This window comes from Sus scrofa, chromosome 13 (assembly GCF_054392235.1).
Source record: "Sus scrofa isolate SSC_HxYL_T2T_F1_AM1 chromosome 13, Sscrofa_HxYL_maternal_Yorkshire_Landrace_v2.0, whole genome shotgun sequence".
NCBI lineage: Eukaryota > Metazoa > Chordata > Mammalia > Artiodactyla > Suidae > Sus > Sus scrofa.
Genome location: NC_139395.1, coordinates 184,129,830 through 184,274,008, shown reverse-complemented (window position 1 = coordinate 184,274,008; position 144,179 = coordinate 184,129,830). Strand labels below are relative to the sequence as shown.

At 36.6% G+C, this 144,179-nt stretch overlaps 1 protein-coding gene and 1 pseudogene across 12 annotated transcripts; both read right to left on the bottom strand.

Moving 5' to 3' along the window:
- Positions 1–26,329: 26,329 nt before the first annotated feature.
- Positions 26,330–27,086, bottom strand: LOC100626211 (RNA-binding protein PNO1 pseudogene; annotated as a pseudogene).
- A 28,568-nt stretch (positions 27,087–55,654) lies between these two features.
- On the bottom strand, positions 55,655–105,656 carry VGLL3 (vestigial like family member 3). 12 transcript variants are annotated; one of them, XM_013990173.3, is made up of 5 exons: positions 105,009–105,656; positions 93,113–93,398; positions 83,841–84,371; positions 75,235–75,302; positions 60,451–61,845 (listed from the first exon to the last, which is right to left on the bottom strand). In XM_013990173.3, the coding sequence occupies exons 1-4, from the start codon at positions 105,132–105,134 to the stop codon at positions 75,277–75,279; spliced, it is 969 nt and encodes a 322-aa protein (XP_013845627.1). In that variant the 5' UTR covers positions 105,135–105,656; the 3' UTR covers positions 60,451–61,845; positions 75,235–75,276.
- Between the last annotated feature and the right edge of the window lie 38,523 nt (positions 105,657–144,179).

Below are 144,179 nucleotides of genomic sequence, written 5' to 3'. Positions count from 1 at the left end.
TCTTTGAGAAGTTCAGTGAGGCTGTCCTCTGTAGGACAGAATTAGCAGCAGGAGATGATGCCATGAGGAAGATCCCCTCCCCCTTGTCAATGAAGATGACAGGGTGGAGGCACATAGCCCTCAGGAGCAAAGTCAACATAATTATTGTAAAGCACAGAAATACTAATACGATACACAAGGGCTCCTTAACTCATAGGGTTCTGTGATGATTGTTAGAGACCGTGATATGTCTAGGGGTGAAATAAATGAGCAGCCAACAAGAGTGCTGCTTGATATGCTCAGGAGATAGTAAGCCAAGGCTTCTATTAGCCTCTACAGTGAAAAATCACCATCCCTTGCCCAGTTTCTAGATCTGAGCTAAACTCACCCATAGGGCCTAATGACCAAAAGGGAGATAAATTCCCTTAAGACTCTGTTATATGATCAAAAGCATATGTAGTAAATGTTTCACCAATCTCTCCTTGAAAGGATCTGTGGCCTTAAAGTAACTGCATGTTGAGGAGGAAGAATACCAAAATCCTTCCTGAGGTATTGAAAATTGAGCCTTACTGAAATTAAAGTGAGCTTAATACCTAGTATATCATTGCAAGGCATTATGTGGATTTCTGGCCTAATCTAGACAGCAATGGATCCAATCATTTCATGGATTTTTCCTGTGTCATTTTCCAAAACCCTGAGTTTACAATCAATGCATAATTATTTATAAGCTGTTAGAACCCCTACATTAGATTTCCAATCTGGGGAATAAGAGATAGTAAGATGATAAGGGTAATATATTGACAGCAAATTTGAAGTTACCCTAGTCATGCCAGTCATGACAGCGAATCAGATGTAATGCTACAACCAGGGTAGAAGCCTGTGATCCCAGGATCATAGAAACTGTGACAGAATGTGAGAATATCCTCATAAAAGCTCTTCTAAAATGCCAGCATGGGGAAGACACCTTCTGTGGTTAAGATACTGCTTTCTAGGATGCAATATTCAAATTTAATCAACAGCTATTATATGATGCCTGTACCCAGTACTGGAATACACAGGTATGAGAATCAAATATTCAAAGAAAATAAATAACCACTGTCACCATGCCAATTTTAAGTTCTGTAGGATTCTAGATCTTTAACCCTAGCAGGGAAGTGTTTCTGCTAAGCTTTAGGATTGGAAGACTCCTTAACTTCAGCCTAGTTATTCTGAGTTCCTTATACCTGAAGACCAGCAAAAGGAGTTAGTAAAGTGACAGCATTGTTGACTGATTATCATGAGCTGTCATGGTCACTGCCATGTAATGAAGGCATGGAGGAGTATCTGGGATGTTGAGGGGATTACTGTGGTATCAGCTGGTGTTTCTCTGCTCAGTTATAACAGAAAAAAATTTCAGCAATAAATGCCTGAAAAGAGGGCAAGGAAAACAAATACTCAGACACCTAAGGGATGATGGTCTGTGTTTCTCTCTCAAGAAAGCAGCTTATTTGTTAACTGCAGAGCTGGCCAAGTGGCAGGGGACTCTCGAAGGGGTGTAAGAGCAGGGAGACAATGATATGAGTCATAGCCTGGGGGCTCCCAACTGTAACAGGAACTGGAGATTTCTATTTATAAACCTGTTTGGAATCCTATTTTTCTCAAGAGATGGTGGCCAGCGACACTTTTGAAAAGTTATTAAAAAGTTAAACTTCCTCTGGAGCAGCGACATTTCTGAGCAGTGAAAAGAGGAGCTATAGGGAGTTCCTGTCATGGCACAGTGGAAATGAATCCAATTAGGAACCATGAGGTTGCGGGTTCAATCCCTGGCCTTACTCAGTGGGTTAAGGATCCGGCGTTGCCGTGAGCTGTGGTGGAGCTCCCAGACACAGCTCGGATCTGGCATTGCTGTGGCTGTGGTGTAGGCTGGCAACTACAGCTCCTATTAGACCCCTAGCCTGGGAACCTCCATATGTCGCAGGTGTGGCCCTAAAAAGGCAAAAGGCAAAACAAACAAAAAAGAGGCGCTAGAGCTCATTTAAGGGCCCTGTGTTAAGGTCCCCTTAGAGAATCTACAATGTCAACTGTGGTAGTGGAGCACTCCCTGCCAGGCAGTCTGGCAGCGTTTTACCTTGTGTGCCAGATGCTCTGCTCTTCTGTTTGATGGTTTCTGCAGATGTCAGAGGAAGTTTCCTCACCCTGCACACAGGGCAGCTTGGAAGTGAGGGATTGCTAATGTCCATAGGCCACAACCCTCAACAGTGACATGATGGTCAAGGACCCAGCTTTCTCTCCTTCAAAGAGATAATTCTAAGGGGTCCCCAGCTGAGGCTCCGTGGTCCACAGTGGTGATCTATACTTCACTGGCATCTAGTCTTTCCAAGTCTCATTCAACTTACTCCATCATGCAATCTGTCCACTGTCATTACTTCTACAATAGTTACATGAACAAATATGGAATATCTCTAGGTCCCGTTTTTCTCCAGGCAGCTGGTTAAAACCCTGCAAGAAATGCCTGCCCCTTGGAATATTTCATCACCTTCCTAGCAGCACCTCTCTGAATCTAATGTGTTTTTAAATGTGTGAGTCTAGCATATTCAAACCTGGAATAAAACTTTTAAGATCAAGGCAGTTAGAGTTTAAACTTTGGGTATTACAAAATTCCAGATTCAAGGTGACTTCTAATTGATTCCATTTAAAGCAGAACCACTTATCTCAAGAAAAATGAACTTGAATAAAATTATAAGTAGGTGAGCATATGGGTAGGCATGCTATGGTTAATTAATAGGAAATACAGTCATTTTATCTGACTGGATATGCCCAGTGAATAAATATGAGTAGTTAGAACTTTCTGTAAAACTTCTGAAGAAATAATATCTTTATATATTATTTCTGCATGTATTAGATTCAAAGACTTAAAGAGAAATCCTAGGATCACAGAATATTAAAGACGGAAGACCTTAGAAAACTTTCAATTCTGTAGCACTAAAGTTAAACGCAGAATATGGGGTCAGATAAGCTTGGTTCCAGTCTTGGCTGTGACCAAATTACCTAACTTTTCCATCTCTCAGTTTTTCACCCATGCAATGGGGATGATAAAAGTAGTAGCTAATTATGGGGCTATTGGATAATTGAGTGACTTAATACATAGGGAATCTTAAAACAATTTATCACAGGCTAATAACAAGTTTTATTATTATTTTTTTGTTGTTTTCCTTCCTTCAGCAACTGTTTACTGAGCACCCACTATATGCAGTCACTGACCAGGTGCAAGAAGTATAAAGATGATTGTCAGGGTCTCTGTCTTCAAAATGCTGAGAAACTGGGAAGAAATGAATACAGGATTGCACAGGACACCACAATGGGATAAATGAACATATTTCCCTGGAGCAGTCTTTTCAGATGAGATATTTTAAGGCAAGGTAAGGTAATCCCTTGAAGGTTAAGTAAGAGTTTTTCCTGTTGATGATGATAAAAATGATGACAAAAATAGTAATTAATAACATAATCTTTAGTTTGTGGGTAACATTTACTGGGCACTTATGATAGGCCAGATAATTTGTAATATCTATAGATATCATTTTCCTTAATCCTCAGAAAGATTCCATTAATTTGGTTTCTTTTTTTTATTTGTTTATTGAATTATAGCTGATTTACAATTTTGTGTTAGTTTTAGGTGTACAGCAGTTATTCAGTTATATAAATATATATACGTATATGTTCTTTTTCGTTCTCTTTTCCATCATACATTGTTACATGATATTGGATATAGTTCCCTGTTGTTGTAAACGACAGCAGGACCTTGTAGTTTACCTATTTTAAATATAGTGATATACATCTGTTAGTCACAAGCTCCTAATTTACCCTGCTCCTTCCCCTTTGGTACACATAAATTTATTTCCTACAATAGACCTAGACAGAGATTGTCAGACTAAGTGAAGTAAGTCACACTGATAAAGATAAATATCATATGATATCACTCATATGTGGAATCTAAAAAAAATGATGCAAATGAAATTATTTATAAAACCGAAACAGTTTCATTTCTCTCTAGTCTTGAACGTAGGAATCTGAGGCCCAAAGAGAATCTGACATTTTCCCAAAGGAGAGTAAAAGGCAAATCTGCACGGTGAGACAGGAGAAGAAATACAATTTAAGCAGTGAGATAAACAGTAAAGAGTATGCTTATTTATGAAAAGTGAGGCTTAATGCTGATGGAGAAAAAATTCAGAGTAGCTTGAGTACTGAATGTTCAAGTTATTAAGGATGGTGAAAAAAAATAAAACATCTTCAATATTATGCTGAAAGCCTGAAGGCAACACAGAAGGACCCAGCAGGAAAGGAGAAGCTTGTGGAAGTTTATGAGGAGAAAACCAAGAGTAATATTATCATTTATCAAGAAATTTACATACATTTGTTATCTCAATTTTTTTAACAACCTGTGATCTATGTAATAATACACTTGTTTGAAAAAAAAGGAAGCATACATTTAGAAAGATCAATTATTTTCCTAAGTATTTAGGGAAGACAACTCTGAAGGCAGTACACTTGAGTGAGCCACATCTTAGCTGCAGGCAAGGGTAAGAATGAGGAAGTGGTGAAGTAAATTGTGACTGTGGTTTCTGGAGTTGGGGACCAGGTTAGAAATAATAGTATTATATGAGATTTATAGGAGACTGTGAAGAGGTGGAGGAGGATGGAAGGAATTCAGATTTTGCTCAAAGACTTTGCATTGATTTATACAACTTCTAGGTAATAGAAGTTTTTAGATGGGTAGCAAAATATACATCTAAAATCAAAGGAGAAAACAGACAAAAGTGTCAATGAAAGTAATGATTTGAAAAGTATGAATGAACTTTTTATTTTTCTGAGTAACTAGTTACCTGAGCTCCAGGGCTATAAGTGTCCGTCAGTGGGGGATGAGAAAAAGTATCTTTCAGAAGAAATGTAAAGAGAAAAAAATGGTAATATTACAGCAATAATATTTTATAATAAGACAGTTATCTTAAATTCCAACATTGTAGAGAAAAATAAAGTTTAGCTTGATTCCCTTAGTTTCATTTAATATATGAAGGGCTAAACTAGGTATTTTCCAATAGTTACGGAAAGCAATCATGTTCTCCTAAAGGTGATACAGAAAAGAAAGTGGCAAAGTGCTCAGTGAAATAACATTTCACCCTGACCTTGATGGTTGGTCAGAAAATGGAGGTGGGGAGAGCAGGAGATTGCCTGTGTCTCAGTATTTCCTCTGGGGCTGAGAGTCTATTAGACAATTTGAAAAGAATATCAAATTCAGGGACTTGTGACTCACTCCTTCCATTGAGATCATTTGGGTGGAACCAGTATGTTCTGCAAACTGTGCTGACATGAGGCAGCCTAGTCTGGTAAATGAGGCAGAGACATGGTTGTCTCCATGTGGTAAGAAAGACATGGTTGACAGTTTCTTTGTCCTGCCATATAGTTCTATAGTAGACAGACCACATGGCAAGTCACCAGGTCTGTGAGTATCCCTACTGAAGTGAGATGAGTTAACTCATATCAAGACCAGGGAGATGCATGGAAAACTGTAACTTTCTGCCAATGGAAATTGAGGGTCAGCTGAATTAATGAAGTAGGAGATGGCTATGCTCCTGCAAGGACTGTCACAACCATATGTTCAAAATCTCAAACTTTAGTTTCAGAGGCGTGTAGGAGGCCCAACTACAAAGACTGACAGAAAAGATATCAACTAGTGCATTGTGCAATAAACAGAGGGAGGCCAAACTAAAATAAGATAAAATTAGAGCCCTCATGAAGATATATGACAGACATACCCCTTCCTCTATCCCCAAAACCCAGCTTCTTAGCAAGTGAAGTAGAATAGCTGAAACCAGTTTCTATTTGTTATTCTTGTCCTTTGCTCCTATTTTTTGACTTTTACTTTCTTCATTGTGTGATTTTAATTGAGCATTTTATGATTCCATTTTCTCTTCCTTCTTAGTACGTCAGTTTTATTTCCAAATTCATTTTTTTTTCAATTTAGCATTTTTAATTGAGGTATAGTTGATTTACAATATTATATTAGTTTCTAATGTACAAAATAGTGATTTAATATTTTCGTATATTTTCATAGATTGCATTCCATTTAAAGTTATTATTTAATATTGGATATACTCCCTGTGCTGTACATTACATCCAAGTCTGCTTTCAATTAACACTTCATGGGTAGTGTGAGTTCCTTAAAATAACAAAATAATCTTAATTCCTTCCCCCATCCTGTATATTAATATCATCATTCGTTTCACTTATATATAAGCATACATAGCAAATATACATAATATACTTACATAAGAATACATAATTAAAATATTTTCCATTAATATGAAATAATTGAAATAATGTTAGAAAAATGAATAAAAAAATACATGTTTTTATTTTACCTTCATGTATTTACTTTCTTTTTGTAGATCTAAGGATCTGAACTATATTGTTTTTTTTCTTGGAAGGTTTTTTCTTTTTTATATTTCCTGCAAAGTATGTCTTCTAGCAACAAATTTCCTCAATTTTTGTTATCTAAGAATGTTTTTATTTCTTCTTTACTTTTTACAGTGTAGCGAATTCTCATTTGGTGGGGTTTCCTTTCTCAGCATTTTAAATATGCCATTCTACTTTCTTCTTCCTTACATGGTTTCTAATGAGAAGTTAGATGTAATTCTTATATTTACGCCTCCAGAGATATGGGCTTTCCCCCCCTCTGGCTTGTTTCAGGATTTTTTTATATCTTTGATTTTATGTATTTTAAAATTTTTATCCCGGGGTGTAGTTTGTTTGTTTTTGTTTGTTTGGTTTTGCATTTATCCTGTTTGTTGTTTTCTGAGCTTCTTGGAGCAGTGGTTTGATGTCTGACATTAATTTGGGGGAGATTCTCAGTCATTATTGTCTCAAATCTTTCTTCTGGTTTTTCTCTCTTTCTCTCTCCTTCTGGTATTGCCAATATGTGTATGCTACACCTTTTTTAGTTTTCTCACAGTCTTTGGATATTCTGTTCTGTTTTTCTTGGCCTTTGTTCTCTTTCCCTTTTAGTTTTTGAGGGTTCTATTGATTTATCCTGTAGGTCAGAAATTCCTTTCCCCTGCCATATCCCGTCTACTAATAATCTCATCAAAGGCTTTTTTCATTCATGTTGCAGTGTTTTTGATCTTTAGCATTTCTTTCTTATTCTTTATGAAGACTTCCATCTCTGCTTACATTGCCCATCTGTTCTTGCATGCTGTCTACTTTATCCATGAGAGCCCTTGGCATATCAATCACAGTTGTTTTAAATTCCCAGTCTGATAATTCCCACATCCTTGCCACGTCTGGTTCTGATACTTGCTCTGTCTCTTCAAATTTTTTGTTTTGCTTTTGGTATGCCTCAAAGTTTTTCTTGAGAGTTGAGCAATGACAATACGAGCAAAAGGAATTATTATAAATAAGCCTTTAGTAATATGGCAGTGAGGTGCAGAGGGAAGGGAAACTTTCTATATTCCTACAACTAAATCTCAGTCTTTCAGTTATCCTTTGCTTCTGGACTATGAAACACCACAAGGTGTTTCACAGGGATTTTTTTTCTCCCCATTTAGCTGGGACAAGATGGCTAGAGTGGGGGTGAGTTAAGTATCCTCACAACTTCGTATCCGTGGGGATTAATTTCAGGACCAACCGTGGATACCAAAAATTGAGGATGCTCAAGTCCTATAGTCAGCCTATAGTCCACACTTCTTCATCTGCAGATTTGACCAGCCATGGACCATGTGGTACTGTGGTTATTTATTCAAAACATTTCATCAGTTGGTGAACCCATGCACTTCAAATCTATGTTGTTCAAGGTCAACAGTATTTCCCTTCTGCCACATGGAAGGTTAGAGTAGGCTGGAGTTGGGTATTTCCTTTCCTCATGTCACTTGGACTCTGATAAAACCCTACCATGCTAGTTTTCACTGATTGCAAGCTTTATTAAAAATTATAGATTATAGGTATCCCCTGCTTTTTGAAAGTTCACTTTATACTACTTCACCTTTATGAGAGACTTACCTTAGTACCTGTTTTAACTAACCAAAAGAAATCCAAAGAGGATTCTCACATTTATAGAAAAAGGCAAAAAGCAGAAATAGCTTTTTGTCTGTGTTCAGTGTTTGTTTTGCAGTGAACCATACAGAGGCAGCATATACTCGGAGAAAGGAGAGTGGCCCTACCAAACTCCTTCCCCAGGAACCACATTCAGGTCTCAGCATCAAGCCATCACAGCTTTGAGTTGTGCCTGTGAGCATCTGTGCTTTATTTTGCTTTATTTTCTGGATCTGTTAGCAAAACATGTCCTAAGGTAATTGCTTCTTCACCTTACACATGTCAGTTTACGAAAGGTTCCGTAGAAATGCCCTGCTTTCAAAAAGTGAGAGAAATTCATACTCTTGGGTATTTCACAATGGTTCCTTCACCTCCTTCCATTGTAGGAAGACTCAGAGGATTTTTCTTAGACATTTATTATGAGAATATGGGCAAACTCTTAAAGATAAATCTCAAAATATTTTGGGGATATCCCCATGACTTGAGGTCCCCTTGGAATTTTTAACCCTCAGATTTGTCTACCAAGAATTTCCAGAAATGTATCAACCATAGTTTAGGTTTTCCTACCTCAGCACTGGTTCCTGCAGCAGTTTCTGCTGATGAGCCTCTGTTCCTGTAGCCTCTATGTATTTGCTTTGATGTCTCTCCAGTTTTGAGGGCAACAGTTTGCCCTGTGGCTTTCCTCTTTTAGGGTGAGTTGTAGATTTTTCAATCTGTTCAGCTTCTTACTTGTTTTTAGGACTGTGTAGTGACTTCCAGTCTTCTTATATGCAAAATTGGACACCAGAAGTCCACCTGTGCTCTTTTGCCATATGCTAAAAGGCCTTGGCTGGGAGGGAGGGTCTGTGTCACTATAATTGTGTATGCATGCTTGTGGATGAGAGGACAAAAATCATCATAACAGCAAAGTAGTATTTAAGCTCTTCAAAATGAGAAGGTACTTTGAATGTATTATAGCAAGGGAGCATACTTGCTGGGAACTGGGAATTCCTCCTCTTGCTGCAGGAGATCCCTGGACATACTCACTTCAATTTAGAGTTGAGATACAAAAGAGAAATCCTGGGTCAGTAGCCCCAGAGGACTGCAGTAGAGTCTATGCTACTCACTTTGTCCATCCATAAGCTTTCACAGAATCAGCACCAAAGTCCTGAGGGTAGAGAAAAAACTATCCTTGAATATGTTTTGAGAGAAATATGCCTTTGAAATACATATACTAATAAAATCTGATAGAAATGCGATAACAACAAAATCTCCTTTTGATACAGTTATGACACAAACTACTTTAGATATACCTTCTGTGGAGGAAATACATTGCAAAAAAAAGCTATATTAGGCACTTAAGATGGAGAAAACACCAAAAGAATTTGCATATTTATTAGAGGGTCAGATAATGGGAGGCTACAAATAGCTAAACAAGAGTAGACTGAAGAATCATTGGTCAGTGGGAATTCAGATTCCTTCTTTTTGTTCTCAAAAATATTTCCAGGAATTGCAAATAATGTTGAAACTTTAAAAAATCTCAATAGAAAGCCAAATGTTTATAAAAATGGTTGGACCACTTCAATTGCTGCAGATTTTGCAACTATGTTGTCAGGCATCCCGGGATGTTCCTTCAAACTCCCTGGGCAATAAGTAGTAGGAGTAGGTATAAAAGGACCAAGCTTGTGAAGTGTTTTCAGATTTTCCTCCCTGTTTCCAAACAAAGATCAATTTAACTATCATAAGGGGAAAAAATGCTCTTACTTAAAAATGGGGAAAATCTTCTCTCATCAATGCTTGCTTTTAAAAACTAGACTTTGGCTGTCAAAACATAAATTTTGACTTTAGACTTTCTAGGTAGACATCTAGAAAAAAATGTTACTTCTAGAGACACTCTAAAGAGAATCTCAACCCTAACTTGAAGTGAGTATGACCTTATAAACTGAGAATTCAAGATCTTACAGAAAATAGTAAATAGTAAAAGAGTTCAAATTTACACTTCCAAGGTAGAATGGAAAGGCAAAAAACATATAGCAAATGCCTATATTATGATAGTGGTTTTTACATGTACCTCTTTTAAAGTAATTCTTTAGCCTATGTATGAATTGGAAGTTATTGTCCAGCTAGAGATGATAAAAACAAAACTCAGTAAGGACAGTACCTAATTCAATATTCACTGAAAATCAGAGTCTGGGTTCAATGCCACCTCTCTCTTGCGGAAGCTTTTTGATGTGACCAAACCAATACTTTGTAATGAATTTTTCAAGTATATGTGATGATATAAATTCAAATAACAAAAAAATATTGAAAAATCGTATAATTGTGAGAGCATAGTGTACTTTTTATAAGATTTTATGTTTCAATATGTATTTATCTTGTCTCCAAGACCATCCAACATCCTCATGTATCATTGGCCCCAGGATATTTAATTTTCTTATTCAAGTTCTATTTAAGTTCTTCCCCAAACTCACTGACTTCCCATTTTAATTTTATTTACTTGGTTTCTACACTGCTATTTAACCTTCTATTCAGAACTTTCTGTTCTTTAGTTTCCAGAATCTAGAAGATGGTTCTTAAGTTCCCTATTTCCTTTTTCTTAGATTCAGGCTTTATTTTGCCAGATTAAACTTTTATATACTTCTTTAAGGAAGGATTTATAGGTGATAAACTATTTGAGATTTTATATTTATGAAATGCCTTTGTTTCTCACCTTGATTAATAGTTTTTCCATGGACAGATATCAATTTTTAAAGCCACTTATCCTAGACATCCATTTGAAGGAATATTCCATCATCTTCTATCCAATGATGATTTTGAAAAATATGATGTCCATCTTAAAATTAAAAATTGATCTTTTGTATGTGACTGTTGTTTATTGTTGCTTTGATTCTTATTTTAAATTCTTCTGCCAACAATTTTAAAGATCTGCTAAATTTTGTGATGTACCTAGTTGGTTTTTTGTTTGTTTTGCTTTTTAGGGCTGCACCTGAGGCATAGAGACATATAGAAATTCCCTGTCGAGGAGTCAAATTGGAGCTACAACTGCCAGCCTATGCCATAGCCACAGCAACACCAGATCTGAGCCTCGTCTGTGACCTATACTACAGCTCATGGCAACACCAGATCCTTAACCCACTAAGTGAGGCCAGGGATTAAACCCACGTCTTCATGGATACCAGTCAGGCTCATTACCACTGAGCCACAATGGGAACTTCCCAGCTATTTTGTTTTAAAAAATTCATTTTATAGTATTTATTTTGGTGCTCCACATTACCATTATTTTGATGGGATAGCATAAAAGCAAAATAGATCTTTATTAAAATCCAGCAACTCCCACAATCTGTAAGTAAGATAGATGCTCTTGGTGCCACACCAACTGCCTTAATGCAACTATTTTCCTGCATATCAGACTAACTCCCAATAGCTAGCACTTGAGTCTCTCTACCTGAGTTCTTTTTCTGGCCATCAAATCCTTCTCTGCCCATGTGAAATAAGCTAAAAGGTTGGACATTAGTTCTGGAGATCAGAAGTCCTAAAATCAAAGTGTCAACAGAGCTGCGTTTGTTCTAGATGCTCTGAAACAGAATCCATTTCCTTTCATTTTCCAGCTTCCAGAGGCTACCTGCCTTCCTGGGCACATGCCTCCTTCCTCAAGTCGTTTAGACTTCTGCTTCTGTCATCACTTTCTCTGACTCAGACCTTCCGGTCCTCTTCTTATAAAGAGTCTTGTAATTACATTGGGCCATTTGAAGAGTTCAGGATACTCTCCCCATTTTGAGATCCTTAATTTAATCACACTTGCAAATTCTTGTTAGCCATGCGTAGCATATTCATAGGTTCTAGGAATTAAGACAGAGCTATCTTTCAAAACCAGCTTCCATTTTCTTCCCAGAATGACTCTCTATATCTCTAATACTTACTTCTTACTTTTTCATATTTTTCTTTTGGTGTATATTCTGGTAATTTCCTAAATGTCTTCTTCAAGTCTATTTTTAACATTTTATGTTGGTGATGGTGTTTTTCTAAATATAATAGTCTATTTTTATTTTATGAAGTTTTCTTCTTTATTACCTTTAAATTTTACTGCTCATCTGATTCATCTTTCAAATAATTCCATCTATATTTCATTATTCATAAATTAATCTAAATATTTTTTCTGATAACAGCTTCACTTTACTCAGCTCTTTTTTTGTTGTTGTTCATTTGTATTATCATTTCACTGAATTTACAGGAAGGAAGTGAAATAAATACATATGCTTTGTCGTACAATGTGAACTGAAAGTTCTATAAGTCTGGATTTTAGTTTAACATTGCTTTACAATTAATAAAAGATCTTTGGTGATGAATGGAGGAAGTGATAAGAAAAGCTGAAAAAAAAAGCATCTCTAGGAAGAGAAATAATGACAAACGGAAATGCAGATGAGTAACAGTGATGGGCAACAAAATGTAAAAAAAAAGGGGGGGGGTGAAAGAGAGGCATCCTGGTAGTAAGTGGACTCAAAATATGAAATATTTGAAAGAAAATGATTATACTTCAGCTGAAAGTTAAACTGACTTCCTATACAAGGATGATAGAAGGAAACATAAACAAAAAACAATACATTAAGCAATAAAGACTCTCTTACTCTTGCTGCCAAATGAGAAAATAAACTTAGAACATAAGATTATATGGGAGCTGCAGTGGTCGATATTTAGGCTTTTAATATTTTGAGATGTTCGAAAATATATAAGGATATAAATTTTAATCCAGATAAATTGACTTGAGCTATGTAATAGTTCTTGTTTTGTATTAAACATTCAACAAAGAATTTGAAAAATAATGGATATGTATATATGTATAACTGAATCACTTTGTTGTACAGCAGAAATTATCATAACCTTGTAAATCAACTGTACTTCAAAAACTTAAAAAATGAAAAAAATAAAACATTAAGCACTTTAAAAAAAAAAAATTCAACATAATACCAAGATGTGATGCATGAATATAGTGGTGTTTTTGCCATCTAATAAGCATAAGAAGCATGATGTTTCTAAAAGTATTGTAGGTGTGAAATTTATCAGACGAGGGTGGGACCTTTACTCAGTTCTCTAGTCTACTTTGTGAGTCAACTAACAGGCACGTAGATAACCCCAGGGCATCTTTACTGACAACACATAGAACATCTGGCTTGAGGAGGGAGCCACTGCTGAACAGGACTTTCTATCAGCATCAGAATCACAACCTTGCTAAAGCCAAACACGTCAAAGAAACTTGGCTTCCTGGACTGTTCTTGGGCAAGCATGACTGCCAGCACCCAGCTTGCTTATGGCCAAAGACTTGATACATTACCAAGCAAGGACTCTAAGAATCTATTAAAATACATCACAGAGGTACCTTCATTCAGGACCAGAAAGAAACCTTTGGGTAACAAATGTACTAGTTGCCTGGCTTTATCAAATGCTCTCAAAGTCCAATTGTTCTATTCAGATTACCAAGTATAAACTTAGAATCTGTCCCATTCTTTCCCAATTCTTGTTGCAAAACTATTTGAAACAGCCAATGACATGTGAGGTGGCTTAGTGCAGTGGTTATGGACCTGCTCCTTGGATCCAGACTCTGTGTATTGAATCCCATTTCCTCCACTCACCAGCTACATGTGAGCTTGAACTTATTGCTCGACCTCTCCATGCCTCTGTTTTTCCTTCTGAACAACTAGTATAACAACAGCACTTACCTCTTAAGGCTACTGTAAACTTAAGAGAGTCAATATACGCAAATTCCTCCAAAGAGTGCTAAGACAAATAGGCACTAAAAGAATGCAAACTTGATGACCTATTTATTTCCTGCCTCCCTTCCTTACAGGAATAAATGAATGGCTAACAAATCAGTGCATCTATATGTTTATATGAATAGCTTTCACATTAATAATGACTTTTTTTAATTTTAGTAGTCATGTAGCTGACAGATAATTGAAGTGTTTCCATGAGAGTCTTGGACAGCCAACAATACTGCAAACTCTTTCTCAACTCAAACAGCCCCATGGAGGAAATAAGACCATACTTAGCTTCTTCTGCTATGCCTTCTTTAGTACACAAGTAGATCTGGACCCCATGCACCAAGAACATATTTGAGGCCAACCACATATTTTCTTCCTCCAAGCTCTTCTTTCATCTTTCAGTTCCAACCTTTTTTCTGCCTACATTTCCAGTATATACCCATTTTTTAATTTTCACAGTTTTAAGGGTTAAGCTACTTTCTCATTTTTGCTGAGAACTGCATTGCATTCCACCCTCTTGTTGGAAAAGTTAAAAAACATGCAAACTTGAATACTACTGAGTCATGATAAATGGTGAAATTTAAGCCCACAGGACTTTTATCTTTAAACATATTTTTACCCTGACATCTTGAAAATATTATATGATGCAATTATCTACACAAGTAATTTTAACTGTTTTTCCATCCCAAATATATTGTTCCAAATGGAGCCCCAAGTTATTATCATCATCTTCCTTTCATGAACTTCTACTCTGAGTGAGGTGCCTCAGAGATACTAACATTGAGAAGTGTATCACATGATCTTGGCCATAGAGAGGTTAAGAGTCTATTTCGGAAAATTGTACTATTACAGAAAGCTTATACGCCCAGGTAGAATTTGCTGTGTGGCTTATAATTGAGGCAGGTAATAAATGCTATATGAAGAATTAAGAATGGCTTTGAGAGTCTTAAAAGATGAGCATGATTGAGATAAAAAAATGATTGTATCAGAACATCTTCAAATAGAGTTATGTAGTAAACACACATTGTGGAATCTGGAAGGTATGTAACATGTCTGAGAAACAAAGTAGGGTGATTTGGCCACTGTGAGAAATTTTAATATGGGGACATGTTTTTCTATATAGTAAAAGCTACATAGTCCCTAAGAGAAAAGGAAGGAATCCCAAACATCAACAAAAACAATATGGATGGCTGGTATTAGGTGGATATTCTTCTTGCTGTCAACTAGTATTTCTTTTGTATGTTTTTCTCCTTTCTCCTTCCTTTTTGATGGGGACCTAATGTTCCAAGAATCCATTTGACTTTGGCAAGCTACATGAGTCACCAAGATCATGTTTAATTTGCTTACATGAAACAAATAAATAGAAAAATTTTTAAAAATACAACAAAATAGAATGATCATCAACTTAAGAATCCCCAAACTGAGAAAAGCCTGGATAATGTACCCAATATGAAATGGGTGCATATGTCTCTAGAAAACCCCTACTTCTGCTCTCCAGGCCAGCTTTGTTGTACTTTAGGAAATGGCCAAGCTCTGAGGTATATTAGACTCCTTCTTTTTCTCCTTCTCTTCGAAGATTAAAACAAATAGAAGAGACTGAAGATGATCACAACAAGAAGAATTTGACTGTGGGAGGAGTGAAAAATCAGTTCCTGGGACCTGAGTTGGTTTTCCCTTGAATGACTGGAAATCACAATATGACCTGATGACCAGAAAGTGCACCAAGAGTTTGAGTAGAACTTATAGGCCAGGCCCATAGAAACAGTATTCCAATCATCCTTTACTCATGTTTGCCAAAACAATCAGCCAGGAGAAGAATGTCCTTTTCCCCTGAGGACTTGCTTCTTTCTCCCAGGATGTATTATTGCCTATTAGGACAATTGGGACAGCTTCAAACACATCCTGACAGCTGCAGAAGATTTTGGTAACAGCCCTAATTCTACTTTCCCTTCCATCTGTCTGCAGATGGTTTAAATTTGACCCCTGGGGGGTGGGGGAAGGTATCCTACCAAGAAGCAATTACTATGCTTGTAGATTTCCCATTTTAAAAAATGACAGGATTGTGATTTGCAGGAGTCTTGTAATTGTAGATTATTTTGGGAGTTTGACACTCATTTTGGACATGGAGGTTTTGACATTTGGAGCTAGACTGCTAATATTTCATGAAGATTTATTCAGATTGTCAATCATAACAACATAGAAAATAATCAGAAATGTCAGCCAGAATGCTGAAGGAAGCCAGTCCTTTCAAAACTATTAGCACTGCTTTTGTTTTTCTTTTTCAAAATACTTTCAACTACAACAGGATGATACAATACCAGAATGTTTCTGTTTATGATATGCCATCTGGATTTCCTGTATTAATTATATAATTCTTTTTACAAGATCTTTCTCCTAAAAATTTCAAAACAACTTAAAGGTATTATTTTTCATAGTCATAATACTTTAAGGAGATTATCTCAGCATGAAAAACATACCTGAAATAATTTAGGAGAAGTACAAATATGAATAGAGTCCTAGGATATTTCAAAGAAGATGGGATCTTTAAATCCCCACAGCCTTAAAGTTCTCTAGTCCAAGTCTCTCCTTTGCTAAATGGGGAACTCATGTGCAGGGAGGGTTGACATGTCCTGGGCCACTCCCTTTGTTTGCTACTGAGCCAGAATGAGACACCAGCTGTCCTAATGCCCAACTCAGTACTCCTTCTACCACATTTTCCCTGAGATATTGTGACACGTAAGTCATACGAGTCATACTTTTAAAATAGTCAATTTTGTAATGATTTCATATAATATCCAAATAAAAATCTGTGAAATAAGAAGGAATTTCATTGTGAACATAGTCAAGCAATATTTTAGGGTACTTGCTTTGTGAACAGTGTTGTAGAGCCTACAAAGAAAAGATACTGTCCCATTATGTCAAGAAGCCTATCACTGTTTGGGAAAATTGTCTTGGGGAATCAAGGCCTAGGCACATTAAAATGTAATTAAAACTATAATATTAATATGATTGAAAATTAATGACATTATAGATACAGGAGAGAACAGGGCTTGTCCTTGGCTCTCAGCAGGTGCTCTGTGGAGACTTGTTGAGTTGCATTGAGTGTTTTCACTTGGAGAGCTACTTCCTTCAGGGAAGAGAGGGGGATGTCAATAGTGTCAGTAAAAATTCTGTAGACTTGACCTTAATCATGGATGTTTTAAAAACATATTTTGTTCCTATCATGGCACAGAGGAAACAAATCCAACTAGGAACCATGAGGTTGCAGGTTCGATCCCTGGCCTCGCTCAGTGGGTTAAGGATCCGGTGTTTCCATGAGCTGTGGTGTAGGTCACAGACACAGCTTGGATCTGGCATGCTGTGGCTCTGGTGTAGGCCAGCAGCAACAGCTCCGATTAGACCCTTAGCCTGGGAACCTCCATATGTCGCAGGTGTGGCCCTAAAAAGACAAAAGATAAAAAATAAAAACATATTTAAATGGAAAATGAGTCTGAAAAGACATTTAAGTGTTTTTCATTTATTCTAAAAACTTTATGTTAAAATTACAGATTACATTAATAGGCAAAATAATTCTATCTTTAAATAAAAAAAAATTTTAATTTATTATGAAAACACATTTTTAAAGTATTTTTACCAGTAGTTTTCTGATCTATAGTAGTGATCATATGTGTCAACCTAGGTAGCCCATAATACTCAGATATTTGGTCAACCACTAGTTTAGATATTGCTATGAAGGTAGGTTTAGATGAGATTAACATTCAAATCAGTAGACCATGAGTTAAGCTATTAGTAGTATAATGGGGTAGACCTCATACAATCAGTGGAAATAAATGTTCCTTTGAGTTGGATTAGGTACTATTGGTTTATTTGTGTCTTTATTGTCATTATTCTAGTAGGTGGATCAAACCAGATGTTGCTGTGATTTATGTCAAAGACAGTTCTGCCTATGTTTTCATCTAGGAGTTTTATAGTGTTTGGTCTAATAGTTAGGTCTTTAATCCATTTTGTGTTTATTTTTGTATATAGTGTAGATAGTGTTCTACTTTCATTCTTTTACATGTAGCTTTCCAGTTTTCCCAGGATCATTTATTGAAGAGGCTATCTTTCTTCCACTGTATATTCTGTCCTCGTTTGTCATAGATTAGTTGCCAATAGGTACTTGGGTTTATATCTGGGCTTTCTATCCTGTTCCATTGGTCTATATTTCTGTTTTTATGCCAGTACCACACTGGTTTTTGTTTTGTTTTGTTTTGTTTTTGCTTTTTAGGGCCACACCTGAGACATGTGGAGGTTCTCAGGCTAGAGGTCTAATCAGAGCTACAGCTGCCAGTCTATGCCACAGCCACAGCAATGCAAGATCTGAACCACATCTGCAACCTACACCACAGCTCATGGCAACACCGGATCCTTGACCCACTGAGAGAAGCCAGGGATCTGAACTCACGACCTTATGGTTCCTACTAGGATTTGTTTCCACTGTGCCACATTGGGAACTCCCATACCATACTGTTTTTATGACTGTAACTTTGCAGCATTATCTAAAGTCAGGAAGCTTGATTCCTCAATTTTCATTTTTCTTTTTCAAATTACTTTGGATATTCAGGTCTCTTGTGTTTCCATACCAATTTTAAAATATTCTGTTCTAGTTCTGTGAAGAATGTCTTTGGTAATTTGATAGATATTGCACTGAATCTGTAGATTGCCTTGTGTAGTATAGTCATTTTGATAATATTGATTCTTCCAATCCAAAAGCATGGTATATCTTTCCATCTGCTTTTGTCATCTTTGATTTCTTTCATCAGCATTTTATAGTTTTCAGAGTATAGGTAGGTTTATTCCTAGGTATTTTATTTGTTTTGATGCAATTGTAAATGGGATGTTTTCTCTGATTTCTCTTTCTGATCTTTCATTATTAGTAAAAGGAAATGCAATTGATTTCTGTGCATTAATTTTGTAGCCTGAAACTAATCAAACTCAAAAGCTTTTGCACAGCAAAGAAACCAAAGAAAGAAAAGACAAACCAAAGGAAGGGAGAAAATCTTTGTCAATGACACCACAGACAAAGGCCTAATCTCCAAAATATACAAACAACTCATGCAAATCAACAACAACAACAAAAAAACCCAATTTAAAAATGGAAAGAAGACCTAAATAGACATTTCTCCAAAGAAGACATAAGGATGGCCAACATGCATATGAAAAAATGCTCAGTATCACTAATAATTAGAGGAATGGGCAAACCAAAACTACAGTGAGGTACCACCTCACACCAGTCAGAATGGCCATCATTAACAAGTCAAAAAATAACAAATGCTGAAGAGGGTGTGGAGAAAAAGGTACCCTCCTCTGCTGTTGGTGGGAATGCAAATTGGTACAACCACTGTGGAAAACATATGGAACTACCATATGACCTAGCAATTCCACTGCTGGGCATATATCTGGACAAAACTTTGATTGAAAAAGATACATGCACCCTTATGTTCATAATAGCACTATTCATATTAGCCAAGATATGGAAACAACCTAAATATCCACTGACAGATTAATGGATCAACAAAGGAGTGGATCAAGAAGATGTGGTACATATACACAATGGAATATTAATCAGCCATAAAGAAAACAAACTATTACCATTTGCAACAACATGGATGGATCTAGAGACTCTCATACTAGTGAAGTTAGCCAGGAAGAAAAAGAAAAATACCATGTGATATCATTTGTGGAATCTAAAATATGGAACAGATGATCCTACCTGAAATAACAAACAAACAAGCAAACAAAAAAAAATAGGAACAAATCATGGCCAAGAAGAGCAGAATTGGCGTACCTGGGGGAGAAAGGAGAGGGAATAGGATGGATGGGCATTTAGGGAGTTTGGGGGATGCGAGCTGTTATATTTGGAAGGGATGTGCAATGGGATCCTACTGTACATCACAGGGAAATATGTGTGATTGGGTCATTTTGTTGTACAACAGAACTTGACGAAGCATTGTAAATCAACTATACTTTAATAATAATAATAATAATATAAATAAATAAATAAATAAATAAAAATTCCTTGCATTAAGCACCTGAGGTCTGATGATTATAATCACAGCCTAACTCTCCTCTACTGTCTAAATTAGGTGAATTAAGAATAACATCTCTCAAGGAAGAAAAAATTCTGCCTGCAGTCTGCAACACTAGCTCTTCCCTGGGGTCCCCCAAGTTGCAGCATACCCTACCAATTATGGACCTGCAAAATGAATGAAGGAACAAATGAATGAATGAATGAATGAATGAATAAAGTACAAACACACAAAGACACACACACAAATCCTATTGCTTCTGTTTATCTGCTGAACCATGACTAATAACACACCATCAACTTACAAATCTAATAAACTATCATAAAAATGGACTGCTCAAAGGAAGATTAATCTTGGTGCTTTGACAGCACACAAGTGACATGGAGATCAACAAAGAAATATCACTATGGCCATATTAAATTTGAACTGTGATAGTTGGAATATTCTTTTGCAGAGGGAAACCTGCTAAGTTCTACCATAAAGGCAGATAGTCTAGGCTCTGGAAATATTGTACCTTGTCTGGGTATTTATTGGTTATATGTGTTGAGTGAGACACATATGCTCTCTGAATTACAAGCTCATAATTTAAAAATTATAATTGATTTTAAAAATTACATGTAATATTAAGAAGAAGAAGGGAGAGGAGGAGAGGAAGAAAATATATTTCCATCCATAGGAAAAATTCTCTACATTTTTCTTTTTCTTTTTTTTTTTTTTTGCTTTTTTAGGGCCTCACCTGCGGCATATGGAGATTCCCAGGCTATGGGTCTAATTGGAGCTACAGCCTCCAGCTTACACCACAACAACGTGGGACCTGAGCCACATCTGTGACCTACACAACAGCTCACAGCAACATCAGATCCTTAACCCACTGAGCAAGGCCAGGGATTGAACCCACAACCTCATGGCTCCTAGTAGGATTCATTAACCACTGAGCCATGATGGGAACTCTCCAACAAATACTAGTTTTTAAAAAAAAAGTTCATAATTGGGGAAAATTACATGTGCTAAATAAAAATCATGACAGAGTCAGAGTAAGAGTATATATATCTAATTATTCGATGTCTAGAAAATCAGAAAAAATAATGAATTTTCTATGTGGAATTAGTTCATTCAGAGTAGTCTTAATAAAAGTAGTTAAGATCTTAAGACTTCTTACATGATGTAGAGTAAAAGAAGCTGCTTCCGGGACTAAGATGATAATAACCACACTGACTCCCACATGTCTGAAGAATAAGAAGATAATTAGATATACTTTCCTATTTTATAGATCCTGAGCTCCTGTGAAATGAACCCATGTTTGAATAATTTCTCTCTCCTAAAAACTGACCTCAAGGACCAACCATAACTCCACATACTCTGCACATAACATACATTAATGGTACTACATCTTCAGAACTTGAGAATTATGTTATCTAACACTTATAACTACATTACTCTTATCCTCAGCTATACGTCAGACGGTCAGGTTCATTACCTACTGGGGTGATCAAACCTATGTTTCTGAAGAGTTTGTGTTCCTGAGCCTGCCTTTATATGTGTTAAATTACCTTCCATTTGGTCTTTACTATGAACTATGGAAGTAATAAGATGCACACTAAGAATCCCCTGAATTCCACACACATTTTTTCTTGCCACAAATTATTAACAATCTATTTTCCCCTTGGTTTTATAACTTTCCTTCATTCCTGATGGTTCAGCAGCATGAGGAGTTCAAAGTAGCCAGATGTTAGTCTCTACTCCCAATTTAATAAAATAATTTTTGTATCACCTGGCTCAAAATAGTTCTTTTTGAAAACTAAGATAAGCCAAGCAGTATTCACATTTGTAGGAAGGAAAAGAAAAACTTGCAAAGTGAATTGTTTGCTGCAAGGGAGTCATAAACACACACCATGAGGAACACATGTATTATACAAAGTGTAAACATATAGTGTTTATTAGAGAAGCATATATAGAATCATTGGACAATACTTCACAATTGAGAAGTAGCACAGCACACACTGTCCCCTGATCTCTCATTTTTCTCAGAGCTTAGGCAGGGTAGAGATGTTCTGAATGCACTCTGGTCACTGTTCCACCAAAGGGGGCCTTCCAGGACTAGAAGGCTAGAAGAGTGACCAAGAGCATTCCAAAACAGCAAATGAGCCTAAGACCAAACTGCATTACAGATTTACAACTGAGCCCAAAAATAGATACGAAAAACTTTCACTAAGAGATAAGACATATATCAAGATATCTATGGGCTTATGCACAATGTTATAGAGGATGCAGAAAAATCATGCAATTCTACATACTGAGTGCCCTGGGAAAGTCTTGCATGCCAAGAATGTGTGCATAAGTTTTGTCTCTACAGGCTCTTAATACTAGGAGCCAAACCTCTGCTGGCATACCAAAAGAGGAAAGAAAATGAGCTTTCAGGGCCATCTAGACTTCTCTCATCAAATTTATCATGTTTATTTCTTATCTTTTCAAGAACTAGTGTGATGGGTCGGTCATTCATTCCTACTTCCCTTAGTTCCCAGACCAGTGTATTCTGAAAATGAAAATGTTAACACCACATATCAGTCACTATTTCAAAGAAATTCAGCAAAGTTCATAAAACAGCAAAACCAACCTTGGAAGGTTTTGTGCACCAGGTGGTCCCCAAACTGAATCTTCAGTCATTCCACTATTCTGCCAGATTAGCTAGTACATTAGATAAGTACATTTAGTGGATGTGGATTGCCCTCTTCTCTCTCTCACCATGAACTGGGTTTCTTGGTTGGAAGCAATGAGGTGTAATATACATGACTTGAGTAAGGCACTCTGTAACTGCATGGATGGGGAGCGGAAGGAAGAAGCAAGGTGCACAGCTAAGGCAAATCCACTTGAAATACGTATCTATTTTATGAAAATAAATTTTGTTCCCCAAGAGTTGTTTCTCCTTCTAAAGGGTACATTGTAGGGAGTTCCCGTCGTGGCACAGTGGTTAACGAATCCGACTAGGAACCATGAGGTTGCGGGTTCGGTCCCTGCTCTTGCTCAGTGGGTTAACGATCCGGCGTTGCCGTGAGCTGTGGTGTAGGTTGCAGACACGGCTCAGATCCCACGTTGCTGTGGCTCTGGTGTAGCCACAGCTCCGATTCGACCCCTAGCCTGGGAACCTCCATATGCCGCGGGAGCGGCCTAAGAAATAGCAAAAAGACAAATAAATAAATAAATAAAGAGTACATTGTACAAGTTGCAGTAAACTGCTTTTCATTTGAGACACTATTCCTATTCCCTTAGAAATGTCCCTGACAGAGCAGAAGTTGGAATTATATTTGCTTTTTCTCTTACTTCCTACCCACAAATAATTCCCTGGGCATTTAGGTTCTTTTTTCCATACCTGTCTCACCAGATACAATCAGCATCAAGGTCATGAACCAGTGGAATATTCTGAAGACTCTCCTGATCAAGTCTTGAGAATCTTACTATGACAGAAAACGTACCTTCAGTACAGTGATGTCCATGACAAGTGAAAGTGATCTGTTTCTGCTCATCCTTTAAAATCATTATGAAGAAGGAAAATAGTAAAATATTTTTCTAGCCAGACGAGTTATTGTATACTAAGTTTCAAAGGCTGCTTTGATTTATTGTACCCAGGATATATGGCTGGAACAGTAGCACTGTTAAATTGTACCACTTAAGTAGAATTGTCTATAGGCATTCTGCAACATCTCTTCTGCTTTTTGCAGGTGAGTTAAATATGGAGGGATTCTAAAAATAGATATTCCTTCATCCTTCAATCCTTTGGAAGGAAATATAATATATAGAGTTCCTTCAGGGTTGGGTTTTGCTTTTGGTTTACAGTTTAAGTAGAGATGGACTCTTCCACAAGCTAACATATAGTCCTTTTATAATAATGGCCTCTGCAGTGATTCTCCAATTTTCTATTAATTTGGATGCATTCTTTATTGAAGTATAATTGACTTACAGTATTATATTAGTTATAAAACATAGATATTCAATATTTTTATACATTATGAAATGATCACTAAGATAAGTCTATTTACTGTCTGTAACCACGCAAGGTTATTGCAATATTGTTGGCTATATTTCCCATGCTATACATTACAACCCCATAACTTATTTATTTTATAACTGGAAGTTTGTACTTCTAATACCCTTCACCTATTTCACTCATTGCTCCACTCCTCTCCCTCTGGAAATTACTAGTTTGTTCTCTATATTTATGAGTCTATTTCTGTTTTGATATATTTTGATATATATATATATAAATCTAGTTTTTTTAGATTCTACATGTAAATGAAATCATATCATAATTTTCCTTATGTGGATTATTACATTTAGCATAACCCACTATCTCAAATGGCAAGATATACTTTTTATGGCTGAACAATACTATCCCAAATCTTTAGCTCTTCATCTATCAATAGACACTTTGGTTGGTTCTTTATCTTGGCAGTTGTAAATATTGCTGCAATGAACACTGGGGTGCACATATATTTTTTAACTAGTGTTTTTGTTTTCTTCAAATATATATCCAGAAATAGTATTGATGGATAATATGTTAGTTCTATTTCTAAATTTTTGAGGAATCTCCATGTTGTTTTACATTTAAATCATTTTCAACAATGCACAGAGTTTCATTTTCTCTACATTCTTGCCTATACTTCTTATTTCTTGTCTTTTTCATCACAGCTGTTCTGACAGTTGTGAGTAATATCTCATTGTGGCTTTGATTTACATTGACCTGATGAGTAATGATATTAAGTGTTTTCTTCATGTGCCTGTAAGCTATCTGTATATCTTTGGAAAAATACCTATTCAGGTCTTATGCTCATTTTTAAATAAGACTGGGTTTTTGGTTTTTTTTGCTATTGAGTTGTATGAGCTCTTTATATATTTTGGACATTAATCCCTTATGAGACACATGGTTTGAAAATATTTTCTCCCTTTCAATACGTTGCCTTTTCATTTTCTTGATGATTTCTGAACAGAAGCTTTTTAGTTTGATGTAGTCCCACTTTGTTTTTGCTTTTGTTGACTTTGCTTTTAGAGTCAAATGCAAAAAAATCACTGATTGACATAAAGGATCTTACCACCTATAGTTTCTTCTAGTAATGTTATGGTTTCAGGTCTGATATTTAATTCTTTACTCAATTTGGATTTTATTTTTATATATGATGTTAAGAAAGTGGTCAGGTTTCCTTCTTTTCCATGTACCTCTCCAGTGTTTTTCAATACCATTTATTGAAGAGATGGCCTTTTCTCCACTGTATATCCTTACCTTCTTTGTTGTGGATTTACTTACTGTATAAGCACAGGTTTATTTCTGGGCTCTCTATTCTGTTACATTGATCTATGTTTCTATTCTTATGCCAGTACCATACTGTTTGAAATCAGGGAGCATGATGCCTCCAGCTTTATTCTTCTTTTGGCAATTTGGATTCTTATATGGTTCTACATAAATTCTAAGATTAGTTATTCTAGTTCTGTGAAAAATGCCACAGGTATTTTGATAGAACCTTTCTTTATATATAACATTTCTTTATATCATCCACTCCTTTCAACAGTGTTTTATAGCTTTCATAGTACAGGTCTTTTATCTCCTTGCTTAAGTTTATTCCTAGGTATTTTGTTCTTTTCAATATGATTTTATTATGGGATTGCTTTCTTGCTTTCTCTTTGTGATAGCTCATTATCAGTTTATAGAGAAGAAACAGATTTCTGTGTACTAATCCTATATCCTGCAATGTTACTGAATTCGTTTATTAGTTCTAATAGTTTCCTGGTGGATAATTTAAGGTTCTCTATATAGAGTATTATATCTTCTGAAAATTGTGACAATTTTACTTCTTTCCTTACAATTTGGATTTTTTTTTCTTATCTGATTGCTGTGGCTGGGACTTACAATACTATGCTAAATAAAAGTGATGAGAGTGGATATCCTTGTCTTGTACCTGATTTTAAAGAAAAAACTTTCAGTTTTTCCTCACTGAATATGATATGTAAAGTTCCCAGGCCAGGGGTTGAATCCAAGCTGCAGCTGCTACTTATACCACAGCTGTGGCAATGCTAGATCCTTAACCTTCTGAGTAAGGCCAGGGATTGAACCCCTGCTGCCCAGAGACAACATTGGATACTTCACCTGCTGTGTCACACCAGGAACCCCCAGATAATTATTTTAATCACAACTCACAGAGCAAAAAAGTTTATAAATTTACAACAAATTATAAAGTTATAAATTTATGAATAAAAACTTAGAAACTGATACAGAACTGATTTTTAAATGTTTCCCTCTAAATGAGAGGATTATAAACTATGCAAATCTGCTACATGTTATTTAAAATGGAAGAAATTAAAAATTATACTTAGTGTACAAGTATAATAATGGTATTCACGACTAAAAAGTTCTTCACATGGTGTCTGGTGACCCCTGATAGAGGGGAAAGCCTTTTTCTCTGGAGTCCAAAGGTAAGATGAAAATTCTCTGATTTGAAATCAGAATTGGTCTGCCTCTCTGCTAGCCATGGCCTGAACATTGCCATAAACCTTTGATGGACAATTCCCTAGTATGAAGTTGCAAATGGCAGTTCTCACAATCTTGATGTTTTGGAAAGAACCAAGGATGTGATCTTTCACATCAGCCAAAACTATCCACGTCCAGGTCACATTTTCAATAGTGGGTTTGGTTTTTCCTCCTTTGCCAGCAATTCTGCCTATTGACCTCTACGGGTGGTCTCCGTTTAAGGGCTTAACATCTGTAATTTCGAAAGCTTCTACAAAGATGTCATCCAGCCTAACAAGGACAAGTACATCCTCCACCTATAATCCAAGAATAAAGGCTTTTACAAAATCAGGTGCTTTTGTCAGTGCACTAGCATCCTTGGTTTCTTTACAAGTCCTGATTTCTACATTCCTCAGTTTCAAGTTAAAGCATATCTGAAGTCCTAAATGCTCCACAAAAGGAGTAAATATCTTCATTTAGTTCTCTTTTAAAGGCATGTATCAGTTAGCTGGGACTGGTATTTTCCTGGTTGCTTCTTTCTCACCCAGGAGCCCATTCAGAGAGAGGGAAAAAAACTGTCCCCTTCACCAGCTGAGCTGCTTCTGTGTCTGTACAGTCCACACCCCCTCTTTCCTTGGGTGCAGATAGAAGCTCAGCCTACCATTTCTTTGCCCACCAGCCACCCTTGCAGGTGACCAGGGTGAAGCTATTCTTGGCTAAGGGGCTCTATGCCTTCATCTGGGTTTTCATCCTCAGGAATCTCCAGCCCCAGCGAACACGTGTGGGGCTGCCCCAGTCAGGTGTGCCTAGCAGGACTCCAGTCTTCCCCAACCATCCCAGGGCTCCTTTCTCTTTCCTCTCTCATTTTTTTTCTTACTAAGCCTGGTCAAAGTTTTTGTAAATTTGATTTTTTCCTCTCTGATCTTTATTATTTCTTTCCTTCTGCTGACTTTAGTCTTGTTTTTCGTTTTTTTTCCTAATTCCTTTAGATGATTAATTAGGTTATATATTTGAGATTTTCCTTTATTCTTGAGGTAGGCCTGTATCCCTGTAAATTTTCCTCTTAGAACTGTTTCTTCTGCATGCCATGGATTTTGGAGTGTTGCGTAACCATTTTCATTTGTCTCAAAGTATTTTCTGATTTTCTCTTTGATTTCTTAATTGACCCATTGACTTTCTTAGTAGCATGTTGTTGATAGATACATACTTGCTGTATGTTGTTTTGTGGTTGTTATTATAATTCTTCTCTGCCCCTTTCTTCCTCTCTATGTTGATTATCTTAAAGTTTAAAGATTTTCTTTAGTGTCAGTAGTGGGTTCCTTTAGCTTTTTTTGTGTGTCTGTGACTCTTCTGCCCTTATTTATGTTATCCTTCTATCTTTTGATATGCAGGAGCTATTCAACTAACCTTCTGTTAATCTTCAGGACAGATTGCTCTATATGTAGGCATAGGGTCTGTGCAATTGTGCTATTTACTTTTTTTTTCTTTTCATGGCCACACCTGTAGCATATGATATTCCCAAACTAGGGGTCAAATTAGAGCTATAAGTATGGCCTGTATCACAGCCACAGTAACACCAGATCCAAATTGCATCTGTGACGCATGCTGCAGTTTGCAGCAGTGACAGATTCTTAACCCACTGAACAAGGCCAGGGATCAAACCTGCATTCTCAGAGAGACAACATCAGCCCCTTAATGTACTGAGCCACAATGGGAACTCCCAACTGTGTTATTTTCTTCATCTACTTTACCCAACTATGTAGTCAGGAACTAGAATTATAACCAAAGGATGGATTTGATCAGCCCAATTTGAGATAGACTTGGGTTAAAACTCTATGTACAAGCCAGTTATGTACAAGGTTCAGTCAACCAGAGTGGCATTCAGGTCCACAGGGATTAGAGTCAACTCAGAGCCAGTGTCTGAGGTTTTTCCCTTTCTCCAGTGCAGAGTCACAAGCAAAATGACTATCTGATCAGGTGATGCTTAGAGGACGATTTACAGTCTGTACACATAACTATTGCAAAGCCATCCCCAAGGGCGCCTAGTCTCTCCTTCAGTCAAAGGGTTTAGGTTATAGATGAGCTTGGGTAGAGGACTCTGGTAAGAGGCCATGCATGACATCTTTTGGCAGTGATGAAAGATTTTCATTTTACAGATTTTTTGTAATATAGATCAAGAAATATTTTATGATTATTTATTTTTTCCTAGGACCCTGTGATAAATCAATTATGCCCCAGATCCCTCGACATTAAACACACTGAATGGCAGTCTATTGCTACAGCTAGTTATAGAAATTGAGTTACTCATCACTGATGGTTAAGTACTATCACTTGGCATCTGTTGCTCTGGTATCCCACAATTCCCATTAAAATCATGTAGACCACTTCAAGGATAGCAACTTCTACCATCATTCCCAATCTTTGGATGACAGCTAAGTTTTTAAAGTTTCTACTGTCTCCTTCATAATAAATTTCTTAATGCCCCAGGGATGGGAGTGTTTTCTGTAACTTTCAGGCAACATTGTCAGAAGGAGAGAAAGCAAGTTTCACATAATAATTTTATTCTAACATCACCAGATTTGTAAGTTTGTTGGACTCCTTCCTCTAAATAATTACAGGGAAGTTCTGGCATCTTGATCTGATGAAACATAACTCTTTGTGGAATCCATGCTTTAGTCAGTCAACCAAGCAAACTATAAGACATTTTCAACCAATTAAGTTGGTACATTAAATCCTGTATCCAATGGATACAGCTTATCTAATTTTCTAGTCCATCTTCTTAGTCTAACATATTCAGGATCCACTCATGTACATGTTTCTCAGGTCCCAAATAGTAAATATGAGCAAGTTCTTTCAATCTTAGTGAGGGGTAAGCTGTCTTCTCCCAATATAATCAATGATTCCCCTCTCAGTTTTATTAGAATATGACATTAGTTTTCGAGGTATGAGGTGGGTGTTTTATGAAAGAAGGCTATTATCCTCCAAGAGAGGAAGAGATTTGTTTCAAATGACAAATGAATTTTGGGACTCAATTATGGGATTTATATAATTATACCCCAGGTTTCTTTGAGAACACCCAAATATTTCTGCCCATGTCTAAGGGAATCATTTCTTTCTCACTACAAAATTTGGTAAAACTCTCTGTTCAATGTGCTTTAAAATTCTCCAAACTGTACTATAAGACTTTAATCCTGATCTTCATATGTATCTACAGCTGAATTTAAAAATTCTGTTGCTGTGATGAAGTTTAATGTTGTATGAAGTTCTCTGATTCTTTGAGTTTGGGGCTAAAAGTTAAAAACTTTGAATTAATCTTTTTCTTTTTTTTTTTTTAGTAAGACATTCAATGCTGTTTCAAATCTTTTTCTAACATTTACAATACCTATAACCATTCCTGCTGCCATAATGGTCAAGTTCAGCAGATTGCTTAGTTTCTTAGAGCCTGTTCTTAGAGCCCTGATACATCTTGTGGTTGTGATGTCATTACATACCATGGATTACTAAAATTCCCATTTGTCTGCAAGGAGGTCATTCCTACATTCATGTGAAAAACTCTATGCCAAATCCTTTCTTGGTATTTGTTTTGTAGGACCATGACTTATAGGCAAGTGTATCTGCCACATTTTCACCAGGCAAAGGGAAATCATTTTGAGTACTTAAAGTAGGAAAATCTATGCAGGGTATTGAATACACAGTGATGGTAGAGCTAAGGAAATAGTGATGCAAACCAGAAATTAGTAAAACCAGGAAGCCACTCCCATGGAAAAATGAAGATCAATAGTAAGGGGCCCTGAGTCCAAGGTATCAGACAGGATCTGGGAGTGCAGCAGGAATGGAGGCCACAGAGAAGCCATAGTGACCACTGGAGACTAGCTGCTCCCAGAGACATTGTTCAAAGTAGAGCAGGGGAAGGAGAAATACCCTGGCTTCTCTCTATCTTCTGGTCTCACCCTTTAATCTCCTGCCATTTCTGGAGGTCAATTTTCCCATGAAAATAAAACACTGGAGGGTCTAGGGAGATCAGAGAGCAAACTGTCCCTGGATCTACAAAGAAACAAATGTGGTTGCACTTTCCAGAATAGAATGGTTTACTCAGGAGGGGAAACTTTTTCCCCCTTTACCTTGGAGTGAACTGCTCTGGCCACACTGAGCAACTACCACCAAATAATGAGGAGGGCATCAGGCACCCTGTACATAATCTACCTTAAATAAAGCCATTAGGAGAATAAAACCAACTAAGTATGCATTAGGACATTTACCAAGAGAAAGGAACTGAGATGAAACAAACGTTTACTTTTGAGAAATGAAGGAAAGACAATTTGGTCAAATTATTGATAGAGGACAATGTGATAAAGACCCAAACATACTGCATAGCCAGGCCAAGGAGGCTGAGAGTGTTTTCAGGAAAACAGGGACTATATCCATTTAAATTGCTTTACACTATATGAGTGATGGGATCCTAAGGAGGTGGTAAATACTTTTAAATTACAGTGATAATTGTTTTCCTTCATGAAAGGGTGAATGATATATGAATTACATGGAATTTGGGCATAAGGAAATCAAGTGGCCAACAAATGTATATTGACATAGAAATTTATGTAATTATTAATTTTATACTGGAAGTCATAGAAGACAACATGGGTTATTAAAATTAGCCTGGACACATCACAAAGATTTTGCTTTTAAAATTAGGCAGAACTAAGCAATTAGGGGCAAGGCTGGATAACCTGTTATATGTTTGGTGAAGTATTCTGTAACTTTACTGTATTGGACTTCATTTGTTATAGAAATATTGTAGGCTTTTTTTTTAATTCTACATTTCTATTTTCTAACCATTAAATAATTTAAACCAGCAAATGAACACATGGGATGAGCAAAAAGTCTAAATTATACACAGGTTTGGATACTGGCTCCTTGAAGGACAAGCTGTGTTAAAAATACAAATTCCATGATGGAAAAAAATACAAATTTCTAAGGGAATTGTGTCTCTTCTTCCTCTTCTTTTTTTCTTTCTTAAGATTACATAAACAACAATGGCATTTGTTGCAAATACATTCTTTGGAATTTTTCTTTGTTACACTGTGTACAACATTGTCATTATTGAGTTTTTATAGCCTTCCATGGACATCTGAAGAAGTTGTCAAATAATTTTTCCAATTAGCACATTCTTTCCAAAATACTCTAGCTCCAGGAAAATATTAATTCTGATGTCTAAATAGGTTATAGCTTTATATTGTAAAAAAAAAATACACATAGAATCAGAGAACTTAGAGGTAGAAGAAGTCATAGATATCATCTAGTTTTATTTTCACTATTTGATAGATGATGAAAAATAGCAAGGATATTTAGTGATTTTTCTTCCAGAAGCACATAGGTTGTTAGTGACAGGCTTTTTTTTTTCCCAGATAATCTAAGAGAGCATTCTTTCAGTAGTATTTCATTATACAGTAAGAGTTCATTTATTTTTAGAGTATGTTATATAGTTGTGCTTTGTGAATGGTTGTAAACATCACATAGCCTTTTTTATTCTTAAGAAAAGCAAGACTGGTTTATCCAGGGGGTAACTCATTCCTTACTGTTCTCAGCTTCAGGTTATTTGCACATAAATTCTTTAGTTCAGAGTCATCTTTCAAACTGTTTTTCCCTTGTTTGTCTATGTTGAATTCCTTCCAAAAATGTTTGGCTTTCATTTATGCCTTCCTCTCTCAACCTGAAGTCTTTTTTAATCTTGGGTATTCAAGATAGAACTCTCTTATAATCTTTGAATTTACAATATAATATACTGCAAGAGATGGGGACCAGAAAGTAGGAAATGCAAAGTCAAGAGAGTCTAGAAATTACCCACATACTAATGGTTACTTAATCTACAACAAAGGAGGCATGAATGAATATACAATGGAGAAAAAACAGTCTCAATAAATGGTTCTGGGAAAATTAGTCAGTTACATGTAAAAGAGTGAAATTAGAACAGTCTCTAATACATATATAAAAATAAACTCAAAAAAATGTATTAAAGACTTAAATGTAAGACTAGAAACAATTAAACTCCTAGAGGGAAACAGGCAAAACATTCTTTGACATAAATTGTAGAAATATATGTTTGGATCTGTCTCTTAAAGCAAAGGAAGTAAAATAAAAAATAAACAAATGGTACCTAATTAAATTCAAAATCTTCGATACCACAAAGGAAGCCATCAACAATACAAAAAAAAAGCGATTGAATAAGAGAAAATATTTGCAAATAATATGATTGATAAATGGATAAGTGGTCTATATCCAAAATATATAAAAAGTTCATACAATCAACATCAAAAAAAATCAAACAATCCAATTAAAAAATAGAAAGTAGACTTGAATAGACATTTTTCCAAAGAGAACATGCAGATAGCCAACAGGTATATTAAAAGATGCTCAACATCACTAATCAGGAGGGAAATGATATGAAAATCACAATGAGATATAAACTCACACCTGTCAGAATAGCTATCATGAAATAACAAATGTTAGTGAGGATGAGGAAAGGGAACCTTCATATACTGTTGGTGAGAATGTAAATTGATGTAGCTACTATAGAAACAGTATGGAGGCATCTCAAAAAGTAAAAACGGAACTACCATATGACCCAGCAATTCCACTCCTGAGTACACATACAAAAAAAAAAAAAAAAAAATGAAAACACTGATTTGAAAAGATACAAATATACCAATGTTCATGGTAGCATTATTAACAATAACCAAGATATTAAAGCAATCTAAGAGCCCCCTGACAGTGGAATAGGTAAAGAATATGTGGTACATATACACAGTGGAACACTACTCGGCCATAAAAAAGAATAAAATGTTTCCATTTGCAACAACATGAATGGAGTTGCTGGGTAGTATGCTAAGTGAAATAAGTCAAAGAGAAAGGTTGATACTACATGATATCACTTATATATGGAATCTAAAGAGAGAGAGATGACAGAGTAGGAGGATGTAGAGGTCACCTCGTCCCACAAATACAACAGGAATACATCTTCAAATAGAAAAATCCTCACAAAACATCTACTGAACATGGTAAGAAGTATTCAAAACACCTGAAAGGACAAAAGAGATCTCCACATAATTGGGAAGGACAAAAGCAAAGTAAAAAGGAGAAGAGAAATAACTTCATTGGGGGGAGTTGCCTCACCAGCTACAAAACTAGGGGACAGGAAAAGTTTTTTTATGATTTTTTAATTTTTTCTATTATAGTTGATTTACAGTATTCTGCCAATTTCTAATTTACAGCAAATGACCCAGCCATGTTTTCTCATTATCAGCAAATTTTTTACCAGAAACTATGCAGGCCAGAAGGGAGTGGCACGATATACTTAACTTGATAAAAGAAAAAAGATCTTCAACCAAGATTACTTTACCCAGAAAGGCTCTCATTCATATTTGAAGGAGAAATCAAAAGCTTTACAGAAGAGCAAAAGCTAAGAGAATTCAGCAACAATAAACTAGCTTTACAACAAATACTAAAGAAACTTCTCTAAGCAGAAAAAAAAAAGCCTACAACTGGAAACGAAATTAGCACAGATGACAAGGCTCACCAGTCTTGGCATATATGCAGTAAAGGTAGGAAATCATTCATGTACAAATATGCTACCAAAGCCAGAAATTGAGAGAAGAGGAGGGTACAAATGCAGGACACTAGAGGTGCACTTGCAATTAAGAGACCAACAACTTAAAACAAACTAGTATATAAATATATAGACACCTATATCAAAACTTCAGGGTAACTGCAAACCAAAAATCTACAATTGATACACACACAAATAAGAAAAATAAATTCAAAAATAACACTAAAGATAGCCATCCAACCACAAGAGGAGAAAATAAAGAAAGAAGGGAAGAAAAAAGAGTAAGAAAAACAAATCCAAAACACAATAAAATGTCAATAAGAACATACATATCAATAATTACCTTAAATGTAAATGAAATAAATGCCCCAACCAAAAGACACAGATTGGCTGAATGGATAAAAAAACAAGATCCATATATATGCTCTCTTCAAGAGATCCACTTCACTTCTAGGGACCCATACAAATTGAAAGTGAGAGGATGGAAGAAATATTCCATGCAAATGAGAATCAAAAGAAAGCTGCAGTAGCAATACACATATCAGACAATGTAAACCTTAAAATGAAGAATATTATAAGAGACAAGGAAGGACATTACATAATGATCAAAGGATCAATCCAAGAAAAAGATATAACAATTGTAAATATATACACACCCAACATAGGATCACCTAAATATATAAGGCAACTGCTAACAACCTTAAAAAGAGAAACTGACAATAACACAATAATAGTGGGGGACTTTAACACCCCACTTATAGCAATGGATAGATCATCCAGACAGAAAATCAACAAGGAAACATAGGCCCTAAATAAAGCATTAGACCAGATGGACTTCATAGATATTTATAAGACATTCCATCAAAAAGTAGCAGAATACACATTTTTCTCAAGTGCACACAGAACATTCTCTAGGATCAATCATATTCTGGGCCACAAATCAAGCCTCTATAACTTAAAAAAAATTGAAATAATATCAAGCATCTTTTCCAACCACAATGCTATACACCCAGAAATCAACAGGAAAAAAAACTGAAAACAAAACAAAACAAAACAAAAAAAAACACGTGGAGACTAAACAACATGCTACTAAACAATTACTGGATCACTGAAGAAATCAACGAGGAAATTAAAAAATACCTAGAAGCAAATGATAACAAAGATACACTACTACACAACCTATGGGATGCAGCAAAAGCAGTTTTAAGGGGGAAGTTTATAGCAATACAAGCTTACCTCAGGAAATAAGAAAAAGTGCAAATAAACAACCTAACTTTACATTTAAAGCAGCTAGAAAGAAAAGAACAGAAAAGACAAACGTTAGTAGAAGGAAAGAAATCATAAAGATCAGAGCAGGAATCAATGAAAAAGAAATGAAGAAAACTATAGAAAAGATCAATGAAATTAAAGCTGGGTCTAAGTTCAACAAAAGATAAACAAGAGATCAACAAAACTGATAAGCCCTTAGCCAGATGTATCAAGAAAAAGAGGACTCAAATCAATAAAATTAGAAATGAAAAAGGAGAAATAACAATGGATATCACAGAAATACAAAGGATCACAAGAGACTACTACATGCAACTATATGCCAATAAAATGGAAAACCTAGAAGAAATGGACAAATTCTTAGAAAAGTACAATCTTCCAAGACTAAACCAAGATGAAATAGAAAAGATGAATGGACCAAACACAAGTACTGGAATTGAAACTGTGATTAATAAAATTCCAACAAACCAAAGTCCAGGACCAGAAGGCTTCACAGGTGAATTCTATCAAACATTTAGAGAAGAGCTAACATCTATCCTTCTGAACCTATTCCAAAAAAGTGCAGAGGAAGGAACACTCCCTAACTCATTCTATGAGGCCACCATCACTCTGATACCAAAAGCAGATAAAGATACCACAAAAAAAGAAAATTACAGGCCAGTTTCACTGATGAACATTGATGCAAAAATCCTCAACAAAGTATTAGCAAACTGCATCCAACAATACATTAAAAGGATTGTCCATCAGGATCAAGTGGGATTTATCCCAGGGATGCACAGATTCTTCAATATCTGCAAATCAATCAGTGTGATACACAACATTAACAAACTGAAGAATAAAAACCTTATGATCCTCTCAATAGATGCAGAAAAAGCCTTTGACAAAATCCAACACCCATTTCTGATAAATACCCTTCAGAAAGTGGGCATAGAGGCAACCTACCTCAACATAATAGAGGCCATATATGACAAACCAACAGCTAACATTATTCTCAATGGTAAAAAGCTGAAAGAATTCCCACTGAGATCAGGAATAAGACAAGGATGTCTGCTCTTGCCACTACTATTCAACATTGTTTTGGAAGTCCTAGCCATGACAGTCAGAGAAGGAAAAGAAATAAAAGGAATCCAAATTGGAAAAGAAGAAGTAAAACTGTCACTATTTGCAGATGACATGATACTATACCTAGAGAATCCTAAAGACACTACCAGAAAACCGTTAGAGTTCATCCCTGAATTTGGCAAAGTTGCAGGATACAAAATTAATACACAGAATACTGCATTTCTATATACTAACAGCAAAAGATCAGAAAGACAAATTCAGGAAATGATCCCATTTACCATCACATCAAAAAGAATAAAATACTTAAGAATAAACCTACCTAAAGGGATAAAAGACCTGTACTCTGAAAACTATAAAATGCTGATGTAAAGAAATCAAAGATGACACAAATAGATGGAAAAACATGCCATGCTCTTGGATTGGAAGAGTCAATATTATCAAAATGACTATACCACCCAAGGCAATCTACAGATTCAATGCAATCCCTATCAAATTACCAAGGACATTTTTCACAGAACTAGAAAAAAATATTTGAAAGTTTGCTTGGAAGCACAAAAGACCAAGAATGCCATAGCCATCCTGAAAAAGAAAAATGGAGCTGGAGGAATCAGGCTCCCAGACTTCAGACTATACTACAAAGCAACAGTCATCAAATCCATATGGTACTGGCAGAAAGACAGAAATACAGATTGGTGGAACAGGATAGAAAGCCCAGAATTAAACCATATGCTGACAGTCAACTAATCCATAGCAAAAGAGGCAAGAATATACAATGGAGAAAAGACAGCCCCTTCAATAAGAGGCGCTGGGCAAACTGGACAGCCACATGTAAAAGAATGAAATTAGAACACTTTCTAACACTGTACACAAAAATAAAATCAAAATGAATTAAAGACCTAATTAAAGACCTATAGACAAGATACTATAAAACTCTTGGAGGAAATGTACACATAAACCACAGCAACATCTCAGATATGCCTCCTAGAGTAATGACAACAAAAACAAAAATAAACACTTGGGAGTTAATTAAACTTAAAAGTTTATGCACAGTAAATGAAACACTAAACAAAACAAAAAGACAACCCACAGAATGGGTGAAAATATTTGCAAATGAAGTGACTGACAAGGGATTCATCTCCAAAATTTATAAACACCTTCTACAGCTCAACACCAAAAAACAAATAACCACATCAAAAAATGAGCAGAAGATCTAAACAGACAATTTTCCAAAGAAGACATATGGATGGCCAAAAAACACATGAAAAGATGTTCTACATCACTTATTATTAGAAAAATGCAAATCAAAACTTATGAGGTACCACCTTACACCAGCCAGTATGACCATCATCAAAAAGTCTACAAACAGTAAGTGCTGGAGAGGGTGTGGAGAAAAAGGAACCCTATTTCACTGTTGGTGGGATTGTAAATTGGTGCAACCACTGTGGAAAGCAGTATGGAGATTCCTCAGAAAACTAAATATAGAACTACCATATTATCTAGTAATCCCACTAATGGATATATATCCAGACAAAACTTTAATTCAAAAAGATACATGTACTCCAATCTTCATTGCAACGCTATGTAGAATATCCAAGACATGGAAGCAACCTAAATGTCCATCAACAAAGGAGTGGATCAAGAAGATGTGGTACATATACGCAATGGAATATTACTCAGCCATTAAAAGGAACAAAATACCAGCATTTTCAGCAACATGGATGGACCGAGATTTATCATGCTAAGTGAAGTCATTCAGAAGGTGAGACCCCAACATCATATGCTATCACTTACATGTGGAATCTAAAAAACTGATACAATGAACTTCTTTGCAGAACCAATACTGACTCACAGACTTTGAAAAACTTCTGGTTACCAAAAGAGATGGGTTCGGGGGGTTGGGAAGATGCACTGGGTGTTTGGGATGGAAATGCTATAAAATTTGGTTGTGCTGATCATTGTACAACTATAAATGTAATAAAATTCATTGAGTAATTAAAACAACCAATATGGTACTGGCACAAAAACAGAAATACAGATCAATGGAACAGTATAGAAAGCCCAGAAATAAACCCACACATCGATGGTCAATTAATCTACAACAAAGGAGGCAAGAATATACAACAGAGAAAAGGCAGTCTCTTCAATAAGTGGTGCTGGGAAAACTGGACAGCTACATGTAAAAGGATGAAATTAGAACATACTCTAACACTAGATACAAAAATAAACTCAAAATCAATTAAAGACCTAACTGAAAGGCTGTAAACCATAAAGCTCCTAGAGGAAAACTTGGAATACGGTTTGACATAAATCACAGCAAGGTCTTTTTTGATCCATCTTCTAGAGTAATGGAAATAAAAACAAAAATAAACAAACCACATTAAACTTAAAAGCTTTTGAACAGCAAAGGAAACCATAAACAAAATGCAAAGACAACCCAACACATGGAATGGGAGAAGATACTTGCAAACAGTGCGACCAACAAGAGATTCAAAATATCCAAATATCTCATGCAGCTTTATGCTAAAAAAAATAATAATAATTAAAAAAATGGTTGGAAGGTCCAGATAGACTTTTTTCCAAAGAACATATGCAGATGGCCAAAATCACCTGAAACGGTGCTCAATATTGCTAATTATTGGAGAAATGCAAATCAAAACTACAGCAAGATATTACCTCATACCAGTCAGAATGGCCATCATCAAGTGATCTATAAACAATAAATGCTGGAGAGGGTGTGGTGAAAAGGGGACCCACCTATGTTTTTTTAATTGGGAATGAAGATTGTCCCAATAACTATGGAGAACAGTATGAAGTTTCCTTAAATAACTAATATGGAACTACCATCTTATCCAGCAATCCCATTTCTGGGCATCTATCCAGAGAAAAATCATAATTTAAAAAAGACAGCGCATCCTAATATTCACAGCAACTCTATTTACAATGGCAAAAAATGGAAAAACATAAATGTCCATCAACTGAGGAATGGATAAAGATGTGGTACGTATATACAATAGAATAATACCCAGCCATAAAAAAGAATGAAATAATGCCTCTTGCAGCAACATGGATGGACCTAGAGATTATCATATTAAGTGAAGTAAATCAGACAGACAAAGAAAAATATCATATCACTAGGTGGAATCTAATAAAATTGATACAAAAGAACTTGTTTAGAAAACAGAAACAGACTCAAAGATTTCATAAAACTTATGGTTATCAAATGGGAAACATCAGAGTGAATGATAAATTAGGAGGTTGGGATTAACATATACACACACACTAGTATATTTGTGACAGGGATCTACTGTATAGCATAAGGAAATCTACTCAATACTGTGTAATAACCTATATGGGAAAATAATCTCTAAAAGAATGATTATATGTATATTTGTAACATTCACTTTGCTGCGCACTTGAAACTAACTATGTAAGTCAACAATACTCCAATAAATTATAAAAAATAAAGATAAATTAAAATACAATATACTAGTGAATGTAACAAAAAAGAAATATATTCACAGATATAGATAGCAACCAAATGCTTAGAAGTTGGAAGAAGGAGAGAGGCAATATAGGGGTTGAGGGTCAAGAGCTATAAAAATGTATGTACAAAATATGCTACAAGTGTATTTTGTACACGAGGGGAAATATAGCCAATATTTTATAACTATAAATGGACTATATAACATTTAAAAATTGTGAGTCACTATATTATACACTTGAAACTTATATAAGATTGTACATCAGCTATACTTCAATTTTAAAAAATTAGTAGTTGAAAACCACCTCCATAGGCAGGAACATTAAAAGTAGAGTTAAATGTTTGCAGGTTCTCAATCCATGGTACTTTAAAAGGAAAAACAGATACAGCCTCTGACCCAAGACTGGGCATTCATCTGAGAACCTGCCATTTCCCCCTTCTTCCTCCTCCTGCTTTGGGTTATATTTTCAGGCAAAATTATGTTGAGGAATCACATCTGCATCTTGAGAACTTACCTTCAAAGGCATCAGCACAACTCCTTCACCTGCTCCCACTGCACCCAGGTAAAGAAGGACCTCAAAATGCTGAAAAACATGCCGACTACTCCAGTGTTCTGTCTCAGGAGATATTCAGGAACACTGAGTTCCTCCATGAACAGCTGGTGATATTTTCTTTCCTGTTTGCACATGATCTCCCCTCACATAGAGACCCCAAAATTCTGTTATAGCATCAAGTATGTGGGCTGCACTGACCTGTCATTTCTAAACCGAAGTAGAGCAGATTCTGTTATCTCTCCTTGGACCAAAGCCTGGATGCAGCTCTCACAGATATACGCAGTCACTCTCACGGTTAATCCTGATCTCACCCTAGAAGCACCTGGAGCAGTTAAGTTAATTAGAATAGTATTGATGTTTCCACCCAGATCAATGGACAGACTCAGAGGGGAGGGCACAGGTGATATCATTTCTCAATACTCATCATGTGACCCTAACGAGAAACTGGCTTGGAACTACTTAGCTAAGACTTCCTTCTGAAGCTTTAAAGTGCATACAAATCTCTTAAGGATCAGGGTCCCATTCTAAGAAGTTATGATTTTGAAGGCTTTCCATGAGGCCTATGAAATGGCATATTTAACAAGTTTTTTTTTTGTTGTTGTTGCTGCTGATGTTGCTCCCACAGACTTGTTTTCAATAGAACTGAGTTAGGATGTCACGCATAGCACACCTGAGTCCTCTGCATAGTGTGACAGTTTGGAAAAGGAACATCCAGAATTGTGGGCTTCCATGGGCCAATTCCTAGAGTCTGAGATTATTCTGGGATTGGCTTGGGTGTTTTGTTGAGTAGAGCACATACTGCAGCCATGCAGACAGTCATGTGGTGGTTTCAGAGTTGAAAAGTTACCCCTAAAATTCTACCCAAGTATACCTTTGTCCTCAGGTCTTTAAGCTCACTCTCTCCTCAGGGCCCACTTGATTCACAGGGCAATCCATGGTCTGAGCACCTGTCCACGGTATGAGCACCTGTCCACAGGTGAGCAGAGCCTCCATCCCCAGGATACCCAAGGTACAAGGGTGTTTACATCAGAGCTTTGCTGGAAAATAAGCCAAAGACAACAATAGAGGATTTATTAGTATTTTGTTGGGAATGGGGTAAAGCCTTTGCAAGTGATGCCATGAATGCACATCTAATGATACAGAAAGGAATCTGGATCTATGCTAAGTAATAAACGAGATCATAACAACAAAAAAATAATACAAATCCATACTGATGTCCTGTAAGTGGGACTTCCCCTTTTACCATAAGGTACATATTTAGGTAGCATGTACACGGAGAGATTTGCCCTTTAAGCTAAGGAGGCTAAAGCTTTAGGGCCCCTTCTAAAACTCTGAGATGGATCTTAGTATTCATGTTGACATATGTTTTTCCAAATTTTTCAAAAATAAGCTATTTTAACCACAATCATTTAAGAGTACTCTCTTTTTTACTCAGATGTCTTTATCACACTTACTCTGCTTGTAGTGGCAGGGATCAAGCAAAGGGAAAAATGAGTTGGTAGATATATTCAGTTTGGATTTGAATTTAGTGGGCTATATTTATACCATTCTCAAATATTTCCAGATACAGGGAAGTAATCATCTAATGTATGAATGGCTTCTAGAAATATTTGATCCACTCACCACATAGTTTCAAAAGTGGCTGAGAACTTATTACTATATGAATGGGTACTATGAGTGTTCCATTACCAAGTCCAAGAAGGTACTAGAAAAGGTAAATGTTTGAAATCTGATGACAAAAGCTAGTTGTTTGAAGGGTAAAATTTTATACCATACTTGTGACTTAAGCAGGTAGTTAATACACATTTACATAATTTTTCTATGTGTTTATGGTATCCATCAGCTTTTTAAAATCTATTAGTTGTGATACCTCATTCCAAATAAATATTCACTTTCATACATAATTCAGTATTCATTTTAAATTCTCTTTTTTAAAAGTCCTTCATCTCCCCAACTTTTATGTTTCAGGCATCACAAATCATAGATCAGCCCTTGAATGATTAACTTTCCAGAGATAATCCTTTCAGGCTTCAGAACAGCCTGATGCTGGCTCTTTCCAAGAGCCAGAGCTCAGCAGGGTGAGGGCAGGAAGGATCTATTATGAACAACCAAAGAAGTCAAAAACAGGGAAAAAAAACCTCTTCTAAGAAGTGTAATAAAAAGGGAAATATCAGAAAGTTGAATTCTGCTGACAAGTCTAAGTGGGTCATCATGGGGCCGGTAAACAGAGAAGCCCAGAGTTTCACAGGCCCAGATGTACTACAAAGAGCAAGGAGCAGTGGTTGCACCAAAGAGCATTTCCATGAAAAAGCTTGCATTTCTAATACTTGTTTTTATGAATGCACACTGCCTAATAGGATGATATTTTAGCCTATTTCGTAGTCAGTACAGACACTCTGTCCACTGACGATTTTCAAGGGAAAGAGATTTAACATACCCATGACTTCAAGACAACAGCCCATAGGGATTGAAGTCACTGTTTTGTTTTACTTGTATTAGGTTTCTTAATATATGTAGTTGATCCTGTAGAAAAACTAAATGGAGAAAAAAATCGATACACACACATAAACACACACACAAATTCTAGGGTTCTAGGACAAAGAGGTTTCTCCTGACCTATTTGTAGGTGATTTGGAAAAGGAAGAAAATGGAGATTGTTCCCCTCTTCAACAAGTCTATGATAATGTGATTTCTGATGCAGAAATTGGACTAGACTTTTCAATTACTCATCATGATATCTCAGTTATGAAATTAGCTGCCCAGTAATTTAGTTCAGGAAGTACAGATAGTTTGTTGTTGTATTATCAGTTAAGAAGCCAGACATCAAAGCACCCAGAGTAGTGTGTTTACTCTTAGTATACTCTTTCTTACTTATATTTTATGTGTGAATGTAAGCAAACAGTAGACACATATATTATTTTTTTCAGTATATGGAGAGGCAAGTGAGCACAGTGGAAAAGATGTGTTATGAAGTTACATTTAATATTAAATTCTGCATTTAATCCTAAATTCTGCTTTTGGGAAGTGATCTAAAATCTCTACAACTCAATTTTCTCATCTGCAATGTGGAAATTAAAAATCCCACATGAAAGTCATGTGAGGATTTCATTGAGCGACTTTTGTAAAATTCCTTGTTACAAGCACCTAGTAAATTGGTGCCATTAGAAACTGATGCAGGAAATCATATGCTTCTTGGGAAGTCTAGCATTTAATAGTCATTTATACATCATCTCATTTAATTCAGGGATCTACTTTATAATGTAGGGGTTATCATATCTTGTTTACCAGTGAGGAAGAATACTTTTTCCCACATCAAAATAAAGAATAAAAAGATAAAAATGAAATCTTCTTGTAACTTTTTAGCTTTCTGACAGAGAACCTACAAGTTAAGGTATTTACTGCAGACAATACTAAAAAAACTATAGTCATCAAAACAGTATGGTACTGGCACAAAACAGATACATAGATCAATGGAACAGGATAGAAAGTCCAGAAATAAACCCACACACCTATGATCAATTAATCTACAACAAAGGAGGAATGAATATACTGTGGAGAAAAGACAGTCTCTTCAATAAGCAGTGCTGTAAAACTGGACAGCTCCATATAAAAGAATGAAATTAGAACACTCTCTAACACCATACACGAAAATAAACTCAAAATAGATTAAAGACCTAAACATAAGGCCAGACACCATCAAACAAGAGGAAAACATATGCAGAACACTCTTTGACATGAACCACAGCAATATTTTTTGGATCCATTTCCTAGAGTAGTGAAAATAAAAACAAAAATAAACAAATGGGACCTAAATAAACTTAAAAGTTTTTTGCACAGTGAAGGAAACAATAAGCAAAATGAAAAGACAAGCCACAGAAAGGGAGAAAATACCTGCAAATGGAGCAACTGACAAAGGATTAGTCTCCAAAATATGCAACAAATCATACAGCTCAATATCAAAAAACCAAATAATCCAATCAAAAAATGGGCAGAAGATTTAAAGCAACTGAGTAACTGACAAGGGATTAAGCTCTAAAATATACAAACATCTTATGGAGATTTGTATTTAAAAAAATAAAAAATGGACAAAAGATCTAAATAGACATTTCTCGAAAGAAGATAGACAGATGGCAAAAGAAAACTTATGAGAAGATGCTCAACATCACTAATTATTAGAGAAATGCTAGTCAAAATTAAAATGAGGCAACACTTCACACCAGTCAGAATGGCCATCATCCAAAAATCTATAAGCAATAAATAAATGCTGGAGAGGGTGTAGATAAAAGGGAACTCTCATACACTGTTGGTGGAAATGTAAAATGGTGCAACCACTGTGGAGAACAGAAGAGTGGTTCCTCAAATAAACTAAAACTAGAATTTATAATCTAGCAATCCCACTTCTGGGTATCTATCTAGAGAAAACTATAATTCAAAAAGAAACACCACAGTGTTCATCACACCACTATTTACAAAATCCAAGAAATGGATACAACCTAAATGTCCATCAACAGAGGAATGAATAAGGAAGATGTGGTACATGTGTACAATAGAATATTACTCAGCCATAAAAAAGAATGAAATAATGCCATTTGCAGCAACATGGATGGATCTAGATATAATCGTACTAAGTGAATTTAGTCAGACAGTGAAAGACAAACATCGTATGATATCACTTATATGTAGAATCTAAGAAAATGATATAAATCAACTAATTTGCAGAATAGAAACATAATGGAGATTTAGAAAATAAACTTACTGTTACCAAAAGTGAAAGGAGGGAGGGACCAATTAGGAGTTTGGGACTAACATATACACACTACTATATATAAAACAGATAACCAGCAAGGGACCTACTGTAGAGCACATGGAACTATACTCAGTATTTTCTAATAACCTACAAGGGGGAAGAATCTGAAAAAAATAGATATATATTTATGTATAACAATCATTCTACTGTCCTCGGGAAACTAATACAACATTGTAAACTAACTATTCTTCAATGAAAAAAAAAGATATTGTGTTTTTAAATGATTTATTTTATCACTATTAGTCCTGCCCCAACACATAATCAAGATGTGAGAAATGAGGATATCACACAAACATTATTTTTAAAATTAGGATTAATGTTAACATTAAAATTGATTTTTTTTTATCAGAGAAAATGAGAGCTCATCCCTACAAAGATTAGGGAGATGATATTTTGAGATGAAAAATATAAGATCTCTACAAAAAGAAATTATAATTTTTCCAATTAATTACTCACTATTTTAATGAGATTTGAGGTTGATCTGAATAGAAAAAAACCACGATCCTTCAGACCAGGCAAATATGTTGAAAGGATGGATTCTGGATCCTCAAGTTACAAACCATGCTCTACAATTGCAAAATCTGTCAGGACTCTATTTGGCTCTTAAAAAGCATATTACTTTTGCTAACTCTTCTTTAGAACCTTTCTTTTTCTGGCCATTTTTTAGTTCCTCCTACTGTTTCTTTTATTCCAGTTGACTAAGAGATTATCAAAATATGTTCACAGCAAACACATTCAGATGTGACAATAGCAAAAATTTTGGGGGTAGTGTGGTGTTGTAAGATTCTCTTTTGGAAGGTTTAATCCTGGCTTTGTAACTTGTGGCCAGTGCTCTTGGCCAAGAACCTATCTGATGATTTCCTCAATTACTGGAATTACTAAAAAATAAGATTAATTTTTAAAAATATAGTATTTAGTGGCAAATGATTTGCATACTTTAATCTTCATAACTCTATTAAGTAGTTATTTTAAAAATCTTCACCTTATATTGGAGTTCCCATCGTGGCTCAGTGGTTAACGAATCCAACTAAGAACCTACGAGGTTGTGGGTTCAATCCCTGGCCTTGCTCAGTGGGTTAAGGATCCAGCATTGCCGTGAGTTGTGGAGGTTGCAGAGGCAGCTCGGATCCCACGTTGCTGTGGCTCTGGTATAGGCTTGGCAGCTACAGCTCCAATTAGACCCCTAGACTGGGAACCTCCATATGCCATGTGTGTGGCCCTATAAAAGACAAAAAAAAAGTAAAAATCTTCACCTTATAGATGAGATTTAAAGAATTTTCAGGGAGTTTCCTGATGTCTCAATGGATTGAGGTTCCAGTGTTTTCACTGCTGTAGTGCAGGTTCAATCCCTGTCTTGGGAACGTCTGTATGCTGTGGGTGGGGTAAAGATAGGAAGAAAGAAAGAGAGAAAGAGCAAGAGTGAGAGAGAGAAAGAAGGAAAGAAGGAGAGAAAGAAAGAAAGAAAGAAAGAAAGAAAGAAAGAAAGAAAGAAAGAAGAAAGAAAGAAAGAAAGAAAGAAAGAAAGAAAGAAAGAAAGAAAGAAAGAAAGAAAGAAAGAGAGAGAGAAAGAAAGAGAGAAAGAAAGAGAGAGAGAGAGAGAGAGAAAGAAAGAAAGAAAGAAAGAAAGAAAGAAAGAAAGAAAGAAAGAAAGAAAGAGAAGGAAGGAAGGAAGGAAGGGAGGAAGAGATAAAGAGAGAGATAAAGACAGAGGGAGGGAGGGAGGAAGAAAGAGGTTATGGAAATTGTCCAAGAATGTACAACTTCTAAGTAGCATCACTAAAACGCGATCCCAATTCTTAAAATACTGTTAACAGTCTCACAATAATGCTATGTACACATTACTACTTGTAAGAATTCCTTGAGATAATTCAGAGTGTTCATGGCATATAGAAGACGTTTAGTAAATATCACTTCCTGTCTCTGTGTATCTACTTTGTTTTCTCGAAGCTGTTTACGTCTTTTATTTAATTTGATCTGCATCTTACAGATGCAGAATCTTTGGAGATTTGGAACTACATGATATCAACAAATTTCCAGGAGGACTGTTGCAAGGACCCAGGGTTTCTCCTTTCACATTTGCCACCTTATCCTCTTCAATCCTGCCAAAATCCTGTAAGAAGTAACTCATTTTTAATGTCTCTTGAGTCTTCTCTTCATTTTTTGGCTTTGGGCAGAAAGGCATATGCTTATTTGCAGAAATAGATGAGAGCCTTGATGTTGCAGAACCTGATAACACAATAAAATAATTACTTTGAACTTTGGAATCTTCGTGGCAGGAAGGCCACTCTCAATAGGACTTTCCCTCCCCTTGCCATGACAAGGTTAAATGGAATCTGGCCTGTGCAGTGTCTGGGCTGTGAGTGTGGCTGGTGTCAGAGCAAGTGCAAGCAAGTTCCATGAAGCTCAGCCTTGACAAGGCTGTGCCACTCAAACGTTCCTTCAGGACACCACTCACATTTTCCAGAGGGAATCTACTGAAATGATTCTCTTAGAAGCAGTGTGGAAGTATGGGGTGAAGCTGCTAAGTATGTGTTTTCAGAGGAGGTATTGAATGGGTGGGTGGGGACAAAATGGGAAAACAAGAAGACAGAAATAATAACCACTCCTGCCGCCAAAATATTCCGTTCAAGGATGAGGGAGGACACCCTACAGCTGTTAGCCCTGTGCAGCATATTTTGCATATTTACATATACCAAGTATTTCCAAACAGCCTTGTGTTTGTTTTAAAATCCCACACAGAGATGTCTGGTAAAGCCGTCAGTGTGGAGAGCTTATTTTCTTGGTGATGTTTGCAAAATTATTTTCAAAATTCTGTATATACAATCATGAGACAAAAGAGTCCCTGTCATTGCCCATATTCTAGAGAAATCTGGACTAGTCCATTTACCCACCAGAGCAATCAGAATGAAACACCCATGTTCTAAGTGAAAGAAAGCACCTGGTTGGTTGCAGCTAAATTTTTTTTATTATTAATTTTGGTTCGATACAAAACAAAACACAAAATATCACTCACTGACTCTCATCTTTGATTTAGGACTTGTTTTTTGTAAGGAAAAATGATGACAGTGGATGGATTTCTCATATAGCCATTTTCTTTTGGAAACATAAAACTCCACAAAACCACACATAGGCCATTTGAAAAAGATTAGGGAACTTCCAGCAGAAGGAGTGGGGAGTTTAGAGCTATATTTTCCTTTTAGCAAGATCCACAAGAAAAGGATTGAGTGTCATGCTTAAAGGGGAACAGATTTTGTATTTTTTGGCAAGATATTAAATCCTCTGTTTCTATATTTGTCTCCCTGAAAATAGTCTCTATACAAGTGCAAAGCAAAGATCAATGCTGGTGTTCTTCATTCAGCCACAGCCAAACTTGGTATGGAAAGTAGAACAGTTGGGCTTAAGGGTTGTTACTAAGAGATTCTAGCTCACTTATTGATCAACAACATTCTAGAGTCTAGGTACTTACTTGCCACATTAAATGTATCAAAACATGTTTGCTTTCCATAACAGTTTTTCCACTGTTTAACCAATAACAGATGTAATGATTCAATCTGGACAGAAATGTAAGAGTTTTACCACATCGATATAGTCATATATGGATATTTAGTCCAATGTGTATAAGCAGGTCAACTAAGATGCTTGGAGACTTAGGACATCATAGGATGGGCACATATTCCCAAAAAAGGAAGCAAAACAATTAAATGGTAGTTGATTGTCCCCAGAGAAAACACACTTCAGCTGGGAAGAATCTACACCAGATGTCCTGTTTGCCACCCCCTTAAGTGCCTGTATGACATAAATCAATATAACACTTTGGTTTCCAAGGCACTGTAATAATTATGTAAATGTTTTAAATAACTACAAAAACTTCCTGTATATGCAATTATTTAAATAAATGTATATGAATCTTACACAAATGACCACTGCAAACTTGAACCATATCTTGCTAGTTCCAGTGATAACATTAAATTTTTTTACCTTAAAAGGATGATAAAAATTAACTGAAACCTAATAGTAATTGTGGTAGGTTGAATAATGAGCACCCAAGATTTCACTTTCCAACCTCTAGAACCTGTGGATACCTTATATTTAATGACTTTACAGATGTAATAAATTAAGAATTTTGAGGTGGAGAGATTGTCCTTGGTTATCCAGGTAGAGCAAATGCAATTACAAAGGTCTTACACTTAGAAAAGTGAGGCAAAAGAGTGAGTCAGTGAGATCCATGTGAGAAGGACCTTACCAGCAGCTGTTGGCTTTGACGATGGAAGAAGGAAGCCATTAGCCAAGGACTCTAGAAGCTGAAAACACCAAAGAAACAGATTCTCCCTTAGACCATCTAGAAAGAATGTAGCTAACATTTTGATTATAGCCCATGGAGGCCAGGATTGGATATATGACTTACAGAGTCATAAAATCATAAATTTGTATTGTTTTAAGATTAAAATTGTGGTTACCTTTTTACAGTAGCCATCAAAAACTCATAACACATTTCTAGTCTAAATATGGCAAACAATTAAGAAGGCTGTGCCTAATTATTTCACCTATAAAGATGTCCTATTAATTGGAATACTGATTTCCAGGCTTTGAATTTCCGCATTAAAGATGCACTTAGACATTTCCCCAAAGATGACAGATAGATAGCCAAAAAGTCTATGAAAGGAGGCTCAACAGCACTAATTATTAGAGAAATGCAAATCAAAACCACAATGATGTATCACCTCACACCCGTCATAATGGCCATCATCAAAAAGTCTACAAACAATAAATGCTAGATAGGGCATGGAGAAAAGGGAACCTTCCTACACTACTGGTAGGAATGTAAGTGGGTGCAGCCACTATGAAGAACAGTATAGAATTTCCTTAAAAAAACTAAAAATAGAACTTCCATATGATCCAGCAATCCTCACTCCTGGGTACATATCCAGAGGAAATCATAATTTGAAAAGATACATGCATACCAATGATAATAGCAGCACTATTTCCAATACCCAAGACATGGAAGAAATCTAAGCATTCATCAACACAAGATTAAAGAAAATATGGTCCCTTATGCGGTGGGCACAAAACTGCTCTCTCCCTACTAGGGTGGAGAAAGTCACATTGGAAACAGGGAAGACTCCTCGGAGTGCACAAGTACCTTCCAGGTGAGTGCAGAACCACAACTGGCCTAACACACAGATTGTGATTTGGGAAATAGAATGGAGGGCCTGGAATTTGGCAGGAAGCTTCCTGAGCCACTGGGGACCTCCAGATTTCCTAGGGGGCAGAGAAAGCTATTTCTGAAGCAGAGCAGAGGGGCAGAATCCCACAGGTGCCACCTGGGGAGGGTACAGAGCTGCAATCTGCTTACTGTGGTGGATAAATTTACCTTGGAAAGAGGGAAATCTTCTGGGAGTTTGCAAGGGGCCCCCAAGGCAGGTGCAGACCCACAGCTGGCCTAGCATACAGAACATGATTTTGGAAATAGCGTAGAGGGATTGGAATGTGGCAGGAGGTCTCCTGAGCTGCTGGAGAACTCCGGATTTCCTAGGGGGCAGAGGAAGCAATTTTTGAAGCAGTAAGGAGGGGCAGAATTTCACAAATACCCTCTGGGAAGGGTATAGAGCCACAGTCTCCTTACTGGGCATGGAGAAAGTTACCTCAGAAACAGGGAAAGCTCTTTGGAGTCCACAAGGATACTTCTGGGTAGGTGCACACTATAATCTGCCTATGAGACAAAAGGGGTTTTTGGAAACAGCCCAGACTACCTGGAATTCTGCAGGGAGACTCCTGAGTTGACAGAAACCCACAGATTTCTTTGGGGGTGGAGAAAGTTATTTCTTAAGCAGTATGGAGGGACAGAACTCTGAAAGACACCTTCAGGGTGGGCACAGAGCTACAATCTGCCAAAGGTACAGAGGGTGATTTGGGAAATAGCACAGGCTGTGCGGGTTCTACATGGGGCCTCCTGGGTGGAAACAGAGCCATGATTTGCCTAGGGGCAGTGAAAAGTATCTTGGAAGAAGCACAAAGAATCCTAGAAATGGGCAAGAGTCTTCCTAGGTGGGTTGAGAGCTGTGAAAAGCCCACTGAACTGGTAAAGCTATTTCGGAAACAACACAAAAGGTCCTGGGAATCACAAAAGGCCTAGTGGGCAGGCAAAGAGCTTCAATCTACACAGAAGATGGAGAAAGAGAACTTGGAAACAGCACAAAGGACCCTGGGAGTTGAAAGAGGCCAGGTGGGCATGTGGAAAACCCAAAAAGGCTTACTGAAGGGGAAAAAGTGAAGTTATAAACAATGCACATAGTCCAGGAGACACAAACAGCCTAGTGAATTGGTGAACTAAGAAAAAGCACAAGCTCTGTGATCCCTGCCAACATTCAAGCAGGGAACCATGGAAGCAGAGTATGCTGCATGGCTAGCCAAAGGAGCTGAGAGGGGGCCCACTGGTGCAAGTTTTTATAGCTCAACAGCTACAGGGAGTACACTATCGCAAGCCTGGTAGGAGGAAGGACCACTGTAACATTGCAGGCCTTTCAGCTACAGAGAAAGCCTTTTAGCAACAGTTAAGGAGCAGTCCCTTCCCCTTGAGAATGCCCCCTAGACTGGACAAAAAAAAAGGCAGTGATTACAGAGAGACCCCTTCCCTCCCAGCTACAGAGAGCAATCCCTAGAACCTCCCTGTCAAAGGGAGGGATGGCAGGATCAACTACTGATTGTGCCAATCACAAGAAACTGTCCTGAGAGCTCCCTGGAAGCAAGAGGAATCACAGGAGCATCCTAATCCCCCATCCCCTGCCAAGAATGCAATCCTGTGAACTGTGAAACACTACCAACATTCACATGAACCCCACCCATAATAGTCACCCAGCTTCAGATGAGGTAACATAATACCACCACTCCCATCACATGCTCTAGGCAACATAGCCACTAACAATTCTGCAAACTTCATGAAAAGGCAATAATCATGGCATCTACATAGCTGTCATCAATGGGGACAGTAAATATAGAAAGTTAAACATTATGAGATGACAAAGAAATAAACTTCAGACAAAGGAACAAGACAAAAACACACACAAACAACTAAATGAAGATGAGATAGGTAATCTACCCGAAAAAGAATTCAGAGTGATGATAGTAAAGATGATTCAAGACCTTGAAAAAAAGATGGAGACACAGATAGAGAAGTTATGAGAAATGTTTAACAAAGAGCTAGAGGACCTAAAGAATAATCAAACCAAGATGGATAGCACAATATCTGAAATTAAGAATACACTAGAAGGAATCAATAGCAGGATAACAGAGGCTGAAGAACAAATAAGTGACATAGAAAACAAAGTGGTGGAGATCATTGCCACAGAAAAAAATTAAGAGGAAATGATAAAAAGAACTGAGGAGAGCTTAAGAGAGTTCTGGGACAGCATTAAACATACCAACATTTGTATCATAGGGGTTTCAGAAGAGGAAGAAAGAGAAAAATGGTCAGAGAAAATATTTGAAGAGATTATAGCTGAAAATTTCCCTAATATGGGAAAAGAGACACTCACTCAAGTTGAGGAAGCACAGAGGATCCCAAATAGGACAAACCCAAAGAGAAACAAAATGAGACACATACTTATCAAACTGACAAAAAATAAATACAAAGAAAATATATATAAAGCAACAAGGGAAAAGCAACAAATAACATATAAAGTAACCCCCATAAGGATAACAGCTGATCTGTCAACAGAGACTCTGAAAGGTAGAAGGGAGTGGCAAGATATATTTAAGGTGATAAAGGGGAGGAACCTAGAACCCAGAATACTATACCAAGCAAAGCTTTCATTCAGATTTGAAGGAGAGATCAAAACTTTTTCAGACAAACAAAGCTAAACAAATTCAACAGCTCCAAACCAGTTCTATAGCAACTACTAAAGGAACTTATCTAAGCAGAAAGAAAAAAGCCACAACTAGAAACAAGAACATTTCAAAAGAGAAAAATCAGTGGTGAAGACAAAAGTAATATAATGGTAGAAAATCACCATTAACAAAAATGATATAAAAATATTTATGAGGAGAAGACAAGTACATGATTAGAGGAGAAGACAAATGCAGAACATCAAAAATGCATTTGAAAATAAGAGAACTGCAAACCAAAATAATAAGTACAATAGACACACACAAGAAAGAAAAAGCGATCCAAACATGACACTAAACACAGTCAGCAAATCACAAGATAAGACAACAAAAAAAGGGAAGGAAGAAAAATACCCAAAATAACAATTCAAAGCAATTAACAAAATGGCGATAAATACATACTTATCCATAATTACACTGAAAGCAAATGGATTAAATGCTACAACCAAAAGACACAGACTGGCTGAATGGATACAAAAACAAAACCGATATATGCACTGTTTACAACAGACCCACTTCAGACCAAGGACACATACTGACTGAAAGTGAGAGGGTGGATAAAGATATTACATCCAAATGGAAATCAAAGGACAGCTGGAGTAGCAATACTCATATGAGACAAAAAATAGACTTTAAGATAAAGAAAATCACAAGAAACAAAGAAGGATACCACCTAATAATTAAAGGATCAATCCAAGAAGAAGAAATAACAATTGTAAATATATACACATCTAACACAGGAGCACCTCAGTATATAAGGTAACTGCTGACAGCCATAAAAAGGAGAAATTGACAGCAGCACAATAATAGCAGGGAACTTTAACATGCCACTTACATCAAGAGACAAATCATCCAGAGAATCAACAAGGAAACACAGGCCTTAAATGATACTCTAGACCAGATAGATTAAACTGATTTTTATAGAACATTCCATCCTAAAGCAACAGAATATACATTCTTCTCAAGTGCATATGGAACATTCTCTACGATAGGTCACATTTTGGGCCACAGATCAAGCCTTTGTAAATTTTAAAAAGTTGAAATTATCCCATTCATTTTCTCTGACCACAATGCTATGGGACTAGATATCAACTACAAGAAAAATACAGAAAAAAAAAAGAACTCCTGGAAGCTAAACAATTACTGAAAAATCAATGAATCATTGAAGAAATCAAAGAGGAAATGGAGATATACTTAGAGACAAATGACAAGAAAGATACAACCCCACACCTATGGGACACAGAAAAGCAGTTCTGAGAGGAAAGTTTATAGCAATACAATCTTACCTCAAGAAAGAATTGGAGTTCCCGTCATGGCTCAGTGGTTAATGAATCCGACTAGGAACCATGAGGTTGTGGGTTTGATCCCCGGCCTTGCTCAGTGGGTTAAGGATCCGGCATTGCCATGAGCTGTGGTGTAGGTTGCAGACGCGGCTTGGATCCCACATTGCTGTGGCTCTGGTGTAGGCCGGCAGCTACAGCTCTGATTCGACCCCTAGCCTGGGAACCTCCATATGCTGCGGGAGCAGCACTAGAAATGGCAAAAAGACAAAAAAAAAAAAAAAAGAAGAAGAAAAAGCTCAAATAAACAACCTAAACTTACACCTAAAACAATTAGAGAAGGAAGAATAGACAAAGCCCAAAATTAGCAGAAGGAAATCATAAAAATCAGAGCAGAAATAAATGAAATGGAGACAAAGAAAACAATAGAGAAGATTGAAGATTGATGAAACCAAAAGTTGGTCCTTGGAAAAGATCAACAAAATTGATAGACCTTTAGCCAGACTCATCAAGAAAAAAAGGGAGAGGGCTCAAATCATATACATACACACAATGGAATATTACTCAGCAATAAAAAGGAACAAAACAACACTATTTGCAGCAACAAAGATGGTGCAGCAATATAAATTACCATACTAAGTGAAGTAAATTAAAGAAAGCTAAGTATCATATAACATCACTAATATGCGGAATCTAATTTTAAAAATGATGCAAAATAACTTAACAAAACAGAAACAGACTCAAAGATTTCAAAAGCAAATGTAAAGCTACTAAAGGAGAAACGTGAAGAGAGGGGAAATATAAATTAAGGGTTTTGGGATCGACATACACAGCCTACTATATAAAAAATAGGTAAAAAGGACCTTCCATATAGCACAGGGGAATCTACTCAATACTGTATAATAACCTATGTGGGAAAAGAATCTGAAAAGGAATGGATAGGTGTATATGCATAACTGATTTACTTTATTGTACACCTGAAACTAACACAACTTCAATGTCAATGAATTATTAGGAAAGTTTTGTTTTCCAACACCACTTAATAGCAAGTTCCATATCAACAAATGTAAAAACAAAATATACCTCTCCCTGAGTCAATTTAGAAGCATTGTATTAAAAATTCACAAGCCTCCTGCTGTTACATAATTGATATAGCCTATTTCACTTGCTCTTCTATTATAAACACTTGTTTTGTAACCAAATAATCTTCACTATAACATGTAAATCCCTTGGCTCTAGCAATTAACCTCATTAGAAAAAAACCTAAGACATTTTAATTTTTAAAGATATTTGTAAGTTGCTTAATTGAATAAGAGGAAAACAGAGCATAGTTAACTGTTAAGAAATGCAGACAAAACCAAATTGCTACATTCAAATATAAATATTAAGTTCACATTGTTATTTATTGAGCAAATTAAGATGACATTTGTTTTTATTACAAAGTCCTCCATCATCTTATATCATCAACAGAGTTATGAGGCCTGCATTTGAAGAGTGAATAGAAATATGAAAATGTCTCTTCCTCCAACTCCACGAAAAACAACAAAAAATATATATGATTTTATAATTAGCTTGCAAAGACAAAGGTTTTATGAATTATGTATATTTTGTAAATTAAGAATGACAACAGAGCTAAAATTAATTTTTCTTTTCAGACAGATAAAATTAAGATAGCATAAAATTTCTCACAAAACTAACAAATCTGTAATTTCTTTTATATTTCAAAGTTGTAAGATAACATTTCATTATTAGTTTTGTTTCCTTAAGTGACAAATATAAAGCTCACCATACTATGTATTTTTTTATAAAAGCTTTTCACCTTATCTAGTTCTATGTGATGAAAACAAATTGAATCAATGTTTCCCTTTCAATATATGCACTTTAAAATGATACAAAGAATTCACATGAAAACCCTTCCCTATATTATATACCCAGAAAAATGCATGGAATAGTATTTTTAAAACAGATATAATATCCAAGGTTGCAAATATTCTAAGAAATTAAATCAGGTGTGTAAATAATCATTATTAATTTTTGCCCTAGCCACAGCATAGAAAAAAAAATGTACATCTCTATTAGTATAAAGAGACACCGTGAGAAAAGTTTACATCTTATGCATATACCAAAAAAACTAAAGAATCTTGTATTCTAAAAGAATTATTCTTAGGTCAAAATTTAGTAGTCCAGAAAGGAATTGCTAAAAAGGAAGCTAACTGATGATGTCCTGACATTTTCTAGATGGTATCACTATTTATTTACACAATAGAATTGGTGAATTATATTTAATTATCATTTCCTAAAACTTTAAAAGGAGATTTGGATAATTTTATTGGATCAAATTAATATGCAATTTCAAGAGAATACTAGTTTGATCAATTGCTTGAAACTCTAAAAATATTTTCCATAGACATGAAAAAGCACAATAGACAATAAATGAAATAAGAAAATTAAGATATTTTAATTTGATGACTATTTCTATACTTTGGAAAAAGTGTATTGAGTGGAATTCCCAGAGACCACTGAAAGAAAAAAAACTACCGAGAAATTCTGAAAGATCGTCCCATGCCCAACCTCTATGACCAAGTTAGCAATTATATTTTGGAGCCATTGGGATTGAGGCTCCCTTGCAGGTCTCCCTCATTCCCCACTTTCTAGAGCCTTCCATTTTTGTGTAGTTTACATATCCTTCTTCAACATACATATTGAATTAAATTTTAACCCTATTTTCTCTAAAATGACTTCAGTAATAGTTTTTAATGCTTTAATACTAGTTTTAAAGGGCTCTTGGGTCATGTTTTCAGAGAATCTATTTTAATTTCTCCCTCAAACCAGGCTTCAATTTTTTGAAAGATATGTCTTTTATCCTGAAGGAGGGAAAAAAAAACAACTGAGTCCTTAGGGTCCTGTGTATTAAAATCAGCAGGCTGATTTCAGTCTTGGTCTCATACAGTTTCAGCTTTTCTGCTGTCCTGTCTGCAGTGAAGGTGATCAATCACAGAAACTCTAACAGCCATCAATACCCCTTTGTAACCACAATGGCTCAAGTGAATGCTTTCCATCTTCAATAACTGACACAGTGTCACATCTGCTTCTAATGAAGTTGTTTCTTTTTTTCTCAAGTAGAATAAATCTGCTGACTGAGATCGTAAAGGGTTTTTTTTTTTCCCTCTCCTTTTCATGCAGAAATTTTTTTTCCACCGTATTTTGCAATTTTTTTCTCTAAGGCAAGTTAAAAAAACAATGGGATAACTTTAAAAAAAAGATGTTTCTATTCTAGGTGTTAAGGAAACCCAAAACATAAAAAATAAGAACTTTGATGATTTCATGAAACTGTTCTTTAATTTTGGAGATAATAATACACAGGATCTTAGATGAATAAAAGTTTGGCACATATAAGAAAACTCAGGGTTGGACCTACAAACCTCTAAGAGGTTAATTTATTTTCCTTCATAAACAGCACACTAAAATATCAGAAGTAATTAAGAAATTTACATTTTATTTGCAACATCTAGTAGAAGGCAAAAATTCTCTTGCCACAATTCCTTATAGAAAAGCACAGTCGTATATCTATTTGCTACAGGCATGGGTACAACAAGGAAAAAGAAGGGACATTTCGGAGCTCAGTTTTATGATCTACTTGCTCAGCTGATAGATATCTGTGGTATCTGTCATTTATCGAACATTTCTTATGAGCCAGATGATTGAATGTGTGTGTGTGTGTGTATATATATATGCATACATATATGATTTCCAACCTTCGCAGCCTATCAATTAGATATTATTAACCCACTTTGCTCATGAGATAAATAAATTAAGCCCCCAAACACACATCTAACTGTGGCTAAGACAGAATTCAGAAAATGATCTCATGCCCAAGCCAATGTTTTTTTTCCATTGATTCATTCTGCTTCACTGGAACTGGAACATAAATACTTTCCTTTTCCACTACTTAGTGCCACTGCCCCATTGACTTAATTTAGCAAACATTATGTAACTAAGGGACACTCAGTAAGGGATTGAATGTGGTTTCTTAAGCTATAGTTTCTGATTACCATTTGTATAATGAATAAGGAGCTCCTCAGGGCATGTTTTATACCAGTCCCTAGAATTTTTTTTAAAGGTTGTTACAACATTAAGGAAATTAATTCTTCAATTATTTGCAATCCACTTGTTTTCATACGCAAAGTGTAGAGCAGTCTTGGACATTTTTGCCTAAAATAATAATGTAAATAACTTTAAGAGGAAAGGGAGAGGAGGAAAATTAGGAGGGATAGTCAACCTTTTTAAGAGGAAACTGTGATTTTCAAATGTTTAGAGGTGTTTTTTCAAATAAATAGTGAGGAACCAAATAACATTAAGATCTAATCATGATTTTGTTGTTCCTTTTTTTTTTTTTTTTTCTTTTTAGGGCCAAACCCGTGGCATACAGAGGTTCCCAGGCTAGGGGTTGAATCGGAACTGCAGCTGCTGGCCTACGCCACAGCAATGCAGGATCCGAGCTGCATCTGTGATCTATTCCACAGCTCAAGGTAACACCGGATGATCCTTAACCCACTGAGCGAGGCCAGGGGTCAAACTTGCAACCTCATGGTTCCTAGTCAGATTCGTTTCCACTGTGCCACAATGGGAACTTATTTTGTTGTTCCTTAGCTCATGATAGTTCAGTGGTTGAAGCACAGATTAGATGTCAAATAAATGAGATGATTTTCTAGGGTATAGCTCATAGGTCTTTAGAAAGCTTAAAGTTCAATTGTAAAATAACCAAAGGTGGAGTGGTTCCAAATGAAATTGGGGAGGGAGAGGATAGCCTTTCATAAAGGAATCTGGAAGCCTCTGGGATCAATGCAAGAAAACCAAACCCAGAGAGTGACAGCATTTTAAACTTAAACGCAGAATGTCGTGTTAAATTACAACTCATTCTCTTTTATGACTTTTGGTGGTAATGCTAACATGATTGTAGCAATGGAATGCCAGACAATTAGAGATGCTTGCACTCAATTCTTTTTTGATTTAGATTTTGATCCACCCCTTGTATATTCAAGGATCCAATCCTCACAATGTGTCAGCAACACCTGATCCTGTTCTCACTGGAGGATCTCACATACAAATCTCTCCTGCGTACCGCAGAATTCAGGTGCCCAACTTTTCCTGAGTCCCCAGAGCCAAGGAATGTCTTATCAGAGAGTTACCAGGAGAGACACAGGGCAGTCTAAATTCAGGGTGAAGCCATCTAATTGTCAGCTCTCTCTCCTTCAGTTTGACTCAATAGAAAGTAAGGAAAGGAAAAGAGTTAATACTACCCCCCCCCCATAATTAAAGAAATCCAATTGGATGATCTGAATGAGTTGGAGGACAACACTGTTCTAAGGAAGTTAATAGGTTCCAAGGAAAGAGGAGGAAAAAATGCCTAGTGAGTCATCCCATGGGAGTTACTGAATATTTGTCTTTGAGAATTCAAAATGAAACTAATTTTATGGATTCATTCAAGTCTGTACACCACAAACTTAGGCAAATTATAAATAATCATATCAAATCAAATCATAGATCAAAATGTGGATAGCTAATTTAATCAAGCTGCTCCCTAGAAATGTAAGTTCCTATCACTGGTAAGTGGAAGATACTTAACTTTGAACCTTAGGTTAGTAAAAAAATTATATACTGTGTTCAGGGGAGTCTGGTTAGGAAGAAACAATACAGTGATGAAAATATAGGAGTGTATAGATTTATAACTCATAAGATGCATCAGGAAAGAATACTACTACATAACAATAGAGTTAAGGGAAATATTTGAAAATTACCTGTGAGAATTCTGCCTAGCTAAGCAGGGATTACGTTGCTCTCATATCTAAATTGTTTGCACAGATGAGATATACAATTTAAGATGGAAAATGATATTTCACTAAATATTGAATTTCACATAGGTGAGGACAGGATGAGAAAAATTTGAGAAATGTTTTTTAACAATCTAAACTTCTATATAACACTACCTTTTTAACATGATCCATCTTTGGAAGCATCTGAAAGAAAGAATGGACTTTTCATTGAAAGTCCTTAAAAATCCCAATAACTGCTACTTTGATAATCTTAATATTTTCATAATAACATCTTAATGATAAATCCAACTTATTATTTAGATCCTCAGGGCCATGTCAAGGTGAATCTTGAGTTATCAATAGTAAATTTCAAATAATAAACTGTAAATTTATTAACTGAATTTCAGTAATTGTAGTATAAATCCATGTTTAAATTTATTGCCCCCAATTTTTTTCTTAAAAAGAATTAAATCAACTGAAACCAAATTTAAACAGACAAAGAAGATTTGCAAAAACCTCTGTTTAAAATATTACATATACAATACATTATTTTTCAATTCACAATGATGGGTAATATCCTCAGAAACAGCCATTGAATTTGAGGCTTTGTGATGAGTGTAGTACCTTCACAAATATTATCCCTTCAGATTATCTTCAGGAAAAAAAGAATCACTTAAAATATAAAAAAATTGTGATGGATGAATAATTATAAACAACAAAAATAAGTCACTGGCACTCAAAGTTAGCATGGTTAAATGCATTTTTTTTTCCAGTAGATGGATATAAACTCTGGTTCCATTTATCAAAGTCAGATTGACTAGAAAGAGAATTATATACTCTAGGAAAACTCTCCATCTGATTGAAAGTTTATGCAAACTTTCTTCTTAATGTCAACCTCCAAGCACTCTTTGGGAGAAACTGAAGTGATGAAATAACCTTTCTTTAGTGTGGTCATGAAAAAACTTCCTTTTCAAGCTATACATATAACTCAGAGCTAAGTGAGCTAACACAGAATTAAATCTTCACTGAGATTTAATGTAAAACAATACTATATTGGCTTGGCTATGGTGCTACTTTTGTAAAAAAGGAGAAACTATCAAACATTTGAGGTAACCTAGAAAGCACAGAGCATATCACAGACATCTTAAAGATAAGCATTTTAAACATTTGTTTTTTTTTTGCCAGTGCTTCTCTGAGAGCAAGTTCTTTAAACAGAACTCAACAATTTTATATTATTAAAAAAAAAAACCACTTCCCTCAAAAATAGCCCATCCATGCTAAACCAAACTTTCTGTATTTCTACAAAAATAGATGCACATAGAGCTACAAAATTGTATTCCTGAAAGAATGAGCATTTTCTTCGTATTTCATCTCTTCCTGATAAGGTGGTTGGCTTAAAAAGAAAAAAGAAAAAAAGTCAAACTGAAACAAAAATTAAACTGTATATTGATAAAAGCAAGACAAAAAATAAAAGAGAGTTGCACAGTTGGCAAAGGCTCAGATGAGGGAAAAAAATAAACAAAAATGCTTTTCTTCAATGTCTAGGACCCACTATGCTTTCTCAAGCAAAGTTTCCAAACCAAAGTCAGCTGGATAACATTTCCTCTTCTCCTTCCACATCTACTGTGTCCCATCGCAGAATGACAAACCCTGGCAGTATCTTCTTCCAGTGGGTCCATGGATTCACACTCTAACCTGACTTGCTAATACTGTGTGTTTCAGTACCATGGGGATTCTTTGCTCTTGTCTTGATGCTGTAGACCTAAAAAAAGGTGACAATGAGAAAAAAGAAAAGCATCAATGCATGTAGCATGCAAACGTGTATAAATCTACAATGGATTGGCTATTAATATGAACAAAAACAATCTAGGCACCTGTGAGGTATATGGTCTAAGGATGATCTGATCTCTAAGGAAATTCTATACTAGACCTCAGAATTTTCAAAAAGCCAACAACCCAATAGGTGACAAAAAATAAGCTTCTAGATTAGAGCAGCGCTATTTGCACAGAACAAATTCTTTACTGTGGTTTTTAATCTTCCTAGAGTAGGAGTGAATAATAAATTTAAAAAATTATATAAATCACATTTCTTTATTTCTAATTTGAAAAAGAACTGATATTGGGAGCAAATGATGTTACCAAACTTTAAGGCATTTAGCACTTCAGTTAATACTTTTTCAGCAACCATCAAAATGATACTTTGGATTAAGTTAGTGACTAAATTTACTTATTTTTATCATCTCTTCCTTCAAAACATATTTAAGAAGGCTTATAAAAATCCATACCTCATGGCAAGAAAATAAAACTTACAGATAAGTTTTAAAAAATAGTAGTACAAAAGAAAATATGTCAATATGTATGAATTCCAAATAAAAGCTAGAATAATTAGGAAGAAATAGATCAAAGAGGAAATACAGAAAATATGACTCAATATAATCAAATGTCTAAATTTTACTGTAGGCAATTACCACAGCACCTTCAGTTTACACCTATGTGATGTCACTTTCTTTATTTAACCTAAGGCATAATTGTTTAGAAGAGTAAAGACACAGAATAATGGTTGCTCTTAAGTTGCTTAAAATCAAATACCAAAACATGAAGAGAAGGCTATTAAATAAGAGGGTAGAAATGCAGTGTGACTGTTTTATGTGGGTGTGAGGATTCAAGTCTGTCTTCCTGATTCTTGATCTAAAGCTATTGTAAGTCTGGACTGGATGTCAGAAATTGGTGAAATAAGCCAGTACGATTTTCAATTTTAAGTCAATAAAGCAGCTGCAGTGATTTCTTTTCCTTCAACTTGTCCAAGAATTTTATAAAACAATGGATATCATTACAAAACAGATACAATTAGTGAGTCATTGATAGGAGACATTAAGATAACCTACAAAACAGACTATATTAAGGGAGAGAGAACATAGAAGGAGAACAAAGAAGCACATCATAGAACCACAAGTCAAGAGTTCTGTTCAGTAGTGTTTATACACTGGGGGAAAGCAACACTTCACAAAGGCCAAAAGATTAGTTCTGTCTTAAGTTTTTTCTCATGTGTACTAGAATTATGTTTAAATATAAAGTCAATAGTCTTCCTTTCCCATTTCAAAAACAAGAAAAGGATGAGAAAGAGGAGGAGGAAGAAGGAATAAAAAGATTTGGGGCATACCAATTCACTCTAAGTTTGCTTTACTTATTTTCAAATAATTTTATGGTCAGATTATTTTGCAACCTGACAAAACCTCTACTGGGTGACTCTCATAATCTAAACCACCTTAACTGACAATCTGCTGACTGCATAAATATTTTTTTCATTATTAAAACGTCTCATCTTCTGTATGACTCAGTATTTTCCACACTTGAAGCCTCCATCAATCTATAGAATGTCAGCACTGCAAGTCATGAATAGTGTTGGAATCACTGAGTGGCTTGAGTGTCTTTTTTTCTTCTTAAATAAAAGCAATCCCTATTTTGCCTTGCAAAGATAGATGACTCCATCAAAATCACATTAGCCTTTTTCTGTGGACAAGTATTACATTACTTAACATAGCCCTAAATTTTCTAAATAGAATAATGGGTTGGAATAATTCTCATTATAACTTAATCTCTTCAAATTTTTTTGATTCCAAGTCTCTGCATTACTCCAAAGCAGTCCTTAAAAAATCAATTCATCTATGGCCCCAAATATATTAAATAGCTAATGTAATCCTTGTGGTTTAGCTTCTTCTCAGTGATGGGACATAAATCAAACTTTCACTTTGATTATCAGGTATCCATACCTATAAAATTTAAAATAAGTATAAGTGAAGCACAAGAAAATGAATAACCACAGACAAAAGACCCTATGATTAGTAAGTTGTAACAGAAAAGCAAGGCTATGATTGTTCTTGTTAAATGTACATTAAGGCAGATCAGGGTATTTAAGAATCAGCCAATACACTTAGTTTTCCCAGGAAGGGTGAAAGGGGACAAAACCATTTACCCATGATCCTTACATGCTCTATATACATCTTTAACCCATGATCCTTTACCTTATCTACAAACATTTGAGGTTTCCCCAGACTTTCTGAGAACAACACAAAATCCACTCTAGAATTATTTTGCTCCTATTCAGGCTTTCTTTGCCTTCTTACTTCCCCAGCTCAAACTTATACAAAATGTTTATGAAACATTCTTAAATCTTCCCACTGGCGAGGTGAAATCACCCATGTTTACCTCAGTATTAGTAACTCAGTTTTAATTTGTGAGATTTTCAGTAGAAAGGAAAATAAACATCATAAAAATAATGTTAGCAAACATTTTCTTAGGGTTGAATATGCCAGTCAGCCATTGCATTAAATGACTCATGTGAAATATCTCATTTAATGCTTCCAATCATTCTACAATATATATACATATCCATTTTGCAGATGACAAAACTAAGAAGAGAGGTTATGTCAATTATCAAGTGTCAGAGCCAGAATTGAAAATGAGGTAGTCTAATACCAGAGCCAATGGTCTTGACCAAAACAGGGCTCCCCCTATATAGACTATATTGGCTGTAGGCTATGACACTGGCCTATATGCCTACAGTTACCCAAGTCAAAATCCTTTCAATAAATTAATCCAAGGAAAACTCAGTACATTTTCAATATTCCTTTTTTGCACTGTTTAGAAACAACCCAATTTAACAGAACTGATACAGATGTTAATAAAATAGCTTTAGTGTCTTTTTTTTTTAACTATACATTTGAAATGTTTTTCCTAAGACACAGCACATGATTTGATTCCACAGCAGTTTGAAATACTTCAGATGAAGACTACTCCAATCATGTAACAGGACGTCTTACTAACTTACATGTTTTTTGACATGTATCGTTAATATAAACACCCTCTACCCTGAGACTTCACCACTGTGAACTCTGAAGACATAAGGTGGCCATTTGACTCATGAGGTAGTTTTCAGAAATGGAACCAAAGAACAAAGATATCATATTGTTGATTTCAGAGTTTGAGAGTCTGGTATTGAGTTAGGAGAAAAGCCTGAAAGGAACTGCGAACCCACAAACCCAGGCCCTCACTTTAATTCTACCACCACCACCACCTGATCACCAGATCCAGGAATAGAAAAAAAGGAAGTATGAACACAGGAAAGAAATATAGAATAATTAGGAGCAGTAGAGAAGTATTAGCCAAAGATCATATTATTTCCCTTTAAAATTTGAAGTATCTGACTAAAAACAAGGCACCATAACTCATTTTTGTATTTTCTAGCTGAGATTCTGGGGAGGCTGTTACTTCCCAAATTCAACTCCTACAAAAGGCTCTGGGAATAAGGAAATAGAGATGGCAACAGGGTGTGTCTAAACACAAAAAGCTTGGAAACTTCCCCCTTCTTAGTTTCTCTCCACTCCTAGGTTTCCAGTAAAAGATTCTAAAATTTCCATGGGCTACAACAAGGGTCCAAAAGTTAGCTCACAGAGAATTCTGGTGGCCTGCTGGTGTGTCCTATAGCTATGATGTGGCAGAAGAAATGATAGGAGCCATGCCACCTGAGCACCTTGGAATAATCCCAAACATTGGGAAGCTGAACTTGAAGTAGTCATTATCCATTGCTGGGGTGGGTGGGGGGTGGGCACTATACAGAGAATGCACAGAGAAATAGAATGGGGAGAGGGGATATGTTTGCAAACAAAGGCCAAGATGAGAATGAAGTGACAAGGCCAAGAGGCAGACAACAACAACCTCTTAATCAACAATGTTCTTTATGTGACTAATTCAAGAAAAACAGCAGCAATTCCTAGGGAGAGGATGAGCAAAGAATCTGAGAAGAGGCTTCAACTCTAAGTGGAACAGTGTTTTAAATTGAGAGCAGGAGTTCCCTGTGGCCTATAGGTTAAGGACTTGGCATGGTCACTGCTGTGACTTGGGTTGGATCCCTGGCCTGGGAACTTCCACATACTGTGGGTGTGGCCAAACTTTTTTTTTTTAATTAACTGAGATCAAATAAAATGTCATTAGGTTGGCCTACAAAAACTCAAAATTGATGAAGTTAAATTTTCTGCTAGTGGGCAGATATAAATAATAAATTGTGTTACTAAAAATGTTACATTCCAGCACACTTGAGATTTAGGGACAGCGTGATTATCAGGGTCATATTCACTTTTAAGGAAGCGTAACCACTCGACAACATCATTGACTATAGCTCGTCAGTCAGGTAAATATGCTTCCAATTAATTTTATCGCTGGAGATAAAAGAGGTAATGTGGCAACCAAGCACTGGTGAACATGCTGTTGAAAAGAAGAGAAGAAAAATAGGAACATAAAAACTGGACGTATGGGTAGAACATTTTAAAACCAAAAAGTAGAGAAAGTACTTAAGTGAATTTTTCATTTCATAGATATTAGGAGTCTAGAAACCCTTATGTATCAGAATGCTTGCTATTAGAGTCTAAGAAGCTGGTAACTTATTTCTACATTGAAAATAAAAAATGAATCCCTGCTTCATCTTTGCTTTCACAAAGTCATAATTATTACAAATATAAACATATACAACACCGTATTAGACGCTATATCAAAATATTCCACCTTCACCAACAAACTATCTAACACTAACACACTGTCAAATGATCACAGACTATGTGATGTGAGACACAGTCATATTATCTTCTCCTACTTTATAAAATTATCGATGCTAATGACCACAAAACTGCATTTGTCTGTCTGAGCCCTGGGGCAATCAGTTTAAACGCCAGTTAAGAATTTCTAAAAAATATTTTCATGGGGGTAACACCTTAACACTAATGAAGGGGAAACAAATAATAGCAAGTGCTATATATTTCAGAAGCTATGATTTCATTTCAGGTGACCATCAAGATAGATCACGTTTAACAACCATGGAGATATCTTTTCACTTGTTTTTAAAAACCACCAAGGAGATATCCTTTCACTTGTTTTTAAAACATCCTTTTTTTTTTTTTTTTAAACTTCAGAACATTTCTTTTTTTTTTTTTTTTTTCTCTTTTTGTCTTTCTGTCTTTCTGTCTTTTTGTCTTTTTGTTGTTGTTGTTGTTGTTGCTATTTCTTGGGCAGCTCCCGCGGCATATGGAGGTTCCCAGGCTAGGGGTCCAATCAGAGCTGTAGCCACCGGCCTACGCCAGAGCCACAGCAACGCGGGATCCGAGCCGCGTCTGCAACCTACACCACAGCTCAGGGCAACGCCGGATCGTTAACCCACTGAGCAAGGGCAGGGACGGAACCCGCAACCTCATGGTTCCTAGTCGGATTCGTTAACCACTGCGCCACGACGGGAACTCCCAGAACATTTCTTGTTTAAAAATCAAGTTAGAAATTTCACTCACAGCATGTGGTAGTTCCCAGGCCAGGAATCGAAGCCACACCACAGTGGTAACCGCAGCCATGGCAGTGACAATGCTGGATCCTTAACTTGTTGAGCCACCAGGGAACTCTAACTCATGGAGTATTCAGAATGTGAGAGTTCTACATAATACCCTCTATCATCTCACAACTTGCTGAGTACACTTTGGATGTTCATACATGCTTACACAACTGTTTATACGACATATTTCTTTCAGCAGCAACGTTATCTTGGAAAACCATTTTCTGTCAGTATATATAGTTCAACCCTTTTGGAGGGCTGCACAATATTCATTCTTCCCTATACTACAAATTACCCAATTCTCTATAGGTATTTATCACTTGGATACACACACACATGTGCTAATATATTTGTTCCTTAAATGAATATTTTAGTAGGGAAGAAAAATTCCTGAAACTGTGTTTGTATACTTACTTAACCCAAGCATATATATACTTCACATTTAAATATTTCTTGGAGTTCCTTTTGTGGCTCAGGGGAAATGAATCTGAGCATCCATGAGGATGAGGGTTCGATCCCTGGCCTTGCTCAGTGGGTTAAGGAGCCAGCATTGCAGTAAGCTGTGCTGTACATCACAGACGCAGCTCCGATCTGGTGTTGCTGTGGCTCCAATTCGACCCCTAGCCTGGGAACCTCCATATGCCATGGGTACAGCCCTCAAAAGACAAAAAAACAAAAAATTTCTTTGTGAGTGGTATATGTTTCAGAAAGTTGGTACTAATATTCATATTTTTACTATTTATTATCATTATTATGGATTACTATCTAATTGTCTAATTGTCTCCATTTGCATTTCTTTAAGTATTAGTGGAGCTGAACATTATGTGATCTTGGCATTTCTTCCCTGTGTTTTATATGAGGCCAATTTTCTATGTTTTCAAAAAAGTGACTTCCTCATTGATTTCTAAATGCTTTTTATATATTAGGTATGTTGGCATTTTTTTCTCTCATGTATTACAAGTACTTTTTGCCAATTTGATGAGCACTAAGTATCTCCATACTTAATACTTATATTTTGGACAATAATTATTTTAAGTCATCACAAGTAAGATGTATTCTTGAACAGATCAAAGATTAAATTTATTGACACTTGAATTATAATTATCCACTTATCATTACAACTCTTACACACTAAAATAATGATACCTAATTATGACAGCATAATAACTGATTAGCAGAGGGAAGGTTTTCAGTGTTTAGAGATGTGGAAATGAGGCACAGCTAGAATTGCCTTAAAATCTCCATGTAGTAGTACTGTCAGAGGTAGTGAGGTTAAAACTGTCTGAACCTGTCAAAATATCTTCAAGTTTAACTTCAAAGAAGGATAGAAATTTAAAGTCTACTGAACCTGACCTTACTAACTGACCATTAGTCACTACTTTATTGGAAGAAGCTCAGTACCTGTACACCTGAGGCCAACATTACAGGTAATGAGCAGTTCAGTGGCCAAGTGTTTCCCACTGCTTCTGGCCCAGACACCAGGCCCTCTCAGCTTGCTTGCCCTCTCAGAACCTTCCTCCCCCTGAAACCACAAACTCATGCATTGAATCGCTAGCCTTTAGCGACAGCTGCCTGCTGACTTGCACACGTTGAAATGCCCAGCTGGAAGGGAAACTGGCAAGTACTTTAAGCATCAGGATATGGAGTTACAAATCTGAACCAGCCATTCTAAAAAAATTGAATGCCTGGGCAAATGCAAAATGTGAATCACAGAGGTAGGTAGTTTTTTATCATAATGGCATTTTACCATCTCAAAATACAAATGTCAGTGTGCTAACCTCTTGGCTGAGAGAAGCTGGGTACCAGAAGGTGCAACATGGCATGTAGACACCCCTCACCAAGTCAGTGACCTCAGTTTCAAAAGCATATAAAAAGAAACTTTGAAGACAGAGACAAAGAATAAAAGAAAAAGGGAATGGGGAAGAGTGAAATGAAATACCCTCTGTAATTTCTTCTACAGACTTTCTTCCAGAACTGGAGAGGAGAAAGACCAAAACGCTTGGATCACTTTTTGTAACTGAAACCACAAGTTATAATACTCTCAAGGGATTCTAACTATCCAGACATCTGTTGGATAACAAATGCAGCCAAACATGCGTCTTTAAAGAGGTTTCTAGGTTATTCAGTGACAGCTTTATGATCCAGAAAATAGATAATCCAACTGGAGGAAGAGCTAATCTGGATCCATTGTTTACCCGTAAAACCTTAATTAAGGACACAACATCAATATAGCAAACATTCTACCAGAAACTAAGAGTTAGGGAAAGACTCTAAAGTTTTAAAAATTACTTCAGAACTGCAGAAATACAATGTACTTTTTATGCCCATTAAGTTTAAGTAATCAATCTCCCCATGAAATCAAAACATATTGGAAAATATTCAGTAAGAATGAGGTATGTTGCATATAGATCAATTCTACACTGACATTAGTAATTTTTCATCTCACTTCTATGTGACACGAACACAAACTCTCTCTCTGACATTTTCCAGAAACGTCTGTCTAATCCAAGCAAACATAAATAGGGTTTCAATGATTGTGAAGATATTACGTGTCACCTGATACTGCTCAAACAAGGCAGCTACGAAAATAAGCATTATAACACATGCTTGTGGTTGACAAAAATTAAATCCCCAGTATATCAGCCTGTAACCAAACAATAAATGGCATATTTTGCCTCTCATCTGTCTCTTGCAAGACTTTTTTTGGTCATCTTTTTGCCAAGGAATTCAGACCATGTTGCCCACAGGCAACTGTTTGTGAAACCTTATATTGTTGATAAATAAAACAATAAGAGAGGAGCTAGGCAGCCAGAAAAGAGAATAAAAAGAATCTGTGCATTCCACACGCCATATAGAATTTTTGTATATAATCTCTGTAGCCTATTTGAAAGTCGATAAAAAATTGTCTGGGGACAAGTTCCGATATAGATTTTTTTCATTAGAGGTGTGTTTCTTTTAGATGTACCCCATATGAGATATAAGAAACAGAAAAGCATTACTGGGAAGATAATTTGCTTATACAAAATACACTGACCTCTGAAACAGGCCCTTCAATGCATTGTGTGGTTCTCATTCAGTCATGTTAGAATTAACTAGGAGTTTTTTCAACCTCTGTAATTTCCCTCTCGGGCAAGCATATAAGCATCTCTTGGGAAGATTTTGTGTAGTTTGACAAAGTCCCCAATCTCAACTAGAGTTAGTTGATTGCAACTCCTTCAGGAAAATAGAAAGATAATGGTGTTACCCAATTTTGCTTGTAATTTTTAAGAAAACATTTTATAAAGTAAGAGATGCCACTCGATTTATAGAGTTATCAATAGAAACTTGTTTCCAAAATTAAAACTAGAAAATGAATCAGTTTTTAGTTTTTTTTGTTTTTTTTTTTTTTTTTTTTTTTTGGTCTTTTTGCCTTTTTCTAAGGCCGCTCCCGTGGCATATGGAGATTCCCAGGCTAGGGGTCTAATCAGAGCTATAGCCACCGGACTACACCAGAGCCACAGCAATGCAGGATCCAAGCCGTGTCTGCAACCTACACCATAGCTCACGGCAACGCCGGATCATCGACCCACTGAGCAAGGCCAGGGATCAAACCTGCAACCTCATGGTTCCTAGTCGGATTTGTTAACCACTGCGCCTCGACAGGAACTCCTAGTTCATATTTTTTAAGGATTAGCACATATTAATGGAGTTTCATTGAATCTAATCATGTGTATAGTCTAACTTCCTTGTTCTGCACATAAAATCTTTTGAATTATGTGAGTACAAGAACAAACATCTCAACAATATATAAGAACAAAAGGATAGAATGTATTTTTTAGTACTCTCTCATCCCACATGATTGAGTGTTTTAAATGGGAAAACTGTTTATAAAAATGTCAAAGACATATATCCTGATAACTTTTCAAATCCTTATTATCTTGATTCTTTATCCCGCCTCTCATTATCTGCCCAATCAATATAAAAGCACCCAGTTTTTGTTTTATGGCCAATACCAGCAAACACCACTACTGGGAAAATTGGCTCCAACAAATATCACAGATACTCTTTAAGAACAGAAACAAGCTCAGTTAGAAATAATCAGAAAGTGTCAGAAGAATACAGAGCTTGCATTTCAATTATACGTGAAGCCTCACATCTCCAGTGCTTTTTTTTTTCTGTTTGACAAGCATTGTATTTACTTATTTAATTTTTTTTGTCTTTTTGCCTTTTCCAGGGCTGCTCTCTGGGCACATGAGAGTTCCCAGGCTAGGGCTCTAATCGGAGCAGTAGCCTCTGGCCTACGCCAGAGCCACAGCAACACAGGATCCGAGCTGCGTCTGCGATCTATACCGCAGCTCACCGCAATGCTGGATCCTTAACCCACTGAGCGAGGCCAGGGTTCAAACCTAAAACCTCATGGTTCCTAGTTGGATTCATTAACCACTGTGCCATGATGGGAACTCCAAAAGCACCGTATTTATTAAGAATAATGAGCGCTTTCATTCTGCACCAGGTGTCACTACCTAGAAAACAGGACCATGTGCATTAGTGCATTGGACTCTCATAGTTACATCAGAGTAGGCAGTATCGTTTCCATTTTGCTTCTAAAGAAGAAGAGCAGAGAGGTTCTGAGACCTGCTCACCATAATACAGTAAGTGAAGATGTGGGTCCCAAAATCTATTTTTTGGTCCTCTGTTTTTCTTAGATACCTCTCTGGATGTGAATTTCCTCATCTCTGCAAGGACTAAGGTTCCCTTATTTACCATCATTTTATGAGTCCCTAAATTTGCAGGGGAGAGTAAATTATTAATAAAATCAATCTTTTTCTTCTCTCCCCTTGTCTTTTTCTCTTACACACACATATGCATATACATACATACCTACATATGTTTTTCTTCTAAACTCCACCTCCTCCTCTCCTCCTTAAACTCATATTAGCGACCCTAATTACTTCAGCCTCAAAAGGAAACACAAGTCGACAATCCAGGAGTCTCTGCTTTCACTAAATTGTAAGTACATGCATACACCACAGACATATATATATACAGGATTTCCTGTCATTCATTTTTAACGTGCTTCCTCATTTTTTTATTTTCAGTCAGCATTACCACATAAAACAGAATCCACTCACAAATTCCCCTCTTGATGGGAGTCACTCGATTCCACTTTTTTTGCTACAATGAACATTGTCACAACAAACAGTTTTGTGCCTAGACCCTCATACAATGCTGCTTGTTTGTATTTGTGTGGCATAAACTCCCAAGAGGAAAAATGCTGGGCCACACAGTTTTCAGACTACTTTTTGAAAAAACCTACAACTCTTTAATTTTCTATCAACAATGTATGAGAAATAGCATTTCCCCTTAATCAAGATATGTTTTATGAGAATTCGCACATGCACAATTATTTGTATTATCATGCAAATGCATCCTTAAACATTCAGAATCCTCTCAGAAGGCTTCTGCACTCCTCCTGTAAGATCAGAGATGCCTGTGTGAGACAAAAGCCCCAGGCTTCGGGCACTGTGCCATTATGGCACCACTCTAGGGATGAAGGGCCAAGAGAGAGGGCAAGATCTACATGGCCCTGGGAGAACAGGGGAGTTGCTCAAGGTCCTGCAGAATCCAGCCACAGAGACTTGAAACTGACAGCAGCACTCTGGAATGCACTTCTCCCTCTGATTCGCCATTCTGCTCCTTTTCATGCAGATCTCACTCTCTGGCTGCGATCTCCTGGCATTTTGCATGCGTCTCAAAGATGGTTTCCATTACCCTTCTGGTCAGGAAACTGACATTCTGGACATGTGCCTTTTATACTAACACCATTCGGGAGTGTGTAAATATTTTAACATACCTTTGGTGTTTTTTTGTTTTTTTTTCTCTCAGTGGAAAATAGGCTTATGCCCTAGGTCAGAGAAAAATAAAAAGGTTTGCAGAAAGTGGGAAGCAATCAGTTGTTAATTACCAGCCTTCACTGTTACTCAATCATCATAAACTGTAAAAAAAAAAATAAAAAAAAATAAAATAAAATAAAAAATACACAGAGAGCATTCGTTTACTAACATTCTGCCTAGTATTTCTTTTCTTTGTTTTAATTCACATCTCCCCTTCTAACATTTTAACTGTCCTAATTGAGATAATACCCTCAAGATAAGTATCCAAAAATCTATTAATCTTTATTGACCCTCACAACTGTCATTGAAAATTCACACAGTTTTAGGCTGGCTTCTATATTAAAGTGCCATTTAATGTGTCTCCCTGCTGAAATCCAATGATTAGAAGTAAGCTTCTCTGACTGTTGTATTTTATAACACCATTAAATAAAATTTTCTAATTTCCTCATCATTTATAAAAATCACTATCAGGAAAGACTTCAGTGAATCACCAACCCCATAACCTTTATACATGTATATATAAATCAACTAATTGATATGTTTCATGAGAAACAGTAAAGTGGAAGGAGGGAAACTACTTGTAGTTGAGCCCCTGCCATGTATGTTACTTTAGTGCTTCCTCATCTCTACACTAAAAAATAATCTTAGTACTTTAATATTTCAATATATATATATGTATATATTTTGCTTTTTAGGGCCACACTTGGGGCAAATGGAAGTTCCCAGGCTAGGGTCAAACTGGAGCTACAGCTGCTGGCTGATGCCACAGCCAGAGTAATGTGGGATCCAAGCCACGTCTGTGACCTATACCACAGCTCATGGCAATGCTAGATCCCTGACCCAGTAAGCAAGGCCAGGGATCAAACCCGCATCCTCATGGATCCTCGTCGGGTTCGTTTCCACTGTGCCACAGTGAGAATTCCTTATATAACTATATTATCCTGTTAAATATTACTGTGATTCTCAATGTTTTCTTTCCAAATTTACTATATATCTCCGTGTAAAGCCTGGAGATGGAGATTATTATGCTATTGATATTCAAATGTCTGAATTTGCGAACTCTTGGTTTCCTTTACTCTTTTTTCGTAAATGTAAACGCTTAGAGAAAGAAGTGATTTCCAAGAAGTTATTGTATGCACATCTCCATGACTTTAAAACCCTTCATACTTACAATGAAATTCTAATATTAGTGACATTTTAAAAAGAGATGTTAAAATAGTTAAATTAGCAAGGTTACTCTGAAAACTTTCACACCTAAATTCTGCCCAGGTTTGTCAGCTCCAGACTGCATGTAAGAAAGCATGGGTCCTGAGAGGTGATCTAAAGAGATGGCAACTTACAGGCTGGATGGAAAAGCAAAGGATAACGATGTCCATCTCTCTTCCATGAAGAGAAACAGCTTCTCCATTTGCTGCTCTAGTATGTTAGCTATTTTTCACCCTGCTGTTTTATTTCCTGTACTTGATAAAACTAGGATATTTATGTTTCTAATGGATTCCAATGTAAAGTATCTATATAATATTAAGCAATACTGAATACCTTGATCTTAACCAATGAAGTAATTGGTCTATTTCAAAGGAAACATTACATAATAATTTTGAGCAATAATAATTACAACTTAGACTGCATTAAAATACAATTTTTTCAGGGAGTTCCCTTGTGGTGCTGTGGGTTAAGGATCCAGTGTTGTAACTGCAGCTGCTCAAGTGGTTGCTATGGTCCAGGTTTGATCCCTGGCCTGGGAATTTCTGCATGCTGTGGGCACAGTCCCCCCCCCCCCAATGTTTTTAATGCAATTTTTTATTTAAAAATGATATCCCTTTCACAAAATATTTAGATTAGAAGATTCAGATTAAACTATACTTAATCTAGTAAATATACAAATGTATATAAAGTTTGCAAGCCTTACCTTATTAAAAAACTCAGAAAACCATTTAAAGTGATTCTACTTCTATGATATTATCAGATACAAAGTATCTATAAAGGAAAAAGAATAGATGAGAAGGACATTTGTGAATTCATAACTTCCCAACAGGTGCTCAGAGCTCCCTATTCACCTTCAAAATTTAAAAGCTCAGAAATACTTTTTCCAGAATATTTTTATTTGCAGGTTAATGAAGCCCATTGATATAAAAGTCTCCTTAGAAATAATTCTGTGTATGTCTCAAATTTGAGTGAATATTAGAAACACAATTCCCCATACTTATGGAAAATCACACAACCTGCATTTAGCAAGTCATTTTTAGTCTATTAACTATTGTAGTTTAGTTTTCCTCTGTCTAGCAGGAACTTATGTCCCATTCTATGATATATAATCTTGATTTCACTCAATATTTGAAGATATGTTATATGTTCATTAATGAGAAATACATGTGTGTTATTACGCTTTAATCATATTTTGGGTTCAGAATCATACCATGATTCACTCACTGGATCTACTACTCATGCAAATATGTGGTTAATGCTTATACGATAATTTTTTGAGAAGCCAGATGGTATATCAACATATGTTAATTCTCTTTTAGTTCCAGATTTCTTGAACCGGTGATATTGTACACAGTATTGTTTAAGTTTATAATTTTAGGCTACCTAAATGTATCTTTGCAAAAAAAATATGTATACCTCAACTCTAAGTCGCTAATGTAGATTTTATATTGAGTTATTGTGACATTTGTTCAAAGTAAAAAGAAATAAATAAATCGACAACAAAATTAGAGCTAAAATAACATGAGGGATCCTGAGAAAAATAAATCTGTGGATTGAGAGATGAAAACAATCTCGAGCCTGGAGCAGCTTGTGTTTATAGAAAAAAAAGTCATACCACAAAGCATGACTCTTTTTCTTTTCTGTAAATTTGAATACAGTGGATGAAGTGGAAGTTATAAATAAAGTCAACTACATATTTCAGTAAAAAGGCCTCATTAACAAACCTTTACTTGAAAAATTGACTCAAAGTGGCTGGGATATGCAAAATTTTATGTCCTAATTAGATAAATTATTGGTAGTAACAGAGAATTATTGGTAAGAATGACAGAGGAGTTCCCGTCGTGGCTCAGTGGTTAACGAGTCCAACTAGAAATCATGAGGTTGCGGGTATGATTCCTGGCCTTGCTCAGTGGGTTAAGAATCCAGCATTGCCCTGAGCTGTGGGGTAGGTCACAGACGTAGCTTGGATCTGGTGTTGCTGTGGCTGTGGCATAGGCCAGTGGCTACAGCTCCGAATGGACCCCTGGCCTGGGAACGTCCATATGCTGCAGGAACGGCCCTAGAAAAGACAAAAAAAAAAAAAAAAAAAAAAAAAAGAATGACAGAGTTTCTATGAGATGCATTTTTTTTGGTTATGACCACTGAAAGATGAATTATAGGTCAAAATTTAATAGTATCACAAAAAAAAATCTAAGCATGATAAGAAGAGACATATTCTTGCATTCATATATGCATATCTAATAATACATTGTATCACAATCACAAACATTTCCACATTTAACTCTTTTCTTCCAGACACACAAAGGGGCATAAAATGCTCTGAAATTACTGAAGTTAACCCTCCATATCCTGGGTCCTCCCTTCTTCAGTTTATCCTTCTAGGTCTTGTCTTAGCTGCCCCAACCCTTCCCAAACTATACATCTTCACAGCAGCTAAATCCTATGAAAAGTTACTGATAGAAGTTGAAAACTATATGACTTTTTTTTGCCTTTTTTTTAGGGTCACACCCACAGCATATGGAAGTTTCCAGGCTAGGGTTTGAATCAGAGCTACAGCTGCTGACCTATACCACAGCCACAGCAACCACAGCAATGTGGGATCCAAGCCAGGTCTGCGACCTACACGACAGCCCAAGCAATGCCAGATCCCCGACCCACTAAGTGAGGCCAGGGATCAAACCCACATCCTCATGGTTACTAGTCAGATTGTTTCCGCTGAGTCACAATGGGAACTCTCAGAAGCTCAAAACTCTATGACTTTTATTATGATGACCAAAAAAAAAAGTTGAATAGCATTTCCCAAAGAGCATTCCATGAGAAGTTATTATATGCTAAAAACAAACTGTGCCCAAAGAAAATCAAATGCAAAATTTCCTATTAGGTAAAATTTAACAAGATTTTTAAAAAGAAAAAAAAAAACAAAAAACGACAACAAAAAAAACTTAAAAAGGAGTTCTCATCATGGCTCAGTGGTTAACGAATCCTACTAGGAACCATGAGGTTGCGGGTTCGATCCCTGGCCTCGCTCAGTGGGTTAAGGATCTGGCGTTGCTGTGAGCTGTGATGTAGGTCGCAGACATGGCTTGGATCCCTGGTTGCTGTGGCCCTGGCGTAGATCAGCAGCTACAGCTCTGATCAGACCCCTAACCTGGGAACCTCCATATGGCACGGGTGTGGCCCTAGAAAAGACCAACAAAAAAAGTTTCTTTAGTAAAAAACTGCATAAGAGCTTTTTTTTGGCATGTGGAAGTTCCTGGGCCAGGAATCAAACCCGTGCTGCAATTGTGGCCCATGCCACAGCTGCAGTGGCAATGCTGAATCCTTAACCTTTTATGCCACAAGGGAAATTCCAATAATAGCTTTTTATATGCTAAAGAGAATTCTGATCTCAAAAAGATGTATGTAGCAGGCAATGTTAACAAATTCATTTCACCATTGACTTTTTCATTTTTCATTTAAGCCCCTATTAACACATTCTGGAACAATTGTTCCCAGGGATCCAACAGAATCTAATTTTGAGACTGCTAAAGGAAAGGGGAAAAGTGTTGCATGGGGTTTGTGATAACAGCCTTCTGGTAAAGATGAGTATTTTCACAAGGAGGGCAGATACAGATGTCCTAATGATCATATCAACACACTGAGCATCCCAAGGGCCCTGTATGCAATATCCATCCAACAGAGGCAACAGTGAAAGTAAACCAGGCATGACAGGAAATCAGGGCCAGGACAGGGTGAGGTGAGCATGGCACCCTAGGTGCAGAACTTAAGGAGTTCTGTACTTGCACATCCCTGAGAGTGAATATCCTTTAAATTTTGTGCTGAGGAACCTCACTCTTCTCACTCCAGGATGGACCCTTCAGAACAGATGGACCATCTCACTGCATTCTCACAAAATAAATTTGCCTACCAAACCTCAGAACACTATTCTAGTACTGTATTATGTAATAAATTTTTAAAAATATTAATTACATAGGGAGAAAGCTGAACATGACTGTAGAAAAAAAAATGGAATCCTTTTTCAGCTTTCTTCCAATGCCTCTTGACTACCACAATATCTATGATAAAAAGGAATAAAAGCATTACCAAAAAAATTATAGAGATAGTAAATGCTCTCTGAAAAAAATGAGGGAAATATAGAAGTATATAAAATAAACAATGAGGTTCTCTCAACATCATTAATTCTACTCCGAGGCACATACCTAAGTGAAAATATATGTGCACATACATGAGTGTTCATTACAACATTCTGTGTATTAGCCAAAAAGTAGAAATAAGCCAACTACTAAATGGATAAACAAAATGTGGTATATCCTTACAATGGAATAGTACCCACCCTAAAATGGAATGAAGTTCTGATATATCCTATATGGAGGAATCTCAAAGACAAAGGCCAAGGGAAAGAAGGCAGACACAAAAGGCCACACACTATTTATCTACATGAAATTTCCACAATGGGAAAATTCACAGAGGCAGAAAGCAGATTAGTGATTGCCAGGGCACATAGGGAGGAGGAAATTGGGAGTGACTCTTTAGAGTTATGGGATTTCTTGTTGAGGTGATAATAGTGGAAATGGTTTATAGAACATTGTGAGTGTACTAAAATCTACTGAATTGTATACTTTAAAATGGTGAAGTCTGTGATATGTGAAATACAATTCAATGATAATTTTTTTAAAAGCTAAAAAATATGAGTCTGATCACCTTACCTTATATAGCTAGAATTTACAGAGTACCTATTATATGCAGGGCACACTTGTAAATGTTTAACCTCATGAATTCATTTAATCCTCAGAACTACCCAATGAAATATCTCTTAAAGATAGGGAAGTTGAGGCACCAAGTATATTAAGTAATTTGCCCAAAGTCCTGTAACTAGTAAGGGACAGAGGTGGACTTATAAAACCAGGAAATCTAACTTTGAATCTCACATCGCACACTAATTCCCAGGAGAAATGGCCATTAAAAGTTGGGGTATATACTTTGAGGTGTGTAGAAATTATTTGCATGGGACTCTATATACAGACTATATATATTAGAGGTCAGCAAACTATAGCCCACAGACCAAATCAGGCCAAGCATCTGTTCATACATAGCTCATAAGCTAAGAATGGAAGAACAGGTATTATGTTTCTAAATGATTGAGAAAGAAGGGAATAAAAGAAGAGTAGTACTTCATGACACATGAAAAGCATATAAAATCATATTTCAGTGTCCATCAATAAAGTTTTATGGGGACATAGCCGTCATAATTTATTTAATCTTGATTTGTGGTGGCTTCTACATTACAAAAGCAGAGTTGAGTAGTGGAAACAGAGATAGTGTCCAAAGCATTAAATTTTTCTACCAGGCCCTATACAGAAACTTTGCTTACCCTTGAATTAAACCATACAAGGTACTTTAAAACTTTCTTTGGTTACTAAATATTATATCATGTTCATTATATCATGCTCTAGCTTTAACTAAATGGCTGCAAAATAAAAATGCACCAACAATTATTAAACATTTCCCTTACTGATGAAAATTGTATATACTTTACCAGATTGCTCTTGAAACAGTTGGAATAAATTAGTTGTCTCCTAATGGAATATGAAAATGATCTACATTTTGGTGGCCTAAGTACCTGGGCTTCAGGAAGTGTCATACTGTCTCACCTGAATGCAGGCTTTTTCCTTAGTTACTCCATGGCCAGCTAACATCTAGGTTGAGTTCTGAGCTGTCTGGGGCCTAGGTTGAGTTCTGAGCTGTCTGGGGCCACATGGCCAGGTCAACATTGCATAGAGTATATGGAAGGACCATCCCTCATTCTCTTCAACTATGCTGCCTTCCTAGCTTGGGCCTATTTATTATATAGCAGCTTCTGTTCTTTTATAAGTGGTTACAAAAGTGGAAGAGTAGCTACACTCTTGTTGTTGCCTTGTAGTGGATGCTGTGGTGGATTGTCAGATCCCTTCCTATTCTATGTTGAGATATTCATTTTCCTTCTGTTTTTAGCTTATGACCTTCAGTTGTTTTACTGTGGGAATTGCTTTCAGCTGACAAGGCCACCTTGCTTAATGTCATAACCCTTTTCCAGGGGCAAACCCATCCAAAAACTGGTCAATGCAGGAATATAAAATCTCATCCACCTGGATTTAAGGCAAGACAATTATAAAAGGCTATCCTAGCTCCAGTACTCCCTGCAAAAGCCACCAATGCACACATGAACTTAACCACAGTGAGACTTCTGCTCAGTTCATCACTCACTGAACAAAGAACAATACTGTATAAATATTCCACAACAAACACTGCATCTTAGGGGTGTTTCCTAAAGAAACTGACCTAAAACTCTACTAACTCTTCCTAACAGGAGAGAGATGTGATATATGATGAAAGGCCTGAGTCTAGAAGAGGAAAATAAGTCTGTATGGCTTAGCTGCTTCCACTCTCTCTTCATGGGCCAGCCCTTGTGCAGGGAGGCACATGCCCTTCCCACAAATATGAGCAACCATCATATCTTTTCACAGTAATGAGGCTTTGAACTATGTGATAAGGGAGATGTCTGTGGGAATCTCTCTCAAGACTAGATTTTCTCTAGGATTGGATCTCCCAGAATCTAAATTTAGCTGAAGATACTAGGAAGTTCAACTGTAGTCATAGCCTAATCGAAGATCTATAATTTGACCTGAACAATGATTATGCTAATGATTTGATTTTTATCTGCTTGATTCCTTTGTCTTTTTTTTTTTTTTTTTTCCAATTGGGTCAAAACTATGGAATGGGCATGGATCATGATCATCATTTATGGACAATGAGTAGAACTACATAGTCCAAGAGGTAAAGCTCAATATTAACAATTTACATCTAATTTAACAGTTTTAACTCATAGTCTCATTTACTTATACATAGAGAGAGATGCTACCCCACCAATTTCATAGATTTGGATAGGTCTTAGTTCAAATCCAGCGTGGGCATTTGCAATTCAGGAAGCAGTTTTCAAAGAGGAAAACTGAGCTGTTTCCTTATTAGAAACAGGAAAGAGCCACCTCAAGTACAGTTTAAGGAGTAAAAGCAATAATATATATATAAACTATTTCTGACAATACCTTATATTACAGGTACTCAATACATAGTAATTCATAGCTCAGTAAGTATTAAGAGCTATTATATAATATGGCCATATGGGTCCTCTCTATACTCTTTAACGAAAACAAAAATCCTCTTTTCTACTCCCAAAAGGTAGGAGGATGACTTTTCATTTTAAAGAGATTATTTCAAGCCAAAAATTCTGAACAATGAATCAGTGAATCAAGCTCACACAAAAATTAACAAGTACAAAAGTAGGTAACAAGTGACAGAGACTTAGAAACAGAGAGCAAAAGCAATCACTTCCCCCTTAATGTTATAAAATGCAAAGGGAGGGGCACTATAGATGAATGTTTCTGTCTCCGCCAAGTTCATATGTTAAATCCTAACACCCACAGCGATAATATTAAGAGATGAGGCCTTTGAAAGGTGATTAGGTCATGAGAGCAGAGCCTTCTTGAATGGAATAAGTCCCCTTATAAGTGAGAACTTGGAGAGCTTCCTTGTCTCTTCCACTTAGTGAGGACACATTAAAAAGATAGTGTCTGTGAATGAGAAAGCAGTCCCTCACCAGATGTTGAATGTGCTGGTGCCTTCTTCTAGGATTTCCCAGCCTCCAGAACTGTGAGAAATTAAATGTTTTCTGTTTGCCCCACCCAGGGTATGGTATTCTTTTGAAGCAGCCCAAACTAAGTAAAAAGAGAATGTTCCTTTTGCCTGCTAAAAGCACTGTTAACTCCAGCCACACAGGTACCTGGAAATTGAGAGCCTCCAGAGACAGGTAGCCAACGATGGCAGCTACCAAACTAGGACTATAGTTAGATCTGGCCCAGGCATCAAACGACTCAAGAATTGTGTTCATAAGGCTAGTATGTGGCTAAGGAGGAAGGGAAGCCTGTAGCAGTTAGTGCCATCACATTCTCTCTTGTAGAAAGGGAAAACCAAGTCCCCTTACAGTTTAGAAAAGTGGCTTGAACCCAGAGACTAAATAGGAAGCTGAAATGGGTGAGGTTAGGCCATGGCCAACATTGGAAAGCTCAGCAGAGAACCAATTAACCAAGATAAGAATGTTCCACTTATGTCAGGGTGAACGCAACTCAATGCTAAAGATTTATTACTCTGGGGAGTTCTCTCTGCTGTGACCAGCATTCAGATGAAAGATCCTGTGCACGAAGAATGAAAATGAGAAAAACTATGAAAACATTGAGTATTCTCATCATGAGGACAAAATAAAGGGAAGAATTGAAATTTTAAAAAAAGAAAAGAATGAATTTCCTCCCTTAAACTTCTGGAGAGAAAGTCCTGATTGGTCACAAAGGGTTCCAGGAAAAGAACCTGGGACTGGAGGGAGAGGTGGATGACTTTGGAATGTAGATTCTGGGGATATAATCGCTGACTCGATTGCTCTTTTTTAGCCTCCATTGTTTGTAATTTTGTGAACACAGAACTATTAATACTATTAATATGAATAGTCTGTTCCAAAAACCAAGCTCAAACTTTTAACACCATGACCTTCAGAACTAGTGAATTCCAGAGAGGAGCTGAGTGCTCTGAGAAGAAATATTTCTCTTCTAATTTTTTTTTTTTTGTAAATCTGTTGAATATAACCCTTAGTCTCTTAAGATTGATGCTTCAAAATAGAGAGAGAGGGAGAGAAACTGAAAGGAAGGAGGAACAGGAGGATGAGGAAGAGAGGAAGGAAGGGAGAGAGGAAGAAAGGGAGGAAAATAAAAGGCAAAGGAAGGGAAGAGAAATCGATTCTTTTAAAATGTGTTCTCTAATTTTTTTCAAAGACCATGATTATATTTCAGAAAAATAGTTTGTTTTATAAATCATAAATAAGACCTAACAAAAAAGGGAAAGGTGGAAAAATTATTGAAACATAATATTTCTGAATTCTGTTGGACATTACACATTACTGATAGAGAGCACAGAGACATGTAAGATTGAAAAAATGTGCTTAAATCTTTGTAAACACAAGGTACAAGAGATTCCAGTTCAAAGAAACAGAAGACTAGCTGAAGAAATGGGAGAAAAGCTCTGAGACCTCTCTCAGGTAGTCATACCAGTTTCTGCAGGAATGCAGGAATTCTTGCTAAACTGTGAGTTCTATAAACATGGGGCAAAACTTAATGTTCCAGGTAAGAGAAAATATTCCCAAGTATTTAAAACATCCCCCATTTTTAAAATATCTTTATTTATTAGCATTTCTTTTCTTTAGGAAAATGAGGAACTCGCCCGGCTCACCTGTATCAAACCCCACACTTGGCACTAAGTCCACGGTTCCGTGAAAGGCTCCGGCCCACGCTGAGGTAGCAGTGGTGACTGTAGTTGGATCTGTCTTTGTGATGTCACACTGGGGAGCAGGAATCCTGGCCGCACGCACAGATGGCATCAGCAGGGGCCCATAGGCTGGATCCAGGGCAGAGCCAGCAGAAGGGTGGTGGTGATGGTGGTGGTGGTGGTGGTGGCGGTGGTGCATGTGGGGATGGTGATGTCGCAGGTACATGTCATGCACGTGGCTGTAGGACGGGCTCACCTGAGATGCCAGAGGGTAGTGCCAAGACTCAGATGCAGGAGGGGGAGGGGCAGGGCCAGTCTGATGTAGGCCATGTCCTGGCCAGGGGCCCGGGTCGCCGGCAGTAAATGTGCCAGGGGGTGCAGTGACCTGGAAATCAGGATGAACGCCCCCCAAACAGGGGGCAGGTGGAGGCTGGTAAGAGCCGGTCCAAAAGGAAGTCGGGAAACTACTCCGCTGGCTTGAGAGAGCTGAGCTGTCTGAGAAGACAGAAGAAATTACATTATTTACATGAGATTCAGTTCTGGGATAGACATGCCTCTACTTGTCCAATATTTCACAAACAGGCTAATTAGTATGCACTCTTTTTCCCCTAACACAGAGGTGAATCGCTAACCAGGTAAGCCTCTGGGCTCCTGCGCCAAGTCAATATGCAGGGGTCCGGGTGCTGAGTGAATCCCCCACTTTGCTTGCTTAACTTCAGCCAGCATAGTCTAGGCTGAGGTTTGCAAGTCAGGTATTGGAAAATTTCCTCCTACGTGTCTTGCTGCCATCCGGTCTGAGCAGAGGTCACAGGAACATGTCTCAGGTAAAAAGATGCTTATGCCATAGACTTGATTCAGGTAGGTGGGAACTGATGTAGGTGGGAAATGATCTTCTAAAGGAAAATTAAATTTTCACCCAAACTGAACATTTTAATGCCAAATGTCACAAATGCAAGTAAAATCACACTTAATAATGCTCACCAACACTCATTTTCCATCAAGAAGGGAGAGTATATTCCAAGTGTATTTTTGCTATAGAGGTCTGGGAGTTTCTAAACTGGAACTTAATGTCAGTGACCAGTGAAAAGCCCAATACTATGTCAGGGGCTTTTCATGGATAATTGAACCGGCCCTGTGAGGTAGTTATTGGTATTTCCTCCATTTTAGAGATGTGGAAATTGAGGCAGGGAAGAAGACTAAGATTTCACAGCTGGAAAGTGGGACACAGGGCTTTGAAGACAGGTAGCCCACCTAGATGGATGGCATGCATGCATCATGACTGTCATAAGACTTGCAACTATATTTGCAACCATAACCTGAACATCTAGAATCTGGTGAAGATTCTTTGGAAATCATGAAAGGAAGAGACTCAAGTAAGGGTAATGGATTTGAGGAGGTATTTAGGGAAGTGGACATGATATCAACAAATACCACTTGGAGATAAATAAGCAAGAGAGGGAGCTGTCCACAAGTTTGCTTCAATTCAATTTCTTCACTCAATCATCATAACATATTTATAGATGACCTACTATGTGTGAAACATAGGGGCAAACAGGGATGACTGGACAGATGTCACCTTTAATCACAATCTGGCCAGGGACAGATAAGGAAATGGACATTGCCAATATGACTTGGTTGGTGCCTTCAGAAGGGTAAACATAGAGTGAGGGCACCAAAGCTGCCTAAAAAAGTAATAGCTAAATTGAAAGGGTGAGTAGGGCTAGTCTTTTAGAGAGGTAGGGTAGTGTGTTTTAGGTTAATGAAAAAAATATATATATGTGAAAAGAGGCCAAAAATATGTATACACACACAAAGTAGCATGTGAGGGACAAAAACAGAGTTCAGTTGGCCGAGGCTATAAATAGAGGTTCAAAAAGGATCCAGATGGGTATGGCCTTGCCAGCTGGGCACTAAATGTGGGCACCAACCCAAGGAGGTCCAGTGAATTTAGAAGGGTTTCAACCTAGAGAATGATAGAGTCAGACCTGTATTTAGAAAGATGGATACCTCCAGCCCAGCAATAGCCTGTTGCCTCCAGGGCCTAGTAACTGAGCAAGCCCTGGCCTGGGAGTCTGAAGAGCTCAGCCAGGGAATTACACTCAGCGATTACCTTATCTCATTATAGATCCTAAAAAGATGTTGACTTCTCTGTGGCTCAGTGTCTTCCAATCAAATAGGAGGTATTTGAGCTTGCTTAATGCCAAATGTTCTCTGGCCCCATACTACTAAGCATTCTGTGATGTGTCCTATGGATTATTTCTATCTATAGATAAAGACAATGTTGCTTAGCGCATTAGTCAGAGTTGTATAGTACAATGGTATATGTCTACTGAGTTCCACATAAAAGAATCTTGCTAGATGAAGGATACCCTAGGACGTGCTGGGAAATAAAAGTACTCAGAAGTCTGACATGTCCGTATTCTCACTTCATCAACTTCCAGGACATGGTTTTCTTGCCTCAGGGAAAGCTTAGATCACTTGACTTAACCCCCACACATGTAATTTGACTAATGTAATTAGGATATCACAGTGGTGTTCAAAATTTCCTTTCTCTAGCTTTCCTAAAGGCTGCAGCGCTAGCACTACAAACTCTTCTACTCTCTCCCCATCAGCAGAACTCTCACCTAACCCATTCGTCCTATAGATAGATGGCTTTTCAGTGTCTTGCATTCAAGTCTCTCCCCTCTTCTCCTCCCCCATCCAATCTCATGGATCTCAAAAATCTAGGTGATGATGTTCTTCGTGAGGCAAAGGATGGAAGCATGTACCATTCTTCAAAACTTCGGATAGTCCCGGTAAACTTTTAATTGAATGACTGTTTTGTTACAATCACAGTCTACCAGAAAATAGCACTTAAAGTCAAACTGACTGGCACTAAGGCAAATATGTATTATTTAAGAATTGACTTCCTTTGACATACAAAATATGGCTGCTAATGATGAAGGAAAATTGTGTAAGCTGTAGGAAGAAAATTTAATTTGCCTTAAACTGTGGCCACTTTTAGAATATTTCTATCACAGTCCCAAGTGAAAGCTGTCAATGTTTAAAGTTTAAAACTCACATAAGGAGTTTATGGAGGCTTCTTATATTACACAGTGCAGCTTTACCACCACCAACCTGCCACTTTGCTCTCACAGATCCAGTCTTTGGTACCAAACCCTTCATTCTGCTCATAACTTTATCTCTGGTGCAGCCAGAATCCCATTCTGAAAATAGCTGAGCTCAACCCACAGGTGTGTGCCAGAGATACAGAGTTCTCCTTATTAATATCCCCCATTAAAATGTCAAAAGTACAGAGAATATGTCATTTTCCTAAATGCTTTCCTTTTATTTCTTTTCATTTGTATGTCCACAGACCTAATTTTATTTTACAGATGCTGACACATATGAGATATACATGCACGAATGTGGATAATGAAAAAATTCCTTACCAAAAATATTATCCTATTTATGAAGTATTATATTTTGATTAGTGTACATATTATCATTGGAAGTAGAAATCTATTCTAAAAAATGCACCCCATAGAGGGAGGCTAAACAAAGCTTTAAAATGCTCTAGGGAAAAATAAAATTAGAGGTGAATTATTTTCCCCAGTCAGTTTGTCTCCCAAGATTAATATCAAGTTTGTAGAGATCTATGCAGCTCTTTTCCAAAATAATGTTGCCTTCTATAAGTAAATGAAAAGATACTGAATAGAAAATATGTTTATGGACAAGTCTACACTTAAAAACCACTCTTTGGTATCTTGATTGTTAAAAAAGAAATTCTTGATACAAAGAAACAGATGATAGTCTTTGTTTCATGCCTGAGAATCAGTGTGCTTATTTCATATGTATGTAAATTTTTTTCATTACATGACTCTTTGCTTACAAGTATTTAATCACAGCCACATTTTTTGGATGAAAAGGCTTATGAAAAACTGCCCATGCTATTTCCATGCAATATTACTTTTCAGCAATTCAGGACTGTGATATTAACACTCCATGGTGACTTTGGGCTCAATGATACTGGATATTTGGATGATGTTAACACTGAGTCTAATGCGTAGAAAAATTCTAAATATACTTTGGTTCAGTTTGCATTTCAGTTTAAAAAATATTACACATACATACACACCCTATTTCGAAACGGCAAGAAAAAAAAATTGTCCAATACAACCCACCCAAGCCTACCCAGTAATCTCACTGGCTTGATTTATAGCAGAACTGTGTCTTAGAGACATAAGAGCTTAACACAGAACATCAGTGGTTCTTTATTAGCTGGGACACTTTTTACATTAACCTTAATTGTCTCTGGAAAAAAAAAAAAAAACCTAAGAGCAAACAATTTATGCAAGAGAATTCAACACATAATTTTAAAAATTAAATATTGTATTACATAATTTTGAAAAAATATATATTAGAAGGAAAAATGGGACTGTAAAATATTGTCGAACCTCTACCTTAAGTCATCTTTAAAATATCCAGAAAACACATTCTTAAAGTAAATATTTACTTAAAACATCAATATTTACCTTTTTTTAAACATCACTGAGGAAAAAAAAAAAAATGCTACTCCATTCTCAACCTAGAGGGCCCTTGCTATAATTTTAATTCTTTTCCTCTTGGTCTGCTTCTCATAAAAATAAATCGTTGGGTCAGAGGTGAAATGATATGTGTTCCAGTGTTTTCTGTCACTCAGGAATTAAGCATTACCATTATGTCCAAAGATTGCCCTCCAGTTATTTTGTTCTAGAGTTGCTCAAAATGGGCCTCGTGACTCTAAAATGAGTTTCAAGGGGTGATGTCAGTTGCCCATACTCCTTGGAGGCAGGACAATGAGATAAACCAGGCCTCAATCTCCTAAACTTCCCAGCAGTGATTGCCTCCTGGAGATGCAGCCCAACCCTCTCCTTCCCAGTCTCAGCCAGCCTGAGAGACAGGACCTCCTTTTCCTTCCTCCTCTCCACAATCTAAGTTTATTGCTAGGTCCTTCTTATAAAAATGAGTTGCTCCAAGCAGACTCTATGTGGATCAATCAAGCAGTAAATACTTGTTTAGCAACTACAAGAAAAAAAAATCACACTTACCATTCAGCATAGTTTATCAGTAAGTGACATAATTGGCTATGTCTTGACTTTATTCCCTTTTCTTGCAGACATAGACACACACACACACTTTCTGTAATAATATTTGGGCACTGACATCACTGAATAGACATTCAGCGTTTGAAGTCAATGCTTGTATTTGGATGGGATAAGGTGACAATCAAGTTCATTAGGTTTTCTTAACTGAGAAGCCTGATTCAGTTCCTGTTAGGAGATACAGGAGAAGAGGTAGTTGATGTGATGTGTGCCAAATAAAATACAAATAAGTCCTGTCAGTTTTTTGCCTAACAGCTGCAAAACACCTAAAGAGGACTTTCCTAATCCCATCAAGATAAAAACTCAAAGTGTGACCACTATTCCATCATTAGCTGGCCATGCTATCATTTGCCTGAAGATTTACTGTGGAAATATATTCTGAAATCAGACATAATTCAGTTTTAAATTCCTTTGAAGCACTACAGCACTTGTGTAGCACTGTAAAAAGCTCAGGCCATAAATTAGACCCTTTAATTTAATACAGCTGGTCAGCAGCCCCTCATAAAGTATTACTGCCATGGCCATCAACATTGTCAATAGCCTTGAGTACCTATTATGTCCAAGACACCGTGTTTTTGCCAGGAATACAAACTTACAGAAAACAATGTTTCTGAATAAAGATCCAGTGTTGGTTTTCTATGTGCCAAATGAGTGGAAACCTACTTAAGGAAGAGAGAAAAAGCATCTGACTTTTGGTTAACACCTGTATAGAGCCCTATGCCAAATTATCCATATATGTTATCAATAAATCTCTACAATAACCCTAAACATGGCTATCAATAAACCCATACTGAAGTTAAACTCAGAGAGACTTTAAGAATTAATCCAAGATCACATATCAACCAAGCAGTAATAAGGTCCAAACTTGAACACAAAACAAACATAATCCAACCAAAGACTGCAGTATGCAAACCTGTGTTGATTTGACAATTAATGCAATATTCCCAGCAAATCTCTTCACTAGACACGGGGATTTCAATTTATTATACTTCTTATTAACATATTTTCTAAATCCTTAATTAACATTTTGTGAATATCCTATGAATTTTACCCAAGTTATGTATACTTAACTAAAAACACTAAGTCCCAACTAGAAACAACTATGGCAAGGTTTTATCCACAGGGGAAAAGTAAAAAATACATCTGACATCACAAAACTTCATAGAGAAAAAATTTTCAACACTTAATCCCCTTATTTTAAAAATAAGAAAACTTTACCCAAAGATTTCATAGAACTTATCACTAATAAATTCTCTAGTAAGGACTTTTTGGTTTGTTTTCTAATCCTGGGTATATGTTATGTATTTGGTTCATTTAATTTAAACAATCACTCAATTCATATTCCATATTTTTATATAGAAATGCATTATTCTGAATACTGGAGAAAATTATATAACTAGATAGATTATATCTAGTCTTAGTGGAAAAGGGAGAGATGGAAATTGCAGAGTGTGCTATGTTTGCCTGAGCTACCCTGATAAATTAAAATGACCTACAAAGTTCTAAAAATTCTGGCCTCTACCTATGCCTCTTCTTTTCACTCCACTCATATCAGCTTCCTGTTGAATATTCAAGTTCAGTCGTGTCTTAGGGTTTTTTGCACTGGCTGTTCCCTCTGCCTTGAATAATTTCCCCCTAGATATCTGTGTTATGAGAAGCACTCTTGATTTCCTCTGGTCTGTGCTCAAATGGAATAGTCCTAAACCATCTATTCTCACCCTGTGTGAAACAATACTTTGTATTTCATTTTGTATGTATTGCCTGTCTCTTCCACTAGAAAGCTCCATGAGTGTGGAAGCTTAGACTCTCTCATTTATGATATATTTCCACTAACTGAAACATAGAAGGACCTTAACAAATATTTGATGCATAAGTCAATGAATGAAACAGGAGATAGATTTGAAGGCTAAACTTTATAATGCCAAGAAAATGCTAACAATAGTTAATAAAACATTACCGTTTATCCACACACTCTATACTGAAATTCAATGTCTGTCCAAAAGTCTTCTATATTTATTAATGCAAATCACACCAAAAAAAAGAAAAAAAAAAACACTGAATTATAGAGTTTTTGCAAATACAAAACAACAACACCTCACTTAAAACTATTCTGGCAATGATTTTTTTTTTTTTCGCTTTTTAGGACTGAACGTGAGACAGTATATGGATGTTCCCAGGGAGGCTAGAGGTCAAATCAGAGCTATAGCTGCTGGCCTACACCAAGCCACAGCAACAGGAGATCTAAGCCGCATCTGTGACCTACACCACAGCTCAGGGCAACACTGGATCCTTAACCCACTGAACAAGGTCAGGGATCAAACCCGCATCCTCACAGATTCCAGTCAGATTCATTACTGCTGAGGCATGACAAGAACTCCTGCAATGATACTTTGGATATTGACTCTCACATCTAGCTATAATTTTGGACTTTCATTCCTATATTACAAGTTGAGTGACTAGTGGGTTGCATGTGTCAGTATGCTAAAAGAATTAGGCATTGCATTCATTACTCTCCTGGGATTGATTATCCTGATAGGATTCATTATTGACATATAAAACTAATTTTTAAAGCCAGCTAATTCACTAAAGATTTCTTATTTTCATCCTCCACCAGTTATTAAGTATTCACCATGTGCTATCAAATAGAACATTGGTTGGTTCCATCAGGATCTTGGGCTTCCAAGGACTAAGTTCTCAGTTCTTATGGGAAGCTCATAATTACTCATCAAATAAGCAGTATGCTTTCCCATTCACCTCGATCAAGGTCTGGGTCATTTGAGTACGGATTCCACCTTCCTCTTTACAGTCACAGTGTTCATGTTATTTATATTTAATATAAGGAAGGAGAAAAGAAGGGAAGGGAGGGTAGGACAGAGAAGGAAAGAAAGGCAGACAGGCAAGTAGGCAAAAAAAAACTATCCTTTTGATGCTACAAGGGAACCAACTGCTCATCACCTCTCACCTGCCTCCTGCCTCTGACCACAGATGACCTACCACACGGGATAGCCTTTCCTCATCATAGGATCACCTAGGGGCACTTGTTGCAGTGTGATTTCTAGAGTGCCCCTCTGGAGCCTCTGTCTGATTCAATAGGTCCAAATTAGGGGGCTGAAATAGATGATTTTAACAGCACTATCAATGACAATCAGATTTGAGCCCGCCTCTGAATCTCTGGGAGGGCAAGTAAAAACACAGGTTACTCTACCCCAAAGGTTCTGATTTGGTAGTTCTGGGGCTTGGCCTGAAGAATTTGCATCTCTAACAAACTCACATGTGAGGCCTACATTCCTGGTCCTGGAAACCACACTTTGGGAAACATTTTACCAGATGCTTCTCATAACCGGATGAGTTCTAAAGAAACGTTCATAACACACTTCTCTAAAACTACCAATGGAATGATGCATTCTTTTTTTCTCTAATGTTGTAATTATCCCAATTGTCACCCGATCATTTTCTGTGAGTCAGAAATCAGATTCAAACACACCTCTGTGACCTTTGTATAGAGGGAAATAAAGGAGAGGAAGCCCAACCTACTGCTTTGCTTTACTGAGGTTAAAAAAAAAAAAAAAAAAATTAGCCTAAGTCAGGCAGATACAGTCAATCATGTCTGGGTTGTATGCTACAAAGAGTTAACACCACAACAAAGCAGGACAGAGAAAGCTCTCAAGAGAACACAGAAGGCTTTCAAAGTCTGTATTCCTGGGTCAGACTCAGATCACTGCTATGTCACCACGTAGCACCTAGTGGAATGAGCAAGAGCTAATTTTTAAAAGCTGATCCAGGCACGCCTATTATTTAGAGATCCAAATTGGGCCATCGGGGCTTAAGGAATGGTGCTTCGCAGCTCAAGCCTGCCACTATAAACTCAGGCTGGTTGCATCACTACTTTCCATGAGGAATTTAAGGGGTGTGACTGCATCCTTTCCAACCCTGCATTCCACATGTGACAAAACTGATCCAGCTGTTTGTCTGAAAGAAATTCCTCGCTGTCCTTAAAAATTAAAAAGCAAGTGGATATCCGTCCTCCAGGGGCAAGTCTCCAGCTGGAACCTGGTACAGGCGGTTGCGAAACAGAGTCAGTGCCCTGGAGAGCATCTGCTTTGGAATTCTTACCTCGCCATAAGGGGGTTAGCCCCATCTTGCTTTTTGAAATGGCAGATTCTGGATGGAGGGTGCTGGCTTGGCCCAAAGCTCTTGAGAAGTGTTCATCCACTACTGACCCAATGTCTCCCTGGAAATAAGTGAAAAGGACACAGCGAGAGTTAAGGTACTCCATCTCGGCAGGCTGGTCTTTCTCCTCCTCCTCCTCCTCCTCATCCTCCTCCTCCTCCTCCTCTTGTTTGCTGGGAAGGGTGACTTCCAGAGAGTCCTGCATCTTGCTGTATACCGCTAACTTCTTCTGGGATGGAATAAACAAAACACAGTATCAAAGACAGTCTGTAAAAAAGCATCAACTAGTTAACTTTTCACTTTAAAAATTCTATATATTAACATATGTTTGCAAATGGATTCTCCTTTGCTTTACTCCATCTCCCCTTCCCCAAACCAGTCTTCTCCTCCCCACTCTGAAAAAAATATGTTATTTCATATTTGGTGGCCAAAAAAAAAAAAAAAAACATCCAATGGTTTATTTTCAGACTGTGAAAGGTAGGTTTGTTTTCTTCTTCATCTAGATATACCAAAACGAGAATGACTTTAAAAATAAACAAGTCACAGAGTCCTTCCATTTTTGTTCTCATTTTCTATTTTAAAGATTTAATGTATAGCAATATTATAGTTTGGGCCTGGGGGAAATGGAGAGGGGAGACCTAACTGTCTGGGGGAGGGGTGGAGAAGAAAAGAGCTTTTCATAAATGAAATACACTAAAATAAAAACAGGAATGTAGCATCTTATAAAAGGATTTGGCAGATGTGCTGAACTCATTTCTCAAAAATCAAACTAAAATGACAAAATAAGTCTGTGGGAAGATCCATTTTGCATGGAACATATTTTTCAGATGTTCCACTTACCACCATTATCATAAAAGGGGGAAAAATGGGTATTATGTTGACTAACTGAAAATAAGACAAGATACTCTCAATGGCCAGTGTGGCTTTCAAATTAAAAAGTTTTGATAATTTAATAATATTCAAAACATATGTTCATAGCTTTAGTAGTAGTTTATATATTATGACTTATACTCATATTTATTACCCTATTTAATCTCTACAATTCTATAACATGATTAGTATTACTATATATATTTTAAAGATGAAGAAACCTAAGGCACAGAGAAGTGGTGAACCCAGAACGCATAATAAAAACATGCAGATGCACATATGTGTGTGCATGTATGTGTTGAAAGAGGGCAGGGAGGGATATCTAACACGGAAAAAAGAATCACCAAAATGTTTTTTTTTTTTTTTTTCTCGGTGGTATGCCTGAAGTTATTTTCTTATTTCTACTTTTCAGTATTTCCAAATATTTTTTCATTGAGAACATATCATGTTCATAATCAACAACTTCTATATAAATTATATTTAAGAAGATAACCTGAAAATTATAAAACATTATCTTAATGACAAAATGAGCATCCTATCATCTGCATCCCTAAAAAACCTAACGTTTTGTGGTACCGTTTTTCTGTTTTCCAAAAATCTGCATGCTGGAAAATGAATGCAAGTAGAAAAAAATAAATCATTCTAGAATATTCAGTAAGCACATAGTTTTGCAAGCAGTATCAAAACACATAACCCAGGCCCTTGATGTTTCTAATGGTAATTATTAGCTCCAAATTCTATAGCTCCAAATTATAAATGCACCATTCAATAAACTGAACTCTTTCCCCCAGCAATGAGTATGTTGTTCTAGTGTGACATGGGCTCCGAAATGTTTGGGCCTATTGCGAGCTGTTTATTATTATTAAAGGCTAATAATATATCTATAGATACGTTTTACTTAAATATTTGTCAATATGGTTATCACTTCTTGATGAATAGATAATTCATGCCCTTTGAGTGCATATGCTATGATGATGAATAGGTGATGGTAAGGACTAAGTGGTTATAAAATTCTTAGAATTTGTTTGGCACAGATTTGAACAAGTTTATATTTATCTTCAATAGTAAAAACACCACATTAACATAGGTTATGTATAAAATGAGGGGACTGAACTAACCAGCCTCTAAAGTTACTCCTGGCTTTAAATTCCATCATAAAACTAAATGAATTTTACAATTTATTAGTCAAATCACAGCACTCTTCTCCGTGCATGTGTGTTTACTGAAGTTATACCATTTTAAGCAAATATGCACACTCTGCCGAATAATCAGGCATATAAGAAAGAAGCATCATTTTTATATAGGAAGAAAATTAAAATTGATCTACAGAGTGGCTTCACTGCACAAGTGTTCAGTATTATCTGTTAAAATTATTTCTTTTTTCAGTTAAACGTCCAGCACAGCATCAATCTGTGAGAGTCGGGCTTTGCATTTACTTGTTTCATTACTTTAATTTTAACATTTTATTCCTTAAATAAAAGAGCCCTGGCTATGTTAATAATCCAAAGAAAGACAATGTTTTATTTTATCCCAATTAGCACTTAATTTTTAGATAAAATAAAATTATAAATATGTGAAAAATTTGAAAACTGCAAATCAAATACAAATACAGCCTACATTTGCATGCAAATGCAGCATAGTACTATGATCAATAATGATAGTAATAAAATATCTTAATTTTTACGTTGATGGCAGTGGAATTTAAACTACAGATTCTCTTTTTTTTTTCAGGCTGCACCCACAGCAAATGGAAGTCCTCTGGCCAGGGATCGAATCCAAGCTATAGCTGCAACCTATGCCACAGCTATGGCAAACTGGATCTTTAATCCTGCACTAGGCCAGGATTGAACCCACGTCACCCCAGAGACAACACTAGATCCTTAACCAGCTGCACCATAATGGGAACTCCTAAACTACAGATTTTCAATCTACTTAAGATTACACAGTTTTCTAAATGTTCTATAATTCACGTTATTCTTTTTTGACCATTTGTTGAATGATTGGATACAAATAAAGTAAAAGTTACACATTTTTCACTATGAAACTGGAAAAAAGTAAGCAAAATCTCCCCTTGTATCAAAATACCTTTCATCAGTCTATTTTTAAATATCAATTCTTCTCTCCATGAATGCACTGATTATAATCTTTATATTTCTTATATATGTAATATAGATCTATTATATACATGTTTTTATATAAGTATATATTGAAATATTCCTTTTTGATACATAAACACCTGTGGTACTATAAAAATATCTATATTGACCCCTCTATTTAAATACAATTTTCTTGGAATTGTCATAAAATATACTTATTTTTTTTCCCCCTCTCTCTTAGCTCTTTAAGGCTGGTCTTCCATTAATTAAGTAAATTTACTTAGAGACTATCAAACAAAAAAATAAAAAAGGAGTCTCTGATATATCTACAATGGACAGGACATAAGGCATATTTATCATTCCCTCTTGTACTTTTTTCAGATAAAGTTGAGTCAATTTTCACAAATTTTAATGAACGAATTTAAATATTTATGTTTATACTACATAGGCTCGTTTATGTCCTCACCATCATCACAGACTAAAATAAGAATCCTAAAGAATCCAAATAGTCTGATACCTTCCTAAAATGCCAACTCTGAATTTATACACATTTTTTAAAACGTCAAATGTGAGAATGAAGAAAACAGAATCACAGAATTTAAACAGCAATTGATTCATATACTGACATTCACACCACCCTAATATTCTTCCCCACAGACTCTTAGGCCTCAACTATTTTCTGTTATCTGTGGTTTGGTGACTGTAAATTCTTTGCTTTTTTAAAAAAACTAAGTATATTCTGTACACTATTGCCATATTCTATATTCACTTAATGATGGCTCCTTGGAATGGAACTTCCCTAGTGTTATGGTGTTATTCTTGAACATAATATATAAAATACAACTAAATCTCATTGCAACTAAATCGAAATCATCGGAACCTAGATTTCCTGAATCTAAGCTGAAAGACAACCCAGTTCATATTTTTCTCAAAGTGCACTATCACTTCCTGAAATTAGCCCACTGTCAGAAGTATTCATGCTCTTCTTACTAGACACTTAAGAACTGTTAACAAAAATAAAGTCATCAGAAAGGACTTCAAAGACAAGTTGGTTTAGTGAATGCACCTTAACTATCTCTTTCCCCATTGCAGAGTAATGACAATTTTTCTCAAGGTAAAACATCCCTTGAATGAGATGAAAAATGACGGAGTTAACAGCCAAGAAGTTAAAAACTAACTCACAAAAACGCAAAAGCAGCAGTGTGAAGGAGTCTGCCTAGGCAGTGCGAACCATACCCAACCACCTCAGAGCCTGCCATCAGGCACAACAGAAACAATCCCTTCACAGGAATGTGCAGGGGAAAGGATTTGTCTGACAAGAGAAAGACTTCCACGTCAGGAGCCAAATACCACTAACTCCCCAAGGCTTAAGCCTACAAAATGCCAAATGATTACTGTGCATATGTGGAAACTTATTTCCTAAGGAAACAAAAGTATTTTAATGAATCATTGGATATTTGGAAACAACTTTTTTTTTTTTTTTTTTTTTAATTTGTACCGGCTAGCTTCTCTAAATGCAACAATCCTTTCATCCTGAGAGAGGTGGTCAGAGCCTGTAAGAAAGGACCACTAGCCCAGAGTACAGGCTTCAAAGCTATAAAGGCATAAAGCAGTGTGTTGCTCTTTAATCATATGTATCTGAATTTACCTGAATAACAGATTTTTTAAAATGTATCTCAGAGAGACTTAAAGTTTTAGACCTTAGCCTGTTTGGAGAGGGAGGGATCAAATTGTCAGAATGTTAGTCAAGGATAAGGAAGATAGTTCACCGGCCTTTTATACATTTTATTTCACTAACTCTCACATACACACAAATATTTTGTCCTAATAATTATTTTAATTTGTAAGTACAAAAACCTGAATCACTTGGCTAGGATCACTAACCAGTAAATGGCAGAGATGGGATTAGCACCTATTTCTGCATGACTAAAGCATCTGCCAAGAAAATAGACTGAAGAAAATGAGCCTCTCTCTGTATATTTAGTTTAATGGAATAAACAAATAGAAGCCCACAGGCAGCATGCTATCATATACTAACTAAGGAAAGTCTAAGTTATCTATAACACTTTTAAAAATTAGGGATATTAACATATATCAGAGATAAAGCCATTAAATAATGCAGTGCTCTTCAAAATATATGTATTTCTAGATGAACCAGCCCTTCTATACTTAGATATGTGTTTTCCCCTTGGCAAGTCAGATATATAATACAACTGCCTATGATTTTTCTGGAAATCCTATCTTGAAAATGTGACCAGAGCCAATTTGTAAGACAAAGTCACACCTCGAGATTCTGTGTTTGTTTGCTTTTTCTTGTTGTTTCTCATTTTCTCAACAGTAGGAGGAGTAGACCAAAAATAATATTCGCTATTTTTGAGCATACTTGTCTCTTGGTGATTCTGGTTATTATCAATAAGCAAATCCATCCCCTTGAAAGATGAAAATTTTCCAGTTTTGAGGATGTTCAAAAAAAAATGTGCCACAGGCTGAGAGAGATTTTCAAAATTTGCATTCCCAAAATGTTTTAGGCAATGACCACATCATGAGGGTATGTGTTCTCCCTTAAACTGACTACTCTGAATGAAACAACAGTTTCTGATGTATAAATTTCTGGTATGTTTGTATAATCCTATTATTAGATTTAGGGGATGATTTCACTTTTAAAATTTGTTATTCATTGAACTGTCAATTAATTCCTATTTTATATCAGTCATTATGCAAACACTTGGATGCACAAAACTGAAAGTCACAGCAGTTGAGAGAGGGCTTTAAGGAAAATGGTAAAGAAAGAGAACTTTAAAAGCCCAGACAGGAAGAGAACATAGTAGAAAGAGAACTGTAATCGGTAAGAGGATTTGACCAAAACTAGCCCATGAATCTGGGTAACACACTGAAACTGTAGGCCCTCAGCTTTGTCTTCTGAAAATGAAGAATTTTGACTTGATTATCCCAGAGGTCTCGTCCAACTTTATATCCTAATAGGCAACATGCTGGAGCTCTAGACAAATTCACACTTAATTTTGTTCTTACATTGGCTGCCTCTTCTGAATTTTCAGGACACTGGCCAAAAAAACCCACAGACCATTGAAGACTAATTCATTTGCAGACATAGGTCATCTAGCCCAATTCCTAGGAATTAGTTTGGGTACTTCCTTTATCTCTCTTCATGGTAACGAGAAAGGAGGCATCCTTCGAACCTCACCGCCCCCCACCATCTCCCAAGCACAAGTGTTTTAGCACACTAAAATGTGTACCATTTTTAAGAGGAAAGGACACCTGTTCACATTAAGCCATTCTTCCTTTGTTTTCTTTCCTTTTTTTTTTTTAACTAAAATATAGGACAAGTGAAAAATATTTCAGTTATCCCAGTTCAGACCCTACTTGTAAATTACTGGCATAAATCTGGTATTCACCGAAATATCTATAAACATGGTATTTATGACTTACTTCTAGCAGCAGATGTTTGGGTCTAATGGTCCAGGGCACTCTTAGGGTCTTCCTAAATGAATAGTTAAAGCAGAAAACCAGCTGCTTAAAGAGGTGCTTTTTGAAAGATTCAGTGCAAAAGTTTTGACCAAAATTATTTCCTTCATGTTTCTGCCAAAGTCTGAAATTCAAGTATTAGAGAGTTTTTGTTTCTTCAGTGAAAACCTGTTTCTAGAGATAATACCTTCAACTGTTATCTATTACTAGACATATCCATTTCAAGATTTCTTTTTAAAGTCCCCTGGAAATAGCGCCTGTGGGAATGGGATTCAAGTTAAGTTGCCAGGTTTGAGAAGGATAGTCACTTAACTCTCAAGTTTGCTTTAGGATCTGCCCTGAGCATCATGAGCATAATGTTTTTAGTCTCACTGAAAATTTCCTTTGCATAGAAACATCCAAGACAGAAATGTACATACTGCCAATGGAGTCTCCACAGCATTGCTTTTGTAGCTGCCCAAGAAGGCAATGAACAGGATCATTCTACCTCATTTTCTTTGTTATTAGTCACGTTTGGGTCATCTTCAACTCTCTAAGATGTGAGTGCTAGATGAAGTAGGGACTTCCTCACTTTTAATGAAAATGCCCTCCACTTAAATTTCCAAAGAGCACTAACTTGTCCTGGCATCTGGTTTCCTAGTGAATGTAGCCTCTCTATGTGTGATTTTATGGATTTCAAGTCTGCCCTTACTATTGGTATTGTAATCTCCATTCTGATTGACTGCCAGACGCAACAATCCAGTTTAGTTATTTTAAAGTTTAATTTTCCCTCTGGCTTTGAATTTTCTGGCTGGAAAGTTATTGGAAGCATAAAACTGTGGGGCACGTGAAGCTTCTAAGTCTCTACAGTGAAGTTACTTTATGTAGCATGGAATTAGGGGGGGTGTTCTTTCTCAAAGAAGTCCTGTATGAATTCTTATAAATCCACTTAAGTCCTTGCTTACACTTGCAAGAAAATTAGATCCTCCACCTTTAGTAAGTGGACTGTGTATTGAAACTATTTAGAATATAATTGTGTTCTTTCCTCTTAATAAATCTAAACTTAGGTTGGAATGACAATGATATATGAGATACTTAAAGCTGACTATTAATACTACTTTCTGCATATTATTTTCAAATAAATTAATGTTCATTTGCTAAGTGGATATTATGCTTCATCAACAAAGGAAGCAACATGGATAGCAAAAGTCATTAGCATAATACAAATGCTTGCAAAAAGGCTTTGGAATGCCAAAACTAAAAACTTACACTACCAAGGACTTGGAAAGAATTTCAAGCTCCAAGGCCAAAGAATCTACTGCATATTAATCTTCTTTATCAAAAAGTTGATTTGGAGCACTAAAGACAAAAATAAGCCTATTGTGCAATAGTAAAAAAAGAAATCTTGGGAGACTGAATGATATGGCGGAAAGATGTTACCATGCCAGGGAGCAGGGAATCCAGTGGTGCTAATTTTGTCACCAGTTAGCTTTGAAATCTTGAGTCAGGCATTTCAACCCCATAAACATCCATTTCCCCATTTGTAAGGAAGGGTTTAAGTATGTTTTTCCAGGGTTTTTCCTAACAAACAGAAACTCGGAGAGATTTTATGACCCAACCAAGGTGGCAGAATCCACAGAAAGAGTTTGCAAAAACTTACACACTTATGACTGGAGTTCTGCCTCCCTAGGGCTTTTAATTCCTTTAAGTGAAAGCACACTTGTTAATTCACCCAGGTGTCACCCTTGAAGAGGACAGAGTAAATATGCTCTAACTTATCTGAAACCCAAGGTGTGATTATTAAAAATCCCTATGCACAGAGAATGGGGGATTGTTCTCCTCTTCTTTCACCGCCTCATCAATGGACTACTGAAAGCTTTGCTTTAAATATCTTCCTAATGTTAACATTATGAATATAAGGGGGAAGGAAGATCAGATCTTAGACAACAGATTGTCTGCATTTAAGATGAGAAATCCACAGGGTATGAAGGGAATCTATGATTTCAACTGTTTTCCTTAATTTTTCCTGACATTTATTTTGAATTTTTTTTTCTCTTCTCTCCTACTGTCACTGTTAGAATACGAGTACATTCCTTTCTGCACATGTTTCTGCAGTGTCATCATGCCTTTGAAGCATGTGCTGAGAGACTGAGGCAAGAGTTCTCCTAAGGAGATGGTAGGGACTGACACGTTAAGGCTACAAAGAGATGGTGGGCACAGGGACCAGAGGCTTCACATACCTCAGCAAAGCCTGGCTTTATAAAGCACACTGTGCAATTTATGCCGAGCCATGCAATTTCTAGGAATTAATGTCAGGGTCTATAAAATTGACTCCTCATATACATTTATATTTTACTTTGATTCCCTTAGCCTACTATATGCCTAAGTAACACATGACAGTGCAGCCTGATGTATAAGCTGTTTTCAAGGCACAAATCTAATACCTACAACGTATAACATGTTCAATTAAAAACTGAAACAGTATTTCCAGTGTACATTGTGCTTTCAGAGGAAAAGCTAAGAGTACATGTGCCTGGTATATGAAGTTCCACCATTTCAAAAAGAATCCCTATTATATAATCATACATTAAGAGGAAAATACACCTATGTGTTTAAAATCTATCATAATAAACCATTATGACATAATAATTTACAAGGCTTTCAGAGATGTATGGATTTGAGAAAAAAATCAGTTCAAAGCTATACTGCAGTAATTGAAAATACAGAAGTGATACAAAACTTTAATGCTCTCTTTTCTAACATTTTATAAATGACCATTAAACTTTCTAACATTTGTATTTCTTGTTCTCAACAAGTCAATTTAGCAAATGCAGTAGGACTTGTAGACCTTATTTTTGTCTCCCAGGCAAGATGCTATTAGGGGTCACTTCCCATGTACGGAGAAAACAATCTTCATGGATAATAATGATAAAACCTTATGGAATGCAAAAACAACCAAAATATGTATTCTCAGATGACTACGTTGGGGCCAAGTCAATATTAGTCCCACTTCACCCACGCACCGCATAGTCTAAAAATGCTGTCAGCCTGATAAGAATTTCCTGATTTATTCCTTTTTCCAATAGAAAATATAGGTCATCAAAATAAACTCCTGACAGTAAAAGAACAGTAGTTACACTACTGTCTTTTTATTTTGCTAGCCAGTTATAGACAAATAGTTTTCTTACTTGAAAAAAGAATAATCTGGAACAAGCCAGTGTAGAAAAGCAACACGAAAATTTCAAGCACACTTCTCAACTAATTTCTTAAGGTCAACAAAGCCTAACATCAACTTAAACAAAATCTACAAAAGCCTAAAGGATAGTAGAAATTGATCACTATTTATTAATATTTGTCACTCATCAAGGTGGACAATTCAGGTGAAAAAAAAGCTTTTTTTTTTAGTTTACTGATGGTCTTAGCAAAATAATGCAATTTGGGAAATGAGTTTTGGTGCTATTGAAAAAGCTAAAGTATCAGAGTTATTTTTTATTGAAAAATAAATGCCATAATTAGTTATTTATACTTTTCCTGATACTGAATTTCACTATCTAGCTCAAAAAAAGTATTTCAATTCTAACCACCACCAGTAATTCGTATTTTAATGGGAATATTTTCACAACTCTGGAAAAAAAAAAAACCTTATTCACAACTATTCTGCTAAAGTTATTTTTGAAGGGGAAAAATACCTTTCTGAATGTTTAGTAAAGTTTGAGTCTGTTGCCTGTCCACATTCCAACTGATAATTGAAGGCCTCTACAGTCTCTGAGATGGAAGAAAGGAAAGAAGGAAAGGGTGGTTCATCCGGGACAGAGTGTTCATAAAACACACAAAAAGTATATATCCTGCATCTCTTTGTCTCACTTGCTTGACTTGTACCTAAATGGCTTTCTCTCTTACTTGTATCTTTTATATTTAAAGCCAAAGAAAAGCAAACAGCATAACCAAAATGTTTAACCTGTCACCCTTGATCACAAATTACAAAATGCTTTCCCAATCCCTTCCCTAAAAGTAATCTTGCTTTGAAATCCTAAAACTGCTGAATATTAAAAAAAAAAAAAAAGATAGTAAGAAAATGGGACTTAGTTGGTCCTGTTTAAGCTCATACAAGCTAATACTGTTTAGCAGATAAATCTAAAGTATATACCCTTCTGGAATCAGCTGAATTTCAGTCCCTAAATTCTGAACAGAAGTTACATTTCTTTCTAAAGAGTAGCACAATAAATGTAGTAAAGAGGCAGAGGTAGAGGAAAAAGAGAAATTAAGTGTCCAGATTAATTGAAGAGCCAAACCCTGAAAACCACAATAGAACACATGGTTTTTAAGAAACTAAAAAAGATCAATCAATAAATTTTGTGGATGTTAACACTGGAACCATATCTAAATCCCTGATAGGTGTCTCCACCTCAGAGAATAGAAATTGTATTTTTTTTAAGTCTTACCAAATCAACACACCCTAATTCCCAAAGTCTGAGGACCGTATTTTGGCACAGCCCCTGGCCACATGCTCACATACATGTTCCACATAACGCTAACTAAGCTTTGACACACACTCTGTTGGCATCGAGAAAGGAATGTCCACGGGTACCTTGTGCTAAATTCCTTAGGACCCTACTCTTCCTTCTGAAAGAAATGAATCATCTCCCTAATTCCTGAACTCTTTTTTTATCAGACAGCATTCAGTCACCCTTGGAGTGGTGTAGATCCAGCATCCACTGATACAAGATTACACCTTGGCTGGGAAAGAGAAGGGTTCCAGCCAGTAGACTGAACCATAACACTTCTCTGCTTTGATGGAATTAAAAATGAAAGAGGTATTCGGGGATCAATCCCTATCCTCTAAGTCACAGTATGGGAAGAAGACAGACTTTACAGAGAACTTCTAGTAACACTGGATAGATAATAAATTAGACCCATGTTCCACTAGCAAAGTCCCAGAAAAGTCATTCTATGAGTTCACTGTCCAGGGAGATTCCCCTAGGTCAGTGACACATTTCATCCCTTCAATCAAGAAAACCCTGAAACACTTTACCTTTCAGAGAAAACAAAATATTTGGTTTAAGTTTACTCACATACTCCTAAGACAGATGCCCTTGGCAAGCTTCAGAGAACTGAGCCCTAAGAGTAGGGTGGCTATGAGGAATAGCCTCTGAGCTCCAGTGACAACAGCTCACTGAAGCCCCTAGCCAGGTAACGCCTCATTTCGAATCCCTACCTGTCCACCTGATTGCTTGTCCCTTTCTGAAGCCTTGTCTCCTCTCTTCTTATGGCTTTCCGCTCAAGGGCGCTCCTTCAAGTCTCAGAGCATCCTCCGCGCTACCCGTCCCAGAGGGACAGCGCGGGATCCCAAGACCGATACTCTCGGTGCCCCTCGCCCCCGCCCCCGGCAGGCTGCCCGGTCGCTGACTCACCTGCTGGCCAGGTTGGGGCGCCGGGTGGTAATAAGCTGTGGGGCAGGTTGCAGCTGCCACAGGGTTGGGCAGATACTGGGGCGCTCCATACGGCTGGGGGTGATACATCACCTCCGCACAACTCATGGCAGCCGGGGCAGCGGCGGCCCCGGAGCTGCGGCCGCCGCTCTACGCGCTAGCGCAACCGGCGCCGGCGCCGCAGCTGCTGCCTCTGTCGCAGCTCCAGCTGCTACTACGGCGAAGGCGGGTCCTCGGCGGCCGCGGGCTCCGCGCGGGGCGCGGGCTCGGGAGGGGTTGGCAGTCAGCGGGGGCCCATGCGCGGGCACCCTCATCTTCAGCCCCTCCGGGTGGTGTCCCCTGGCCTGCGCTTATAGAGCGACTCGGGGACGCACTGGCCCGCCGCGCGGCGGGGGCATGACAGTGCAGGGCTCCGGCGAGGGCTGCGGCACCCCAAGCAGCGCCAGCCGCTGCCGCAGCCCCGTCCGGGTCGCGCAGACCTGGGGAGCTGGCCTCTGGTTTGCATATACACAATGCACGCCCGGGGCTCGTCCTATCGCTGGCGATCCCGGCTGGGCGAGGACCGGGAGGCGGGGGCAGAGGGAGGGCAGAGGAGGAGGGGGAGCACCTCGCCTTCCCGGGCTCTGAAGCGGAGCTCAGCGAAGTTCCTTCGACTCCGTCAGTGGCGGGCGGGTCACCCAGCGGGGGACCCCGGGGAGGGCCGGCCGCGGATTGGAGCAAAGTTGGAGGCCCTCTCCGCCTCCTGGCAGTTGGGCGGTGGTAGGCGGGAATGGTATGCGAGAGGCTCCACGCCCTTAAAGCTCCGCGGGTTCCCACCCTGTCTCCTGTCACCTGGCCGCCAGGGCAAGGGCTTCCCAGACACAAGGAAATTTACAAGGAACACCAACGTAGAGGCCAAGGCTAAACGAAGGGCAAGTGCACGAAGGGGTAAAGCAGAGTAGGCGCAAAATAAACTGGGATTAGCTCCTACATTAAATATAACCATAAGTGAAAGTTAACTTCATTGCAAGTGCACACATGCCAAGAATGCAACACGGTTTTCTACAAGCAATCTCCGCTTCAAGTTTACACGTTCATGGTATGACGCCCTTGTGGGATGTCAACCTCTTCTGGCTTTTTCAGCCTGGTTGCCATAGAGCAACAGACAACAACAGTCGATTAAACCCATCTAGCTATTATTTAAAGGTTTATTTATGTGCAAGTGGCTTACAGCCCTCTCTGAAATGAAAATGTTCCTAGAATACAATATATTTCAATATAATCAGATAAAGTAAAAAAAGAATTATACCTATTTTATAAATAAACAAACTCTCTGACCTTTAACAAGTATATATGACACAGAACATTCTCTTTGTTTTACACAGATTGTCCTTTGAGGAGAAGTTAACCAGGATGTCAAAATACTGATGGTAGTAATGGGCTGACCTGTGTCCCCCAAAATTCATGTGTTAAAGCCTAGCCCCCAGTGTGACTGTGTTTGGAAACAAAGCCTACCAGGAGGTAATTAAGGTTAAAAACGAAGTCATAAAAATGGGGCCCTAATCTAGGACTGGTGTCCTTATGAAGAGGAAAAGATACTAGAGATCTGTCTGCTTTAGCACAGAGGAAAGGCCTTGTGATATCCAGTGAGATTCATCCTTCATCTTCCTCAGTCTACAAGCCAGAAAGAGAAGCCTCACCAAAAGTTATCTCTGAGGATACTATGATCTTGGATTTTAGCCTCCAAAGCTGTGACAAAATAATTTCTGTATTTAAGCCACCTAGTCTGTGGTATTTTGTTATGGCAGCCCTAGCAAACTAATACATAGGTACAGCACCAATATATTGTTTATATTCTTAATCTTTATATAAATGTGTATGTGGTTATGTATAACTACACAGACACACAAGAATATAAATGCATATATACTCACACATGCCCTCACTCATAAACTCAAATACACAAACTATAATAACTGGATAGGAACTCTTTGCTACTCATAGCAGCTCCTATTTACTCATTCTTTCATCCATTGAATATTAAAAATATATTCAATAAGGGCTTTCACAGTTTAGACTTTGTGTTCTTTGTAATGGAAGAGTGGTCCCATCAGTAAGATATATGCAAATTTACTTGAAATGTTTATTACTGCCTTTTCTCAAGTTGACAACCATCAGTCCTACCCCTCTTCTGTGTTCTAGATTCATCTATTCAGCTTCTGTTTGGGTGGCTTCATATAGATATTCCATAGGAACCTCAGTCTTAATGGCACTAATATTTTCCCCACAGACCCAACCTGATTCTCCTCTTTTCACCTCCATTTCAGGTGTTGAAACTCCCACCCTTGCTGCTGAGCTAGAAATCTGGGAATATCCAACATGCCTATCTTCTTACAGTCCCAACTTGACCCCAACTTTTACTTTTCTACTGACTCTCTTCCCTCATCTCTTTATCTCTGCTGCTATAATCCTTAGTTCACTCAGCATCTCTCACCCAGAATCCTGCAGGAGGCACCTACCTGATATCCAGGCCCCAATGTCAACCTTCTTCCAATCCATTTTTCACACTTTATCCACCTATTCTTTTCCTTCTTAGCCACTGCAAACCCAACAAAGAAAAGATGCTTTGTCCCTCTTGTCAAGCAATTTCACAGTACCTTCCAAAGGTCCACAGTCCTAACTTGGATGGAACTAGAGACTCTCATACTGAGTGAAGTAACTCAGAAAGAGAAAGGCAAATACCACATGATATCACTTATATCTGGAATCTAACATATGGCACAAATGAACCTTTCCACAGAAAATAAAATCATGGATTTAGAGAATAGACTTGTGGTTGCCAAGGGAGAGGGGAAAGGGGGCGGGATGGATTGGGAACTTGGGGTTAATAGATGCAGACTATTACCTTTGGAATAAATTAGCAACTCTTTAACATTCAAATGTTGGCCCCTAGGTGTGTCACAATCTTCTGCAACTGTCCATTCAGCCTTCTGAATTGAGACCTCCCTTTCTAGGGAGGAGTGTGATCACTTAACACCTCTAATTTTATCTTCAAATAATTTAAAATATCTGTAGTTGATAATTTTTTGTACAATTATGTGCCAAATATGTCTCCTCCACTAGATGATTGCTGAGACTATTTTTATCTTGTATATGTAACATTTAGAAGTATTCAGTATATACTTGTTGACTTAGAAAATAAAGGCAGAACTAAATCTAGCATAGATGATTCCTGTTAAGGAGAGCTAAATTGGAGTTTTGGTAGGAGAACAGAGGTGCCTGACTTCCCTCAGGTAGATATTTAGATAGAAAATAATCAAGCAAATCATCTAGTCTAAAACATCTTCTCTCAAAGATTAGCAAACAAGTGACTGATTAAAGTCTCCTAAGGAACTGGAGGCAGAACTAAAACTAAAGTCTGCAGATCTCTGGATCTTTAGTTCAGTTCTCTATCACCCATGATAAGTATATATATAAACAAATACAAGAGTATATTTACATGCATGCATATATTCTATGTAGGTGTTGCACACATGTATCTGTTCATAGATATTTATGCATATAAAGAAAGGTTTTAGATAAGGTCATCCTTTGGTGAACCTGGAACTCTGGAAAAGGAGTGATGGGGAAATGTAGGCCAATTGCGTTTGACACTGGTGAATAACCTAGACCAGAGAATTCGATCTGACTGCTATGCTCATTTTCATGTCTATCATGCAGAAGGGTCATAATTACTTGGAATAACATAGTAATGGGATGGAACTTGTTCTTTTTCAGTTTCCTTGACCAATTTCCTTCTGTGTTCAACATAGTACAGTTGTAGGGATAGTCTCTGTTGAAAGGTAGATCTTAATCACCCAAAATGAGGGTTATAGACTTATTGGATGATTTAAAATATGCACTTTATGGGGAGTTCCCGTCGTGGCTCAGCAGTTAATGAATCTGACTAGTATCCATGAGGACGCGGGTTCAATCCCTTGCATCGCTCAATAGTTTAAGGATCCTGTGTTGCCATGAGCTATGATGTAGGTCGCAGATGTGACTGGGCTCCCACGTTGCAGTGTCTCTGGCGGAGGCTGGAGGTTGCAGCTCCAACTGGACCCAAAGCCTGGGAAATTCCGTATGCCACAGGTATGGCCCTAAAAAGACAAAAAACAAAAAATAAATTAAAAAATAAAATAAAAAAAAATTTATACTTTATGAGAGAATGAAGAATTATGAAGAGGTTTACAGAGATCAGGTGTTTATGATTTTTGTGTTTTCGTAGCAAAGATGATAATAAAGGGAATTCACATTTTGTGAATATCTGCAATGGACCAGGCATTTATGCTAAGATTTCTTTTCTCTCACTCATTTACTTTTCATATTAAGCCTATGAAGCAGTTGGTATTAAATGGTAATATGAAATAAGCTGAAGATATGGAAAAGCTGAAATTCAGAGAAATTAAATATTTTAAAGATCACCTAGCTGGTGAGTGGCTGAGCCAGGATTTGACCCCAGGTCTAATTTCAAAATACATGTGCTTTAAAAAAATTATCATTATGCTGTATTAATTAATGAGCACTAAGTCTAATGAAATAGTCCATGTATTTTTAATGTCTATTTAACTTCATGTGTTTCTGTTAACGAGGTAAGATAGATTCAACAAAGAATTGATAAGCCTCATAAAAAAATGCCTAGATCAATTATTTGCCCAATGGTTCAATTTAATTAAAATTTCCTGCTGACCCCTGGCTTCTGGTTTTAAGAGCTAGTTTGGAAAGAAGCGAATAGGGAAGTCCTAAAATTTCTCAAGTTCAGTGGAAAAATTAATTACTAGGGATTATAGAAGTAGCTTCAAAATTTTCTCTTTAGATATAATTGAGAGCTTTTTTCTCAAAAGTGCTTTTCTGTTTAATTTTTTATCTTATTTGGGTTTTTCATTAATCTATTAAAAATTGACTATCATCAGGAGTTCTTGTTGTGACTCAGCAGGTTAAGAAGCCAATACAGTCTCTGTGAAGATACAGATTTGAACCCTGGCCTCACTCAGTGGGTTAAGGATCCAGAGTTGCTGCAAGCTGTGATGTACGTTTAGACACAGCTCAGATCTGACGTTGCCCTGGCTGTGGCATAGGCCTCAACTGCAGTTTCCACCATTTAACGTCTGCCCTGGGAACTCCCAAATGTCATAGGTGTGGCAGTAAAAAGAAAAAAATAAAATTGAATAGCATCAGAACTTTAATTACCAGAGATGTAGGTGGGGGTAGATGGGATTAGATGATGGTGGTCAAAGGTTACAAACCTCCAATTATAAGATAAATAAGTACTGGGAATGTAACGTGAGGTAACTGACACTGCTGTATGTTCTATATGAAAGTTGTTAAGGATGCCCACTCTCACCACTTTCATTCAAAATAGTATTGGAAGTACCAGCCACAGCAATCAGATGAACAAAGAAATAAAGGTATTCAAATTGGAAGAGAAGAGGTAAAATTGTCAGTGTGTGAAGGTGACTTGATACTACATATAGAAAATCCCAAGGAGTCCACACAAAAAAACTATTCAAATTGATCAATGAAATCAGCAAAGTAGTAGGATACAAGATTAACATTCAGAAATCACGTGCATTTCTGTATACTAACAATGACATACTAGAAAAGGAATATAAAAATATAATACCTTTTAAAGTTGCACACAAAAAAAATTAAATACCTGGGAATAAACCTGATCAAGGAGGTGAAAGACATATATGTTGAGAACTAGAATATATTAATCAAGGAAATTAAAGAGGATTCAAAGAAATGGAAAGATATTCCATGGTCCTGGCTTGGAAAAATTAATATCATAAAAATGGCCATATTACCCAAAGCAATCTACAGATTCAATGCAATCCCTATCAAATTACCCATGACATTCTTCACAGAACTAGAACAAACATTCCAAAAATTTATAAGAACCATAAAAGACTCAGAATTGCCAAAGCAATCCTGAAGAACAAAAACCAAGCAGGAGGCTTAACTTTCCCAGACTTCAGGCAATATTGCAAACCCAAGGTAATCAAGACAGTGTGGTACTGGTACCAAAACAGACAGACCAATGGAACGGAATAGAGAACCCAGAAATAAACCCAGACACCTATGGTCAATTAATCTTCGACAAAGGAGGCAAGAATATAAAATGGGAAAAATATGGTCTTTTTAGCAGGTGATGCTGGGAATACTGGACAGCTGCATGTAAATAAATGAAACTAGAATACACCCTCACACCATGCACAAAAATAAACTCAAAATGGCTTCAAGACTAAAACATAAGACAAAACACCATCAAACTCCTAGAAGAGAACATAAGCAAAACATTATCTGATATCAACCTTACAAATGTTTTCTTATGTCACTCTCCCAAGGCAACAGACATAATAGCAAAAATAAACCAATGGGCGCTAATCAAACTGACAAGCTTTTGCACAGCAAAGGAAACCATTAAAAAAAAAAAAAAAGACAACCTACAGAATGGGAGAATATAGTTTCAAATGATGCAACTGACAAGGGCTTAATCTCTAAAATTTACAACTAATACAACTCAACAGCAAAAAAGCCAACAACGCAAATGAAAAATGGGCGGAAGACCTGAATAGACATTTCTCCAAGGGAGATATACAGATGGCCAACAAGCACATGAAAAAACGCTCAACATCACTGATTATTAGAAAAATGCAAATCAAAGCTACTATGAGATACCACATCACACTAGTCAGTATGGCTATCGTTAATGAGTCCACAAATAACAAATGCTGGAGAGAGTGTGGAGAAAAGGGAACCCCCCTGCACTGTTGGTGGGAATGTAAACTGGTGCAACTACTATGAAAAACAGGATGGAGGTACCTTGGAAAACTAAATATAGAACTACTATATGACCCAGCAATCCCACTCTTGGGCATATATCCAGAGAAAACTTTGCTTGAAAAAAAAAACATGCACCTACATATTCATTATAGCACTATTCACAGTAGCCAAGACATGGACACAACCTAAATGTCCATCAAGAGATGAAGAGATTAGGAAAAGGTGGTATATACACAATGGAATACTACTCAGCCATAAAAAAGAACAAAATAATGCCATTTGCAACAACATGGATGGAACCAGAGACTCTCATATTAAGTAAAGTAAGTCAGAGAGACAAACACTATATGCTATCACATATCTTGAATCTAATATATGGCACAATTGAACTTTTCCACAGAAAAGAAACTCATGGACTTGGAGAACAGACTTGTTTTTTCCAAGGAGGAGTGGGATGGACTGGGAATCTAAGGTTATTAGATGGAAACTATTGCCTTTGGAGTGGGGATAAGCAATGAGATCCTGCTAAGTAGCACTAGGAACTATATCTAGTCACTTATGATGGAGCATGATGGAGGATAATGTGAGAAGAAGAATGTATGTATATATGTATGTGTGACTGGGTCACTTTGCTGTGCAGTAGAAAATTCACAGAACACTGTAAACCAAGTATAATGGAAAAAAAATCATTAAAAAAAAAAAAGAAAGCTGTTAAGAGAGTAAATCCTAAGAGTTCTCATAGCAATAAAACATTTTTAAAATATTTCTTTAAGGCTATAACTATATGAGATAATGTGTTCACAAAACCTACAGTGGTAATAATTTCATGATATATGTGAGTCACATCATTACATTGACTGCTTTAAATTTATACAATGTTTCATGATAGTAATATCTTAATAAAACTGGGGGAAGAATGAATAGCGATATTACTAGAAACATGGCCTTAGTTTCAGGAAACAGAGACTTTGAATGGAGTACAGCAGAGTTGCCAGAGAAGGTAAAGGACAGGACGATAAGCCATATAGGGAATGGTGACTAGGGACGTCACCAGGTGGCTGAGCTCCTTTATAGCAGGGCAGGGGCTGGCCATGCTGTGGGGTGACCAGTAAAGTCAGGGTCGCAAATGGGCCCTCAGATTCTTGTATGAAGAATGAAAATAGCACAAACCTTGGCTCCAGACAAAACTCTGAACTTCAATTTTCTCAAATCTAAGTTGGAGATAGTTACATGTATGGCACTTCTGTGAGGATTAATAAATAATGTATGTCGGATTTCCCATTGTGGCTCAGTGGTAATGAACCTAACTAGTATCCATGAGGATGCGGGTTTGATCCCTATCCTCACTCAGTGGGTTAAGGATTCAGCACTGCCGTGAGCTGTGGTATAGGTCGCAGATGTGGCTCGGACCTGGCCTTTCCATGGCTGTGGCATAGGACAGCACCTGTAGCTTCAATTCAGCCCCTAGCCTGGGAACTTCCATATGCCATGGGTGCGGCTCAAAAAAAGAAATAGCAATAATATAGGTCAAGCTCATAGGGGAGAAACTGACCCATGCTGAACTTCAAAATGTTAGTGTATTTCCCTGTCACAAACCTTCAGCAAGTTGTGAAACAGATTATAGAACAACTAAAGACTTTTTAAAAATACCATAATTTGGCAGTCTTTTTAAGAGTTCTGATCTAAAAATGAACAAGCCAACCACCCAGTCCTGTGAATTCAAGAATCGTCTAAGGGGCAGGACATGTAAGAGCTATGCATGGCACATGCCTGCTGTGTTTTACATTATTCTCTTCTCTTCAGCCTGGTGAGACTGAATGGGTAAGTATATGAGAGTCAGCATGTTCTCTCTGCAGAGTGTTTTAAAAACATCCATGCAAGAATGTCTTAGGTCCTGTTTCTTACAGAGATATTGTTTGTACTCTGATTCAATGCAGTATTTTTTTTTCCTGATGATTCTCAAAATCTAGTAAAGGGCCACTTTTCTGTCTCATTTACTTCTCTTATGGTGTGTTTAGGTCAGAGCACACAGTGCAGGTTACAAGTTGAGAATATCGTATAAAGACTCCAACAACTATGGAAAACAATATGGAGATTCCTTAAAAAACTAAAAATAGAATTACCATATAATCCAGCAATTCTACTCCTGGGCATCTATCTGGAGAAAACCCTGACTTGAAAAGATACATGTATGTTCATTGTAGCACTATATACAGTAGCCAAGACATGAAAGCAACTTAAATGTCTATCAACAGAGGAATGGATAAAGAAGATGTGGTACATATGTACAAGGGAATATTACTCAGCCAAAAAAGGAATGAAATAATGTCATTTGCAGCAACATGGATGGACCTAGAAATTATCATGCTAAGTGAAGTTAGACCGTGAAAGACAAATGTCATATGATATCACTTATATGTGAAAATCTAAAAAAATGATATGAATGAACTTATTTGCAGAACTGAACCAGACTCACAGACTTTTAAAAATTTATGGTTACCAAAGGGGACAGGTAGGGGAGTTGGTGGACTGGGGCTTCGGGATGGAAATGTTCTAAAATTATGTTCTGATGATGATTGTACAACTATAAATATAATAAAATTCATTGAATTAAAAAAGACTCCAAGGATAAAGTTTCTTCTATTTAGAATTAATAATGAGGGTATTTTAAGTCCCCCTAGTTTGGTTTATTTCAAAAAATAAAGTGAAATTTTAAGTATTTCCAGTGAACTCAGCAGAGACATACAGCAAATGCAGCTCCTGCTTCACCAATTTCACACTCACAGGAGGTTCATCACAACCCTCTCTTGGTAAATCTATTTACCACTAGAATGTATTCAGAAATAACCAGCATGCTTTCTCTGTAGGGAGAAGTTTTTTCTTTGATTTTTTTTTTTTTTTACTTCATAATTTTGATGGAATTGTAAAATGTTTTAGTACTTCTTATATATTTTATAGAGATTTAATATTAAAGGAATCCAAGATGGGAACAGTGAAATGAGATGAAGAGATACCAAGACACTTCTTAGCCTGCATGGACAAACCAGCAAAGAGTATGCCCTTTGCCAGGAAATAGGATCACTTGTCCTCATGGAAGATAATGACAAACCATTCGTTCAATGTGTTCTTTGAGCTGGTTGCTTGTTTCTTTGCTATTTTTTCTGGGATAATCTAACTACATTCTTTCTGTCAGCCTCTGACAAGTAGAATATATTCACATGAAATCTGGCCTGGTGTGGGTTAGCTCTGTCCATGGAATGGAACAAAGCTAAACAGGCCAGGAGGGACTAAAGCCTTGATCTTGGCGTCATTAGCACTGTGTTCTAACCCACCAGACTAACAAGCCACAGACAAAGACCAATTGGACTAATAAATCACAGCAGCCGGCATAATCTGGTTTGAATTTATTTCTCATTTTTAATACATTAGTTTCATAATTTGATTTAAATATTTTAGGATACATGAAGCCAAAGGCCCATGTTACTGTCATTCAGAAGAGAAAAGGCAGAGAGGAAACGCTGTCCCCCACGACTTCCCTCAGCCACTCGGCCCAAAGAGATACTGCAGGCTACACTCTCACTCGGAAAAGGGGTGTCAGTCTGGGACACAGAGTAAATCATGAGTTTTACAGGTAGTTTACGTTTAATAAGAACAAAATAGGCTTTGTATCTAAGGAAAACTTTTGAACCACATTGAAGGCCAATCTTTTTTTCTTAAGTTTCTTTTTTTTTTTTTAATTTTATTTTATGACCACACCCATGGCATATTAAAGTTCTTGGGCCAGGGATTAAATCCGAGTTGCAGCTGTGACTTACACTGCAGCTGCAGCAGTGCTGCCAGATTCTTTAACCCACTGAGCTGAGCCAGAGATTGAACCTGAACCTCCACAGCGATGCGAGCTGCTGCAGTCAGGTTCTTAACCCACTGTGTGATAGCAGAAGATCCACCAATAACTTTTATGACACAAAGAATTACTCCTCTGTTTTGAGTTTGCTTTCTGCCAGATTTTCATGCATTGTGTTAATTCCATGCATCCAAAGATATACATGCATCCTAGAGTCCTAACACTAACTTGTTGCGTCCCAGGTACCCACCTGATTTTATTGTATAAATGGGTCACTGGAGAGTATTTCTTAACATTATTATCCCTATGGATATAGATGCCTGGTATATATTCAAAATCCCACCTATTTCCAAACTCATTCTAAGTAGCACTCCTTCTAGGAAGCATATTTTAACATTTGAAAATTAACTTCTTTTATACCATTATAATTTATATTGCCTATACCTTATACTTGGTGACTGGGTGTATGCAATCATTACTATTATTATTATTCTTTATTTTGCTCCGATCATTGTTTAAAAGGCAAATTACAAGAGGGAAGAGGCAGAGTTAGATATTTCTGTTGTGGTTCCCACAGCACCAAAAGTAGGTGCAGTGTAATCCTGCTTAGGTTAATTTGAATTAAATGCCTCTCTCTGTGATTAGTGAATGTTGTGGATTCACAATCTGTAAAGGTTCTTGCTTTGGTCTCTTTAAACACCAAATAGGAAGAACACAAAAGCTAAGGATTTTTTTAAATGTAAATGTCAGAAAGAAAATAAACCTTTCATTATTTCTAGCCTAATTTTCATATTTTCCATATAATAATGTCAAAATGTTGAATGTGATGAGTAATACTTTGGAATATTTTTCATTTTCTAAGGCTTTTAACATAAGCAGTTAGTATAATGCAATTGTACTATAACCAAAACATATAAAATCCATTGAGATTTCAGGAGGTATATATCATCTCTAGTAACTACAAATTTAGTAGCTCATCCTTCATATGTGAGCATCCAGAGAGACAGCAAAATCATGTCCACTCTGGTGGTACATTTAGGGGTAGACTTCCTGAAATGGTCCTAACAGAAACCTGATCAAGATAAGGGAATTAAGTTAACAGTAATAATAATAACCATAGTTAACCACTATATACTGCCTGCTACATGTCTGGCAGGTCTTAAGCACTTTACGTATACTAAGTCATTTAATTCTCACAACAGACTTATGAGGTAAGCACAATAAATCATCTCCATTATAAAGATTAGGAAATCAAACCATCAAGTGGTTAAGTGATTTGCTCAATACTACTCACCCAAGGAATCTGTCCCAAAGGGGGTGTTGAAGAAAGTTGATGTATAATATTGGCAATTCTGAATAATTTTACCATTCTATTAGAGGGAAACATAGTCTTTTGTCTGCAACATATTTTTAATAACTGAACAGACAACACTCATTTCTAATGTCTGCACTAATATTCTTTTTTAATTTTATTTTTATTAAAGTATAGTTGATTTACAGTGTTGGTGTCAATTTCTATTGTACAGCATAGTGACTCAGTCATATATATATATATATATATATATATATATATATATATATATATATTCTTTTTCTCATATTTTCTTCCATCATGGTCTATCCCAAGAGACTGGATTTAATTCCCTGTGCTATGCAGTAGGACCTCACTGTTCATCCATTCTTACGCATGCAGTGATGTTCTGTACTCTAGACAGCAGTGGTCTTCACCAGAGTGATAAACACATGAGTGAGCACAACCTGTCCTCTGCATATATACTGCCTTCCTGGACTCTTGAGGACCTAGGGATGCAAACAACCTAATTGAAGGAAAACAGCACCTCTGTTGCTTTAATACTTGTCTCGTTTTTTTACTTATAGTATCCAAATATAAATGTTATTCTTTCTTAAACATGAATAACTGAAATAATGGCATATCTGCTGCCAACTTCGTGGGACTAAATCTCATAAATTCTCAAGGACTGAACTGTTTGTTTATAATTTTCCCTGGAAGCACATCATGTTCTTTATGGATAATAACAAATATTAAAAAAAAAAAAAACTAAAAGTAATTTCAGAGCATTTGATAATCAGGTCATGACATAATCAACTTCAGATATGCTACAAATATGAGGAACTTGATATGAACAGATGGGAGAGATAAAGCTATTCTTGGCCAATGTGAGATGCAATACTGAATATTAATCGTTACTTCCAGCTCGGGAAATGTGAAAAAACTAGTCATTAACCAGAGCATTGTTCCTCAAAGTGCAGTCTATGGTCCAAGGATCATTATTATTTGGGAGCTTGTTAAAAGTAGAAAACCTCAGGCCCCAACCCAAACCTGCTGAATCTGAAAGTGCATTATGATAAGATCTTCCAAGTGATTCCTATGCACGTTAAATTTGAGAAGCACTGAACTGGAGTGTCTCTCTATACCCAGTGTTAAAATGTTAACATTAAATCAAATACGTTAAATCTAGCTTAATTTTAAGACCACAGCCTCCTGGCAAAAACAGCATAATGGTGATATATTTATGGAAATGTATATATTATAAAATCATGTCCCAGGCATTTACCTCATTTAATATCCTCGTTCTACCTATGAGGAATTCAGGATATAAATGTAATAAGTGTGTTGCTAAGAAATTCTCAAGGGGCTAAATACATAGAGGAAGTGACTTCAACCTTAATATTCTAAATCCCAATCCAGCAATTTATCAATTCAAAACAAACTATCAATAGGCATCAAAACTTTTTTGAGTTGTGTTCTTAGAAATACAAGAACTGGTCACATTTTCCAAAAACACAGCATATTTCCTATTATATTTTTCAGTCCTCCTAAAGGCAGAAAAGGTAATCATAAGCAGGTACAAGTCAACTCAGTTACTTCAGGATTTTTTCCACTTTTTTTCTGGAAACATTCAATGGTTTCAGGTAAACTGAACATTTCAGATTTTCCCCTTCTACTCCTGCTTGAAATGATATTGGGCTGTTTGCAGGCCAGGGGAGCAGTGCATCTATACCACTGAGGGGAGACTGTGGTTGCTTGGGACTCTCAGTCCTGACACCCCACTTAGCCATCTTTACTTACTTCCCATACTACAGTGACATTCCTGGAAGGCTGCTGCCTCTCTCAGCATGCCAGAGAGAGGGTTGAGAACCAGGAATTCTATCTTTTTAAACTCTACTGAGGTCTGACTTTTGTGTTTCTGCCTCCCTTTTCAGGGACTGACTTTAAAGGTGAGGGTGGGAGAGGAGTGGACAGGGTGCTGCGAGACCTGCTCTCCCATGCCTTCGCCAATATCTAAGGCTCTAGTTTCTTCTGCAACATTTCTCTACGTCTCCTATCCCAGAGGGTTCTTATCTCATCAAAGGCTGGAAAAACTTGATCTTCTAGTATTCCTGTGTGGCTTTTTTCAAAGCTTAGAAGTCAAGAATGTGCTGTCTTTGTTGTCCAGTATCCATAGCTGCCACTCCTCCTGGAGGCAATGCCTGCCTGAAGTCTAGTGACCTAAATGGAGGAGAGGTGACAAGGTAAAATGGAATGAAGTAGGCAGCAGATGTTAATAATGAAAAATAGTGTCCCTTAATTCTCACGAGATAGTGCGAAAGCCTAGAGGCACGAGCCTTTCTAGAGTTGAAATCATGGGAAGTGAGGCTTTTTCTAATCTATTCATCTGATATTTGAATATATTTAGATATATGCAGTTCTCAATGATACTTTTTAAATGTTGTTGACAACCTAAGGGATGTCCATAGGAAAATCAACAAAATGGTAAGGTATCTGAGAATGAGTTCATGTAAGGCCTGATCATGGGAATTATGGTTATCTAGGCTAGAAAAAGTAGAGACCAAGGGGAAATAAATATTTGAATGTCTATCATATCATATGGAAAAGAGCAAAGTTTTGTTACTGTTGATGTTGTGTTTTGTTCCAAGAGAGGAATCAGAATCAATTAATGAAGTTTAAGAAATCAAATTTTCACTGAAATTAAATATGGCAGACACAACACTGCCATTTTCATTTTGCCCCTGTAGAGGACAACATTACAGAAGAGCCCCAATTTTCGAAATATCATTTGAATGAGAAAGCCACTAGGAAGGTGAGCATCCTAATCTGGATCGAATGGTGGTGTGAGAGAGAGACAAACATTTTATTATGTAATACCATTCACTGCTCTTTTGTGATTTTTATGTTATCACAGTGTAATACAGTAAGGAAGACCTTCCAAAGAAAGAAGTTCAGCAATGGACTGGATTTTCCATGCAGAGGTGCCTACTCTATTGGCAAGCAGTAAAGAGAATACATTTATTAATAACTTTATTTACACATGTATTAAACTATATATCCAATGAGCACATATTATGATATGTATGTATGCTCATTGGATATACACTGGAGAAAAAGTTGTAGGCATGAGCAGCATGACCTCTCAGCATTGGCAAGTAGTTGTAATTAATGATTTTTACGTTTGCTTCTAATTCTAAGGTTTTTAGTGTCAAGTCACTGAATTAATAGAAGATTTATACCAAGGTCATTATTGTACAATGCTCCTGTAACATTTAGCCATCCTCATTTTTTCTATATAAAAAAGAATATGTGTTTATGTGTATATGCACATTTTTGTGTTTATGCAGACGTTTTACACTTCTGATAATTGACCTAATGATTGTCAGGAATTGAAATGAAACAGATTTTATCCAACTTGCAAGTTAACAAGTTAACTTGGATGCTAGCAGAAGGCAAATGACTCCTCAGAAACAAAAGATATATACTATTCATAGCAATGGCTGCACTGAAATATCAGCATTTGCACTGACTGCCCAAGTCCCCAATTCCTACAAGGAGGAATGACAAGATCTAGATGACACAATGCTTTGCAATGGGTTCCAGAAAAGGAATCTCAAATTTAGGAAATGACATTCTTTCGGAATTGGCTTCAAACAAGCCCGCCCACACTTTGTCCCAGAGAGAGGCATTTTTTTTATTTTTTAATGATGGATAACAAACAAATAGCTCTCTGCTCTGGAGAGAGACACTATATATATCTTCTAAGATTGTTCTCCTTATAAACATACCTGAAAAGATAATCAGGGCAGAAGACTGTCAGTGCTTCTGCTCACAAAAAAGGCAAAAACTACAGAGATCCATAGAGAATTACCTTGCAATAAGAATACCCACTAACTTAGAAACTGCCTTGAACCAGAACTTAAGCCCATCCTTTTCATCACCATACCTTCAATTCCTGGCAGTGAACCTGGGACACAGGAAAAAAAGCTAGCAATTACTGAGGTCTTATCATATGCCAAGACTTTTTATTTTTTATTATTATTTTTATTTTTTTGTCTTTTCCAGGGCCGCACCTGCAGCATAGGGAGGTTCCCAGGCTAGGGAATCTAATCAGAGCTGTAGCCGCCGGTTTTTGTTAGAGCCATAGCAATGCGGGACCTAGCCACATCTGTGACCTGCACCACAGCTCATGGCAATGCTGGATCCTCAACCCACTAAGCAAGGCCAAGGATTGAACCCACAACCTCATGGTTCCTAGTTGGATTCGTTAACCACTGAGCCACACAGGAAGTCCACCAAGACTTTTTAAACACTGCGTATGTTAACTCACTTAATCCCAGCAACTATAGTTAAGGTAGTGACAATTACCACCTGCACTTTACATATGAGGAAACTGAAGCCAAAAGAATTTAGCAACCCATCTAAGATCATAGAGCTAGCAAAGGGTAAAACTTAAGTATGCATTTCTGGAAGAAATAAACTTAATGAATGGAAACATAACTTTGAAAATAGAAAAGAAGCATCTAAAATGATATGCATCAAGCTATGTACCAGGATATAAGTTTGACTTTGAATAAGTACGGTTTTCCCCAGGCCTCTCATGCTACTAAAACTCAACTAAAACCAGAGGCTAGGGCATGTTATTATATATCTGTTGATTTCTATAACCGCAAACTTCTCAGAGACTCTACACATAAGTCTGTACTATAACATATCTCGCTGAAGCTTTACTGTCTAGGTTTAATTTGCCTGACTTGGCCAAACTTCATGGTAAAAGATTAATTCTCTCTGAAAAAAATATGAGAATTTATTTCATGCTTATTGTTCTTAGCAGTATGTTCATTGGCAGAACATTAAAAACAAGTAGAATTGTTCTGTTTTATTAACTGTGGAATAAATGTACAATGGAAAAACTAGCTCATGACGGAAACAGAAAGAAGTCATTTCTGTGCTATGTAGCTGTCTCTGGGTATAGACAGGACTGTAGCTACACACAGTACATACCACACTCTGTCTTGAGTTTTATTTTTTTTTAATGCAATCTTTTTTAAATCTCTAATTCACCCTTCATAAAATTACTTCTTTTGTCTAGATTATAAACATAAATTGACCTGTACTAAGGTAGAAAGAAACTGGAAAATAGGTACTTTTGCATATCAACAGGATATATGTGGACAGCAAGGTAGGAAAGGGAAGAAAAACGTTCAGAAAAATCAGGGAAAAATTTACCCATAATTCCACACCCTGACATAAATCCACTGTCATATTAATTTGTGTATATCATCCAATATTTAAAGGATTCATCAATAAAGTCACATAACGTATATTTATTGAACGCCTACTATGTGCCAGGTACTGGTTAAGATGCCTGGGATACAGGAATGCACAAAATGAAACAGACAATTATCCCTGCTGTATCATTCTAGAGATGGCTTTTTTAAGTAGCATAGATCAAATTTTGAAAACTACCTTTTAAACATATAAACATTTTCTCATGTTACTCTTTGTTTTTTTTATAACCATCAATTTTAAGGACAGAATTCTCTTACCTTAATGGCTAAAGATTTTATCTACTTTTCTGTGGTTGCTATATTCATTGTTTTCATTTTTTGCTCGTTTAGCAAATAACCCCATCATGAACAGATTGATTTTTCTTCCATATTTTATATTAGTATATTCAGCTCATATTTCACCTGGACTTGTGCAGGCCATCTTTGGCCACAATTCTGTTTTCATTTTGTCCAAGAGCCTCATTCAACATACTGAATTTTCAATACTTTGAAGTTTTGGAATAATCATCGAATGATTTGAGAGGTACTGAAGAGTGATGTTCCTGCAAGCTCCTTCATCCATAGCTGATAACTGAAATGTCAAGAATAGAGTTCTATATTTGTTCTCTTTTAAAATATATATAACCACTGCATACCAATATCTTGCATATCTACAGTCATCCACACTTTCATAAGAACAAAGAAGAGTAGACTATCTGATAAAAGAAAGCAGAAGGCCAGTAGGGACCACTGTATCCTCTGCATAAATGTAGACAAGTACATTTCTGTATATATATATATGTTATTCCTTGTTTTATCATTACTGTGAAATACTTGGTATGGGATTTTACATTGAAGTATTCTATCCAAGTGCAAGCATGTGTTTAGTTGGCTGGGTAAAGGGAGCAGGTTTGAATCTCATTAGTGCAACATTTTAGTTGCCTGGAGTTAATAAATAGGAGTGATTTTTTTATACATCATCGAAATGTTATAATGCTTAAGGGTAAGAAAAATCTAGGGATGGAGTAGTTTCATAGATTACTATAATTATAGGGTCCAGTATAGTTATTTCATTTTCAGATAAAGAAGCTGAGATTGAAAAAAAGCTGAGACTGAGTTTTTCAAAACCTGCCCAAGCTATTAGAATAGTATAATATTTCCACTCTAGCATTCTTTCAGCTACAGCTTACTGCCTCTGTGACTTGGTAAGTATTTGAACCTTTTATAGCAGTCTTTGAAAAACTCTAAAGTCTTTCATCTCTTTGAAGGAAAGAGAAAATCAGTAGATGCTTTTCTTTAATTTTATTTTTTTCCTTTTTACCTGGATCTTAACATTTTTTTTTTCTGAACTGCTCTATTGTACATACTTTATATAAATGTAGAACAGGAAGGGAAAAGTAGGAAAAAAAGAAAATAGAATGAAGCAATTTGTAAAAGACATTGAGCAAATTAAGAGTTTCTTCTTTAATTTGTGCCAATATGTAAAACTTCAATTTGTGTTTTTGATATGAACATTCAAGTTTTCTTTGCATTACTGAGCCATTCAATCTTTTCTTTGGGGGTCCTACTTCCCCAAATAAAATGAAGCATCTCCTTTTCCCTGTTGGGAGCTGAGCAGGCATGAAAATTGGGTTTCTTAAGACAAAGTTCCCTCTACTCTTAAGGAAGGCTAAATAATTTTTTAATTGCTAATGGATTTAAGGATCTGTTCTAACAGATGACTCTGCTTCTCTCCAAGAGTCTGACAGTCCTATTATGAAAGAAGAAGAGGCAGAAAAACAATTTGTGTATTTATTTATGAGGGTGTGGGGGGAAATACTTGGAGAAAATGGGAAGCTGGGAAAAGTTAGAGACTTGTAGAAACCAAAGGCCAAATGCCTCTAAGCATGGTCTTATCACAGCTCTGCTTTTAGAAACTCCTGGGTCAAGGAGGTGGGAACAAAGATCTTATAAGAACAGTCCTAATACCCAGAAGCTGTGCTGCACAAGAAACCTATCTTCAGCCAGCTGTCCAGTCATTACATGATGGAAATATTTCCCTTGCCTTCTGCTGACTTAGGCTTGGGGTGACTGAGAGCAATGACCTGCACATATCATTCCAGTCTTCCCAGGGAATGTGATTTTTCACTCCATGAGGTTGAATGCAAATATTTGGGATATTTGTATGTTGATGGATTATAAATCACTTAAATACTAAGAAGAAATGTGAGTCTGTATTTGAGGGCAGAATGAAATATACACATACAAAATATACCACACAGTAGAGGAGGCACCTAAATATCTACCAATGTTCACTTTTTATTAAAAGCGATTTTTTTTTTTTTTTTTTTTGCTTTTAATGGCCGCACCTACAGCATATGCAAGTTCCCAGGCTAGGGGTTGAATCAGAACTGCAGCCAGCAGCCTATGCCACAGCAACAGCAACAAGGGATCCGAGCCATGTCTGCAACCTACACCACAGCTCATGGAAATGCTGGGTCTTTAACCCACTGAGCAAGGCCAAGGATTGAACCCACATCCTCACAGATACTAGTCAGGTTCATGACCCACTGAGCCACAATGGGAACTCCAAAAGTGATCTTCTTTACATGCACCCCAAAGTTCACAGCAGCACTGTTTAAAATAGACAAGATGTGGAAGCCACCTTAATGTCTACTGACAGGGGAATGATTAAAGAAGATGTGGTATGTGTATAAATGTTTACATCTACATACACGTTCAATGGAATATTAGATATTGCTGTGATTTATGTCAAAGAGTGTTCTGCCTATGTTTTCCTCTAAGAGTTTTCTAGTATATGGCCTTACACTTAGGTTTTAATACATTTTATTTTTGTGTATGGTGTTAGAGAATGTTCTAATTTTATTTTTTTACATGTAGCTGTCTGGTTTTCCCACCACCACTTATTAAAGCAACTGTCTTTTATCCATTGTATATTCATGCCTCTTTTGTCATAGATTAATTGACCATAGTTGTGTGGGTTTATTTTTGGGTTTTTACCCTGTTTCATTGACCTATATTTCTGTTTTCATGCCAGTTCTGTACTGTTTTGATGACTGTAGCTTTGTAGTATAACCTGAAGTCAGGGAGCCTGATTCCTCCATCTCTGTTTTTCTTTCTTGGGATTTCTTTGGCTATATGGGGTCTTATGTGTTTCTATATAAATTTTGGATATTTTTTGTTCTAGTTTTGTTAAAAAAAAAAAAAGGCCATTGGTAATTTGATAGGGATTCAGTGAATCTGTAAGATTGCCTTGGCTAGTATACAATTTTGAGAATATTGATTCTTCTGATCCAAGAGCATGGTATGTTTTTGCATTTGTTTATGTCATCTTTGATTTCTTTCATCAGCATCTTATAGTTTTCAGAGTACAGGTCTTTTGCTTCCCCAGGTAGGTTTATTACTAGGTATTTTATTCTTTTGTATGCCATGTTAAATGTGATTGTTTCTTTGAGTTTTTTTCTGATCTTTCATTTTTGTGTATAGGAATGCAAAATATTTTTGTGTATTAATTTTGTATCATGCAACTTTACTGAATTCATTGATGAGCTCTAGTAGTTTTCTGGTAGCATCTTCAGGATTTTCTATGTATAGTGTCACATCATCTGCAAACAAATAGTTTTCCTTCTTTCTTTCTAGTTTGGATTCCTTTTACTTCTTTGTCTTTGATTGCCATTGCTAGAACTTCCAAGACTATGTTGAATAAAAGTGGTGAAAGTGGTCATCCTTGTCTTGTTCCTGATCTTAGAGGAAAAGCTTTTAGATTTTTGCTTGTGAGTGTGATGCTAGCTGTAGGTTTGTCATATACAGCCTTTATTAGGTTGAGGTATGTTCCTTCTATGCCCACTTTCTGTAGAGTTTTTATCAGAAATGGGTTTTGGGTTTTCTCAAAAAATATTTTATGCATCTATTGAGATGACCATATGATTTTTATTCTTTAGTTTGTTAACATGGTATATCACACTGATTATTTTGCAGATATTGAGAAATCCTTGAATGCTTAGAATAAATCTCACTTGACTATGGTGTATGATCCTTTAAATGTAATGTTGGATTTTGGTATGCTAGTATTTTGTTGAGGATTTTTGCATTTATATTCATTAACAATATTGGCCTTTAATTTTCTTTTTGTAGTATCATTGTGTAGTTTTCATATCAGGGTTATGATGAACTTATACAATGAATTTGGGTGCCTTCTTTACTCTGCAATTTTTTGGAAGCGTTTCAGAAGGACAGGTGTTAACTCTCCTTTAAATGTTTGATAGAATTTGCTTGTGAAGACATTTGGTCCTGGGCTTCTGTTTTGGGAAGTTTTTAAAAAACAGTTTCAATTTCAGTACTTGTGACTGGTCTATTGATATTTTCTATTTCTTCTTGGTTCAGTCTTGGAAGCTTGTATCTTTCAAAGAATTTGTCCAGTGTTCTAGGTTGTCCATTTTATTAACATATAGTTATTTGTAGTAGTCTCTTATGTTCCTTTGTATTTCTGTGGTGTCAATTGTAACTTCTCATTTTTCATTTCTAATTTTATTGATTTGAGCCCTCTCCCTTTTTTTTCTTCTTAATGAGTCTGGCTAAGGGTTTATCAATTTAGTTTATCTTTTCAAAGAAGCAGCTTTTACTGAAAGCCTTCCACTGAAATCTGAAACAAGACAAGGGTGCCCACTCTTATCACTTTTATTCAACATAGTATTGGAAGTCCTAGCTACAGCAATCAGACAAGAAAAGAGAAGGAAATAGCAGATATTCAAACTGGAAGAGAAGAAGTATAATGGTCACTATATACAGATGACACAATACTATATACAATATACCCTAAGGAATCCACACAAAAACTACCTAAACTGATCAATGCATTGAGCAAAGTAGCAGGATACAAGATTGACATTCAGAAATCAATTGCATTTCTGTATACTAACAAAAAAATATTAGAAAAGGAATATAAAAATAATACCTTTCTTTTTCTTTTTCTTTTTTTTGTCTTTTGTCTTTACAGGTTCGCACCCATAGCATATGAAGGTTCCCAGGCTAGGAGTCTAGTTGGAGCTGTTGCTGCCGGCCTACACCACAGCCACAGCAATGCAGGATCCAAGCCGCATCTGTGACGTACACCATAGCTCACGGCAATGCCAGATCCTTAACCCACAGAGCGAGGCCAGGGATCACACCTGCAACCTCATGGTTCCTAGTCGGATTCATTTCTGCTGCACCATGACAGAACTCCAAAAAAAAAAAAAATATGCTTTAAAAGGTATTATTTGAGTAATACACCCAAAAAGTTAAACACCTAGGTATAAACCTGATCAAGGAGGTGAAACACTTAAACAGTCGCAACTACAAAATGTTAATCAAGGAAATTAAAGATGATTCAAAGAAATGGAAGGATACCTTATGCTCCTGGATTAGAAGAATTAATATTTTTAAAAAGGCCATATTACAGAAAGCAATCCAAAGATTTAATGCAATCCCTATCAAATTACCCATGCCATTTTTCACAGAATTCGGTCAAATAATCCAAAAATTTATACAGAATGATAAGAGACCCAGAATTGCCAAGGCAACTGGGAGGGGAAAAAAAAAAAAAAAACACAGGGCAGGAGGCATAACTCTCCCAGACTTCAAACAATATCACAAAGCCACAGTAATCAAGATAGCATAGTACTGGTACAAAAACAGACATGCAGACCCATGGAACAGAACAGAGATCCCAGAAATAAACCCAGACACCCATGGGCAATTAGTCTTCAACAAACATGGCAAGAATATATGGAAAAAAAATCTCTTCAGCAAGTGGTCCTGGCAAAACTGGACAGCCACATGTAAATCAATGAAACTGGAACATAAAAACCATGCATTTAAACCATGCATAAAAATAAACTCAATATGGCTTAAAGACTTAAACATAAGACACTATAAGGACCTAGAAGAGAACTTAGGCAAAACATTCTCTGACATCAATCATGCAAATATTTTCTTAGGCCAGTCTCCCAAAGCAATAGGACCAAAAAAAAAAAAAAAAAAAAAAAAAAAAAAAAAAAGGCAACCTATAGAATGGGAGAAAATAGTTGCAAATTATGCAACAGACAAGGCCTCAATCTCCAAAATATGCAAATATATCATATACGTCAACAATAACAACAACAAAACAACTCAATTTAAAAAAAATGGGCAGAAGACCTAAATAGACATGTCTCCAAAGAAGATATATGGATGGCCAGGAGGCACATGAAAAAATGCTCAATATCACTAATTACTAGAGAAATTCAAATCAAAACAACAATGATGTACGGTCACACCAGTCAGAATGGTCATCATTAGTAAGTCTACAAACAAATGCTGGAGAGGGTGTGGAGAAAAGGGAAACTGCTATACTGTTGGTGGGAGTGTAAATTGGTACAACCACTATGGAAAACAGTGTGGATGTTCCTCACAAAACTAAATATAGAACTACCATGTGATCCAGCAATCCCACTCCTGGGCATATATCTAAATAAAACTACAATTCAAAAAAATACATGCATCTGCATGATCATAGTAGCACCATTCACAATAGCCAAAACATGGAAGTAACCTAAATGTCCATCAACAGATGAATGGATTAAAAAGGTGTGTGTGATATATATATGAAATGGAATACTACATATATAATGGAATACTACTCAGCCATAAAAAAGAATGAAATAATGCTATTTATAGCAACATGGATGGGTGATTATCATACTAAGTGATGTCAGCCAGAAAGAGATAAATACCACATGATATCACATATGTGGAATCTAAAATATGGCACAAATGAGCTGACCTACAAAACAGAACAGACTCACAGACAGAGAGAACAGACTTACGGTTTCCAAGGGGGAGAGAGGAGGGAATGGGATGGACCGCAAGGTTGGGGTTAGATGCAAACTATTAAATTTAGAATGGTCAAGCAATGAGGTCCTACTGTATAGTACAGGGAACCATATCCAGTCTCTTGGAATAGACCATGATGGAATATAAGAAAGAGTATATACATATGTATATATATGTATGACTGGGTCACTTTGCTGTACAGAAGATATTGGTGCAACACTGTAAATCAACTATATTCTAATAAAATTTTGTTAAAGAATCAGCTTTCAGTTTCATTTATCTTTTCTATTCTTTTTTTCATCTCTATTTCATTTAGTTCTGCTCTGATCTTTATGATTTCTTTCCTTCTACTAACTTTGGGTTTTGTTTATCCTTTTTTCTCTAGTTGCTTTAGGTGTAAGGTTAGTTTGTTTACTTGAGATTTTTCTTGTTTCCTGAGGGAAGATTATATTGCTATAAGCCCCCCAGCCCCCGAGAAATGCTTTTGCTGCATCCCATAGATTTCGGATCATCATGTTTTCATTGGCATTTGTCTCTATGTACTTTTTATTTCCTCTTTGGTTTCTTCAGTGATGCACCATCTTTATTAGCATATTGCTTAGCCTCCAAGTATTTGCTTTTTTTTTAATTTTTTCTTGATTTCTCATCTAATATTGTTGTGGTCAGAAAGAGGCTTGATGAAATTTCAATTTTCTTAAATCTACAGAGGCTTGATTTGTAGCCCAAAATGTGATCTACCCTAGAGAATGTTCCAAGTATACTCGAATGTATGTATTCTGTGACTCAACACTTTATAATAAACTATAATGGAAAATAGTCTGAAAAAATACATGGTATATATGTATTTATACCATTTCACAAAAAAATAGCCTTTTTTACTATCAATTTTTCTGAGAGGATAGCTGAGTACTTGAACAAAAATATTTTTGGATAATCTAAATATCATTCTTATCAACTGCTTGATTCTCAAAGGTTTTGTGATTAAAGAAGTGAAAATGAAGGGGAAAAAAGCTACAGTGTACTCACACTATTAGGCATGAAATAGTCGGCCATGCCCCTTATCAAAGACACCTAGGCAAATACTGAATGGCCAGACAGGAAGGGTCATGATGCTTCACCAATAGGGAATCTACTTTAGATTTAGATTTCAAACAGAACAAGATTTTTCCCACCAAAATTCTACACAGTATTATAGACTCAAGCTAGAGAGGACAAAGTATAAAATGCATCCTCTCCACCTGTCTACAGTCCTTAGCAGTCAAAAGATGTACAGCTGTAGAATCTGCTATCTTGGAATTCACAAGAAGAGATCAAGAATTGTGGCTAGCAATAAGCTCTACATGCAAAAAGATCCTTTGTAAATCAGACCACATGAGAGTGTCCAATACATTGTAATATATCTAATACATCATAGTCCTGATAAATTTAACCTCTTCCTTGCCTCCCAGAAATACCCATAAGTAATCAATATGATTTGATTTTGTTTTGTTTTAAATACCTAGTTAAAAATTAATCTTGATTAATCTGGATATTTATTTTAATTCACCATTTCAACTGAATCACTTAAACTGTTTTGGACAGAAACAAAGATTCAAACTATTGTTCCACAATACTATTATATCTTATTTTTCACAGTTTATTGGATCATTAGTAGAAATAACAAAGTAATCCTTTCCCTCTCTTTCTTTATTTACTATGCTATCTTGAGAGAGAGAGATTATATTTCATTCTTTTTTCTCTGCTCATCTTTCTGGACAATTATTCATTCTTGAATAATGCATGTCAGTTGAATTTGCACATGTTCATATAATTTATATACTGCCAGAACACAGTTTCATGTATCTACCAAATTAAAATATTATGCCCATTAAAATACAGCATTCCTTATTTAAATTATGTAGTATTTCTTAGGGAATGAAATGACTCAAAAGCAATTTATAATTATTTAGTGAGGCCTGCTTCTCTTATAAAACTCACAGGCTGTCAACTCCATGATATGCATTACATTCTGAGGGTTATTTCCTTAAAAGTAAAACAAAATTAAAATTCTTAATTGTAAGATTTAATATTTAAGTTGTGGTTATTAGAAACTATATCTAAATTCATGAATTATTGTCCCCTTCCAAAAGCAAAAATCTGTATAAAAATGAATACTTTGTTTGCTTTGTCTCTGTTAATTTGATTGTATATTTTTAGGTATCTAATAATTTGCATTAAGTAATTTAAGTGTGAAGTAACATACAGAAGTAAATATAATTTCCTAATTGTAACATATTGGAGTATGATTTTCATACAATCAAATTTCTCCTTTTAGAAGTATAGTTTTATGTGTTTTGTGTAACCACCATCACAGTTAAAATATAGAATACTCCTATCATACCTCCAAAATTTCCTTGTTCCCACTTGTAGTCAACACCCTCCCCCATCAATAGTCTCTGCCAACCACTGGTCTTTTTTCTTTTTCTGCAGTTTTGTCCTTTCCGGGGTGTCATATAAGTAATACGGTATGTAACCATTTAAATCTGACATCCTTCAATTAGCATAGTGCTTTTGCTAATCATTCGTGTTACTACATATATCATTAGTAGTCTGCTGATGTTTTATTATTAAATATTACTCTGTTGTGTGGATGTATCACAGTGTTTTTTTGTTCACTAGCTGATACCTGTTTGGATTTTATCTATTCTTGATGATCAGGAATAAAGCTGCCATCAACATTAGCATATGATTTGTGTGACTCTATGTCGGCACTTCTCTTGAGTAAATAACTAGGAGTGGGATTGCTGAGTCATAATGCTAATGAATGTTTAATTTCATTTAAACGTTTACTTACGGCAGCTCCCTATAACATTATTCTCTTCTCCCTTTGATATCAGCGTTCCCCATGTGACTTCTTTAGCCAATAAAATGTGAGCAAAAGCACCTGTGCAGCTTCTGAGTAAAACCTTTAAGGAACAATGCATGATTCTTCCTCATGCTTTTCCCTCTACCACGAGAACAGCACGTTCTCCACAGGGCTGCTCTTTAAGCCAGGATCTAGGGAAGCCCAGCACAGAGCACAGTCACCCCACAGCCTGCATGTTAACTGAGAAATAAATATTTGTTGTTGTATGAAACAGAGGCTTGGAAATTGTGTTCTCAGCATAAACTCGCCAAACCGACTGATAAACCATGGAAACTATTTCTTTCTAATCTATTTAACTTCATGTTACATTTGAAGTTTACTTCCTTGAACTTCTTTCTTTACCCCCTTGAACTTGACGCATAACTGCCTTTCACTCCCAACCTCTCTTGGCTCCTGCATTATTATTTTCACTGGGTCATCTTCCTGCAGCCATTCTTCCCAGACTAAGTCTAAATCACAGCTTTACTTCTTCACACTAATTGTACCACAGTAGATGTTTAATTAGTCTCACAGCTTCAAATCTATAATCCCTTAGCCTAAGTTATATGCTCTTGTTACTTTATGAACTTAAAAAAAGTACTTTCCACATGTTATGTTTCTACTAAAACTCTTCAGTAACTACCCATTACTTACACGGTTGATCTGACAAATTCATCTTTTTTCATGCAGTACTTTCCATTGGCTCTTTTTTTTTTTAGGGCCACACCCGCATCATATGGAGGTTCCCAGGCTAGGGGTCGAATCAGAGCTGTAGCCACCATCCTACACCACTACACCACAGCCACAGCAATGCCAGATCCGAGCTGTGTCTGAGACCTACACCACAGCTCACAGCAACACTGGATCCTTAACCTGCTGAGCAAGGCCAGGGATTGAACAATGTCTTCATGAATGTAGTCAGATTCATTTCCACTGAGACATGACAGGAACACCTCCATTGGCTCTGGAATTCTCTCCTCTGCCATTCCCACCATTACAAGCATCTTCCATATGCCACTGAATGAACACTCTCTTTCAATCACACAGTATACTCCTTGATTCAGAACTTGCAGCAGATATTTCTTTCTCCTTTGCACCTTATTTTCATTTTAAATCCCCATCACATATCTCAAATTATATTATTACAGGAAAACCTTTTGCTAATTGCAAACAGAGTTCCCATTGGCTCAAGTCATTCTTCATAAGGCAGCCCTAATGACCTTTAAAAACACGTATCCATCATCACTTCCCTCTACTCAAATTGTTTCACCGGCACTTGGGACAAATACTAACATCTTGAGGTCCAAATGGTTGGCCCCTCTCTACCTTTTCAACTTCTTCCCTTCCTTCTCTAGCATTCTGGCCATTGTGGTCCTCCTTTGGTTCCACTGAACAGGGATCTTTGTGCTTGCTATTTTCTCTGCCTAAAATATTATCCATTTATCTCTTTTCCTACTAAATTCCTTCCTATCCTTTCAATCTCAATCCTATATTGTCTCCTCAGAGAAGCTTTCTCTGACTTGACTGAACATATGCAAACTTTTTTTCTTTCTTTTTTTTTTTTTTTTTTTTTTACTTTTGTTAGGTGCACTCACAGCATATATGATTTCCCAGGCTAGGGGTTGAATCAGAGCTGTAGCTGCCAGCCTATACCACAGCCATAGCAATGTGGGATCCAAGCCACATCTGCAAACTACACCACTGCTCACAGCAACACCAGATCCTCAACCCACTGAGCAAGGCCAGGAATCAGACCATATCCTCATGGATACTAGTCAGTTTGTAACCAGTGAGCCACAACAGGAACTCCCCAGACTTCTTAATATATGCTTTTATAGTCACCATATACCACCCCTCCTTCAGTGTTCTTGCCACAGTTGTAATTCTACACTTACCCATGTGATCATCACATCATCTACCTGTTTGGGCTTCAACATTGTAGACCCATCCACCCATGGAACAAAATATCTGGCACATTATTTTCTGGATGTTTCTCAAAGACCTGTAGCCCACGGTACATGGGTACCATGGACCTTTCTCTCTGTATCTGTTCCATACTGATTTGTAGTCTTCTATTGATTTGTAATTTAGATCTCTATCACTCCGGATTTGTTTTCGTTTTTGTTTATTTTAGGGCTGCACCCACGGCATATGGAAGTTCCCTGGCTAGGGGTCTAATCGGAGCTGTTGCTGCCGGCCTATGCCAAAGCGACAGCAATGCCAGATTCAAGCCGCGTCTGTGACCTACATACACTACAGCTCACGGCAATGCCAGATCCTTAACCCACTGAGCAAAGCCAGGGATCGAACCCGCAACCTCATGGTTCCCATTCGGATTTGTTTCTGCTGTGCTATGACGGGAACTCCTATCATCCTGTTTTGTCATTTCATCTTGTTTGCATGTCTCATCACTATACCAACAAACACAAGTACCTCATAGGTTCTGTACTGTTATTTGAAAAAAGGATTTCTAATTATTCTTTAATAAGAATATTCTTATATTGAAAATAATGTAGTTATTAATGTTAATAAATTAACAAATTTTATGTGCAAAATTAGCATATTTAAATACATCAATATTTGGCCACTTCAAAAAATTTCAGCCATAGTTTCATTTGTATATTCAAATAAAATGGTTTGAATAAAACCACTGACTGCCTACTATCATCAGCACTGTGATTAGGATCACCAGACAAAATTTCAACCATAAATAATATTTTAGTGTTTGTTTCCAATATTGTATAGGGCAGAATTATGCTAAAATTTATCTGTGGTTTATTTGAAATTCAAGTTTAGTTGGGAATCCCTTATTTTTATTTGTTTAGTCTGGGAATGCTAACTATGATACTTCTTGAAATGATAATAGTTGATCTCCATTGAGTGCTGTTATGCACACACAGCACAAAGTCCTGCTGTTATTTTATTTCATCCTTAAATCAAATGAGTAGGTCCTATAACCATTCACTTTTAATATATACAGAAACTAAGGCATAGAATAATCTTCTTAGAGTCACATGATTAACAAGTGGTAAGTCTTATATGTGTTTCAGAGTGCAAGAGGCTGCACTTCCAACTACCATAATGTACTACCTCACCTAATATTATCTAAGCTATTGAACATAAACCAGGCAACTATAGAGATAATACAGGGACTTCTGTCATTGAATGCTCCGAATATTCTGTAACTATGGTCATCCAAAGATCCCAGTGTAAAACACAGCATTGAATTTGTGAAACAGCAAGTGAATTTTTCATACCCACTAAGGAATTCCAGATTTTTTAGCCACTATATAGATTCTGAATTTGTATAAATGGCTACAATATAACCTTGGCTCTATTTTTACCCACCAGTTAAGTGTTTAAGAACTTTCTCTGACCTAAAGAAATCTAGCTATAATTTGATCAATGTAACAGATACCTCCCCTAGTGACAAAAATGTCTCTAAGACCAAAGTTTTTTGTTTTTTTTTAATGCACAAAAATTTACACTACATTTATCATTTTATTTCAGTGGTAACTTTAAATATTAAGAAACTAACCAGGTGATGATGGTTGTACAACTATAAATATATAACATTCATTGAATTATTTAAAAAAAGAAACTATTCAGGGCTTTCCACTATAATCATGTAAACATAATGTAAATAGGTCTATTTTTTTGGTATGTTATTATTTTGAATCTCTTTTATAAGTATTCTCTTTAATTTCCCCCTCTTAAATTGAATTATTAGGTAACTTAAAATAATTTTTGATTTCCATCCAAAAGATAGCTTGGGTAGAGTGATGGGTTAATTGATTCTTGTGCAGAGTTTAAATATCAGCTTCAAAATGTTGACGTATATCCTATGTCAGGCATGTTAGGCTTTCAAGGTGTAGTGCAGTCAATTATCCCTTACAATCTTGCTTCTAGGAAAATGAGGCTCCTCAGGTTTCATGCAAAGTAACCCCCCTGTTCCTTCATCATTAGACAACTTTCAGCAAGCAGTGGATTTTAGATATAGATTTAAAAGGATTCTCTCCCTGGTTCATTTATCTTAGCTCTCTCACTCTTTCTCACCCTTTTCACACCATTCCTCTGAAATCTTGTCACTTGACACACCTGGGGATAAACTGCCCTCTTTCTCTGATGTGGTGGCAGTTAACACAGAGTCACCAGTGTAGGCTCCCAAGTCATTCAGGCTTGAGTTCAAATCCCAGGACTATTTATCAGCTGCAATACTAAGAGCTGAGTATTTAATCATTCTCTGCCTCAATGTTTTCACTCAAAAATCACAAGTATAATATTGCCAACTTCTTAGAGCTGCTATGATTATTAGATAAATAATTCATGAAGACTGTAGGTAGAGAGTAAGTAGTCAAATGTTAATCAACCACCACCATCATCATGATTATTATTATTATTTGTCTTTTTGGGATTGCACCCACAGCATATGAAAGCTCCCAGGCTAGGGGTTGAATCAGAGCTGTAATGCCCAGCCTATACCACAGACACAACAATTTGGAATCTGAGCCTCATCTGCGACCAGCACCACAGCTCACAGCAATGCTGGATCCTTAACCTACTGAGTGAGACCAGGGATCAAACGTGGGTCCTCATGGATACTAGTTGGGTTCATTACTGCTAAGCCACAATGGGAATTCTTCCTCCTCATTATTATTATTTCATATCAGTAAAATGTGAATAACATGCCTTTGTGAGTAACAAAAAAGTCCCAGTTTTCACTTTCCTATTGAACTACACTCTAAACTTCCCTCTCAATTTTCCTATTAATAAGCTGCTTCTGGTCCAGGTACTTTTTTAGATTTCAAAATGCATCACAGACAAACTATTAAATTTGATAATGTCAGTGCAAAACAACAGAGCTGCATATATTGCTGATTTTGCTTGCTTCTACCCATCCCCCAAATCACTGCTTTTTAACCCCTAGACTGGATTTGCACATGAGCACAATCTCCAAAAAGAAAATAAATGTCTTCATTTGCATAAATTATCGAAAGTATGCTCTTCCAGAATAAAATCTTTCCCTGATTTAGAAGAGAGAATTGGAGTAAATGTTTCTTATTTTGTTAAAAGTATTATCTTTGAGTTTTGCAAAATGTGGTAGAACGTCAGTACACGTCAATGAAAAGTAGATTAATGTTCTTTCTTCATGCTGAATGTCACTTCACTGCCTTGCCATCTTTTTTTTTTTTTAACCTGATGGAAATATTGCCCATTCATCAATTTCTCAAAAGAAATTCCAAAAGAGCCTCTCTCTGTTTCTGTCTTTCTCTTTTCTTACTCTTTTTCTTTGTCTTCAGATCTTGTTGTCTGTAATGAACCATTCTCTTAGGACACAGAAACCTAATCTTTCTTTTTAGCAGTGTTGTGGGTATAAGTGTTTTTGTTTTTGTTTTTTATGCTGGATATCCACGTGTTCTCACACAAGGGAGATTTGTAAAGGTCCATATGTGCATACTCACCAGGTAGTTTCATGTGTCTGCATTTTAAAAACTGTGGCAGTATTTGGAGTAGCAGATATTTTGGCAAAAAATAAACTGTGGAAATCTTCATGGTCTGAAGAACTGATTATAGACCCAGAAGTAGCTGCTTATAGTGACTGCAAAAATATCTCCATGTTTCTCTAGTCTTTACTATAAACATTGTTCTTAACAAATAATAAGTACACAGATATGCTTTTGTAGGAAAATTTTAAAAATAGTGTTTGAGAGGATAGCTGGTTACTGTTACTTTTTTATTAAAATAAATATCTACAAACTCTGTATTGAATATTTGAAAAAGGTGAAAATATTAGTATGTGTATTGAACATTCAATATTTATGTTTGTCCTTTAATAAATATTTTTAAGGGACCACTGCATTTCAAACTTTGAGTAAAGTATAGAGTGTTGAGCAAGATAGTATATCCAGGTCCCTATTTTCATGTAGCTTTCATTCTAAATAAGACACATGTCAAGTCAAAACTAATATTGTCATTTGCACAACTCTGGGAAGAAGTCTTAGTTGGTTCAGGAAGAATATCTATTGGACTGGATATGGAATGGGGGTGAATCAGATAAACATGAAGACCTAGAATTCAAATAAAATAAAAATTGTCAAATAATCATTTTGTCTGCTATTCTTTTTAACTAAAAAAGGAGTCCTCAGTGTGTGTTTATTAAATTAACCTATCATGTATATAATTATGGAAAATTGGGTTATCTCTATTATCTTTGGATTAAACAGAATGCTCCTTATAGGAAAAAAAATTGTATTCTGAAATCTGTTGTTTTCATCAGTTTGGGGATAACACATAAATTCTTTAGAAGGGTCATGTTTCCAAAGCTTAAATGTAAGTTAATAAACAGATATGATTTTATACAATGATACATTGTTAAATTTCTTTGACTATCACTTTTGTTTTTTCTTTTTTGTTTGGTTTTTTTTTTTTTTTTTGTCTTTTTGCTATTTCTTGGGCTGCCCCTGCGGCATATGGAGGTTCCCAGGCTAGGGGTCCAATTGGAGCTGTAGCTGCCAGCCTACGCCAGAGCCACAGCAACACGGGATCTGAGCCGCGTCTGCAACCTACACCACAGCTCACGGCAACGCCGGATCGTTAACCCACTGAGCAAGGGCAGGGACGGAACCGCAACCTCATGGTTCCTAGTCGGATTCGTTAACCACTGCGCCACGACGGGAACTCCTGACTATCACTTTTGGACTGTAACTCATATGTAATGAAGTTGCAATTACTTACATCAGAAAGTCAAATATGTAATGGAAAAAGGACTCTAATTCATAATTTTACTAAATTTATTAAGCTTTTCCTTTGGGCCATATCCAGGACTTTGAGTTTGTAGTAGAGTAGTTATCCTTCTTTTGGGGAAATTAGGAAGGTGTTTTTCCAAAGAATTTGGGGTTTTTTTGTGGGGTTTTTTTTTTTGGTTTGTTTTTGGTTATTATATGTGGCAACACTTGCAGCATATGTAAGTTCCTGGACCAGGGATGGAATCTGAGCCACAGATGCAACCTATGCCATAGCTGCAGCAACACCAGACCCTTCACCCATTGCTCTGGGCCAGGGATCAAACCTGTGCCTCAGCAGTGACCTGAGCCACTGCAGAGCAGAGACAATACCAGATCCTTAACCCACTGTACTACAGCAAGAAACCCCCCAAATAATATTTTTGTTCAGTTTTTAAGTGTGAGTAGATCCTCATCACATTGAGAGGAAAGGAATGAACATTCCAGTGCTCTGGAAGAGCAGGAACAAACAGAGGTTTCAAAAGGCTTTGCATGTGCAGAAGATGGAAGAAATTGAGTGAATTATTAGAAAGCAATACTATATTTTGTATACCATACTACAGAGATTAAGATTTTACAATGATTTTAGTGGCAAACCAGTGATATTTAAGTAGCAGAATGACTAGATTAGATTTAATTTCTGGAACGTTTTCTCTGCTATTAGTGTGATCTATGATCTGAAGATTGATGAGACCACAGTGAAACAAATAATACAGCAGTAATCTGGCTAAGGGATTATCTCACTCTACCCAACCCAGAATCTGGAATTACTATACCTGTGATAGTTATTCCTATTGTGAAATCACAGGGAAAATTGATACATATGGGATTGTGAGATTATATCTTAGAACAATGAAATATATGTAAGAAAAATACCAACTTGACTACTACAAGTTAATATCGTGGGTGAACAGTTTTTGACCAGAGAGGCAGGAAGCCATAGCACATGGGGTATAATCCTCATAAACCGCAAGAATTTTGATTTTAGACCCAAACAATAAAAGTCAGGGCTTCAGCTTTTATAGAGTTTCTTTAACATCAAACAAAAGCCAAAATGTTTGGACTCACTTATGTTCCTTTTCTTATCCTTTACAGATGACTTGCATTTCTATATTTCTTTAATGCTGTGGTCACCATGTCAATTTCTTCCCAGGGGCAGCTGGTGGGATCTGAAGTTGCCAGGCCAACTCTTTACTTTGGGTTTCTAAGCAACATGCTTTTCATGTGGTCAGAGTTAAAGTTTGTTGTAGTCCAGGGTATTTTGGTTCCTGAAGAAAGGTTTCTTTTTGGTACAGTTTCGTTTTTTAAATTTTCAACCATGCTTCTTGGTAGTTTATCATCAAATACATAAAATTGCCTATCATAAGGGAAGTTTTGGATCTGAAAAAAAACAGAGACATGAGCCATCTTTGAAACTATTTCCCTGCTTCTCCAAATTTAACATTTTTTGTATGTAGTTATTTCCCCCATTTGTCAAAAAAATCTAAGACATCTTCTCAGGCATGGGGTTGGGTGGGATACAAGGTGGGATGAGGGGAGTCTCCTTTTAGCATGCTATTCTTCCTTTTTTTTTTTTTTTCCTTTTGTCTTTTTAGGGCTACAGGGGCAGCATATGGGAATTTCCCAAGCTAGGGGTCAAATCGGAGCTGTAGCTGCTGGCCTAACCACAGCAACCTCAGATCTGAGCTGCACTTGCAACCTTTACCACAGCTCATGGCAACACTGGATCCTTAACCCACTAAGTGGGACCAGGGATCGAACCATCATCCTCATGGATACTAGTAGGGTTCATTGCCACTGGGCCACAAGAAGAACCCTGCATGCTGCTATTCTTTAACCCAGCAAAGTTCAGATCCTGCTGAGGAATATGAAGCCTGATTCCCCTTTAGTCATCAAGCAGCAGGGACTGCCTGCCCTTGGGGAAGAGAAACCTAAGCACATCAGAAGTGCATGTTGGGCTTTCCTCTGGCTAGGAAGCAGAAGAGCCTGAAAAGCCTGCACCATAATCTTAGGGGTATTCATTCCCATTCTGCTGAAACCTGACTAGGGACTGGGAATCTGGGACCCATCCTTGTTGACCTTCTGAATCACTTATTAGTTCTCCCAGGCTGTGAAACACCAGAAAATCTAGTCATAGAAGATGGTGATTCAGCCCCACCTCTCTTGTCTCAAACACATGCAAATGACCTCTGACTATAGCTGCTGAATTGCTTTCTCCCTTGGAAGGAATTCGGTAATGAATTTTATATGCTGTAGGTCACTGAATACATTCAAACTCCTTAGTATTTCCCTCATATCAGGTTCCTCGTATTTTCACATCATCATTTGTACTTGATGACACCATACAGACTGTTTGTGACTCAGTAAAAACACACTGTTATTTCAGGCCTCTCTTTTAACTCTCTTCTGTCCACCTAAAGGTTTTTTTGGTTTGTTTTTTTCTCTCCTTTCTTCTGAATCTTTACTTCTACTCCAAGATGTTATTCTGAAGTCACCTTTTCTGTGAAAATTTTTTCAATAACTTTCCTCATTCTCTTTTAATTCCAAGATCCTAGCCCAGAGCTGGCACATAAAAGCTATTCAGTACATCTCTGTAGAAGAAATAAAAGAAGTCCATTATTTAATTAATTAATTAGGTTATGATTTTGAGCAAACTACTTCCTTTGCTAGGAGTAAGTTTCCACATCTGTAACATGGGTATAAACTAGATGACGTCAAAGATTCTTTCTATGGTATTCATTACAGTAGGGCTGATTATAAATATTCTCCTCCTTCATTTAGCAGACCCATTTTAGACTGAGGTATGCCATGGTCAACTGACTTTGGGGAAATGACATAAGCTCCTTGTCAATGTAAGACACTGCAATGCCCAGTTCTCCCTTCTCCCTTCCTCCCTTGTAATGACTAGAAGCAGGGGTTGAAATGGTAACATGTGCCATAATGACCTGTGTTGGATAAATAGCATGAGTGGAAAACTTTTTTTTTTTCTTTTATTTTACAGCCACACCTGCAGCATACAGAAGTTCCTGGGATAGGGTCAAATCAGAGCTGCAGCTAGGGCCTATGCCACCACTTGGGCAAGGCCAGATCCTAGCAACTGAGCAAGGCCAGGGATCAAATACACATCGACATGGAGACTATGTCGGGTTCTTTAACCCACTGCGCCACAATGGGAACTCCTAGCATGAATGAAAAATTTTGTTTTGTTTCTCAGATTTGGGAGTTGTTACCACAGTATAGTATATCCTTTCCTAACTGAATTCAACCCTTACATTTTACAATTTTAGCTCATTTAAAAAAAGATACAGATTTCAATTACAAGTCTAATGTCAGGTCATAGAAGTTCTGGTTTCAAAACATCTATTATGTTGATACATAGTATATAAGGGTTATTTTAAAACTATAAACAACACTTGAAGCATTAAAATGTGCTTCTATTTAATGTCAGTAAGCAATTACAATAAAATAAAAAAGACTTCAAAATTAGTTTTATATAAACCATAAAGAGAAATGGGGTAGAATGAGAATAATTTTCCTTTTCTGCATTTAATTTATATTCAGAAAAGATGGTTAGTTTCTATATTTTGGAAAACAGTGTTGCACATGGACTCAATTTTCCTAAAAATGCAGTGTTTGTATATATTATTTTCCAAGTCATTCCTCTTTCCATGGAAATGGCTAATTTTTCCCTTTTCTGCTAATACATTTTCACAATTTCATAAGTTATATGGTAATTTTTTAATATTAGAGAAATCTTTAAAATATATATGCCAACTTTAATGCTTTCACCAGAAAGTTAGAGGAATGTCAAAATAATCCAAACAAATATTTTAAAAATTCAGGCATCCATATGTCTCTAATTTTAGAAAACAGTCATTGAATAAGCTGATCAAAAAATGGTTGATATTTTTCAAATTTATTTGTAAAATTTATAATGTCTAATTAATTTGAAGTTTAAATTTTATTTACATTTTTCTAGAGGAATATCTTTTAGTGGCTTATCAGTCAATCATGTCCTGGCTTGCTATTCATTGTAAAACTGTTGCTTTTTCTGACTAGACTCTGTATAGCCAAAGAATGAAATTACCCTTAGTTCTTGAGTCAATACTTCTCCCAAATGCTTCAGATTTCCACTTTTATTCATGTTATCTAGTAATAAAATAATCTTATTTTCATCTGAAATCTGAGTCACACTGGTTTTTCATACACTAAGATTTAAGGAGCCCTGAGACCATAACTGACTTGTGATTTGACAAACTGAATTCAAACTTTCAGTGGCCAGCCAACCAGCTGGGTACCCCTGGAGAATTACTTACTTTCTATAAGATTCCAGTTCTATTTTTACAAATGTGGGTTTTGATAGCTCTCTCCTCATACACCATACATTTGTCATGAGAGATAATTGGGATGTGACATTTAATTCCAAAACTACAAGTTCTATAAAGGCATCCCATTCTGTTCATTCTATATCTCCAGTGCCCACCATGCCTTACACAGAGGAAATCTGTATAATGTTTATTAAGTCAAAGGTTGGATAAACCTTTAAAAAATAAAATGGATCAATGATTGAATAAAGAACTGTACATAATATAAAATATATTGAATAAGTTCTACCAATGATAGCTATCATTATTATAATCATTTCTATTTCATGATACACCATCTACTTACACCTAAACTCACTGTGTACTCAGTGTCTGAATCTCAGACTCACTGTGATTTGAGTCTTTTAAGAAAATGTTTTGTAGAGCAGAAATTGACTCAACACTGTAAATCAACTATGTCCTAAGGAAAAAATAAATTTAAAAAAAAATATTTCAATTGATGTTTATAATTTTGATGACTCCAACTGCTAAGGCCCAAGATCCTGGACTACTATAAAGAAAATCCTTATGCAGAGCTCATGAAAAGACATTCATTCTTTTCAGTACTCTATGTCAGTCCACAGAGATTTTAAATCATCTTTATGTCCAGAATTAATTCACTTTAAGATACAATCATTCGATTGATTTTAATGAAAATATAAGAACTGACAATTAGAATCCATTTTGCCTAAGATGTATTAAGACACATACTCTCCAGATGTCTTTTCTTCAGTCACACACTTAACACTTTACTAAATGCTCCCCAAGTACTTCCCCAAACACTCACCACAGGGACAGAGATAGTCTCTCTCTCACTCTCTCTCTCTCCCCTTAAAAGCATCTTTCTAGAGACCAGGGAAGTCTCTGACAAGCTCACGCTATGGAAAAGGCATCAGTGTCCAGCCACACTTCTTCTTTGCCTCACGATATTGGTCATTTCACTTGTAGACTATAAAGACTGAAATCCTGAAGCACCCCACCCCTCCTGGGGTTGACCTCTTGTGTAGGCGGGGCTTCTTGGCTCAGGAGTGTCACTATTCCCTGTGAAGTTCCACAACGAGC

What these genes read in the sequence shown, in the direction of transcription:
- VGLL3 (XM_013990172.3), bottom strand. Translation starts at nt 105,134, where the DNA reads ATGAGTTGTGCGGAGGTGATGTATCACCCCCAGCCGTATGGAGCGCCC. An exon ending in GCTAACCCCCTTATGGCGAG is followed by an intron (nt 84,372 to 93,112) that starts GTAAGAATTCCA and finishes CTGTCTTCTCAG; the next exon opens with ACAGCTCAGCTCTCTCAAGC. An exon ending in AAGTGTGGGGTTTGATACAG is followed by an intron (nt 61,846 to 83,840) that starts GTGAGCCGGGCG and finishes ACCTTTTTTTAG; the next exon opens with GTCTACAGCATCAAGACAAG.